Raw genomic sequence first — 140,213 nt, forward strand, 5'->3', positions numbered from 1 at the left:
GCCCCAAGGTCGTTTGCCAAGAAACATCCGTGCTTCCCCTCGCGGGGGACACGACTCTTGTCAGTTTATGCCCAGTAAGTGTGCACAGCAGGAAGAAAACAAGCCTCAGAGGCCAGGAGGCCCCCCCGCCCACCCCCCCACGCCGCCAGTGCTCCGTCTGGGCTCCCAAACTACCCGCCCCAGGGCTTGGCTCTGAAAAGTCCTGAGGCAAATTGTTTTTCTGCCAAACTTCAGTTTAAGATGTAGAAAGGCAGACACCAGAAGCAGGAAAAGTGAAAACAGAAAGGAGGCTTTCCTCGGAGAAGGATGGTCTCAAAGGGGTGCAGGAGCCAGCCACCTGCCTGGGGGACACAAAGCAGGAGATCCTCTGGCACTCAGGAGGGCCCTCACCTGGGATGTCCTGCTCATTCCACCACACAGGACCAAGTCAGGACCTGTCACCCAGGGCCAGGAACAGGACCAGCTGCCCACGATGACTGTGGCCCTCCCTTCCCAGCCCCAGTACTACTCCCCTCCCTCTCTCCCTCCCTCCACCCCTGCACACACGCGCACACACATGTACCTACACGGATCCCTCCATCCACCCAGGTGTGGCGCTGCCCTGCTCACGGGGTCTTTACAGCCTGTGAGGTTGGGGAGGACGGAGTCCTGGGGGTCCACGGGTGGGACGGGGTTTGCTGAGAGGGTCCTGTGCCATGTCTAGATGCCAAGGGCAATGGAGAGCCTTACCCCAGAGGGCCAGCCAAGGTAGAGTGCCAGGGCTCTGTCCTCATTCCGCACTCGGTGGAGTTCGGAGTGGCGCTGTGCCTCAGTTTCCCCAATTCTGCCGCCACGAGGCTGCCCTTGCAATCCCCACGTCCTGCTGAGTCCAGTGCCCTTCATCATGTCTGGATCCTCAGAGGACGCTGGGTCAGTTGTCCCTTCTGCAGGGGCTGGAGCCACCCCAGTGAGGCAAAGCCTGGTTGCCCGGCACCCACCCATCCCCCCACTGTGGAGAGCTGGGGAGGGGGATCCCCTGTCTTTGCTCATGGATCTGGTGGCCCTGTGCCCACTTACTCCCAGCGCAGCTCTGCACTGCCTGTCCCCTGTGTTCTCACTGACTGCCCCCCACCCTGTGTTCTGTGCAGAGTGCCCCTTATTCCCCCAGGCCCCAGCCGGAGCTGCTCTCCCCAGAGTCTAGGCTGCACCTCCGTGTCTCCATGTGGCAAAATAACATTTCCTGAAAATGAGTTTATGAGGTTTCCTGAAGGTTGTAACTGTCATTACCAAATTCTTTCTGCCCCTCCTGTGCTTCCGCAGCTGGTGATTTCCCGTCTTCTCTGAGCTGTTTCTGCCCCTCTCTGTGCAGCCCTGCACCTGTCTTCGGAGGACACAGACAGCCTGCAGGGGCCAGAGTGACACGTGAAGGGCCCCGAGGTCAGATGCAGAGTGATCCCCACTATGCTGGATGCAGCCCTACCCGCCCCCCTCCCCCACCGACTCCGGCTGGCCTGTGCCTGCAGCTTCTGGGGGCCTCGCCCCATTCACATGTCAGCAAGAGCCGGAGACTCCGGAGAGGGGTCCAGGGCTGCTGTGGGGTCTGTAGACACCAACCCCTCTGCCCACTCCCTAGGCAGTGCCTGCTGCTGACTCTGTTGGGTGCCGGGGAGGGGCGCATGTCTGTAGGGTATAGAGCTGAACCTGGAGAGCTCCCCCTGCAGCCCCAGGAGGCCTGAGGAGGGGAACCTGAGACCAGCACCCTCAGGATGTGGCCACAGCTGCCTGATTTACCCTGAGCTGCATACGGTAAGCCCTGCTGTGGCCACCCAGCATGTCTGTGAGGCAGGGGACAGCATCCCTGAGCATGCTCTGTATTCCTCAGGCCGGGCAGGCTCTTCAAAAGCAATTTTCCAAGTAGTGTTGGTGTTGACTACATACAGTTATTTCCTTGTTGGGAAAATGAGGAACACCCCTGCAGCCCTGCTCCCACCCCTGCAGGAAACCACCGAGGCACCTGGGATCCGCCAGCCCGGTCCAGCACCTCCCACCCACTCGGTGCCACCCTGAGCGTGCTGGACCTGCCGTCCCACTCCTGGGCTCTGGAAGGCAGCAGGGTACCTCCAGACCCTGCCTCCATGCCCATCCGACTCCCAGGCTGTGAGTGCGGCCAGCCACGTGTCCACGAGCCTGGCGGGCAGAGCAGAGGCCCCCAGAGGCATGTGGGCCCTGCAGCCCTCTCCCCAAAGTTCTCTTTGAAAGACGGAGGCAGCTTCACCCAGATTTCTGATCACCCTGGGACATGTTGGAAAAGTCTTAGAGCACCTGGGAGCTCAGTCAGTGAAACATCTGACCCTTGGTTTCACCTCAGGTCATGATCTTGGGATCTGAGATCAAGCCCCACGTCAAGCTCTGTGCTCTGTGGGGAATCTGCTTGAGATTCTCTCTCCCCCTCGGCCACCCGCCCCCCCCCAACTTGCACACTCTCGTTTGCTCTCTTAAATAAATAAATCTTAAAAGAAAAACAAAAACAGAAGCAAAAGACCTGTGCCATGGAGATCAGAGTATCCTCAACTGGGGCTCCCAGGGGCTCAGGAGGACAACGGGCTCCTGCAACCCTTGCAGGGGTGTTGTCTGGACAGGAGTTGCTCACTCCGGCTCTCCTAAAGCCAGAGTCTGCACAAGAGGCCAGGATGTTCCCCGGAGAGAACCTTCCTGTGTCTCAGCTACATACCTGGAAACCCACTGAGAAAAAAGGACACTCAAGTCGCTGCCCTCCCACACCCGCACACACGTTTGTAAACACACGTTGTCAGTGAGGGCCGCTGGGCTCGTGGCTCGTGTGTGTGGCCTGCAGCGCCCTGGGAGGACATGGGTGCAGGTCACCATCTAGAACACCTGCTTCGGCTACAAGGAAGCATCTGATGAGGCTGGAGGAGAATCATTCCCCTTGAGAAGCATGCCCATGGTTGTGACTCGAGAACGTGGAGTGAGAGCATACGGTGTTTGCATGTGCAGCTCACACAGTAATGGCAAGGAAGGGCGCTGTGCGACTCTGCTGTATGTGTGAGAGTTGGGGAGAAGGGCTCAGCTCGGCTTGGAGAGCCTGGGGACACCCCACGGGGGAACAGCCCGGCATCCTGGCCTCTGAGCACCTGTCTTGTGGGATAGCCCCATCCCTCTCCCAGGGTGACCCGTGATTCCTGGGACACAGCCTCCCTGGCTGTGCAGATGTCTGTGGGGGCAGCCATCCCCCTTGGGGCCTCCACTTTCCATCTGGAAGGCCTCCAGAATCTGCGGGTCTGGAGACAGGGTGCACATAAGGAGTCAGGGACACCTGCCCCCTACCACCATGCAAGTCCCCAGTCCATGGTTCCCTTAAGTGGAACACAAAATTGGTGTAGACTCGGATTTACCACCTAAGAATTTTAGGAATTTCCTCCCCTCTGAAAAGAAAATGCTTTCCAAACCTCCCTCCATGTCCACGATTGTGGGGGTGTGAAAGACTTCTGTGCTCCTGAGGGTCCACTTTGATGACTTGCATGGCCGACTCCCACTCTGTGGGGTGTCTGGGACAGGGCGTGGGGCCGGGAGGTGGCATAACCCAGTCCTGCTTCCTCTGTGCTAAGCCCTTCCTGAGCTCAGGGCCTCCTCTCTCTTCCTGTTGGTCCCAGGGGCTTTCTGCTTCTTCTTCTGGTAAAAGTCTGGCCGCTGGCGGGTGGGAGATCATAGGGGGGCCCAGTCCCTGGTTCCCAGTGGTTAGAGTTGGGAAATAGTGCTGGTTGGACACCGTTTCTTTCACTACAGAAAAACACATCCAGCAACTGTAAGTTAATATCCAATTCGACCTTTCATCCGTGGAAATTTTATGGCTAAAAACGAAATTTTGACAGATGGTCTCTGCTTTGTCTTCGAGACAGCAGACGCCCAGAGGAGAAAGACCTAGGTATCCTTGGAAGCCCAGAGGCTTAGGCAGGCTGCTGGCCCCTCTGGAGAAGTGTCAGGGCACTGCTGAGCTGCTGAGCCTGGCGGGGGGAGGGGGCGTGGGCACTGGTGCCGAGTCATCCTGGGTGCAAGGGGCTGCGACTTCTGCAAGCTTGTGGGGACTGGTCCCTGATGCAGGACCTGAGAACCCACAGGGGAAATGTTTTTATCTAAGGAAAAGAGGGACTGCAATCCAGCCAGGCTTATACCAAGAATGGAACCCAAAGACTTGCTCGGTCCCAGGGAGTGGGGAACTGGTGGGACCTGAGATGCTGGTTCTCTTCAAAGGTATCTTTCTGGGCAGATTTAACTTCATAAGCACAGAAATCTGTGCTGTGATTTTAAAGAGAATTCAACTGAAAGCAGTCCCAACACACCAGGGGTCTGGGGAAACTGCCTCTTCTAGAGGTGCGCCCACGGTGGGGAGGAGGCGTCTCCCGGAGGCCCCAGAGCACCAGCCTCTTCCCTTCTCTGCAGTGAGCAGGTATCTTCAGCTCAGAGCAGAGCCCACAGCTGGAACTAGCTGCCTTGCCTCTGAGAGCCCATCAGATCGCCAGGCAGTCCCACTGGCCTCACCCCCCACACCGCCGCCCCTGCCCTCTGATCTGCCTCTGCCTCCGGGTTACCTGCCAGGCTTTTCTGGGCGAGGGGCTTAGGATTCTCGTGACTCACAGCTCACAACTCACTGGCATCCTGGGCCAAGGCCCCTGTGCTGCTGGGCCTCCTGCCTGCCCTTTCCCAGCCCCGTGGCCTCAGCACCCCATCGGTGCGCTCCCCCGAGGCTCTGCTCCCACAGGGGTGGGCGTGCTCACCCCTCACGTGCGTGTGTATGTGCATGGCAGGCTTCAGAAGCTGATGGTGTGAGCCCAGGTCTACTAAAACCAAAACAAATGGTCCGACAAGCAGGGCGTCTGAAAGATGAGACATAGTCTGGAGGGTGCTGCACCAGGGCAAGGACAGAGGAAGCCCGTGGGCTGGGTGGTGGGGGAGAGTAGGGTGGGGGTAGGGGGGTGGGTGGAAGGTGAGAGCAGTGTAGGGGTGGGGGGCTGGGTGGTAGGGGAGAGCAGGGTGGGGGTGAGTGGTAGGGGAGAGCAGGGTGGGGACTGGGGGCTGGGTGGTTGGGGTGAGTAGGGTAGGGGTGGGGACAGGGCAGGGGCATTTCCAGGCACCTGCTAGCTGGCCTGAGGAAACATGCACCCCTCCTAGTGTTGGGGCTTGAATAGGTGTCATGTAATTAAGACCAGAGGAGAAACAGAATAAAACCACTGTAGCAGATAAGCTGTCAAGTACTTACTCAGCCCGAAGGTCAGCAGCCTGCCAGGCGGGTGAGGAGTATGAGGCTGTTTGAATGCAATCACTTGTAAAGGTGGGGCTGGGGCCACCGAAACTGTGGCCCGCAGCCCGGGTCACCATGGAGGATATTTGCCCTGCCTGTAAAGACGAGAGCTTGGTCTAGAGAAGGGCCTGAGACCCAGCTGGTACTTTCAGATGTGCTGCTTTCTGGGAATATTACAACCACTGGTGCCTGATGGCCTCCCTGGGGGGCTGTGTGATAGCCCCCCACCCCCACCCTGCAGCACAATCTGGCTGACATCCCCCAAGTCCAAGTGGACCTGCATAGCCGCTGGTGACCTTGTGGGGGCAAAGCGAGCCTTGGGGTCTAAACTGCCCAGCCTGCTCATCTTGGTGACTTTCTTTGGCAGGGCCACTTGGAGCAGCCCTGGCCCGAGCCTCAGAGCAGAGGACCGGCTGGGCCTCACCCATCCCGGGCTGAGAGCAGACGGCTTGGTGAGTGCTCCGAGCTCACACCTGGCGCTGTGGGCCAGGGCTATCGTCTGTCTGGAGTGCTGCTGCCCGGACGTCCCACACAGATCACACTGGAGCAGCAGATGTGCTGAGAGGCTGGTAAACAGCCTGGGACATCATAGCATCGGCCCCAGCAGACACCAGCCCAGCAGCCTCCCGGCCACGAGGAAACTCATTGTGGAGAGTGACAGCCCCGAAGATGTGAGCAGCTAAACCCAAAGTGCAGCTCTGGCTCTGGGTCATGCGGGGAGATGTGTCAGGAGCGTGAGGGCCTGGCAGGTGAGCAGGCGACATGTGGCCCCAGCGGCCCTGCGGTAGGGAGCTCTGGGCTGTCTTCAAGCCAGGCTCCCAGCAGGACCAGGGCAGTCAGGTGCTGTGCGGCATGCAGAGCAGAACCCCAGGGAGTGGGAGCTGAGAGACTGGCGCCTTGTGACTGGCCATCGTCTCACGCTGGAAACCACCATGCACATGTTATAGAACATTTGCAAAGAAGGATACGTGCCAAGACTAGGGATTCTAGAACACTGGAACTTTTCTGGAAACTCCCCTGCCGTGTGACATAGGGACTGCACCTGCCAGCCAGATGTGCAAGCCACCAGGGGCCTTAAGCCCTCCGGAAGACCGCTGTGTGGTGTGGCCTGGCCAGGGTGTCACCTGACAAGTCACCTGCCCATGGCTCACGCTCTCTAGGTGCAGAAGGGGGTCCTCTCCTCTCTGCCTTGTTCTATGCCTGCCCACCCTGTGAGCCCGGCCCTCGAGAAGGAACACAGACCAAGCTCTTGGGCAAGTCTTAGGTTCTTGACATATAAGGGATCATGATTAGCCCTAGAAGCCTCTTTCCCACCCCATGCGGTCTTGACTAGTTGCCCTCCTCAGCCGAGGACTAGCATCTCACTGACCTGGCAGGAGGCAGGCCCAAAGTTCATCTCCAGAAACCAGTCATTGCCGAACACAGCATCACCTGTGAGCCATGGATACCCAGGTGACAGAGGCTGTCTGGACTGTGTGGCCATTCCCCACAGGGGCCTGTGTGCAGAAGGTCAGGCTCTGCCTAGCCCCCAAGTCTTCCTGCAATAAGCCAGCACGGGGATCGTGCTCTGCTTCAACACTGATGTTTTCAGGAACTTTGAAGGTAAAAATAAGAGCCAAGCTTCAAACACGTCACATTTCTGGACAATCAGAAAAGTACTTTATTCAACTGTATGACGTTATTCCATCAAGTATGGATGAATGTTTCACTGCGTCACATTCTACTGGTAGCCTGAGAGCTCCAGGCTGACGGCCTGATGCAAGACCTCGTTCCCCTTTTGAGTGTGGCTGCCCCACGGCCAGCAGACCCTGCGGAGCATGGGAGCCAAGAGCCGAGGAGCACACACGTGTGAGCCCCTCTCACCAAAGTGCAGAAGCGCGGTTCTCAGGGACAGTCAACCGTCAGGTCCACTCTTCCCACATGTATGTAGACACCCTCCACACACACGTCTCCTTTTCAATGCAGGGCGCACTTGCCTACTCGCTGCCTCTGCAGCAGAGCAGAGATGCTGATGGGCGGCCTGGGTGCCAGTGTCTGGGAACCCCCGAGGCTGGGCGAGCCCCCTCTTGCTGTTCGGCCGGGGGCCCGGGGTGCCGCTGGCTGGGACAGCGCCCTGCAGGGGACAGGCAGCCATGGGATCCTAGGAGTCAATTCAACAGACCTACGTTGGGAGAAGGTTTATGCCCACAGCCAGTCCCTCCTCTGTGCCAGTGCCCCCAGTGGGGGGTGGGGGTCTGATGGCCTCTGGAATCAGGGTGGAGGGCACACAGATGCAGCTCCGCATGGGCTGGGGAAGATACGTGGCACCGTAGCTGGGCTATCACAGAGGACAAAATGTGTGCCCGCCATTAAAGAGCTTAGGTGGGGGTGGGCAGGAATCCCCTGCCTTCAGGGACCACCTGCCCTGGATGGATGAGACAGAGAGCCTGGATGGAGACCCCTGTGGGGGTTCCAAAAGGCAGCAGAGAATGGGGACCCTCAGGGTCAGAAATGAAGAGTTAAGGGAGTAGTGGTCCCATCAGGTTGGCACATGGCAGCCAAGTCCAGCTCTGCCTGCTGTAGTCAGAGTTTTAGTGGGACAGCCATGTCTATCTGTCTACCTCTACGACCTTGTCTGTACAGCTGAAAGCCATCACTACCTGCCCTTTACAGAAATATTTGCCGACCCTAGTCCAGTCCATTCCTGGGATAAGATACCTCGTAGCTGTGAAATGGCTCTTTTGGAGTTTTCAGTAACAGTGTAACTGCCTAAGTTACATTTTAGCTTCAAAAAAGCAAAAATGTGATGTGGTCTAATCTTACTCAGAACACGGGCAAATGGGTTGAAAAGGCAATCCATTAAAGGTTCGTGGCATTATCTGTGGGGAGTGGGCAGTCCCATGCCTCCCACCTGGGTGTCTGTGGAGCAGCAAGACATTACCTGAGAGCCTGTGACACACTGCTGTGATTGGGCGTCAGGCCAAGGAGCTGAGGGCCGCAGCTGGAGATGCTGCCTGTAGAGGATGGGGTTAAAAGGTGAAGGCATGAGACTCCGGGAAGGCAGACACATAGCACCCAGTTGTCCCCCACCACATCCCTAACGTCCTGCTCTCCATGCCCTTCCAGAAGGGGCAGGGTGTCCCCAGCATGGGAGGGTCCGGGGCTTTGTCCCCATGCTCCACAGCTGCCCAGGGGACATTGAGGCCACAGAAACCGGGGTGGGACCACTCAGCCCCCAAAGCCTCCACCTGACACCGCGTTCTGGGCTGTAGGTCTGGTGCAGGGGGGCACTCCATCAGCGTGTGCAAACCTGCGCTCTGCCCTACACTCTATCTTGGTTCCTGTTACTCTGAGAACCACTGGGAGGAAAAGCACCTCTAGAAGCTTCCAGCTCTGAGGAGCGTTTTAGTGCCAGGACTAGCTCGTCCCCACCCACACTGTGAGATATTTACACTGCCGAATTTCTGCTGACATCCTCCCCGCTAATAAGAAGCTTCCTCTAAAGATGTAAACAGCCCCTGGCATGTGTTAGTCATAGCAGAGAACAAATATGAAGACTACTCTTGCTTAACACCCGAACTCTTTGTGCCCAAATTTTGGAGAATTTTAACAGGAGAATGGCGGGGAAAGAAAGGACAGCATTTAGGGTGTCCACATGTCCTTTCGTGATCAGAGAACTTGGGTCAGAGAGAGGCAGTGTCCTTCCTAGGGCTGCACAGAACCAAATGGCCAACATGGGTCATTTCTGTGCCACTGGGTTGTGGGGACTGTAGGAGGACATGGCTTCCTGGTGGCTCCCAGCAGACCTGAGTCAGCAGGTGACCCTCAGAAGCTCTGCAGAATCCCTGAGAGTCAAGGAGAAAACCTGTCTCACGTGCTTTATTTTCTGTATGTTGTGATAGCTTGACACTGTGGGGCCTTGCTTTTCCTGGAGAGATGACCCCTCCCAGGGCTAGCTGGCTCTCAGAGTAATGACGTGTCTGAAAGCCTGCCTTTGACATGACCACCCAGAGCCTGTGCTCTGAATCACCCCCTACCTTTTACTTTCCACCCTAATCGCCCAAGGCCAACATAACACACGGGGCAGCTGCTACCCCTCCCCCCCAAACTGCTCATACGACCCTAACTAACCAATGCCACACCTGGTCAGGCCCACTGCCTGCTACTCCTTCCCATGAAGACCATGCCTGCATCCCGGACCCAGGGATCCCACATGGGGCTCCATGGGGTGCACCTGCCTCCCACGTCTAGAAAACTAGGAATGAAGCTTCCTCTTGCCTGGCAGCCCCTCCTGGTCTGCCAGCCACATGTCCAATGCAATAAATGCCAGTACATTCTAACACGGATTGGAGCCACAACAGTGATGGTGGGTTACTTGCCCAACATCACAGTCGGTTGAAAGGGTGTCTTATTTACTCTTTTTGGTAATTTGTGGAGAGAACGGTTGTCAGCAGAGATGAGGAAGCAGGTGCCCCCAGAGGTCAACTCACAGGGGTCATGAGGGCCTGAATCTAGCACGATGGGCGCCCCACACACAGCCCAGGAGGATCATGTGACATGGCAGGGTCTGAGGAACCGAAAACCATCCCAGGCCACGTGGGGACTCAGAAGCAAGGCAGGACCAGGCATTCAGGTGCTGAGGTGTCCCCCTGTGTCAGCCCAGCTAAGAACAGGTGGTCTGACCAATGCTGTACCACCAATGGGATGCCAGCATGTTAAGGTCTATAATGCCCATTCAGGGAAGCAATGCACTTTAGAAAGATTTCCATTGAAAAATGAAAAACCTTGCTATTTAGAGAGGGCACGTTTCATTAACCAGAGCATGGAAAGACTCATCCCTCTGTGATGTCAGACAGACAGGGGCATTCCTGTAGGGGGAAACATGCAGCAAAAGCAGGCAGTGGGGTTAGGGTTGGGGATGGGGAGGAGCCCCAGGCCGTGGTGAAAGGAGGGCCTGTGCTCCAGGGAAAGGACACCTGCACCCCTGCACAGCTCCCTCACTCATTCCAACGTGCTTGTCAAGAAGAGGTCCAGGCTGCCCAGGAGCTGAGACCAACCTCACAAGAACGAGGATGAACCCGGAAAGAGATGTGGATCAGCAGCGCAGAAAGCCCACCCGTGGCACACAGCATGTTCATGTGCTCCCATGGGGCCCTGGTGAGTCGGCAGGATGCTGCAGCCCAGCCCAGAGTTGAGCTGAGGCTGGAGGTGAGGCCAGGGAGAGGCTATGTCATCTGACCCTGACGGTGGACAGCACTCACATGTGGAGTGAGTGCCCGTGGAGTGAGGTGGGGATAGCCGAGAGCTGAGGGTGTGGAGCGGGGTCCCAGCACAACACCTCTGCACAAGAGACAAGACAGTCTTGAATAAGATAGATAAGGCTGGAGGGCTCCCTGCACAGAGAAAATCTGCAGAAGAAAAGCAACTCCTCACACACAGAAAAACCGCACGACATGACTTATGGCTGACTCCTCACCAGAAATGAAGGAGTGTGAGGCAGTGGGAAGCCTCCATAGGGCTAGAAATGGTGGGGCAGGAACTCTATGTTCAGCGAAGTAACCCTTCAAGATGTAGACAAAATGAAGACACTCAGAGGTGGACAAAGACTGAGAATCCACTGCTAGCTGACCTGCCCTACAACAAAATGGTGCTTCAGGCTGAAATGAAGTAAGAGCCAACAGTAACTTGAATCCATGGGAAGGAAGGAGGAACTCTGGAAATGGTAAAAATGCAGTACAAGTAAAGAATGTGTTATGTGACTTTGTTTTTCCCTTATGATCTTTAAGTGATGTTGTTTAAAAGAATTAATTAGGAGAATACTGTGTCACTGAGTTTGTAATGTTATGAATGCCGTATGTGTTATTATGTGTTATATATAGCATATGTAGTTATACATAAATAGGTTATCATGAAGCAGGGGATGAATTGTAAGGGAGCAGTAATTTCACCAGAGTTGAGTCAGTATTCACTTAAAGTAGATTATGATAGGGTGCACAGTGTAATTCCCAGGCAATCACGGAGAAAAGAACAGAACAGGTTGCTAAAATATCAAGAGGAATTAAACGTGTGTTAGTGGGCTCAGCTGTCATAACACAAGACTACAAGCTGGGGCTTAACCAGTAGACATTTATTGTTCATAGTCATGGGGGCTGGCTGGGAGTTTAGGAAGGGCCTCTTCCTAGCCCGTTGACGGCCATCTTCACTCTGTGTGCTCATGTGACCTCTTGGTCCATATGCATGGAGAGTGAGTTCTCTGGTATACCCTCTTTTTGTTGCTGTATGGTTTTGTTGACACAAATACAATGTGCCTTTTTTACCCTTGTGTCTCTTATAAGGACACTAACCTTATCAGATCAGGGTCCCACCCTATGATCTCATTTACCTCCTAAAGGCTCTGTCTCCAAATAGTCATGTGGGTGGTTAGAGCGTCAACATATCAATTTTAAGGGGATATAATTCAATTTGTAGCAAAATGGTACACTAAAAATATTTAATGCAAAAAAAGGCAGTTAAGGAGATACAAATAACAGTTCCCAAGTCACACATAAAACAAGTAACAAAATGGCAGACTTATTTCCAAATATGCTGATAACTGTATTAACCATCAATGGACCAAACACTCCAGTGAAAACGCAGGCAGTATAAGAATGGATCAGGCAACAAGATAAGCAACATCTGATACTGTCTGCAGGATATATGCTTTGGATTCAGACAAAAATGGGTTGAAAATAAAAAAGAATGGGAAAAACTATGCCTTGCAGACTGTGACCAACTTAAAAATTAAATGAACAGAATTCCACCATCAAAAGCAATTACTGAGGAATACGTTTATCAACAAAGGTAAGATGTATACACTGAGAACCACAGATGATCCCCTGGATAAATTAGAGATTTAGGAAGTGGAGAAACATCCATGCTGATGGACTCAAATGCTGAAAGCTGTTAAGATACCAGTTCTCTCCGAAACTGATGTGCAGGTGCAACACAGTTCCCATTAAAATCCCAGCAGGCTTTTTTGGGGCAGAATTTGACAAAGGATCTTAAGACTTATGTAAAATCACAAAGGTTAAAACAATCAAAATCATTTTGATAAATTAAGAACAAAGTCAGAGGGCTAACACTGATTTCAAAATTTACGGTGAAGCAAAAATAAGGTGGTATTTTTCAAAATTTCATTTAAGTAGTCTCTACACCCAATGTGCAGCTAAAACTCACAACCCCAAGATCAAGAGTTGCACGCTCCACCAAATGAGCCAACCAGTACCCCTAAGATGGTATTTTGATCAGTAAAAAAGAATACAAAGCCGAGAAGAAAACTCTGGCAGCTATGACCAATTGATTCAGTTTTGGACTGTTTATCATATGTAGAATTACAACTGACTTTTGTATATGTATCTTGCATCCTGTAACTTTGCCAACCTTGTTTGATTCATACTAGTATTCTTAAAGATCCCTTATAATTTTCTGCACACAAGGGCATACCGTCTATGATAAGGACACTACACTCATTCTCACCCAATCTATGTGCCTTTCACGTCCTTCTCTGGCCTCTCTGCACTGCCTAGAGCCCCTAGTGGTTGTGGACTGGAGCAGGGCTCTGGACAATGGGTGCCCCACCGTGCACCAGGGGTATGCTTCCTTTCAACAGTACCCTGTCAGCTGTGGGTTTTCTATAGATGCCCTTTACCTGGTGAGCAAGTTGCCTTCTTGAGAGTTCCTACCATGAATGATTACAGAATTTTCTCAAATTATCTTTTGAAAATATCTAATTAAGTCTTTTTTTTTTCTACTAATATAGCTAACTAATTGATCTTCAGATGTCAAATAACATTGAATTACTGGGATAAACCCCACTTGGTGATGGTGTACAATCCTTTTCCCCGTCACTAGATTTGATTGCCTCACATACTTTTAAAGAATTTTGCATCCATATTCATAAGAAATACTGCTCAGATATTTTTCTTGTGTTGTCTTTGGCTTTAAGATATTGCTGACTTTGTAAAATGAACTGGAAAGTGTTCATTCCTCTATTTTCTGAACTTATGTAGGATTATTATAAGTTCATTAAATATTTCATAAAATTCAGCCATGAAGCTATTGGGAAAAGGGGTTTTCTTTGTGGAAAGATATTAAAATTATTAATTCTCACATGATAGAGGTCTATCCAGCGTTACTATTTCTTCTTGAGGTAGTTTTGATAATGTCTTTATAGGAATTTATCCATTTCTTGTAAGTCATCTACTTTGTTGGCATAGAGTTGTTCATAATATTTTCTTATAATTCTTCCAATATCTATAGGGTATGTAGTGATGTCCCCCCTTTCATTCCTGATACTGGCAATTTGTGCTTTCTTGGCACTCTAGGTAAAAGTTTACCAATTTTGCTAATTTTTTTCATAAGACACACTAGGTTGCACTGAGTTTCCTATTTTATAGATTTCTAGTATATTTTGTTGCAGCTTCTTAAGGTTCGGAGCTCACTGGCTTCAGATCTCCTTTCTTTCTAACATAAGCATTTATTTATTTATTTACTATTTTTTTTAAATAATTTTTTATTTTTTTAAATAAACATGTATTTTTTATCCCCAGGGGTACAGGTCTGTGAATCGCCAGGTTTACACACTTCACAGCACTCACCATAGCACATATCCTCCCCAATGTCCATAACCCCACCCCCTTTCTCCCCACTTCCCTCCCCCCAGCAACCCTCAGTTTGTTTTGTGAGATTAAGAGTCACTTATGGTTTGTCTCCCTCCCAATCCCATCTTGTTTCCTTTATTCTTCTCCTACCCCCTTAACCCCCCATGTTGCATCTCCACTTCCTCATATCAGGGAGATCATATGATAGTTGTCTTTCTCCGCTTGACTTATTTCGCTAAGCATGATACCCTCTAATTCCATCCATGTCGTCGCAAATGGCAAGATTTCATTTCTTTTGATGGCTGCATAGTATTCCATTGTGTATATATACCACATCTTCTTTATCCATTCAGCTGCTGATGGACATCTAGGTTCTCTCCATAGTTTGGCTACTGTAGACATTGCTGCTATAAACATTTGGGTGCATGTGCCCCTTTGGATCACTACATTTGTATCTTTAGGGTAAATACCCAGTAGTGCAATTGCTGGGTCATAGGGTAGTTCTATTTTCAACATTTTGTTGTTTTCCAGAGTGGTTGCACAAGCTTGCATTCCCATCAACAGTGTAGGAGGGTTCCCCTTTCTCTGCATCCTCTCCAGCATCTGTCATTTCCTGACTTGTTAATTTTGACAAGCCACTGACAGCCATTCTGACTGGTGTGAGGTGGAATCTTATTGTGGTTTTGATTTGTATTTCCCTGATGCCGAGTGATACTAACATAAGCATTTAATTATTTATTTTTTTAAAAAAAGATTTATTTATTTATTTGACAGAGAGAGAGAGAGAGATCACAAGCAGGCAGAGAGGCAGGCAGAGAAAGAGGAAGGGAAGCAGGCTCCCGCTGAGCAGAGAGCCCGATGCGGGACTCTATCCCAGGACCCTGAGATCATGACCCGAGCTGAAGGCAGCGGCCCAACCTACTGAGCCACCCAGGCGCCCCTAACATAAGCATTTAAATGTAAACATTTCCCTCTAAGCATTGCTATACCTGCATCTCAAAATTTTTGGTTTGTTGTATTTTCTTTCATTCAATTCAAGATATTTTGATGTTACTGGTGATTTTTTTCTTGACCCATTAGTACTTACAGTTGTATTAATTTCCAAATATTTGTTTTATTCCGATTTTTTTTTCTGTTGCTGACTTTCAATTTAATTCCACTGTTACCTGCAAATACCCTTTGTGTGATTATAATCCCTTTAAATATGTCAGGACTTGTTTTATATCCTGGTACGTGGTATACTCTAGACAGTGCTCCATTTGCACTGGAAAGCAATGTGTGTGGTGCGTTTACTGGATGGGGTCCACATCTGTCAGGTAAGTCAGTGGGGTTAACAGTGTTGTTCAAGTTATTGGAGTGGGTTATTGAAATATCTGAATCATAATTGTTCAGTTAACCATTTCCCTTTTTATTTTTGTAAGTTTTGGCATCAAAAATTTGAGGCCTTCCATTTTTGGTGTCTATTGTGATAATGATTATGTTTTCCTGGTGTACTGTCCTTTTTATTGTCATGAAATGCCCCTCTTTGTCTCTAATAATATTTATCTTAAGACTGATTCTGGAGGATTGGGTGGCTCAATCCATTAAGTGTCTGCCTTCAGCTCAGGTCATGATGCCAGCGTCCTGGGATAGAGCTCCCTGCTCAGCGGGAAGCCTGCTTCTCCCTCTGCTTATGCTTTCTCCATCTCTCTCTCAAATAATCTTTAAAAAACAAAACCAAACCAAAACCCTGATTCTGTCTGATGTAAAAATCGCCTCTCTATCTCTACTGGTTATTGTTTGCTTAATAGATCTTTATAACTTTCCTATTTGTATCCTTGAATCTAAAGTGCGTCTTCTGTAGGGGTATCTCTTGCACCAGTCTGACCATTTCTGCTCTTCTATTGGCAGGTGTTGAGAGCATTCACATTTGATGTGATCATGGGGTGGGGGGGAGGGTTAGATCTGTGTGGGCTACTTGCTGTCTTCTTGTTCCTTTTACATCTTTCCTTGTGTAGCTGTCCTATCAACCTTTGAAAAGTATATTAAGATCTCTAAGATGGAATTGTCTATCTCTTCTTTCCACTTTGTCAGCTCTTGCTTCATAGATCTGTTATTGCATGTGTTTACAACATAACTGTGTCTTCCTGATAGGGTGACCCTGTGTCACCGAGATGTTCCTCCTTCTCTTCTCCAGAAACAACCTTCATCCAAAACTATTTTGTCCAACACTCACACTGTGGCTCCAGCTTGTCTGGTTCTCTTCTGCACGGTGTGGTTTCCTCCCTGTACTTTGAGCCTATCTGCACTGCTGGATTGAAGTGTGTCTCTTGCAGACAGCATATGGCTGCATCTTCTTCCTCCAGTCTGACAACCTCCGTCTTCTGATTGGGGAGGTTTAGTCCTAGCCACATTGAAGGTAAGCACTGATAGGATCTGATTTACACCTATTCTGCTATTTGTCTATAGTACTCATGTGCCTTTTTTTCTTCTAGTCTGCTTTTATTGGCTTCTTTTTTGGTAAACAAATGCTTTTTAATGTAATATTTTAATTCCTCTTGATTTTAAAAAACTATTTTTGGACTCATATTCATGTTTACTTTAAACAAGTCAGCATTCCGCTTAATTCTGTTGAGCTGTGTCACCTCTGCTCCAACATGGCCCCACTCCCCCCTCCTACATGCATACTGCCCTATGTGTTATGTCTGTTTATTATGACCCGATGAGTGTTACCCTTGTTGCTTCCACAATCTTAGGTTTTGTAAAGTAAGTGAGAGCACGAGACCCTGTTCCCTCCAGTGGGTTAGATATTAGATACTGTCCGTGAGTCTGCAGCTCAATGCCTTCTGTTTGGATTTCTTGTAGGGCAGGTCTGCTAGCAACAATTATGTTTTTGTTACTCTGTAATATGTTTATTTTGTCTTAACCTTTGAAGGAGAATTCTCTTAGATATAGAATTCTTGGCTGAGCCAGGCTTGGGGGAGGGGAACGATCTTTTAGAATTCAAGGCCTATCATCCTTAAAACTGTTGAAGACAGGAAAGAGGGAAAGTGAGTAAGACATAAGTGGCTGTACGACGAAATGCAGGGTGTCCTCCCAGGGACCTTGGAGCCTAGAGCAAAGAAGGCTGCTCAGTGCCTATGGGCATAGCCATGCCGATGCTGAGCTGCCCGCAGGCTGTGCTGGGCACCCTTGTCCCTGGAAGAGGGCAGGGTGCCATGTCAGCCTCATGCTCTCAGTGGCTCAGACACACTGGCCATAAAGGGTAGGGAGCAAATTGGGCATAATGTTGGGGGATCCAGCTGAAAGGAACATGGGCGTTTTTTATATTGTTCTTAACATTTTTCTGGGTGTTATTTCTGAAGTATTTTTAAAATAAATTATAAAAAAATCAAGCTGGGACCCTTATCTTACAATGTATCTCAAAATATACTCAAAAGAACTGGGGAAAAGGTAAAATTGAGAACTAGAAGAAAATGGTATGGCTATGGGAAAAAATCTGTCCAAACACAGAAATCTGTGAAGCAGAAAAAACCATAACCACAGATTTGATACATAAAAATGTTAAGCATCAGGGCGCCTGGGTGGCTCAGTGGGTTAAGCCTCTGCCTTCCGCTCAAGTCATGATCTCAGGGTCCTGGGATCAAGCCCCCCATTGGGCTCTCTGCTCAGCAGGAAGCCTGCTTCCCCTTCTCTCTCTGCCTTCCTCTCTGCCTACTTGTGATCTCTGTCTGTCAAACAAATAAATAAAATCTTTAAAAAAATATTAAGCATCTAAAATTTTAAAAAATCAGATAGACAATTAAATAGCAAACTGGATTAAAAAAATCATTATCCTTCATCCTGAGGATTTCATATATGTGAAGGACAAATGAAAAACAGGCAATTCAGACAACAGGTGACTAAAATGAAGACACTCAAGATCAGTCACAGGAATGAGGACACATCTCTTCCAGAGTGGCAGAAGGGACAGTGGGATGCACAGGGTAGGATGTGCACAGGGCCATCATCCTGTCACTTATCCATTCTGATCAACACATCTGAAAAGCATCAAGGGGGTCTCCGTGTTCCTTTGTGGAAACGTGTCCAGGGAGAGAACGCAGTGAGGACCAGCATTACGGCACACAGCTCAGACACACTGTGGATAGTGAGGGCAAGAGCCCCCTGGGGGAGGTGGGGGGGCAATGCAGGCTGAGGAAGCAGCCAGGCCGGGTGGCCGCCTATAACAGGAGCCCCACATCACACACCCCAGAAATGGCATCCCAGGAAGCTGAGCAGGACTACAGAGGAAGTACCATGAGTTCTCACCAGCGTGTGGCAGGGAGGTCCACCCATGGGAATAAACCAGCTATACTGGGGGCCTCCATCCCCGGGGTGTGGGGGGGCTGCATCCGTGAGCTCAGTTCTCTCCCAGCCAGCACAATGGGCCTGAAGTGGGCAGCATGGGAGCAGCAGGCAAGGAATGGGGACAAGAGGCTGTGAGCAGGCTGAACAGCCATGTTGAGGGGCCGCCCAGCCAGTGGGAACAGTGTCCCCCGTGGAAATGGCAGAGCCACACCCAGGAGGTGCCACCCCAGCATCCCCCAGAACAGGTGCTTTAGGCCCCCCACTCCCACTCAGCTGTGATGAGTCTGCACACACCGTGTCTCTCAGTCCTACTCTGAGGCCACTTCTAGAATGTCCCCTTCAGCGCAAAGCGAAGGAGATGCAGAGCAGAGAACTGGGGTCAAGGGCGAGCAAGCTCAGTGCCAAGTTGCAAATGTCCGCCCCACGGGCCTGAGCTCACTGGGGCCTGGTGAAGAGGTGGGAGCAACGGCAGAGGGGCTAAGCCAGAGGCCCACCCAGACCCCCGTAGGGAGGGGTCCAAGCCTGTTGGTGGCAAAGGCATTCATCTCCCAAACCCATCAGCCACTCCAACAACCTCCGAGGCAAACCTGGAGAGGAAACCATTTTGTTCCAAGCCCAGAGGAGGTGCACATCACCAAAGCATGGTCTGTCCATGGCGGGCTTGGAGGGGTCGGTCTCTGGACTTGCCCACCATGCCCAGGTCCCGTAGTGGGCCCAGCAGCCACACCATTTTGGGGAATAGGTCACTCCTACGCTCACATTATTGAAAGACATCATTGACATGGGTGGATTCTGATGGGTTTGATCGAGTGTTCCTTTCCAGGGACTGTGGCTTGGTCTGCATGCTGACCTGGGGTGTGCATGCCGGGATCCCCACTTACCCATGCGTCCATGCTGAGGTGGGCTGATCAGAGAGATTCTTGCTGGGCCAACTGCCACTTCAGGCTAAGTGTGTAAAAAGAAAACAAGTCAGTTTCCGGTGCTGCCATTTCTGAGGGAGATTCTCTGTATTTCCTAAGGACACACTGCTTAGTCTCCATCCACTGGGCAAGCTCCTGGGCTGGCTCCTGGGCCGGACATGGGCCCTATACCACTGCGTCCCGTGGCCCCAGGGAGCCCACCACTGCCAGCACGTGGAGAGTCCACTAAGTGCTTTGATGGATTTTTTTGAAAGAGAAAAATCAAGTCCTTGACTGACATCTGAAGTTTTAAGATTTTATTTATTTTGAGAGAGATAGAGAGAGAGAGAGAACACACACAAGCCAGATTGGGGACAGGAGAGAATCTCAAGCAGGCTCCCCGCTGGGGGCAGAGCCTGACATGGACTTGATCCCATGACCCTGAGATCATGGCCTAAGCCAATACCAAGTCGGACACTTAACCAACTGAGCCCCCTAGGAGCCCCTGATATCATAGAATTTAAAATCCTGATTAAATCCTCATTTTGTGGGCGCCTGGGTGGCTCAGTGGGTTAAGCCACTGCCTTCGGCTCAGGTCATGATCTCAGGGTCTTGGGATAGAGTCCCACATCGGGCTCTCTGCTCAGCAGGGGGCCTGCTTCCCTTCCTCTCTCTCTGCTTGCCTCTCTGCCTACTTGTGATCTCTGTCAAATAAATAAATAAAATCTTTAAAAAAAAATCCTCATTTTGTGCATATAATTCTGTCACCTTGAAATCTAAATGCCAAAGGGGTGAAGTGTTACCAGTTGTAGGGAACCCTGCTCTGGCCACGCACCTGTCATGTTCCCCCTGGGGATGGTCCCCCTCCCTGATTCCCTGAGGGAATAACTCCTTGGTGCAGATGAGAGTGATGGGGGAGCCCTCTTCCAACCAGAGATGCTGCAAGGACGGGGGCCAAAAGCAACCCAGTCCCCACTGTTCTGTCCCTAAACTTGTCCATCACCCCTCAGGGCCCTGATGGTGGCCCATCTTCCCAGCCTCCACCTCTGGCACATCTACCCAAGTGGTCCTTTACTCCACCATCCGGCAGCCACTCCTGGCAGCCGCGCTCTAGGGCATCCCCCATGACCCCACCGCCTGGCTCATACCCGCCAGCCAGACTCAACCCTAGGGGGACCGGCTGCATTGGGTGGAGGCATTGCAAACAGTACTGCCCTGCCTGGAGGGCCAGCTCTCCACAGCCACGGACAGTGTGCTCACACCCACAACAGAGCTCCCCAGTTTGAAGCGTCTTTCCTGGCCATCTGTGGGAATGGTGGGCTGGATGTAGCTGTCCCCCTATAGACTTGTCTGGTCCCACTCTTTCTGGGTCCTTCCTATCAGCCAGTCCTGGAAACTGCTTTATTATGCTGCTGCTATCAGAGTGAGTCCAGAGTGCCTGGCCTGTCCACCCTCCCCAGGGCTCCCCATTCCATGGCCACCTGCTGGGTCACTGAGTCAGGGCTCCCAAATGCCCCCACCCTGTGTGCCCCAGCAGCCTGTTGCACCTGCTTCCCTCACAGGCTCCCACAGGGCTGTGCCCCTGAACCCGATTTCCACCCAGCTCTAAACAATGGACAGATTTGCAACTTCAGAAAAATTATCATCACGGAGCAAGACTGAAAACTACTGAGTTGGATTCGAGCAGGTAACTTGTCTTTTCTCGCCCTAGCTTCTGCTAAAAGAAAGGACTTTCATTTGTTTTAAGGACAAGGTGGTAACAGGTGAAGCCAAAATGATACAAAGACCCAGAGTGCCCAGTGTGGTGGCCACAGCACAGATGGCCTGGCTGTGCGGGCACAGGGAGTCAGAGGTACCAGGACAGGGCCAATGAGGATCCGTTTCCTGGGGTACAACGGGGTATTACTGCCTGGGCTCAGTATGTTGGCCACTGTGTTTAGGCGCATGCAGAACTCCAACAGCTTCTCAGAGCCCAGGCAAGAGGCCACTCTGAGCAGAGCAGGCACAGACTAGCCCTGGACCTGAGCAAGGAAGCCACGGCTCCCAAGGGAGGTGTCCCACACTAGGCTGCATGTGGGTGGCTCAAGGGCAAAGGCCTCTATGGGGCAGCCAGGAGCTCACCAGAAAACAGAGAAGGCAGGGCGTGGCCAAGCCTGTGAGGAGGAGAGCACCCCCGGGGGGGTAGGCAGTCACAGAGGGGCTCCCTGCCACCCCGCAGACCAGCCTGGCTCAAGGGAGGGTGCAAATACAGCTTCATGCTCCCCCTCTATTTACAACTGCCTCAGCGAAGGCTTTTCCTACGAGAAGATAAACACTCTAGAAAGATGTGCAACTCCCCAGTGTTGGGGGTTTACAGCTGTCCAAAGCTCCCTACGCAGGTGTCTGTGGCTGCTGGTCCTGGAGTCATGTGACAGCAGCCCTATCCTGGCCGGGGTGCCCTGCGGGGGCTGCTGGTGGCGTGTCCGTCAGCCTGTTCGCTTCTGCATTCTTGATGGCTGACGTGCAAGGGGGCTTTCACATTCCGCTGGCTTCCCTTATGAATTCGTGAGCTATAGACAGCTTCACTCCATGCTGGTGAGTCCCCAGCAGGAAGTTACAAGTAGGGAAAGCCCCGTCCCTGGGGAGGCTCCAGCCTGCTTGCTGTCTCTGTGCAGGGCGAGGGCAGGAGGGACGAGGCCCCTCCAGGAATGGTAGGGGCCAGGCCCTGGTGGCTGAGCCCCTGCTACTTGCGCAAGGTCTGTGGTGGGCGTGATATCTCCTCGGCTGACTGCGGTGCCCTCACTCTGCTTCCCCTGTGGCCGTGGTCACTCACCTTGTCAAAAGCACCAGATGACAGCACTGGCCCGCCAGAGAGAGCAATGTTCTCTCAATGCTGTCCTCCCCCCAACCCACCACCGCCCCTGCCCTCCCCGCAACCCACCACCGCCCCGACCGGGTCTCCCAGGAGACGATGCTCACCCTGCCCCCACTAGATGCACATAGCAGCTCTGGCCAAGGTGCCCTCGTGTGCACCCAGTGTGCACCCGCTCCCAGGGTGGCTGGACTGGCCTGGCAGGGTCCACACAGTAGACAACTCGGCTTTGTATTCTGCTCCGGCAAAGGCCGGGCAAACCGCAGCCCAAGGCCCGTCTCTGATGCACTAGCAGCGGCTCATTTCCAGCCTGGAAGCCTATGTCCTGGAGACCTCTGTGCAGAGCCTCTCTGTCCCCCACCCACCCTGATGGCAGCAGGTGCTCCCACCGGTCTGGCACCTCACTCTGCAATTTCAAGATGGTTTCCTGTGTTCTGGTCCCTTGGCTCTAACAGCCAGCGACCTGCGAGTCCGCAGAGGCTTTCTGTCTCAATCTCCAAAACAAGGCCACATGTTGGGGAGGCTCAGGGTCCAGACTCTGGGGAGCAGAGACCAGCAGGTGGGGCAGTTGCTAGGACCCAGAGAGCGGGAGGCAGTGTATCCCCAGTCTCCATCCAGGGTATGATGTGGGTTGCAGTGATGGCCAGTGGGGTGGCGGAGTAGGGAGAACAGTCTGGCGTGAGCTAAGCACTGGGAGTCTCCTCTGTCCCAGCTCTGAATGGCTTTGTCTTCCCACCTGCTCATCCTGGAATCTGGATGCGTCCCTAATACAGTTCCAGGGTGGCCCCCTTGGAAATGAGTGCTACTATTCACTGAGCAGCCCCAACACCCACGCGCGCCTCACAGGGCGACTGGGAGGCCATGAACAAGAAGCACTAGATGCTATGCCCCTAACCCGTGACGCCCCAACACCAAGGAGCCCGTGCGCACGAGACCGGGACCGGGCCACTTTCCTGACCCACTCACTCCCTCTCTGGGCAGCAGGAACCTCCCTCTGGGGACCAGCTTCCCCTTTCTGAGCTGTGTCTGGCCGGGGGGTGGGGGGCAGTCTGGCCCACCTCGAGCTGGGCCAGGCCTGGGCCCCAAGCTTCCTCTGCTCTGGTCTCTCTCCTGCGCTCCTCAAAACCCTCCACGTTTGTACTTGGCTGGATGGGGCTGAGCCTGATGCAGCCTCACTTCCATCTTGCCTGCCCGTCTGCTCCCTGTCCCTCGGCCAGTCCCAGCCCTGCTCTCTGAAGGGCCATCCAGGAACTATGCTACCAACCACACCCCAGCGGACTCTCCCCTCAGCACAGCCCACGACAAGAGACCCCGCTGTGATCCATCCGTTAGGCGAACGCTTATGTTCTGGGCACCAAGGAAAACCATGAAAGGACGCTGCGTGGGGGACAAGCAGCCCAGGGACACGGGTACTTACTTTTCTTACCAGGGAAGGAATATGGTCAACCTGCATGGACTCCACTCTGTTAAGTGAACAGTGGGATACGTTTAGTGGGCCTGAGGCCTGTCAGCGACATGACCGCACTGGCTAGGACACCGACCCAGGGCCAGGGTCATGGCCAAACCCTCTTGTGCGTCGGGCTCTTCACTGGGTGCCACAGTCTGTCAGCCACACGCACGAGGGAGCACTTCTCCTCCAGGCCCTGTGCCTGCTCTGGAGCCCCCGCTCCACTGCCGTCCCACGCCCCCTTCAGTGGGCCACCCATGACCAACACACTTTACATAGACGTGCTTGGTGTTAGCCCCCAACACCTCAGCCCCACGTCTGACAGGCAATATCATCTGAGCAGCCCGGTAGGAGAAAAACGGCAGAAGAAAGGACGAAGGAAGGGTGGGGGAGTGAACCAGGCGCCCAGAGTGCATTCGGGTGCAGCGCCCAAACTCAAGCCTGACTGTCTCAGGGAAGAGCCACGGAGAGGGGCGTGGCTCCCTCTGCCCGGATGGGTCAGGGTCCGCAGGGGTGCCACCAGTACGGCTGCAGTCTCCTGTCCTGTTTCTGTCTGTGCTGGATTCGTTTCTAAGCGCCTCCCCTTGCCTGGCCATCCTGGTCCCAGATCAGCGTCCCAGGGACCACACCCACCAGCCCAGTGTGGGTTCAGGACTGCCCCCAACCAATCACTACGGCTGTGGGGATGGAGATGTGAGGGGCCAGCCTGGGCTGCACACCTGATTCTGGGCTGTGCCTGTGAGGCTCCGCAGGGCACAGAGGAGCCGGAGGGGGGCAAGCTCCTGAGTCCTGAGCTGAGTATCCCCTGAGCTGTCCAGCATCAGGGCACTTGCAGGGATGGGGGGTGGAGAACTAGGGGCATGTCAGAGGAAGGGCTGTGTGACTGGTCACGTCTGTGACTCTCAGGGACTCTCAGCTGTTCCCACCGGGCACACACCTGTCAGAGGCTGACGTGTCAGGGGGCAGGAGCAGGTGTCCGTCTGGCTTTGCTGAAGGAGCTGTTGGGGGGAGTGGGGTCTGAACGTCAGGTCGCGTTCCCCCAATCCCGCTGCATGCCCCTTCACATCCCTCCCTGCTCAGGCCCCATGATACTTACTTGAAACTGGAGTTTTTACTGCGCTGAAAGCTGTTTGCTGTGACAATCTCATCCTAAACAGATGGAGAGAAGGTGTGAATTAAACCCTAAACATTTACTCCCACATAAATCATCCCAGTTTGAAGCAGAAGAGGACAAACTCGGCCAAATGCTCCCTGTCTGCCTGGCCCCCGTCCCTTGTCAGCCGCACTTTCTACCCAGAGAAGGCCCTGAGGACAGACCTGTGGCTGGCTCAGACCTGCCAGTACCCAGTGCTGGGAGTGAGCAGGCACTGGACAAGGACCTGCCAAGTGACTCAGTGGCCTGGGGCTGGGGGCAGGTGGACGTCAGCATCTGCACTATGGGGACCTCGCACCTGCGAGGGCACTGGCTCCTGCTTACAGACTTCATAACACACGTCTGTTCAGGGCCAGCCTCCCCAGGACACAGTGTTGTCACCGAGAGCCAACCCAGCAACTCTTCCACAGTGATCGCTGCCCTGCATGACTTCTGTTCCTTGTGCGTGGACGGTGGTCTGGGGGAGGGCGTCCTCCCTCCAGGATGCAGGCCAAGCCAAGGACATGCACAGTGAGCCAGGAGAACGAGCCTACCCCACCCCAGTCAGGCCACAAGGGCCCTACCTGAAGCAGGAGCCCAAGGAGAACAGGCAGGATCTGGACTTGCAGGGGTCAGGGGTGTGGGAGGCACACAGCCTGTCATGTGCCCAAACAGAAGATGGGGATGAAGATAAGACGACCCCACAGTGGGGAAAATGACCAGGAACCTTCTAGGAATGCAAAACTGAGCAGCTAAAATGAACGTGAGCCAGAAAAGGTGTGCAGCGCAGAGCTGAGCAGAGAAGCTGGGCCAGGGGCTGCGGATACAGGAGCACCTGGGGCAGCCCGGGAAAGACTGCGGCAGTGGACGGGTTCCCCAGAAAGAAAGCTGCTTATACACCAAGGAGAACCATCTGAGTGACCCTGTGTGGGCACACTGCCCTATCTGCCGCTCCCTGGACTTGGATGGAGCTCACGGGGTCTCCGAGGCTGTGCTCACCCTCTTTCCCAAGCACTGAAGGCTGTGCCAGCCTGGGGTGACCTCCACGGAGTATACCGAGCCCAGAGCACACCCTCACCCTGGTGCTCAGCCCAGACAGGCCCTCCGCTGGTCGTGTGACCACCAGCTGCCCGGTGCAACCCAGCAGCCAACATCCACCAGCAGTACATGGGTCACTGCTGCACATGCAACCAGCTGGGTGGACAGCAGCTCCCCAGAGCCACTGACTTTAACTGAATGAGTGACCGCAAATGGGAACTTCTGAAGAATCTCCGTGTTAACACACCCAACAGAACCCTAGTCCATCTCACAGAACAGAAGGAGCTGTGGCTTATGCAGGGGCTGTGTGGATGCTGCCCTAGGGGGACTGTGGGCTCCACACTGATGGGGACAGGCTGCCTGCATTCACTGTCACAGGTGCCATGGTTCCTGGCAGATGGGAGGCCAGCGGGCTGTGAGCGGGGGTCCAACAGGGCCTGGCTGCAGAGCCCCTCTGCCCCAAGAAACACCGGGAGCCCCCTAGGTGTTTTCTGTGTGTTTTCATGGCTCCTTTCCCTTCCCACTGCAGCTCCGCTCTGACAGAAGCTGCTAGCAAACCAAGTGCTCTTTCTTCCCTCCTCAGTTACAAGGTCTTACTTGGTCTCAGACAGCTGAGCGGACAGCCATCAGCCACCCTGGGTGCGCTGGTGGGGAGGACTCACCCCTGCAGCTGTTCCATCCGCAATGCTGACCTCTGAAGGGACTCCTCCAACTTTGTGATCTAAACACAATCAGACTCCAGTTATCAGGACATGCTGACCCTCTGGGTGTCATAAGCCACGAGTCAGAATGTGGCAGACATGGCACATGGGCCCCGTGTGCAGGCTGTTAGGGCCCCCAGGAACCAGCACTGAGAAGGGGTCTGGGCAGCTGTGCAGGGTGGCCCAGCCTCGGCAAGTGGCCTGGACCCGGCGCTGCTTTGAGCCCTCCATCTACACTTCAGACCCACTTTCACCGAGGCTTTGCTCTTCCTCTGCGTGGAGGAGGGTATTTATAGGGCAAATAGGCGTCTCAAACGTCCTTTTGTCAACGTCCCCCAGTGCGACCTCCTAGCAGCACTGTGTGGACAGAGCCCAAGGCGTTCCGGGGACATTCACCAGTTAGTGTTGGTGTTCCACAGGGAAACTGCCCCATGACCATAGCCGGGTCCCCCAAGCGGCCATGGGCCAACCATGGATGGGAACCTGTGCCAGGGTGTGAGCCAGCAGGACAGGGGCTGGCCCTAGGGTCCCCCACCTGGGTTCATGAGGCAGCAGGTCAGGGGAGTTACCTTTTCTCGATAGAAGGCCAAGAGTCTCTTTCTGTGCTTCTCTTGAAATTCTGAAATCTGAGTAGAGAACGCATGTCAGCTGCCGGCACTGGCACGGGGCTGCAACCACGTACGCTGTCCCAGGAGCCGGCAGGGGCCTTAGGTGCAGTTACAAGCACACTCCATTCCCCCACGGCCCTGCCTGCCCCCTGCCACCCTGTGCCCAGGGCAGAGCTTGGTGCAGCCATGTGGTGCCTGTGCGCCATGTGGCACTCAGGGTCTTGCCATGGCAGAGGACACAACCCAGTGGGCACAGCAACGGGATCGTGGGATGGCCTCCTGACCAAACAGCACCCACAGGGACTCTCTGGACGAGGCTGGCCGGGGATAGCACAGCATGAAGCAGAGCCCAGGGACCTTGTCCACACCCCCAGGGCCTGCTCCACCCGGGACCAGTGCCACCTCTGCTCTTTTGCTTAGAGAAGGCCCAACTTCCACCTCCGCAGGGGGCTCCCAAGAACACTGAGTCAAAAACCGCGATCTGTGATTGACTCGGGGCGGAAAGAGCCACCCCACATTAAGGAAAGCTCTTGTTATTTGTTTTATTTTTCTGTTGGAGGTGGGGAACAAGAGGACCAGCAGGGTGGGGGGGGGCAGAGAGGGAGAAGCAGGATCCCCGCTGAGCATGGATCCCTATGTGGGTGGTCAATCTCAGGACTCCAGGATCACGACCTGAGGCAGAGCCTTTACCCAATGAATCCCCTAGGCACCCCTGAGGGAAGTTTCCAGAAAATTACGCCTCCCCTCTGGGAGCACTACACCGTGACTGCTGAAGCCTGATTCTGCTGCCCCAAGTAGGGTTCCTGTGGGCCTGGGATGTGAGGTCAGCATCCTCTAGGGCCAACACCCCATCAGTGCACCCCAGGACTGTGCTTAGTGGGTGGACACGAAGGGACAGCTAACGCTGTCCCCAGGCTTGCAGGGCTAGCTAGCACAGACGGAGGGAGAAACCACGGTGGACAGGATGGCCAGCCCACAGCAGGTCTTGCCTCCTCTACAGGTCAGGCCACCTCCACAAGATGGGGCCATGGTCAGGAGTGACCAACACCCTCTTCCTGTTCTCATCTTCCCAGGGATTCCATGCCCTTGGGGTCTGGGGGACATGTTGCATGGGGCTCCTACTCCACAAGACAAAAACTGATGGATAGACTCAGCCTGGAGTGTTAGTCTGTGGCAGGGGTGCCCCCATGGACATCTTCTTCATGAGGCCATGTCCCAGAAATGTCCCCAGTGTTCGGCCACAGTTCTCAGGCCCTATGGCTCCCTGGAGGCAGCAAGGTGGTATGGGGCATAAAGGAAGGGCTGGCAGGTTCTGGACCAGAGGTGGGGACTGTACACGGTGTGTAGGAGCTCTGGCAGAGCTAGACCCCCCCACCCCCACCCCCCGCCTGTTTGCTTGGTTTCACTCCTCGACTGGTTCTGTGCCGGAGGCAGGAAGAGGGTGTCACACACCAATCCCTCAACCTCATGTCCTGGTGCAGGGTCCACTCTGAGAAACAGAAAGCAGGAGCATCTGGAAGTAACCACAGGACGGCCTACCTGGAGTGTCTGGGAGCAGGGCTGTGCCCACACTGGTCCATGGGGCCTTGACCTCAGAAGCCCTGGGATTCCACATGGTCTGCAGGCAGGCCCGTGGCTATTCGTAAAGGAGTACTGGCAGAGAGCAAGCATGCCGGCCTCCATGGCTGGCACAGACAGACAAGTTAGTGAGGCCACAAGCGAGACTATGGGCTAAGCTGAGCTGGGGAGAGCGGCCTGTGCACCAGACACCAAGCCCCTAGGGGCCTGGAGCAAGTCCAAGGGCAGCATTGATCCCAGGGGCCGTAGACTGCCCATCTGTACCAGGCAGGGGCCAGCCTCTAGGACTCCGGTGTGTCCGGCTCCTCAGGTTGAGCTGCTGTGGCCTTGACCCAGGCGGAGAATATGGACACCAGCAGAACAAAATGTAAAAGGGCCATGACCCTCCTCTGGTAGGAGTGCCCTCCTGGACGGAGAGGGCACCTGTCTCATGAGATTTTTATGAAGTGCAGAGGCTGAGGAAGTCAAGACCAGGAGCTGAGCATGTCCATGTCCTCTGTACTGGTCCCTATGACAGGCTGGGGAGGCTGCAGGACAGCTTGAGATGCCTGCTACCCAGCGGGTCCATCCCCCTGGAGAGGCAGCCACATGTCCACACGCAGGCCAGCCCTGCCTCAGGGGAAGGAAGAGTTTCTGCTTCTTTGCAGCTGGATCAGGAAGAGCAACCTCCTGGCCACTTCTGTGGACCCACCTGCCATGGGTCTGCTGTTGTCGGGGTCCATGCCACGGCTTGAGGATGGCCTCACATTCTTAAAAGTTATTGTTGATGCGGCTTTGCCCTGTCAGTGCTAACCCCCACTAGAAATTAATGTCAAGAGGAATTTATGACACATATCCGTTCCTTCAAGAATAGCAAGCAGTGTATTAATGCACATAATGATGCCACATTGTGTTGTGTGGCCTCTGGAAACTCCATTTCACACCGAGACAGGCGGCCACTTGGCCATGGGATGTGTGGCCCAGAGGAGTGAAGGAGGTCCCTTGGCAGCTGCCTCTGCAGCCTCCTCTGACCCAGCTCTGCACAGGCGAATGCTCTAGAGATGCCATATCCTTGGCAAGACTCTTCCAAGCACAGGACTGCCCGTGGTTCTGAGCACCGTGGGCTGGAGGACCGCCCAAGCTCTGGAACGCAGGTGGCTTCTGGGACATCTGTGTGTGGCTACAGGGCTACGTGTAGATGGGATGGCTGTGACACCATGGGACTTCTGGCCGTGTCACAGCTGGAAAGCGGCCGTGGGAAGTAGGGGGTGGGGAGGTCTCGCTGGCGCAGGTGGGACCAAGCATGCAAGCTGCCCCAGGGAAGGTCCTGGCTGGAGGCGGCTCCTGGCTGGTGCCCCACTCAGCCTCCTGCCCCAGAAGGTAGGTAGGAAGCAGCCCACAGGGATTTTATGTTAACAGAACAGAGAGAAGCAGGATAGCTGGGGCTGGAGGGCTCCCTTCTCTCCCAAGTAGCTTCCTGGACAGAACGGTGGCCTGCACTTTGTCCAGTGATTGTGGGAGGCCAGGATTCTGGGGTGGGACATGGGGTCAGCATGGGGTCATAGCACTAGAGGGAGGAGGAGAGGCAGGGGAGACATGGGGGGCGAGGCAGGTGTGGACAGCAGAGCAGGACTGGGGGGAAGACAGGTACCCTGGGAGCCAGGGGAAAGCATGTCTGCGTGGACCATGACCCTTGGAAAGGACCTGCAGCCTTGATCTCGGGCCCTTTCAAGCCCAAACTCTCAGGTCCGCCCCAGATCACGAGGCTCAAAGGACAGCAATGTCCCCATACACAGTAAAGGCATAGCACAAACAACAGAACACAGCTGACCGACGGCTTCGTCACATTGAAGGCAGAAAACCCCTGGAGGGGCTGCTCTCCAGAGCATGTAACACCCATATTTTCCAAGATCATCACAGCCCCGAGTCTCTGCTGTGGCCGGATCAGGCTGAGGACATGGCACCACATACAGAGCTCACCTGGCAGGTCTCTCTTGAGTACTTCTTACACAGGCCATCTATGCCCATGAACAGCGCCTGGATGTCTGCGTCAGTCTGAAAGGGAAGGAAAGCCAAGTCCTGTGTTACTGCTTCCAACACGGCCCCAGAGAGCCTGAGGACAAAACGGCACCTCTACTCCCAGAACTAGCCACAGAAGACACAAAACATCTCCAGGGGGCCTGCAGGGGCGCCCATGTCCTGGCTGCCAGTGGCTGTTTGTCAGTCCAAGGGCCAAAAGGCGGTGCTATGGGGCCCTGGGACCCGCCTGGGGTGCAGAGGAGCCTCAGTCACATCATCTGTGACATTAGACATACCCCTCCTTGGAAGGGCACCCCCAAAGCCAGGCTTTCCCGGAGGAGGCACATGGAACTCAGAAGGAAAAAAGCAGAGGAATACAGCTTTCAACCAATCACAAGTACTTGCAAGTTACTTAAAAAAACATAAGGGCTGAAGAAACGGTGTCTGCCTGCTGCTGGCCCTGGATGTGGACCTGCCTGGACCACAATGGCATAAAGCCTGGCAGCAGCCGTCCTGCCACAGGAGTCTAGGAGGAATGGCTATCAACCACATAGAACAGTATGGACACACGCCAGACCGAAAAGGTGCCAAAGAGCCTTTCTCGACCTCCCTGTCTGGTCTTTCGTCTAGACTGTAAGCAAGTCATGAGTGTCAGGATGGCAGATGGCAGTTTGGGGGCTATCTGTGCCCCCAAACTCCCCTAAAACAATAGTGGAACTAAATTAGGTCAGTGTTAGAAACTGGGGATTGTACCTTGAAGGGCCAGGGCCTTCTGGCAGGGAATGCAGAGGGGCCAGGACCAGGTCTGGCTTTGGGAGAGGAAGGTCTGATGTGGCATTGGGACAGCCGGGGGCCCTGCACAATACTGCCTGGGGGCCAGCCATGGGGGGGCATGGCCCACAGACAGGACCTAGGGCCTCTAGGTTCATGGGAGCCCTGCCCTGCGGTGGCTAGACCTAACAGCCCTGCACGTGGCCGGACCCTCTGAGCGAGACCAGCAGGAAGGGTGCCTTCCCAAAGGGCCATGCGGAGTGCCCCAAAACAGCATGGCCAAGCCTGGTGCTCAAGAAGTGGGGACCGCGCCTGTCTAGAAAGACACACTGCACACACACAGACGACCCTGGGCTAGACAAACAGCTCCATGGACCAGAAATGCAAACACCTGGGAATGCCATCACTGATCTGTTAGGGCCCACTGCCTTCTGTGAGAGGAGTCAATCACTCTGCACATGGCAGAGTCCCTGAATGGCACAGGAGGCTGTGGGGACAGAGGAACCAGTGGTTCTCCAGTCTCACAAAGGCTCCTACTACCCAGGGTGAGGGATCTCTGTGAAGCCAAGCAGGACAACTCTGCAGACACCCGTCATCACACACAGGATAGCTACACTGTGAAAGGAGACAGACAAAGAAGGAATAGGATCAAAGCACCAAAAAAACATGAATGTCCATTAAAGAAGTCTAAGATCAGTGAAAATATGCTTCAAAATGGAGGCAAAAAAGGAGGTCCTTTTCAAACAAACAAAAACCAGAGAATCTGTCACCAACAGAAGGCACTGACTTCAGGTAGAAAATGGTTCCTTGGTGGGAGCAGGGGGTTCAGGAGCCGGTGAGGAACACAAGAGAAGGGGAATGTGGGGTAGCCCCAGACCCGCACACTAGCTGCCCTGCTGGGCTCCATGCAGACACAATGAAAACATGCACCAAGACTGTAGAAGATACAAAACAGTGGGCCAGGGGCAGAAGTATCTGACACCCTTGCATCAGCAGGAAGATATACTGCACCTTAGACTTCAGAATGTCAAGGCCACGTCGTGGTCTCTGGGGTCACAGAAATGAACCCTGTCTTGGTCTGAGTGGCGGATATGTTCAGGTCACAAACAATTCCTGGAGCCGCTTGTATCTGTGTGCTTTTCTGTATCAGACTTCAATAAAAGTCAATGAAAAATAACTAAAAATCCCCAAATATTTCTTTGTCAATATACTTTCAGAAAACACACAGATCATGGAAATAACCAAGCAGAAATTTCAAATTATTTCGAAGTGAAAGACAATAAAAATATAAAATAGCCAACACATACAATGCAGGCAAGGGCAAACAGAGGGGCACCCTAACCATGTAGCACAAATGCCAGAAGGGAGTGGACAGAAGCACCCATCTTATAGAACAACTAAATCCAAAGGGGGAAAAAAAGGAAATTAATAAAAACGCAGCTAAGAACAAATGTAAAATGCAGATAAACACTAGTTCTCTGAGAACACTGACAAAAAGTCAATAAAACCAGGTAAGACTTTTGGAGAATAAAGAGAGGACACAACAACTATTACCACAACAACAAAGGAGCATCACCACAGATCTCACAGACACTGAAAATACAGGTGACCGCAGACACACTGACGATGAGAAACTTGAAAATTCACATGAAGCACACATACCCCTAGAGAAAGCCACTCACTTAAACTGACCCAAGAATTAGGAACTCTGAAGAATCCCATATCTAATTAAAAAATTAAAACTCTAGTTAAAAACCTCCCCACAAAAAGCCAGTATCAGGTATGAATTCTGGCATTCATGCTCTGAATGACTCCAGTCTTAAAATTTTTTTTTGGCCAGAGAAGAGAAAAATGAAAATTTCTAACTCCTTTTATTAAGTCAGCAAAACCCTGATTCACCAAAATGTGAAAAGGGCTTGAAAGAAAGGAGACTTACAGGGCACTTCTCACACAATGGAGGTGCACAGCCACCAGTTCCCTCTGCGTACACTGCTTCACAACCAAGTTACAGGTTTAAAATCCTATTGTGGGTGCAGGGGCACCTGGCAGCTCAGTTGGTTGAATGTCCAAGTCCTGGTTTTGTTCAGGTCACAAGCTTGAGCTCCACATCAGTCCCCAAGCTCTGCACAGAGTCTGCTTGAGACTTTCTCTCTCTTCCTCTGTCCCTCCCTCTACTCAGATGTGCACACATGCTCTCTCTGTCTCTATAAAGTGATAAATAAATCTTTTAAAATGTGGGTTTAAAATTCTAAAAATAAATGCAATTTACATCACAAAATAAAATAGAAAAATCAAATAATAACCTTGACATTTATAGAAAAACCACTTGGTAGAATCCAACACTGCTCATGATAAAAAAGCTCAGCAATAAACCCAGGTGCACATGACTACTCGAACTGCTGGAAGCTCAATCCTGAAACGAGGAAGAGACAGAGGATGCCTGCTCTTACTACTGTGTCTCCTCACAGCCTGTGCGATGAAGAAAAGAAGGCAGAGAGAAAGAAAGGGAGGAATGACATGGAGATTAAACATTTAGAGATGTCACAGTTGTGCAAAGACAGAGTCCAGAAAAAGCTCTAGGTCAGCCAACAGCAGTAACTACATTTAGCAGGGTCACCAGATAAAAGCTATTAAACAAGATCAACTGGTATGTATACACAGAAATAGAGACATTTTAAGAAATGAGTACAGCAGCAACCCAACTCATCATACCTGAGGGTGAAGCTAACAGTGAGGCACTCAGCCTCTGTGCAGAATATCATCACTGAGATGAGAGCATATCGAAGAAAAATGGACGTGTGCCAGCCCTGTGGACTAGGGAGTCCACATTGTAGAGACGTTAATTTTATTGACATTACTGATGATGGGCAAACCCAGCAGACCTTGTGTGCATGGAAACTGACAAAAGAAATTGATTCCCAAAGTTACATGGCATGCAAAGACTAACTTAGACTAATTGTACCACATACAGCTCCCAACCTAAGTGGCTTAAGGGGGACAACTCCCACCTGCACATTAGCAGAAGGCTGGGCTTGGTAAATGGCCTTCCACTTGGGGTCCAGCAGCTCTGCCTTGTTGGGTCACCAGCATCCACTTGACTGAGCTGGGGGGCTTTCCGGGACATTTTCTTGTGGGCCAGGCCTGGAGTGGCATTGCTCACAGGAAGCAGGTGGGAAGACAGAGTCTAGCTGGGGGCCCAGAAAGAAGGGCAGCAGGGCCAAGGACAGCTTCCAGCCAGTCTGCTGTTCACCATCCCCCAAAAAAGTCACCATCCCCCAAAAGTCCCATCTCTCAGTTCATAACAAACCCAGGTCCTCGCTGCCACGTGGTCCTGTCCTCCAGGTTCTGATCTGGGCTGCAGTTTAGGGAGTAGGCCCATCCCCACCATAAGCAACCTTGGGCTTGGGGCCTAGGGCAGGACAACAGAATCTACCCCTCAAAGGTCGGTGGAAGACAAGGAACATAGCAGTCATGGAGATCCTGTAGGTGGGTGTCCTGGGCCTCCTGCCCTGGGGCCATCTTCATCTTCATCAGACAAGCCTCTGATGCCTAGGGGAACCTCTGGTCTAGCCAGCTCCAGTCCCCAGTTCTGCCCACTGGGGGTTCTTCCTCGTTCCCTGGTTCCCCAGGGCTGTAAGTGAAGCGGGCATGAGGATGAATACCCTGAGCACTCGTGGCTTCCAGGTTCCAGACTCCACTGGCTTCTTCAGGGCCCAGGCCTCCCTGCGGCAGCCATCCCTCTTCCTCTCTGCTGGAGAACCAGTGAGCTGCAGTCTAATGGCAACCCCCTTCTTGTTCACACATCCTTCTGCTCTGCACTCTGCTTTCCCCAGAGGCTCCATCCCACATACCTGCCTGCCTCCCAGATCCCCACAGGCCCAGCTTCCATCTGCACTGTTCCCTCGCCACGTGCCAGCTGACAGAGAAGGTGGTGCACTATTCTGTGTGACAGTGATGGTCCTTTTCCATGACAAACTAGCAAATACGCATGGTGCCCCATGTGTGGAGCAGAAGGAGCAGGCCCTGGGAAATCAGCTTCGCGTGTTACAGCGTGTTTGGTTGTAACAACAAAAAACCCAGTCAGAGCAGGAGCCATCAGGGCACGGCATTTAGCAAGAATATGTTGTTCGGTGGAACTTATTTCCCATATGCGCACACTCACTGTGCCATGATATCAGGTCTCCTTCCTGCTACAGGTCAAGGAAGTCATGGTCACACAGAGCCGTATACAGGGACCTAAAGGCAGTGGAGAAGGGAGAAGGTGGAAGCAGCCCGGCCCCAGGAGCAGTGGCAGGTTAGTCACCAACCAGGGGACCAGGTGTCCACCACAAGCCAGGCCACAGAGCCACGGACATGAAGAGAAAAGGGTTTTGCTCCTGGGAAGTTGGGGCACATGACCCGTGCTTACAGATCCCTCTGGCTCCAGGAAGCAGGAGGGAAAGCAGGAAGAATGGCTCTTAGGTGTCATGGCAGAAGGTGCTCACATGGCCCACGGAAAACAGAGGAGAGGCATCTTGGAGAGACTGCTGGAAGTGCCCATAGAAAGCAGATGTGCGGGGTAGCGTCAGGACCTTAAATGACTTCCCTCTCTCACATGCACAGAGAACAAGGAAGATATACTTTTTCAAGTATATGTAGAACATTAACAATTACTGTGTAGTAAGCCACAATGAAAATCCTGACAATGAAGAAAACTAACTATATGGCCATGTTCTCTGGTCATAAAGACATAAAATTAAAAATTTTCCGCAAAAATGATAGAGGAGATAAAATCTAACTTCTTAGAAATTAAAGAACACTCTCCTGAATAATTTTTTTTTAATATTTTTATTCATTTGAGAGGGAGAGAGAGAGGACAAGCAGGGGGAGTGGCAGACTGAGAAGCAGGCTCCCCACTGAGCAGGGAGCCAGACACGGGGCTCGATCGCAGACCCCAGGATCATCACCTCAGATGCTCAACCATCTGAGCCATTTAGGCACCCCTCTCCTGAATAATTCTAGAGTTGAAAAAGAAGTTAAAAGAGAGATTAAAGACTATCTAGAGGGGTGCCTGGGTGGCTCAGTGGGTTAATCCTATGCCTTCGGCTCAGGTCGGGATCTCAGGGTCCTGGGATCAATCCCAGCATTGGGCTCTCTGCTCAGCAGGGAGCCTGTTTCCCTCCTCTCTCTGCCTGCTTCTCTGCCTACTTGTGATCTCTCTCTCTGTGTCAAATAAATAAAGTCTTTTTTAAAAAGACTATCTAGAAATGATAAAAAGTGATGCACGAGATGATGTACAACAGAAGGAAACAGACTGCCCTGAACACACTTACTAGAAAAGAAAAGAAATAAATGAACAGAGCGTTGGGCCCAGGAGGGCAGGGGAATGCCAGGGCACCCCTCCCTCAGAGTCAAGCCCGACCAGCAGTGCTCTGTGGCTGAGGGTTTAAATGGTACATTTCTTAAGGGAAATAAGGTGCTTTCTATTAAGTTTAAACACTTAAATCTGTGCCCTTATTTTTCCACTCCTAGGAATTTATGCTACAGAAATATGGTAAAAAAAAATATTCACAGTAAGATTGAAACAGAGAAAAACTACCTCTTCCCCTGGAAAACAGTGAAATACTGTGCAGTCTTTCCAAAGTGAGGGTGTGCCAAAAATACCAAGTCAACTGAGAAAACACCATTTTGTAGAAAGAAGTCACAGTAACACACAGTGCAGGAACTATACTCCTGCTTGTGGACATCTGTGGGAGACAGGATTTTTCTCCATTATGATTTTCTGTATCTTTTAAGTTTTGTGTGACTTTGTGTTGTATTTGTAATCAGCAAAAAATGATTGTTACAGATGAAAACATCAGATCAAATAAGTATCTTAGAACCTAAGTAAAAAGAGAATAATTATTTGTGACTAAGTTTAAAGCAAACAGGTGAAATGGAAGTATTTCATAGAGAGGACGGCCGACTTAGTTTTAAGCCTACTGCAACAGTAAGCACCCCTAAACTTACTTTCCTCCAACCCTCTTAACCAACTATGACCCCCAGGGAAACTCAATCACCTTCTTAAAGAGCTTGTCTTGTGCTGAAGAAACCTATTCAACTCATTTTTACTTCCCAGAACACAGCACAGCAAACTCACAGAGGAAAAAATCTATGGTTAAGAAAGTTGTGTGAGGTATTCAAAACCAAATCCTAATTGCACTTTACTCAGAAATCTTGTAAGATCTTCTAATTAATCTAGCAAAATGAAAGAAAATTTTAGACCCCACCAAATGACTGAAAACTGAATCTCAAATTTTAAAAAAGCACCGATTAATATTTAGATAATACATATTTCAACTTACATGTTTTGAAAGGAAAACTGTGCGACAAGGGGCTTTGCAAATCAAGCACTCATTTTTGCCACCTATAAAAGAAACACAAACTTTAGTATATTATAGTGAGTAGTGCTTCTGAATGTAAGTGCACACTTCAAATTACACTATTTCTTAAAAAACATACAGGATTAGAATACTTACATTTTCTATGCTCAGACAATGACTGCATGTGGACAGAGTTGAAAAGATTTATTCAGTAATCTATTTTTCCTTCTGCCAATATGTCCCAAAATAGTAATTATGAAGATCAACAATATTCAAACTTAACTCCATCTCAGATTTTCTTACAGTGAGACTCTGTAGTGATACCTTAATTTAAAAATGTTTAATTCTTCAAAATGAAAATAGCTCCTTGCATGCCATCCAAGAGATAAGTAAAAGCTCTGTTCAGCCACCCCCCTGCCCTGCCCCCTCCAGCCTCACCTTGACAGCACCTAAGTCAGTTCCCAGGAGCGCCCTCTGGGGCATCTGTTGGGCTGCTGGGCCCATAAGGCGGCGCCTGGCCTGAAAGCACAGGCTAAATCCCCACCTGCTCTTCTCCAGGGTCTCTGACCCAGACCCACCTACTACACCACCTTCATCTCCACGACACTCCTGTCATCCTCTGGAGAATCTGCTCCTCCGTGTGGCTGGCTGCTAAGGGCAGCCCTGCATTGCCTCACCTGCCCCCATGCGGCACGAGAGCACCCAGTGTCATTGGAAAACTTCAGTGGGGGCAGTATGGCCCCTCATCCTGAGCTCTGCCCCATCCCCACACATCTGAGCTTCCCATTCTCACAAGCCAGCTTGGACTGCAGAGCCGGCCAGTCAATACTGAATCCTTGTCCTTCCAAGCAGCCACCCAGCCTGAATCCAGGCCTCTCTGTCTCCCCCTCTTCTGGTCCAGTACAGCTAAGAACCAGGAGGAAAAGGTCACTTAACTGGGAAGTGGATTCACAGACTTGATTCCAGCACTGCCGAACCTGTGACATGGCTGAGCAACCCTCCATTTTTCTTGGGTGTTCTCCTGCCAGTTCCCTATGGCAGGTATTCAAACAGGTCCCCCTTTGCTCTTTACTGAGCAGAGTCATGAACTTCCTCAATCTCCCTGCCTCTCCTCCATTCACCACAGAACAACTCAACTCCCTCTGCTCTCTTCCTCTGTCTCATCTCATCTCATCCCTACAGCACATGTGATGGGGTCCTTGTGTAGAAAGACCTGTTCCCTCCCAACAGCCTCTGGAGTTGTCCCCTTGTCTCCATTCCTACAAACATGTTCAAGTGGCCCTCTTCTGAAAGCACCCACCCTCGGCAGTGTGTTCCCGCCATCTGCGTCTCTCCGGGGATTACGGAGCCAGGAGATCCCTTGGAGCACTGCTACCACCAGAAGCCACGGAGTTAGAGATGAACAGAGCCGGCTCCTAAAAATCCACGGGTTGCACTGAGGGGGGGGGAGTAAGAGACCTGACAAAGAGAGGATCCATCTGCAGCTGATGGGCAGGCAAACTGACACACACAGTGCTTATAAACCTATCAAACATAAGCACTCCAGTAAAAGGTGTGAAAGGGGTCCAAATGAGTAATTGGCAAAAGCGCAGACTGTCACTAATATATGAGACAAAAATGCCAGTCATCCATGGTGGGGGCAGGGAGCAGCCAGTTTTCTGGGGTGCCTGGTCCTAAGTGCTGGTTCTATCACACACACCCCCCCCAGCAGCACCTCCGCCCTTCTGGATATCCCAAAGGAAAACAACATACAAGTGAATGAGTGGTGTTTCACAGCAAAATACTAGAAAACATGCAGAGCTCTTAGGAGTGGATCCGTTAAAAGACATCATGGTATGGCAACTAAATGCAGCCTTAAAACTGACGACACAGACTTACTTTAAGTGAAAGGAGGTCCATGGCCTATTAAACTCAGGTAACTAACTGGTATATACACAGTCCCATTTTTGTTGTAGAGATCTATATCTGTAGGAGAAAATCTGCAAGAATGTATACCAAAGAATAGGGAGGGCTTATACCTGAGTAATGAGCATTAATCACCTAATGAGCTGTGGTCAGTGCTCCACCCAGAGCACTCAAGCCCTTCTACTGCTTTTTGTGTGTGGCTTTTTGGAGGAACGAACTTGGGCTACTGGAATGTGCTTCAATAGCCAGAGGTGCGTGGGAATCACCTGCCCAAGGTCCGGAACCAGTCCGAAAAACCGTGAACACAGGTCTGTCTGCATTGTTCTCACCCAAGCTAACCCACACCACTAAATCCTGTGGGAGGTTCCAATTCTGACTCTGCCCTGGGATGCCAAGTCCACAAGGTCTGCTTTCTTTTCCCCACAGCCTCCTCCTACCTTGGCCTATCTTAAAAAATGCTCTTCCCAGGTGAAGCCATGCCCTAACCTTCGCCCTCTCCTCACCCAGGACCTTCAATTATCTATATGCCAATTCCCCAACCTATTCCTGTTGACTCCCAGACCTCTATACTCAGCTGCCTCCCCTTGGATGCTCTCAAAGAACCTCAGTGTCCAGTGTAGGCCCCAGAGCATCATCTCTGGACACAGAAGGAGCTCCTGCAGCACAGAGATCCTCCTGCTGAGTGTTTCCGATCAGTCAGGTGAGCTACACTGATGGACATCAGGACAGTGGTGACCTCTGAGGAGGCTACTGCTGTACTCTGGGAGCTGGCTTCACAGGTAAATTCACTCCGGGAAAACTCACTGTGCTTTGCATTCACGCACTTTTTCTTTTTTATACTTCAAAGAGAACATCTCATAAAAAGAAAAATACACCCATGATCACGTCTCCTGCTTCAAACAATGGTCCCCTCCTGGCCAGGGCCCCCTGCAGGCATGCTTTGGCCTACCTGGCTCCCAGCTCTCCTGCAGCCCCCTGAACTCCATGGACCCGTCCACACTTCCTTCTGCCCTAGGGACCCTGCCACCCCGCTGCACCCGCGCGTGAGGCCAGGTGAGGACGCGCCCCCTGAGCCCTGCCCTGGTCCTTCCGAGCATCCTCGTCCCAGGGTCTAGATTCATGCTACCTTCAATGCGTGCCGCATCCCCGGCGCTAAGATGACCACAGCACTGTGCCTGCCCCCGCAGCCCCTCGCCAGCTATGGCTCTGTCCCTGCGCCCGAGGTGGGTGGACGCAGGTCCCGCCGGGCGCCCCTGCCCAGCCCAGCCAGCCCTCACCTTTACCCAGGCAGACGTCGCAGTACACGTGGCCGCAGTTGGTCAGGCTGAAGCACGACGTGCGGTGCGGCGGCTGGAAGCAGCGATTACAGAACACCCAGCTGGCCATGCCGGACGCGGCATCCACCAGCCGCCGCAGCCCAGGCCCAGACGCAGCGCACGCGCAGCCCGGAAGCTGCACCTGCGCAGACTGGAGCTGGTCAGCCGCGCCTGCGCACTGGAGAGTACCGCCACTCCCGCCAAAACCTGTGTTGGAAGCTACCAAGCCGGATGGGGCGGGGTGTGTGTGTGCTGTGAATAAGATTCTTCTCCCCTCGGGCTGTTCTGGCTGTTCAGGCTGCACGTGCCGAGGAGCGACACGCACACCAGAGCCGGGTCTCCCTCATTCCATCATTGCAACCCTCGGGACTCGTCTGTGGGCAGTGTGTCGTCGTCCAGGCTGACATGGGCACGCCGGGAAGGCACAGGCGCAGAGCGGGGTGGCGCCCTCTGTGCCTCCGGAAGCCGCGGTGAGCTGTCAGGGGTCAGACGAGGCGGAGGGCGTGGGGGCATGGACGTGACCACTGGGGGACAGTGTGTGCCCTAGGCACCCTCCGTAATGGAGATGGGGAGCAGGGCCTGGACACTGGGCTGACCCGAGAAGCCAGGGGTCCTGGGCAGACTGAGGTGAGGGAGCCGGGAGGACAGAGCAGACCCGGCGGGGTAGGCAGGTGGACTGGACTGGGCAGGACGGTTTGCCATTTGCAGCTTTTGGTAGCCACTATAGTGGTTCTCACGTGGCTCTGCCACACGAGAAGGGCTGAATTCGGGGTGGGGGTAGGGTTGTGTGTCCAGGACACTGGCCCGGTGGAGATAGAGGACCTGCCACGTGTGAAGGGCTGGACTCGGGGTGGGTTTGGGGGCTCCTTGTCTGAGGCACTGGCCGGGTGGAGGTTGGGGACCTGCCACATGCATGAAAGGCTGGACCCTGGGGGGGGGGCGTTCCCTGTTGGAGACATTGGCCAGGTGGTGTTGAGGAAAGGGACTCCTGGTGCTGCTCTTGCCACCTCCAGTGAGCTTATTCTTATTGCAGAGTGGACGGCTAGAGAAAGCGGATGGCGGTGAGGTTTCACAGTGGCACTCCATAGATGGTGCCCTCTGTGGCTTGGGGAGCAGAATTTCCATCCACACGCAGGTGGCCCACTGGGGCCAAGTGAGAAAATGTGGTTCAGAGAAAGCCAGGCTGTTTTCTTGTGTGGGCAAGGGCGCCCTTGTGCAGGAAAGCAGAGGTTCAGAAATGGCTTTTCCGGAGGGGAATGCAGTGGTGGGAAAGGGTGTACTCCCTTTGTCCACCATCTAGCTGTGAATGTCACATGACAACTGGGCCCTGGAAATATGACTGGGCCAAACTGACCTGTGCTTTGAGCGCAGCACGTGCTTGTTCGTATAAAAAAAAAGCACCGTGAACTATCTCAATAACCTTGTACTGTTTACATACTCAAATTGTAACATTTTTGGTGTTTTGGGTTATATATATATATCACTAGGGTTAATTTTACTCTTCTGAAAAAAGGGTTTTTTTTTTTAAGTGGCAAGCAGAAAACTTAAAACTTATATATGTAGCTTACATTTTATTTGTATGGGACAGTGCTGATCTATATACAGAGTTAAAATAACCAGATGATGAGCTTATTCTATCAAGCTCAAAGGCCACATAGTTAAAGTAATATTTTGTCAGTATAAAATTAATTTCAATCTCTGATCATCTTTGAAATCATAAAATTACATGGTTATGATGTATTTTGATTGATTAACTCAAATATTATGCAGATTAGCAGGTAGTTGCCTTTATTAACATTTTAAACGAGTTTCTTAGCTATAAAGAAGTCTTTAAGGTATTTCATTTGGAAAATTCCAATTGAGATAAAGATTAATGTTTGTGCAAAAGCCCACCATAAAACATTGCCATTTGTATCTTCACTGATCATTCGAAAATTTTCTTCACGGTCCTATGCGGAAAAGAAATAGGAAGGTTTAGTTTCTTAAAGTATTTAACTATGAATTTGAGGGAAACGTGCTGTATGCTTTGAAGATATTTAGTATCCCAGTTTATATATTAGAGTGCAGTATATGATTTTCTAACTTGGTGTATGTTGGTAGCTAAAGAAAAGGATTAAGAATCAACCTTAAATAAAACATGTATTTGTATTTTGATGTAAAATATCTGCTGTTTGATCTATTATCTTGTATATTTTATTTGTCACCATTGAGCAAGTGAATGTTAGCCAATAGTGATAGATTTTCAAAATTGCTGTCCTCCACTTTACTTCAGGCTGGGCACTTTGCCAAGCACACCCGTCCTCCTATTTTCCAGGTAAGGGAGCTGGAGTCTGGATTTGATCCCATCTCTGACCAGAGTCCACTGAACACAGGACCCGGGAGACACACAGTGTCACAAGAATAAAACTGTGATCTAGAAAATGGGCATTCTGAGCCTCTTCATACATGTTGGGTGTGTCTGGGAACATTTATTTATTCATTCTGTGAAGCCCACACCGGAAAGGCAAATGAGCTGCAGTCCCCTTTCCTAGAGGAGCTCGCAGTCTGGCAGAGAGTGAAAAGACAATGAAAGATTGTTCCTTTCCTTTACCCCAGGTGTTCCTACAGTGCTAGCTCAGAGAGAAAGACCAAGGAACAGGAGTTTATTTTTTCCATGGTTTGGGGGCTTTGTCTCCAGAATTGCGTTCCTGGCAGGAAGAGATAAAATAAGCTGAACAGGCAAACTGACCCTTTGATAGTTTTGTTCTTTGACTATTTGCTCAATTTGCTCAATTAGGTGTTCCAACTTGAAGCTAACTTCATTAACTTTGTCCTTTGCTTGAGCAATGGCTGCATCAAGGTCGTGTTGTCCAACTCGAATCTCTAAGTGGATCCGCTGTACAAAGAGTAAAAGGAAGAAGCATTCTTAAAACAGCTCTACTCTGTGTTTCCCTTGTTGTGTCCCCCGACTCCTGCCTCTCCCCACACCCCCTCTTCAAGAGGAGGCCCTGCTTCATTCTCCATCTCTCACTGCCTGTCTCCCCTGGCCATACTCAGTAGTCTTCCTCTGTAATACTCATTAATACTCTCATGACCCTGAGTATCAAATTTACTACGAGGTAAATGCTTTAAGCACTGAAATATTTGATTAAGGAAAATTTTCTTTTCATAGGACTTAAATTTCTGATCCTAAAATACAGATTCTGTTCCTCTGCTCTCAGCTCATTTAGAAAATAACCAATCACCATCTGCCATATAAGAGTTTTATTTATTGGAATTCCATTGTTAATTTACCCTCCAGCCTTTGCTTGTTTTCAGGCCTGAGTAATCACAGTTCTTTCAACCTTCCCTCACGGTTCTTGTTTTTCAAGGCCTTTAATCAATGCTGTGGCTCTCCTTTGAACCCCTTCCAAGCTCTCCAGCTCCCTCTTTGGTTGCTGCACTGAGATCTGGGCAAAGGACTTTAATAAGTTTCTAGCCAGTCTGGGTATAATGGTTCTGCATACCAACGTCATGCCTGAATAGTGCTGGTGCTGTGTTCATCAACTAGGACATGGGAGGCATACACTCACCAGCTTACTCCCACCAAATGACACAAGTCTCGTAGAATTAGATTCCAAGCAAATGATGTGTTCGCCAGGTGAATGTGAAGTAAAGTAGAACCTTCCTTGTGGGCCATATAACTTGGACAGTAATACCTAGGATTGAAGATTTCCATAGTTTATTATTTTCTACTTTCCCTTCTTAAAAACAGAACTCTCCTGTTGGTTTAGTAAAAACTGTGTAGTTCCTAAAGAAGAAATGGTCAATAAACTGAAAAATATTTATTCTTGTTTATAAAAACCACACACACACACACACACACACACACACACAGAGTAAGACATCCCTTATTTACTATCAGATTGGCAAAGATTTAAATGAAAGTGTCCACCGATAATATTGAGAAATACTATCTCTAAATAATGATTTGGGTACGTAAGTTGAATAATCATTTGGAAAGCAGTTCAGTGATATATATTAAAAATTAAAATATATGTAACTATAGACTCAGTGGTTCTACTTACAGGAATTTATTCTATGGAAGTGCACAAGTAGACAAAATTATATGTAAAGTGATACTCAGTGTGGTATTTTTTGTAATGGCAAAGTTGTCTTCTTGAAATTATTTTAGTACCTTTCAGTAAAGGATTAATTAAATTCAGGCAAATCCAAATAAAGGAATGTTATGGGACAAAAAAAAAAAAGAGAGAATATTAACCCATAACCATTCTGTACTAAATATGTCCACGATATCCAGTATATCCAGTGCTAAAGCAGTGCATATGGGATCCTATTTTTTATTAAAATATCATTTGTAAAAGTACGTATGTATGTGTGTATGTTTCTATAAGCATAGAAGAAGATTCTGAAGAATACACACCAAGCTTTTAGTTGGTTATATTTGTTGGACAACTTTGATTTTATGTTTAGCTAATTTCCGTGTTGTTTGCCATTTTAAAAACAGGTATAGGACTTCTGTCATCAAGATGTTTGGAAGTTGCTATTCTGTCCCAATAAGTAAAAAGATGAACACAATGAAAACCAATTCTTTCTAGATCTGTCAGAGAAAAGCACCTTAGCTATAGAGGGACAGAGGTAAAAATTATACCTGACTTCCCTTCAGAAACCATGCAGGCAAGAAGAGCAAAGAGAATAAACCCACCAACCTAGAATTCTGTATCCTGCAAAACTCTCCTTCAAAAGTGGAGGAGAAATAAAAATTTTCTCAGACAAAGAAAAACGTAGGAAATTTGTCCCTGATAGACCTACCTTGCAAGAACTGTTACGTTCTTCAGGGAGAAGGAAAATGATACAGATCAGAAAGCCAGATCTTCATAGAGAAAGAAAGAGCATCAGAGAAGCAATAAGTGAAGGTAAAGGAAAACTCTTCTTAATTCACAGAGTAACAATGTATTTGGTTGTAGTGGGTGTGCAAGTGACACAGGTGACAGCATGACAAGGGATGGGAGGGAGAAATTTGGGATGTTTTGCTCCTCGAAGTGCTTGTATTCCCTGTGAAGAGGTGTGGCGCTACTTGAAAGTGGACTTGTGTTAGTTGCAATTATGCACTGCAAACTCTAGGGTAACCATTTCTTAAAAAGTTAAAGTATAAATTGATAGAAAGGAGATAAAATGCACATAAAATATGCCAATTAGAATCACAAAAGAGAAAAAGTGGAAGACAAAAATAGGAACAAAAAACAAGGGCAGTGAATAGGAAATGAGAACAAACATGGTGGATATTCATCCAGTGCTTTCAATAATCACTTTGAATGTCTACAGCCATACCACCCTGAATATGCCCTATCTTGTCTGATATCGGAAGCTAAGCAGGGTCGGGCCTGGTTAGTACTTGGATGGGAGATCAGTTATCAACTTTGAATGTCAGTGGTCTACATGTACCAAGCAAAAGAGATCGTCAGAGTGGATAAAAAACCAAAACCATATGTTGTCTACAAGAAACCCACTTTAAATATAAAGACACATGTAGATTAAAAATTAAAGGATGGAGAAAGATGTATATGTTACCATTAACCTTACAAAAAAAGCCAGAGTGCTCATATTAACTTCAGACACAGTAGACTTTGGATCAAGGAAAATTATGGGGATAATTACATAATGGAGCATTACATAAAGACAATGAGGCCAATTATCCAAGGAGACAAACAAATCCTGAATGAGTGAGCACCGAATGACACAGCACAAAACTCTGTGCAACGAAAAAGGACAGGAATGCCGGAGGGGGAGAGTCTGCCTTGGAAGCTGGAGATGCCGACAGCCTTGTGCCCGGAGTGGGCAGATCCAGCAGCAGGTCGGGAAGGACATCTCAGACTCAGCAGCGCTGTCAGTCACCTGCACGTGACGTCTGAGGGCAGCCTGCCTCATGCAGTGACAGCAGAGTACACATATTTCTCCAGCTTACCTGGAGCGCTGACCAAACCACACCAGTTCTGGCCCCAAAACACTCCTCAGCACATTTAAAATAGTAGAAACTATCAACTGTACTTCAGTAAAGAATAATGGTAACAGGAACCACACAAAGTCTGCTCTTAGGACACTATGGAGTTAAAGTAGAAATCAATACAACAATAGATAGCTTGTCAATAACAAAGATTCCAAAATATGTAGAGATGAAGCACATTTTTTTTTAAAGATTTTATTTATTTATTTGACAGAGATCACAAGGAGGGAGAGGCAGGCAGAGAGAGAGGGGGAAGCAAGCTCCCCACTGAGCAGAGAGCCTGATGCAGGGCTCCATCCCAGGACCCTGAGATCATTAACTGAGCTGAAGGCAGAGGCTTAACCCACTGAGCCACCCAGGAGCCCAATGAAGCACATTTCTAAAGAACATTTGTTGAGGAAGAAATCCTAAGAGAAATTTAAGAACATTTTGAACTAGGAGAGAATCTTGGGAAGATGGTGAGGTATATAGCACCAGGAGCCTGTCTTCCCATCTAGACCACGATCATACTGTTAGAATCCATCTGATGTAACTGTTCTGGAACTATGGAGTCTAGTGAAGGCTTGCAACTTCCAGGGGAAGCTCCATGTGGGAAACTATGGTTAATTTTGGTCGGTGTCAGCTCTTAGCACCGTAGCAGCTACCTATCCTCACCCCCAGCTATGTGGCAGACAGTTGTGTGTGAATTGCTGGACAGTCTGCCCACAGCATGGAAGCAGAGCGAAACGGACACTGTCCTCCAAATATCAAGGATCTTCATAACTGTCACATACAAGGGATCCTCAATAAGAATATCAACAGACTTTGGGGCACCTGGGTGGCTTAGTCAGTTAAGCATTCAACTCTTGATCTCAGCACAGGGCTTGATCTCACCTTCATGAATTCAAACCCTGTGTGGGTTTGAAAACAACACTGAGATTAACAGCAGACTTCTGATCAGAAACTCTGGAGACCAGAAGGCAGTCTGTTGATACACTCAAATTGCTAAAAGAAAAAAAGGCCAGAAAGCACATGAAAAGATGCTCAACATCACTAATCATTAGGGAATTAATGGAATGCAAACTGCATGTGTTTGTATGGTGTATATAGGTTGTTACTGTCTGCCCTGCTTACCCTACCAGACATGTCATTCCCTGGGGCTGTCAATCATACACCATAGGGATGGACACATGATCAAGGTGGGCAACTAAGAATATCCCATGCTTCCAGACACACTGACCCAAGTGAAAACAGTCAGAGGCCTTGTGGAGGTGCTGATAAGGACATTAAATGGGGGGGAATCTCCTAAGAAATTTTGAAACCAGGGCTGTTTCTTATTCTTCAAAATGGGGAGAGCTCTCTTAAAAATCAGGCCTATGGGGTGAGAATTTTGTCTCTTAGGTCAAGAAGAGGGTTGGGTATATATTAGGCCCGTGATAAATATTTGTTGAATGCAGAATGAATGAAAATATCTTTCCTCCCTTGTAGAAGGGGGTACTGTTTCAGGCAATTTTATTTTTGAAGAATGAACCTTCTCGGTCTTAAAAATAATGACTGGGATGTTCTGTGATGGTTTTTAGCTCAACTAAAATTTGGATTCAGCACTTAATAAATCATAGAGACATTTCCAGATTGCTCATGAAAGAACAGAGGAGAACTGGGTTTTGGCATAATTGGGCAAAAGCTCAGGAGGCGGGCTGTAGGGAGGGGAGGTAGCTATGAGGACCAGCCCCAGCAGAACCACCGTCAAGCAGGTGCCAAGTACACCGAGAGAAGATGCTGTACCAGCCAGGGTCAAGGGTCCCAACAACCCAGTTGGAGTGGAGTCTCCCGTGACCCCATTCCCTGTCTCCACAGGAGTGGAGGTGTCAGAATGTCTCCTGAGCTCAAACCAGGCAATCACCCAGTTTAACAAGAACAGGAAATTTGCATCCTCTCTTCCCCAGAGGAGATACCTGTTCTGCTGCATGAGGCTTTGCCACCCATCCTGCTGTCCCACAGGCACGTCCCCAGGGCAGCTCTAACTCCAAAGGGATGTAGTTCTCGCAACAGTGTTTGAGTGATGGGACTGAGCAAGCCAGTATCTTGAGCTGTCACAGCTCAATGAACAGAGGTCACTGCTACATCCATTGTACAGATGAGAAAACTGAGCACTGGAGCCATCAACAACCTACTGAAGATTGAGCTTGACAGTCTATATTTCAACTTGGCTCTGACTCCAACATTCATATTCTCACCACTGGACCCTGGTGCCTCTTCCATTCCTGCTAACCTAGAGAGGAGGAGGCCTGGGAGGCCAAACAGACCCAGAGATTTGCCAGGGAGGAGAGGGGAGACTGTGGCCCAGCCAGGCCAGCGAATCTCAGGGTGATGAGCATGAGGCCTCTCATTTACATTGTTCTAAAATACTTTATGTTGGGCGCCTGGGTGGCTCAGTGGGTTAAGCCGCTGTCTTCGGCTCAGGTCATGATCTCAGGGTCCTGGGATCGAGTCCCACATCAGGCTCTCTGCTCAGCAAGGAGTCTGCTTCCTCCTCTCTCTCTCTCTGCCTGCCTCTCTGCCTACTTGTGATCTCTCTCTGTCAAATAAATAAATAAAATCTTAAAAAAAAATAGGTGTAGCCTAATTTTATAAAAAATAAAAAAATAAAATAAATAAAATAAAATACTTTATGTTAAGGTCTCCGCTCTTGAACTAGACAACTGGCTCACTAGAGACTAGCACTTTCCACATCTCTGTGTAGCCCTTTTATTCAGGACTAGACACATTAAAAATTGTCCATTCTGGTTAATGAGTGCTTAGGCAGAGATTTCTTTTTTAAGTCTGTGGGGGTACATGATATGAATGTTTGGCAAGTGAAAAATTTTAATAGCAAAACGTAAAAGAATGTTTTACCTCATCATTGTAAGTTGTAACAGTCACAAACATTCCCAAGCCAGGAGCAGATTCAAGGAAATCTTGTCTGTGTATGTCCCACTGCTGTATCTTGAAAGTCCCTGTTTCAAAAACATAAGACATTTATTATAAAATAAGTGTAGGAATGGGCGCCTGGGTGGCTCAGTGGGTTAAGCCGCTGCCTTCAGCTCAGGTCATGATCTCAGGGTCCTGGGATCGAGTCCCACATCAGGCTCTCTGCTCAGCAGGGAGTCTGCTTCCCTTCCTCTCTCTCTGCCTGCCTCTCTGCCTACTTGTGATCTCTCTCTGTCAAATAAATAAATAAAAATCTTTAAAAAAAAACAAGTGTAGGAAATACTTGCACATGATTACTGATAAATGAATTTATTTTATTCAAATTATCTAAATCACAAAACACTGTGAGTGTGGTGATGAAGTCACATAGCTGAGTGGGAAGACCGGGGATAAAGGGGGAGGTGGGGGCTCCTGGCCCAACCCTCGTTCTTGCCACCCCCCCATCCCCCACCGGTGACTGCACCCCTCTGGCGTCCCCTCTCTCGGAAAATGGGGATAATATGTATCCCTCCCAAGTCTTCACAGTTGTGAGGACTATTGAAAAAATAAAAAGCCTGTGAAAGCTTTCTATCTAGAATGCAAACTTCCTGTGGGTCAGGACTTTCCCAGTGACCCCAGTAGTTCTGTCTTTGGTCTCTTCCTTCTCTAGCTCACCCAACACGATTCCCTCCTAAGACATAGGTGTATCCTGTCAAGTCCTTTCTATGCCCGCCTTCCGAGGCTCCTGCTAAAGTTTGCAGCACGGGAAGAGCCTCTCACTTCCTCCTTTTCGTATATGAAAGCATCATACAGCTTAACTTGCCCCTTGAACCCTTGCAAGGTACAATGGGAATGAAAACAGAGTTCATGTTTATTGAAAGCCATTGAAAAATAGCCAGTGGTGCCTTATGCACACCAGGTACCATGCCAGGCACCTAACATGCCACCCAGTGATTCTTCAAATGTGCTCCAAGGAGGTATTTTTACTACTTCACTGAGTCCGTTTTAAGTATGAGCTCCTTGCACGGAGATAGCACTAGTCTAGAAGCTGAGGACAGAGAGTAAGGAAATAAGTATATAATGTGGGAGATGTTACGAATGCTGTGAGAAAAAGCAAGTAAAAGGGATAGGGGACTTTGAGTATTATATGGGGAAGTTGGGAAAGCTTCTCTGAAGTTGGAGCAAAGACCCAAAGGAATGGAGGGGGGGAAATATGTACTTATTTTATACAGTGTTTAAGTTATGTCTGTACATCACATTTAGTGCTAATGATTTGCCAAGCATTCCAAGACTGTTCTCTAAGAGTATTCTAATTCATAGTCTGAATTTCATGACAACACTATGTAAGTGATACTATAGATATTCTTTAAAAATTGCTTATTTATTTTGGGGGAGGCAGGGGCAGAGGGAGAGAGAATCCCATGCAGACTCTGCTCTGAGCACAGAGCCCCATGTGGGGCTCAATCCCACAACCCCAAGATCATGACCTGAGCCTAAACCAAGAGTCCAATGTCTAACCAACTGCACCACTGAGACACCCCAGTGATACTGCTTTAATGACAATTTTACATATGATGAAACAAAAATACAAAAAAGTAATTTGAATAAGGTCCCACACCTAGCAAGTGGCAGAGTCAGGATTCAAACTCAGGCAGTATAGTTCCTTTCCCCTTTGGCGCACATCATGCCGGTGGCTCCTGGGGCAGGATGGTTTCAAGTGGGAGTGCATGCAGAGGTCCTGGGGCAGGAGCATGCCCGGGTAGCCAAGGAACCACAGAGTGGCTGGAGTGAGGGGAGCAGGGAGAGCATGGTAGGTGACGTGGTGGGAATGTGGCAGAGTCCAGGGCAGGAAGGGTTTGGGGAAGTGGCTGGCTGGAGTGGAACGCTGGGGCTTTCCTTCTGCCGTGTTGGCTGTGTGGAGAGAAGAGTGAAGGATCAAGAACAGATCACGTGCAAATGGCAGAGGTTGTGGAAAGTGTGGGATTGTGTGTTGCTGCCCTGATCTCACAGGTTGGAAACTGACTCCAGGATTAGGTCACATAGCTCATGAGCTGCAGACGCTGAGCTCCATCCACCTAGTCCAGAGCCCAGAGCCACAGGTCCAGGCCTAGGGCCTCCCTGGAGGCAAGGACATTGGTCCCTGACAGGCCTGAGAGGGGAACGTGGCTTGGGCGCAGACCAGAGGAGCAGGCCTTGCAGAGTGAGGCCCTTGGGATCCAGATGACAGACAGACACTGGCCCCACAGTCGCCGGCCCCACAGTCACAGGCCCCATAGTCACCAGCCCCACAGTCTCCAAACCTTCCTTCCTCCTGCTGGGATAGTAAAGTGGTAGCTAAGGTAATTGCAGGTGTAAGGTGCATGTCTTCCTGTTGGGTCCATGGCTGACCGGGAGTGTAGGGCGGGAGCCCCCCCCTGCCCACCTCCAGACTCTGTTCTTAAGGACAAAAATATATAAATGGAACATGGAGAGAGATTATGCATCACTGTTAGTGAAACCACAGTTTGAACGACTGCATATTTCTCATCAGAAACGTGGAGGCCAGAGGGAAGAGGCACATGTTGAAAGAATGGTCAAACAATACTATATCCACGGAAAGTAACCTTCAGAATGAAGGCAAAATATTCTTAGGTCAAGGAAAACCAAGGGAACTTTGCACCAAACACCTGCTTTAAAATAGTTGTTTAAAGAAGTTATTCAAAGAACTCCAAAGCAGATGATAAGGAACTTTGGAACATCAGGAATGAAGAGAAAATAATAGAAAGAGTAACTAGGAAAACAGCAGAACATTCGCTATTCTTAAAATTGTTTGACAGTTGAAAGCAAACAGTCTATATAATATTGTCTGATGTGGTTCTCGAAGCTTGTAGAGATTATATTTAAGATAACTCCATTCTAAGGGTGGGGAGGGCAAAGGCATATGGTCGTAAGGTTTCTGCATTCCTGTTGAAATGACAAAATATGGATCCTTGTAGACTGTGAGACGTATGCATAGTGTAATCCCTACAGCAACCACCAACAGAAACTACACAAAGATATATGGTGAAAAATACTATAGATAAAGCAAAAGTAGAATATTACAAAACATTCAAGTGACCCAGAGGAAGCTAGGAAATGGAAAATGGGAACAAAAAGCAGAAGGAACAAAAAGAAAAAAATAATGAAATAGCAGTCTTAAGTCCTGACATAATACATTATATGTAATAATGACATGTAAATGGCCTAAACAGAGATTAAACAAAGATTGTCCAAATGGATTTTTATTTTTATTTATTTTTTTAACAAATATTTTTTAAAAGACTTTATTTATTTATTTGTTAGAGAGAGAGAGAGAGAGAAAGCAAGCGAGCCCAGGCAGACAGAGTGGTAGGCAGAGGCAGAGGGAGAAGCAGGCTCCCTGCCAAGCAAGGAGCCCTATGCAGGACTCGATCCCAGGACGCTGGGATCATGACCTGAGCTGAAGGCAGCCCCTTAACCAATTGAGCCAAACAGGCATCCCTGGATTTTTTTTTTTTTTTAATGACCCAACTGTTATGTGGTGTACAAGGAAGTCACTTTGGATATAATGCTGTAGATAGGTTAAAAGTAAAAGGATAAAAGAAGCATATCATTCTGATGTTAATGAAAGAAATCTTGAGCGGCTCTAGAAGTATCAGATAAAGTAGATTTCAGAGCAATGAAATTTACCAAGGACAAAGATGGACATTACATAATGATAAAGGGGTCCTTTCACTCGGAAGACAACCACCCTAAAAGCATAAACAGTTTGAAAACACATGACATAAAGCAACTGAAAAGAGAAGTAGACAAAGGCACGGTTGTGGGGACGGCACTTGTCAGTAACAGAGGGAGAACGAGCCAGCAGGTGGAAGGGCTGAGCACCGCCAGCCAGCAGCACCTACCTGACACCACAGAGCACGCCCCCTGCGCCCCAGCAAAAGCGGAATATGCATTTCCTTTCAAGTACTTAATGGAAAGTTCACCAACTTGAGCAAGAAAGCCCCAAACCTGATCCAGCACCTTTGCTGAAGCAGCTGAATGTTCCTGGAAGGAGCACAAGGCCAGGCTGACCGGTCACTTTGCAAATGTTTGACCAGCTGGAAATCTCGCGTTTCCCATTCTGTGAAACCTGTCAAATCTTCCTCCTGGCCCACTTCCAGCACCCTTCCCTGCCTCTCAGATGGGAATGGTCCGCATCCCTATACCCTAAGCCCTCTGCAACTCTCCCTTGCTGCCCTGGCTCTTGCTGGAGTGGTTGGGGCATCCCCTCCCATTTCTCTGGGACTTTGTTCTTGTTACTGTTCCCACACTTGCCCATACTGGGTGATTCTCGTCAGCATGCCAGCTGTCCTCACAGTCGGGCAGTCCCCTTGTCTGCATCTGCAAGGTGGTAGAGCTCGGGGATAACTGTATTCCTCTCTCGTGGGCCTCTTGGACCTGACAACAAGCTGAGGGCAGTGTTTGGCTCTAGAGTAAGGGCTCAGTAAGGTTTTGTGAATGAGTGTGTTTCCCACGGAACATGTTCAATGAAGATTTTGAATGAAGGAGTGAAGGTTGGGCCCATTGTTAAAGCGCCAGTGTTCCTGGCATGCTGCCTTGCGTTATCAGAACAAGTGAGAGTGGTTTTTGCTTGCTTTGCCATTTTCTGCTGGCCCTGAGCGTGCCCCCTGCAGCCTCCCACAGCCCTCAAGGCTGGAGGGGAGGGAAGGCGGGAGGTGTCATGCCTCTGGGATGCCACCAGATGGCAGTAGAGAAGCACTTTTCCCGGGGAGTCTGCCACCGAGTGGTCACTGTTGGGGGCATGAACACATTCAAAGAGGGGACAGGCTGCTGGGTGGTGCTTCTTACCACACGAACAGAGAGCAGCAGGGTGTCTGGCTCTGAGCAGGGACACTTGGCCAAGACCCTGCCCTGCTCTGCTTCACAGTTCCATTGGGTAAAGCCATGATAGTAATGGTCAACCTCTTAGCGTAGGAAGATTGTGTATTTAATGCAGAACTTAGCATGTCATAAGTGCAGTGTAGACACTTGATCAATTATTTCTGACCTTGTTATTGGACTTTTAATGTCCAGTGTCTTCCCTCAGCTCCCACAGAACCCTACAACCCTATAATGTCGGGAGAATGATACCTATTTTTACCAGTGAGGAGCCTAAGGCCAAAGGCTCCAAACAGTTTATTGGAAACTGTCCAGATAATAAAAGGCCAAGCCAGTATTAAAACTCAGCTTGATGTGCGAATCAAGGGCGTTGGCCTCCTCACCACAAACTACACCACTCACCCCGTGGCCTTGGAGAGAGGGAGAGAGTGTGTGTGTGCATGAGTGGGCTTCCCAGGTGCATTTTGTGGCTATTCCCCTCAGTGAGCCCCGGTTGGGAGCCGCTGGGGGCCAGGCAGGCAGTGTGCATAAGCCTCTCCTGGTTTCCCTGGGGACCCCGGGCACACCCTGGTCAGGCACTCAGCCCTGACCTCTGACCTCTAATGTGGTTGCGTCTTCCACCCCAGACGGAGTCCTTGGGGCTGGGACCGGGAGCCACTGGTTGGTTTCAGACAAGTAAAATGCATACATTGTAGGAACTGTACACAGTAAAAATCCCCTCTGGAAGTTTTGGGTATTCAGGATTATTCTTCTAGTCTTTTTCCTCTAAGTACTTATTGCCTATTTTTACAAAAAGTAAAATCATACTGTATATACTATTGAAACCTAGTTTTTTTGCCCAGTTTTTTGTGATCATCTTTCTCTATCCTCAAATATCCTTCTGTAACCTAGAGTCAAGTGTACTTAGGGAGCTGAAGAAAGATCTGGTGTCATTTGTTCAGGGCCGAGCCCAGAGCTCTGCAGTCAGCCTTGGACGCACAAGCAAGGAACGAAGTCCTGTGGGATGCCCGCAGGGTGCTGGTTAAAAGCCAAATCGTCTGGTTGGCCCCCAGTGAGCCTGGCATGAGAGTAGCTGCCTTCCGGAGTAGTGATGAATACAGAGTGATGTATTCCAGAACGCTCCAGGCAGCAGCCCTGAGGACATTTTGTTTCCCTCCAAGCTGGGAGCGGTTTGGAGAGCCCATGTGGAGGGAGCGCAGGGAAGCATGGTGGGGCTGAAGGAGGGGGCACACATGCACGTGCCACATCCCACACTCATCATCAACCAGTCATCAGCACCAAATCGCCCTGCTGGAAACAGCATCAACAGCCCAGCTGCCTGCACTGGCTGCCTGCCTCTGACCAGTGCGGACAGATGCATCCGTGTATCTGCATGCTTGTGTCCGCTCCTCCTGGCCAGCAGGCGTGCAGGCTCGGAGCATGCTGTCGCCGGCGCACAGGCCTCGCCCTGGGCCACTGTTTGGAGAGGTGACTGTGTTGCACTCGTCCCTTGGGGGCTCCTTAGCTGCAACCGGTTTCTGGTCGATCTGATTGAGCTGCTGTGAGGGTTGTGAGGCATGTGTGCACACACATGTGCATCTCGGTCAGGAGTTTCCAGTGCTCGCCACGACCCACGCTCATTGTGAAACCCTAGGCCTAGGGTTTGACAGCCTGCATCTGCTTCCTCGCCGGGACGTTTGGCCTCGGGTGCGGGTGGCTCAGTCCCCACGGGCTTTGCTCTATGTTGTCCCACCTGCTGAGAGGCCACGCGCCTTCCCGTCGAGCTCCTGGCCTGTTGGGTCTTCTCTGTTCACCCTCTGCCGTGGTTCTGGCCCAGGAGCGCAGGCTCGCCCTCGTGCTGGTGGGTGGTTTCCAGGATGAGGGTCTTGGACATCCACACATTTACATTTATGCTTAGGTGCTTGTCATTCCATCTCTGAAGAGAAATGATCGAAATGCAGACATTTGTCCCCGACTGGAGTCGTTAGAAACTGGGTATATGGACAAAGGGCTTGTGGCAAGGCCAGGTGTCAGGTGAAATTCGGAGCACTCTGGGGGCCCGAGCACTTTCCCTGGACCAGGAGAAACGGCAGCCGCCGTCCGTGTGCGGGCAGCCTGGAGGACACCGCCAAAGCCCCGTCCCACCCCTCCGTGCCCCCCGGCCGCAGCGGCTCTGCTGCGACCTGTGACCCCTCAGGGGCGCCATGTGCAGGGAGCTGGGAGGGTCCCTGAGCCTTAGAGATCCCCGCCTGGTGGGCCGTGTAAGCGGTCACCTGCCAGGAGGTGGGACACACCACAGGGGCAGCTGATCCTCCATTTGTTTAATTCTAAAAATCATGCTAAAATACATGTAACAAAATTTAACATTTTAACCATTTTTTAGGTACACATTTCGGTAGCATCCGGTGTATTCACACTGGGCAGCCACCATCCAGATGTCGTGCTCCAGTCGTTTCCATCTGCTGAAACCAAAACTCTGTCCCCATGTCCGCAGGGCCCCGCCCTCGCACTCCGTCCCCTGCCCCCTGCCCCCAGTCTTGGCTTTGTGAACGTCGCTCCCCTCTGGGGCCTCAAAGGCGTGAGGCTCCTCCTGCGGCCACTGTAGCTCAGCGACTGACGCCTCTCGGCTTCACCACCCCCCTCACCCCCTGCAAGTGTCAGAATGTCACTGTTATTTATTTCATTCCGTCTTGGGACAAAATGACATCCCATCATGTGGATGCCACATTCTCTCTGTCTGTCCATCAGGTGCAGGCACATGACTTGGCCCGCCTTCGCTCCTGCGGGGTCTCCTCAGCCTGGGAAGTGCGGGGCCGTGTGTCTGTAGGATTACCGCATGTCCCTGCACCCCCGGGCTCAGCACGACACCAACCGGCTTCATCTGAAAGGTCCCCGGCCTGGCTGCTTTCCCTCTGTCTCCTCAGAGCATCTCCTCAGTGAACTACTTGCGCAGAATCCTTGGTTCAGGGTGGGCTTCAGAAGATGCCTGACCTGAGACACCCCTGAGGTATGTTGTGGTGTCCCGTGAAGACATGGTTGGATGAGGTGCCTGGGGGGCTTGGTCGTTGAAGTGTTTGCCTTCGGCTGGGGTCATGATCCCAGAGTCCTGGGATCAAGTGCCGCATCAGGCTCCCTGTTCAGTGGGAAGCCTGCTTCTCCCTCTGCTGCTGCTCCCCCTGCTTGTGCTCCCCCTTTCACTGTCAAATAAATAGATAAAATCTTAAAAAAAAAAAAATACTTGGTTGGGACTTCTCCAGAGGACGAATAAGATTGATCTTTGACTTGGTGATGCTTCTTCTTCTGTCTCCTGTTTCTAACAGGGTGTGTACTCTGAATTAAAAACAGAATCCTGGGTACTTTGGCAAAGTGAATCAAATCCAGGGACCTTTTGAACAGGACCATCCAGGAGCAAAATTTCATTGGTTCTGAATTCTAATTATCTCTTTCTAATGAGCAGTCTCCCACATTATGGTCACTGTGCTCCTGGCACAGCGCCCCCCCTCACTGCTTGCCTTTTACAAAGAAACCAGCAGCCTTGTTTGAAAAATGTCTCCAAGGACCAGCAAGCAAGTGCTTTAAAACTCATCAGAATAGCTGCCCGCACCAGAGTTCCCTCCCTCTTCTCTTATCTCTCCCCCAGAAAGGCCACACTCCCTTTTTCCATTCATGACAATCTAGGATTTATTAGCAAAGAACATTACTAGGAAGAACTAAGAAAAACAATGTAAAAAAACAATGTATTTGACTCTGAAGTTTCTAAGCAAGTTTATGGAACCGGGATTTTTTTTATCCTGAATCTGTTGGCAGTGCCCTGGGCTGGGCAGTGCACAGGCACATGGGGCCTCCCCCCCCCCAGCCTCCTCTGGTGGTGGAGGGTGACTCAGGGCTCTCCCCTGCTTCTCAGGCAGTGTCCTTCCTCTTGGGCTTGGGGGCGGGGTGGTGGTTGAGCCGGAGCAAGCGCCACACCTGCTTTGGTGGTTCATAATGGAGCCTGCAAGGCCAAGCTGATAAGGCTAGAGACCAAGCGCCAGAGGGTGGGAACTCACAGGTGAACAGCCGCGCGTCTGGCCGCCCGCTGTACCAGGCGCTGCGGCGCCCCAGGGCAGGTGTGAGCAGCAAGTTACAGATAAGGAAACAGAGCCCAAAGTCACCAAGCTATTGGGCAATGAGGGTGTTGATGCGAAAGCCTAGTCGCTGTCTTCTGTGGCGCTCTGGGCAGCCTCCCCCTGGGGATGGCAGAAGGCCAATTCCTCCGAATTCCCACAGTCTAGTTATTTGTAGTCCCAATAAGCAAAAACACAAGTCTGGGCAAATCTGGATGACTGCCTCTGAGGTCATCTCTCTCCAACTTCCTAGATGGGTGTCTCTCATGGGATTCCTCTGTGCCTCAGAGGTAAAGAGACAAGAGATACCGCTGTGTGTGCTCCCTGGGACCAGAGATATCAGACAGGGTCTCAGAACCCCACTGATCCCCAGAAAAACTTAAAATTTGTGTTTTCACTTCCATGGAGATCTAAAAATTAAATATGAGTGTGTACTATGGATGAGCACTTCTTAACCATGTGGTTTGGCGCGTGCGTTGGCCACCACACATGCGCTGAGTAGAGTCAGGGATTTCATGGACGGTGGAGGGACAGGAAACAGTCACTTTCTGGCTCAGGCAGCATAGGCACTCAAAGCTCCAAAGAAGCTGGCCTCCAGCCTTCCAGAGCATATTCATGCTGTGGGCAGGTGAACTCTGGTCCTGCCCCCTTGACCTACAGCCAAGGTCCTGAATGTAGAGACAGGAACTTGCAGCATATAATGAACAAGAGAGCAGAGGGTACTTTCCTCATAAAAGGGATTTTTCAAAGAAACGTTTAAGAATTGTATTTTGGTATGCTACTACATTATTTGGCACATCAAAGCAGTAGGCTAATGTTTAAAGATACAATCATAGTTAAAGGAAAAGTAATGATAAGAATAGAGACTTAATTGATGGTTTGGCATGATCAAATGCTCAAAATTCTCTTAGAAGAAATTCAAAATAGTCAAGTAGGAAACACATGCAGAACATCTTTCTGTTATTAAACCCAACACCGGTCCTTGGCGAGTCTTTTCCTCTGGTAATACTTAGTGTTGTAAAGTCTGCTCTGAGTACACTTTCTTTTCATTTATCTTTACATGTATGTCTTTTCCATCTTTTTACTTTCAGCCTTTCCTTCTATTTAAAGTATTTCATTTAGGGGGCATCTGGGGGGCTCATTAGGTTAAGAGTCTGATTCTTGATTTTGGCTCAGGTCATGATCTCAAGGTTGTGAAATCAAGCCCTGCATTGGGCTCCATGCTGGTCCTGGAGGCTATCTGAGATTTTTTCTCCCACTCCCTCTGCCACTACCCCCTCAAAAAATAGTGTTTCGTTTGGGAACAGTATATAGGTGTTTTGTTTTTAAGTCTAGTCTCATGATCTCTGTCTTTCAATTGGAGAGTTTTGCCCTTTTTCACTTAGTGTAATATAAAATGTACTTGGGTTTAAGACTGCCAAATTGCTATTTGTTTTCCATTTATCCTATTTGTTCCTTGTTCCTTATCCTTTCTTTCTTGCCTTTTTTCAGGTGGAGGGTTAATCAAGTATTTTTTTTCTCCATTAGCATATTATGGGACTTAAGGATCGTGTTCTCTTTTTTAATAATAATGTTTTATAACTGGTGACATTTAATTTTTTTTTAATTTTTAACTTCATTTATTTATTTTATGTAATCTCTGCACCCAGTGTGGGGCTTGAACTCATGACCCCAAGATCGAGGGTCACACGTTGTACTGATTGAGCCAACCAGGTGCCCCAGGACCATATTCTATCTTTAAAAACATCGAAATGTGTGAGCTGATGTGTTTCCAAATTTCCTTGTAGTTACGACACACTTCAGGGGGCTGAGCTCTACCCGAAATAGTTGCATGGCAGGGGGTGGGCTGAGAAGACCACAGACTGGGCAGGACAGAGTTGAGGTTGAGGATGCAGGGCGAGGGGCATTCAGAGTTGAGAAGGACCAGTACAGGACAGTCTGGACGAGGAGTAGAAGAGTCTCCTGGCTCAGGCCTTGGGCCTGACCAGCATGAAACCCATCCTCCCGATAGCTGCAGAGCACTGTCTGGCTGCATCTGCCTTCTGGCCTCAGGTCCCTCCAGAGGGTCAGGTGATCCTCGGGCTCACTGTCACAGGTGTGTCCCAGGACATGTCCATCCAGCCGGGGGACCAGGCAGCAGGAAGTGTGGGCAGGCTCCTCCTGTCCCTCTTATTCCTCCTCTGCCCATTCAAATGCTGGCTGAATTTCACAGGTCCCTAGGAACATCCCCAGGAATGAGAGAGCTAAGGTCAGGGGGCGTAAGCAAACACTTAGAGTGATGTTCTATGTGTCTGGCTGCATTCTAAGAGCTTTGCAGATATTAATCCCGATATTATCACAACAAGAAGAGACAGATGTCATTATTTTTATCCCATTTCACAAATGAAGCAGAGAGGTTCAGTAGCTTGCCCAGGGATGCACAGCTCTTAGGCGGCCCTGATCGTGCCTCACAGCCCCAAACACAGTTCCCGAAGCAGCCACAGCCGCTGTGGGCATCTCCACACCACCTGGCTCTCCTCCCCATGCCTTCTGCCAGTTCTGCTCCTCCCCAGCCTGGTCTCACACTGCTGACTCTGGCTTTGGCTCCACAGGGTGCTGTGTGTGTTGGATGGGTTGATGCAGGGTGGGTTAATATGCTTCGCCATAGAACACCCGGATGTAATGGCCAAGAGAAATGGAGAGAACTTGGCACTAGTCAATGTAAGATAGAACTGGATGTAAAAATCCATGATGGACTTTTGGAGAATACTACTAGGGTTAGATTCTGCTGTTTTTTTTTTTCTCTCTTTTGCATTAAAATCAACTGGACTTGAATATACTGTATTTGCCATACAATTCTGAAACCCGTGGGTGCGTGTTTCTTTCTCCGGAGGCCAGGTAAGTGCAGCCATATGGAGATGTGTTTGGTGGCAGTGTGGGGAACGGGCAGAAATCACATGCCGAGAGCTGGATTCGCGGGCATTCTGCTTGGAAAGTAGCCTTGGTTCTGCACACGTGTGCACTGTCCACATTACTCGCCATCGGGCTGTGGGGGCTCCAGGAGCTGAGGCTCAGAGCCCTCCCGCATTTGCTGTTTCTCACTGTTGCCCCGGACCAGGTGGGAGACATCATTCATCTTTAAAGAATTCAACCATAATTAGCATGATTAATGGTATCAGAAATTCTTTTACTTGAGGAAACCTGACAACCAGAAAAACAAATCAGCCTTGGATTCTGCGGCATCCTATCTTTGTTTCCCAGTTTATGATTCAGTGCAATTCACTCCAAAGGCTACTTTCATGTTAAGTTTGCATAACCTGATAAACTCTCTCAAGAGGATACCGTACAGCGTGAACCAGGTAATATATGCACCGAGAAACTAGGACCGTTCCATAAAATGACATGCTGAGTTCAACATTCAGTGGAGCACATTGGACGTACCTGTTATCAGTGTGTCGCTTGGAATGTCTTCTATTATGCATTTCTCCTCTCGTTCCCCTACGTGAAAATAAAAAGCAGTTGAAAGTGAAAAATAAAAACTGAAAATAAACGTTAACGTTTGCATTTCTGCTGCTTTAGCCACTCCTAGGAGCACTTCCCTTGAAAAGGGTCAGTTACAAGTGACACTGCCCATGGAGAGCTTGTAGTTCATTGGATAATTCTGTAAATTGATTTTTGTGAGAAGGGACATATGGTGGCCACACTTGGGCAGGGCAACTGCAGCAAATCCCGGGGAACAAGATAAAAAGAGGTATGGACCTCGGGGCATTTCCAAGCACAGTAGCGGCAAAGTTCCTTCACCTTTCTAATTTTTGAAGGATTTTGAAGTGTGATAATGGAATGAAAGACACTGCAGGGCCAAGGGCCAAGCACTGGAGGAGCCCTAAGTCCCCAGCTCAACAGGTGTCCAGCAATGGCCCGCACTGTGCCGTCCTGACCAAGCCAAGATGGTCGTTGTTCCGACTGTATGGCAGGAGGTGAAGGAGAAGGAAGTGAGCATTGGGCCAGGGGGTGAGAACCAAGGGCAGGGGTGTGGGGTGGGGAGGCAGTGGGTGTGGGCTAGGAAGAGGTGAGAGGCCCAATTTAACTGAGGCCTCACCTCCAATGAGTCTCTAAGCTTGTTTTCTTGCAAAAAGGGCAGGAACTGCCTGATGTGGGACTCGATCCCAGGATCCTGGGATCATGACCTGAGCCAAAGGCAGACGCCTAATGACTGAGCCACCCAGGCTTCCTTCCTGGAGTATTTTAAAGCACTTTTCCAAACAGAGGTCATATTCACCCATCAGAACTTCAATATGCGCACCTCTAATTCAAAGGACTAAAAAAACCCAGCTTAGTCACAATGCCATGGTAATGGCTAATAGATTAATGATAACCCTTCCGGTCACTCAGTAGCAGGTTCGCAGTCCCTTTTCCCTGATTGGGAAGGTCTTTGCCATTGACACGTTTGGATTGGTGTCTCCACAGGATCCCCACGTTGCATAAGACGATGTCTCTGAAATCTTTCATTTGGTTGGGCTCCCCTTCCCCTCAACCAGCCTTTTTCCTCCCAAGAACCCCAAAGGCCGGGCTGCATCCCAGGGGCAGGCACGGCGCCCAGCACGCATCTCCGGAGTCCTGGCTGACGTGCACTCCTCGGACCTGGGTGCCGGCCGCACTGCTGCTGCCACAGAGACCCGTCTGCTTGGGTGGGTTGGCAGGCTCTTCCCACCGCTTCTCCAGAGATTGGAGGGCACAGCTGGAGGCTTCATTCAACCCAGTCTCAGGTTTTTAAGTGGGTGTAACAAGTGTGTTCTTTTTCAAGGTTGTTGGGGTCCCTCCTCGGGGTTCCTTGAGGTTCCATATGAAACTGAGGATGGGTTTTTCTGTTTCTGAAAAACATGTGAGGATTTCGACGAGAGTTGTGTGTAATGTACCACCCGTCGCAGCAGCAGCCTGTCCCCCAAACCTCGGACATGGGCTGTGTCTTTACTCTCTCACAGCTTCCAGCCTCTGAGCAGTGCTTGCCTTGTCACCGTACGCGTGTTTCCTGTGCATTTTCTTCTCTTTGAGGCGATTGTAAATGGAATTGTTCTGTGATTCCCTCCTCAGGTTGTTCATCGTTCATGCACAGAAACACAGCGGAGTTTTGTGTGTTGACTATGTCCTGACACTTCGATGCAATCACTTGTTAGTCCTAAGCAGCTTTGTGTTCATGTCATCTCGAGGGTTTATACAAACAACATTATATGCGGAGATAATTTTACTTCTCCTGTCCCAATTTGGAGGTATTTTATCTATTTTTCTTGCCTAATTGCTCTGACCAGAACTTCCAGCACCAGGCATAATGGAAGTGGTGAAAGCAGCAACCTTGCCTTGTTTCTCTTTGTTGAGAAAACGCTTCCAGTCTTTCACCATTAGTGATGTTTCCTCTAGGTTTTCATCCATGGCTCTTCTCATGTGGAGGCAGTTCCTGTCTGTTCCTAGTTTGTTGAGTGTTTTTATCATTAAATTTAGTCGAATGCTTTTCTACAAAAATCTGAATTTTGTCAAATGCTTTGCAGACCTGCATCAGTTGAGATGATCATGTAGTTTCCCTCTCCATCCTGTTGTTGGGACACATTACCTTGATCAGTTTTTGTATGTTGGAAACCACAGTTCCATTTCAGAAATACCCACTTGGGGGGCGCCTGGGTGGCTCAGTGGGTTAAGCCGCTGCCTTTGGCTCAGGTCATGATCTCAGGATCCTGGGATCGAGCCCCACATCGGGCTCTCTGCTCAGCGGGGAGCTTGCTTCCTTTCCTCTCTCTGCCTGCCTCTCTGCCTACTTGTGATCTCCGTCTGTCAAATAAATAAATAAAATCTTAAAAAAAAAAAGAAATACCCACTTGGTCGTGGTATATAGTCCGTGTAACACGCTGCTGAATTCTGTTTGCTAGTATTTCATGGAGGATTTTTGCATCTGTGCTCATCATGGATGTTGGTCGATCGTTTTCTTTTCCTACAATGTCTCTGTCCAACTTCGATATCAAGGTAAGGCTGGTTCCATAGAATGAGCTGGGAAGTTTCTCTCCCCTTCAGTTTTTGGGAAAAGTTGGGGAAGGATTGGTGTTATTTCTTCTGTAAGTGGTAGAATTCACCTGTGAAGTTGTCCGGTCCTGGGCTTTGCTCTGTTGGGGATTTCTGATTACTGGTTCAGTCTCCTTACCAGAAAGGACACTTTCTGTGTCTCCGTGATGCAGTCTTGGTAGATTCTGTGTTTCCAGGAATTTGTCCACTTATCTAAGTTTTCCTGTTTGCTGGTGTACAACGGTTCACAGTACTCTCTGACAATCCTTTTTATTTCTATAGAATCGGTGATAATGTTCCCACTTCATTTCTGCTTTTAGTAATCGAGTCTCTCTTTTTTTTTCTTAGCCCATATAGATAAAGGTCTGTCAACTTTGATGATCTTTTCAAGGAAGTAGCTTTTTGTTTATGGATTTTCTTTACTGCTTTCCCCTTCTCTATTTTGTTTATCTCCATTTTCATCTTTATCATTTTCTTCCTTCCACTAGTTTTGGGTGTAGTCTATTCTTTTCTTCCTAGTTCATTAAGTAGTAAACTCGGATTGCTGATTTAAAATCTTTTCTGTTTTTAAATGTGTTTATAGCTATGAATTTCCCCTGACTCTTAGAATTGCTTTCACTGCATTCCATAGTTCTGCTGTGCTGAAGATTTTTCATCTTCATTTGTTTCTAAATATTTTCTAATTTTCTTGTGATTTCTTCTTTGATCAATTGATTTAAGAGGTGTTACTTAATTTTGACAAATTTGTGAATGTTGCATTTTCCTTCTGTTCCTGATTTCTACCTTCATCCTATTGTGGCCAGAGAAAACACTTTGTATGATATCTACCTTTTAAATACTACTGAGACTAACCAGGTGGTCTCCCATGTGGTCTGTTCTATAAACTGTCCCGAGTGTGAGTGAGGAGAATGTATGTGGGGCTGTTGCTGGGCAGGGGCTCTGTGTGTCTGCTGTATCTGGCTGGCTGCTTGGGGCAAGTCCTCTGTGCCCTTACTTATCTTCAGTCTGGCTGTTCATCCTCTACTGAGAGCAGAGGACTGACATTTCCAACTGTTACTGTACTGCTGGCAATTTCTCCTTTCAATTCTATCAGTTTTTGCTTCATATAGTTTGATGGTCTGTCACTGGGTGTATAAATGTTTATAATTGTTATGTTTTCTTATACTGAAATGTTATTAGTGTATACTGTCCTTTGTCCCTCGTAACCATTTTCAAAGTTAAGTCTGTTTTGTCTGATGTTAGTGTGGCGGCTGCTGCTCTCCTCTGATCACTGTTTGCATGGAGTATGTTTTCCCATCCTTTCCTTCAGTCTATCTGTGTCTTTGGATCTCAAGTGAGTCTCTTGTAGACAACCTATGGTTGGATCAGGTGTTTTTATAGATTCTGCCAGTCTCTGTCTTTTAAGAATTTAATCCATTTACATGTAAGTAATTACAGATAAGAAGGGAGTCTGATCTAGTTCTTCGAGCATCTTCAAAGCCATTGTTCTAAAGTCTTTTTCTAGTATGTTTGCCATTAGACTTTTTTCAAGAGGCAGTTCCTGTTGGTTTACTTTTTTCCTTTGATTGGGCCATATTTCCCTGTGTCTTTGTATGCCTTGCAACTTGCAATTTTTTGTTGAACACTGGACCTTTGAATGTAATAATGTGGCAACTCTGAAAATCAGATTCTCCCTGTTCCCCAAGGTTTATGTTTTTTCTTTCTTGCTTTCTTCCTTTCTTTCCTTCCTTTTTTTTTTTTTTAATTAAATAGGTTCCCCCAATTTGGAACCCAACACAGGGCTTGAACTCATTACCCTGATTAAGACCTGAGATTAAGACCTGAGCTGAGATCAAGAGTCAGATGCTTAACTGATTGAACCACCCAGGCACCCCTAGGTTTTTTCTTTGATTGCCATAGGCTGTCTCTGTGCTGAGGATAACTCGACATCTTCCTAGGTCTTTTCAAGACTTTCCCTGGACATGTGTGGTCATTTCCTAATTTCCCTTATATATGCAATTGCTTTTGAATGTCCTTGTCTTTACTATTTAGCTTCCCAAAGAGGAAAAAGGTGAAAAATAAAGGCGGAGTGAGGAGAAAAGTGTGCTCGCCTTTCAAATTCCCTGGAGGGTACATCAGCTGGAGAGGGAGGATTTTGCAGTGGAGGGCAGGGCAGGGGACAACCACAGTGGTGCCACCTCTGTGTCTGCACCTTTGTTACTAGGAGCAGCAATCAGCTGTCACAGAACATATCCCCAGTATTCCAGGACAGGGTCTTTTTGCCCACCTTTTTTCCTGCAAACCGTGTGCCTGCTGCTCCTGAAGCATGTGCCCCGGTGGTGGGGCTGGGAAGCTGCTCTAGTGCTGAGAGCTGTCAATGACCCCAGTAAGCCGTAATTTGCCATCCAAGCCTCCCCGGAGGTTGCAAGCCTTCAGGAGATTCAGGGTCCAACGTAGTTACACCCAACACACTCTGCCCCTGCAGCCTTTGCCCAGGTCAGAGCCAGGTTCTCCCCTCACAGATGCGCCACACCCTGCCGTCGTCCCCTTGTCTTCTGGCTCCTTGCTCTGGCCCCTTAACATGAGTGCGTGAGGTAAAGGCTGTTTGTTTCTACTGCATGACATTGCTTCTGAGCAGTTTCTGAGGCTAGAACTAGGGCGTGCTCCTCCCTGAGAATTTCCTTCAGGGCTGTTCTCATGGTACGAGACTTCGTTTTTGTTAGCCTGAGGACATATACAAACTTCCATTCTTTCAACATGTTAGAAGTACTCCTTGACTGCCTTCTGATTCCCTTTGCTGCTGTCAAGAAGTTCCTGTCACTCCGACCGACGCTGTCCTGCTCTGCTGTGTCCTTTGAAGATCTCCTCTTGTATGGAGCTTAGCACATCCATGGGTACATGTGGATCTGGATGGCTTTCAGCTGGTCTGCTGGGGACATGCTGTGCTCGCTGGGTCTGGAGGTACCTCTGTATTTTAGCAAGTTCTGGGACATCACATCCTTTAGAGTATCTCATTGAAAATATCCCAGAGCCACTCCTTCTACCTTCCGTATCTTTGCCGTTTTCTGTCTGTTCGTCTGTGTGTGGGTGCTGGCCGACAGCCCTGGCTGAGCCCCCAGGTCACTAAGTCACTAAGTCTTTCCCCAGCTGTGCCTCCCTCAGCTCTTGGGCCGGGGGACTAGCGCTGTAGCCCCCCACCCCAGTCCTTCCTTTCCAGATTGATCTGATTATTTCCCATTGCATCCCACTCTCTCTAACCCGCTTTATGCTCCTTTTCAGACACTTTCATTATCTATGATCTTATCTGAATGATAAGATGGGCCCTTTTTCCTGCTGATTTTCCATAGTGAATTGTTTTCTTATTTAATTGGTGGTTTTTTGCGTTGCCCTCATTGCTTGACTCGGTGGGCAGGAGGCCTGAGATCCACACACAGAGCTGCGAAGCTTCCTGCAGAGAGATCCGAGGTGTCGAGGTGTCAAGGGACAGCTGCCGCCACCCTCAAGGCCCGCTCAGCACAGAAGCACTCTGGGCTCCCCCTGACTCTGCCAGGGCCGCAGCTCAGGGGGTTAACTCTGGGAGCCCTGCCTTTTCCAGCTGCTCCCAGGCTCACTTCCTTGGACACCAACTCCTCTTTGCTCCAGGACCAGCCAGGTGTTTTGTTTACTTATTGGGGCAAGTGGTGGAGGGAGTGGGAGTTCTCTCCTCCTCTTAGGAAAAGGGTGGGGGTCTCAGACGGATGCATTCACATGGAGTTTAAGGTGAAGGTGTGTGGGGGGGAAGATGTGCCCCCGAGTGCCTGGGCAGACACTGAGCCCCGTATAAGCACCTGACATGCCTTTTCTGTAATTTTGGTGGCGTTTGGGCAGGAGTGGAGTTAGGTTTGAGTTTTCAGTCTGCCCTCTCTACTGGGAAGATCCATCTGACCTCTCAGCCCACGCCTGTCACCTGCCTGTGGAGGCTAAACAAGTGGATTGATTCTCATGAGCCCCCTCCCCATCCTCAACATGCAGGCTCCTGGTCCTGACACCAGCGGGGCCCTGCCAGCCATCCCCCCTTGGCCCCCTCTCGCCCATGCGGGAGACCTACAGTGGTCAACACAGGGGCTGGGACCCCCTCATCTGCTCCAATGTCCCTCATCTTTCAGCATAACAGCAGTAAAGGAGCCCCTGGATCTCAGGAATGAATCCGGCCCCTGCCCCTCCCCCTCTCCAAGTTGACCCAGCAGGACCAGACCTATCTGAACTTCATGCTGTGAGTGAGGCAGGGCTTGAGGTGGATGTCCCTGGGCATAGACTTAGATGCTGCTCTATGAGCAACTCTCTCTTGCCTTTACGTCAAAATGAACTCGGACTTCATCCATTTATCCATTTTACCCACTTCTTACCATTTTGACCATATCTCCATGGCCCCCGCTGTCCTCTCTTTGGGTTTGAGCAGGGGCCACTCACTCTCTTCCTTCTCCTACCCTTGGCCCCCTCCATGCTGCTCTGAAACAAGCATGCACTGACAAGTTATTTTCTCCTCACAGGATTCCCGTCACCAGCAGCGGACACTCCCTCAATGCCCGCCCAGTAGACCTCCTGCTGGTGCCCCCTCTCTGGGCCCCACCTCCGCCTCCTGGCCGTCCCCCTGACATGGCAGGGCCTGCACCTCTAGCTGATACCCTACTGGGACACTCATCCCCGGTCATCACGGGCTCCTCCTCCGTCAAGCTTTGTTCAGAGGTGGGCTGGTCAGTGAGGGTGTCTCTGGTTGCCCTCTGAAAGGAGCAGCTCACGCCCCGGCCCGGCAGCACCAGCGTCTGATGTAGGTTCTATATACGGCTTTATCCCGCACCCCTTAAATCTCAGTGCCTAACCCAGCCAGGGTTCTAAGCTGGCTACAGGGCCTGTGCACCCTCTGGGGGGCCATCTGCAGGGTGCTGGCTCCGGCGTGTGTTCTGCCGAGGCCCCTCCAAGTTGGCTTGTGCTCTGGAGTCTGGAGCATCTCGGGGCAGTAAATGTTCTGGCCCCAAAGAGTGATGCTCGTCACCCCCAGCGGCCCCATGCACCGCCATGCTCCTGAAGGAGGGAAGGGGCTGGGAGCTGCAGGGGGCTTCCCCCCACCCCCCCCCGTCCCCGCACCAGCTCTGCCCCGCCCCCTGGCTGGAGCTCCAACAGGACCCTCTAGCCCCTGCAGACAGTACACGGTCTTGTCCCTGACTGGGGCACCCAGTCCAGCTTCTCAGGTTGAGGTCTGTGGTCAGGCCAGGTGCTCAGGTCTGCAGTACACTCCTGAGGCCTTCTTTTTTGAAAGAGTTTACCTATTTATTTGAGAGAGACAGAGAGAACATGAGCAGGGGAGAAGCAGGCTCCCCCTGAGCAGGAAGCCTGATGCAGGACTTGATCCAGGACCCTGAGATCATGACCTGAGCCCAAGGTAGACATTTGACTGACGGAGCCTCCCGGACGCTCTGTACTTGGGGTTTGAGTGCAGTTTCAGATCACACAGTCAACAGGCTTAGTCATGTCCTATTCCCCGATCATCCCATCCGTGACTTCCTGGCTTTGATTCTGTGGTTTGCTGGCTTTCCTCATGTGATTGGTGAGTTCTGAGGGTGAGTCCATACTATATGGTGGGTGTTTGAGCCCTGAGTCCACAGTGAGGTCTTGGGAAGACTTGTGCTCAGGGCGTCACCAGCGCAGGACTCTCCAAGCAAAGCCTATAATTAGGGGTTTTCCAGCCTCATGCCCGTGTGAGTATGGGCTTCTACTGAGGAATGGCCTCATTTGCTACACAGATCCAAATGCAAGAGAGGGTGGGCCCCTGAAGGGCCAGCCCCACTCTGGGCTGGTGCCGGGAAATGCCTCAGACACCCCAGGCTAAAGGCACCCTGGCCAGCAGAGCCTCCTGCAAGAGCCCAGCTCCTGCTGGTTCTTGCTGCGGCCCCCAAGGAACTGCCGGCTTCCTGCCCTCAGTCACTCCGTGATGCACACGTATCACACGCGTCTGGAAGAAGTCTTGGTTGGTCTAGTATTTGCAGGGGCTCAGGATCAGGCCTCTTGGAAGAGAAACAGAGATGACTGAGCTCTCCATTCATTCATTTAGCAGGTGTGCGGCGGCTGTGCCTTATGCCCGGGCTGCGCTGTGCGGACCGCGGCCAAGTGCACGCCCTTCACCCCAGGCTATTTGCCAGGGGCCTACTGTGCCCACTGCTGCCCATGGGCACGCTGTGTGCCTGAGCCGACAGACCGAAACGTCTGCTTCCAGCACTCCCAAGGAGTCTACCCAGAGCGGGGCTCCCCTGGAAGGCGGAAAGGCAAGCCTGTGGGAGGCTGAGGCATGGCAGCGAGGGGGCTGGGCCTTCTTGCATGTTCCAGGTCCTTCTGGGCTCTCAGTGAGGAGCACAGGCGGGCACCCCAGCCCTGGAAAGCGAGGTGTCATGAGTTATCTCAGCTGTGCCCTGAGGTGATGTGTTTAGAGGCCCTCAGGGACCATCTGCTGAGAACATCTTTCAGGTGAGTCTCTTCTCCTAGGCTACAGCCCCCAGTCTGTTGGGCAGGACATACCCGAGGTGCTGGCTGAAAGTCTACGTCCTGATGGGGGATAAAGGGTCACAAGCTGCTCTTTCACTGCTTCCAAGGTCAAGGTGACCACTGGGGACCTACATCTCTTCTGGAGAGAGGAATGGGTACAAGGAGGTTAGCAACAATATAGGGAGGAGGGGCCCGAGATCAAGCTCACGGGAAGGGGTGGGGGGGGACGTGGAGGAGAGCTGTGGGGAGGGGTGTCAGGGGGTGGAGGGGAGCTGTGGGGAGGGGTGTGGGGTGGTGGTCATGGGGAGGGTTAGCGGGGTAAAGGGGAGCCGTGGGGAGGGGCATCGGGGGGTGGATGAAGGAGAGCAGTGGGGAGGAGTATCGGGGCAGTGTAGGAGCATAGTGTGGAGGGGTGTCCAGGATAGAGGAGCTCCATCAGAAGAGATGGGGAAGGAGAACGGCCTATCCAGCGGGGACATGTTGGGAGGGTAGGCGGGTGGGGGAGGGGTTGCTGAGAGGGAGAGGCCAAAGAGCAAGGAGCGTGGACCCTGGGTGCAGCAGTGCAGGGGACATGGAGCCCCCCCACGGCAGCAAAGTAGGGAGTCCCGTGTGGAGGGAGACACTGGGAACCAGAAATGGGGAGAGTCCTTCCTAGGCGAGTGGGTGGAAGTAGACATAGGAGCAGGAGGATGTGACGGGGAAAGGGAGGCCAAGAGAAACGACCCTCAAGATAGGAGGGGAAGACACTGGCTGCTAAGAATGACCAAGTAAAGGACAGGAGAGGGATGGCCCTGGACGTGTCCGAGGCTGGGTATAGTGTCCTGCATGAGCTGCTTCTATAAGGTGTGGATGGCTCCTCAGCAGGTCTGAGCATGTGAGGACCCGAGACTGCCCCTCAAGAGAGTGGGTGGGAGAGGTGTCAGAGAAAACAGAGAAGCAGAGGTGAGAGGGGTCTCTGTATGGAAGTAAGCAGATATCAGCAGGGACATTGAGAGGGTGGTGGACAAGGGTGGGGGAGGTGGGTGGGAGAGGGCCACTGACTGCCCTGGACAGAAGATGGGAGGGGCTAGTTGTTGGATCTGATTCTGCATGTGTCCAAGCAGGTGGAAGAATGTTCTAGAAATAGAGAGGAGGCTTTCCCTATCTCCTGGTCTTTCTCTGAGTGGCCAGCCCAGCCCAGGGCTCAGAGACTCCCATGGGATCCATGCTGGTGGGTGAGGTGGGGACCCCTGACCTCAGACAAGGGCCCGGAGAGAGGAACAGTGAGCCCTCAGGGAAGCTGTATGAGGCGGTGGGGCTTGGCAGTCAGTGGCCAGGCGCAGGGAACGGCCGGCCTTGGGGAACAGCTGTGGGTGGCTGCACATGGCCTCGCTGTTCCTCTGAAGTCCCCACTAGTCCTGCCAGCAGCCCCCCGCGTGCTGGGTGTGTGTGAACACCTCCTTCGCGCCAGTCAGAGGCTGCCCAGTGTCCTTCCAGGAATCTTGGCATGCCCTCCAGGCAGGGGAGACCCTATTTGGGGTGGGACAGTGGCCCTCCCGGGGCCCTGCCAAGAAATGCAAGACAAGGGCCCCTGAGGTCAGGAAACAGTCTTTATTCAAGTGAAAGGAGATGGGTCATGTGACAATGCCAAGGCGAGGTGTCAGAGCCTGTTCTCCTTTATCTACCTGACCTACGTGACCTGTCCAGGGCAGTCTCGGCCTGTGGGCACTGGTGCCCCCAGGGACAGCAGGTCCAAGGTATTTCATATCCGCGGTAGCCTGGGGCTCCTGGGGCTGGGTGTGCAGCTCTCCTGTGGGTGGACCTGTGGATGCTGTGGGCCCTGTGGACACGCAGTCCACACGCAAGACGACCTCCGACCAGCAGGAAGTAGAGTGGAGCGCAATGTAACCTCAGGGCTGAACTCCCCCAGGAGAGCGGGTCCCACGACTGGGTGCCCGAGGGGAGAGCTCGTTGAAAGGAGGTGCCTCCCCCGGGGTTCTGCTCCATCCAGCCACTGGAGACCCATCTGTGTGGGGGGGGGTTGGTCAGCACCGGAGCTCAGAGAGGTGGTGGACAAAGCCCCACGTGGTCCACTGAACCACCAGGCTCAGCCACCACGAGGGGTGGAGGGCCTGCAGGGCTCTGGTCTCAGACACAGTTGTCAGGGACGCACTCGGCCTCCTCTTCGAGCTCGGGGCAGGGTGCCCCGTGGTTGGCAGGCTGCATGCGGATGTAGCGGGTCCTGCTCTTGGCTCCCAGCTTCCCACATGGACCTGCACACAGCCCCCAGGATGACCACAGGGAGACCTCGCAGTCCAGCGGTGTTTCTGCAACTGGACCGAACACAAGAGAGGCCTGTGAGCAGGTGTGTCTCTTGTACAAGAACAGCCCCACGTGGGCATCACAAGGATCGGGGATTTATCAGCATGCCTTAGAGCCCGTTGCAAGACCGCCAATCACACCACCTGCAACCCCCCACTGAGACACCTCCAGGGACTCCCCCTCATGGGGGACTCCGGGATGCCAGCTCTGGCAGCGGGGGCCAGGAGGCCAGGGGAGGGGCCTGCTCTGATGCAGCTGGGCTGGCAGGGGGCTCTGTGTTTCAGACCCCCACTCCTGCTCACGGCTGGACCCCCACTGTCCCTTCTGCCAGGGGGCAGGGGAGAGGAACAGAGAGGGATCCATTCAGTGGTGTCCTGACCATCAGCTGTGATACAGGTCACACGCGGGGACGCCACTGACGGGGGCCTGCTTTACCACTCACTCCTGGGCAAATGTACAAGAGTTCACTGGTCAGCCAAAACCCACATCTCCCCAAATCCCCATTGTGCTGCACTAAGAGCTCCGAACACCCAGGGGCCCCAGCTTCCTAAGGGGAGGGTTAAACCTCAGAGCCCTTGGCATCCGATGCTGAACCCGGGGAACCCTAGAGCCCACAGCGTCCTATGCCCAACACCCAGGCCCCTGTCTTTCTTCACACAGCCTCTGGCTTGTTTGAGTCAGCCCCTTGCACACCCTAACACCACCTGCCCCGCCACCTCTCCCTCCCCCACGGCCCCCATTAGCCATGACGGCACATTACACCCAGGAGCCAGCTTGGGAGGGAGCACCTTTCCCAGCTCTGCCATAGCTGGATGGGGGACTCCCCTGGGGGAATCACTGGAGTGGGTAGACACGGAGGGGTGTGGTCCCTGGACCACTGGCCCCCATGGGGAGCAGGTTACCAGTGTGGCCTTGGGAAGCAGAGTGTGTGGAGGTGTCACTGACTCCTCAAAGAGGTCCCTTTGGGACAGTTTCTGGCCCTGAGTGTCCTTTCCTGTTTCAATGTGGTGGCCACTCGCCATTAAGGACTATTGCGCAGGTGGGACAGAAGGACCTCACTCACGGGGGTCAGTATTGACAGCTGCCCTGTCACGGGTCCCTGTGTGGCCTGCAAACCCGAGAGGTGCTTCTCCCCACTGCAGCCCGCGGACCATCAGGGCCTCCCTGGTGCCCAGGATGGCCGTGCTGCGGCCAGAGCTTGCAGGGGTCCTGGCGGCGGGGCGCTAACGCGCTCACCTGAGACGCTGTCCACGATCTCATTGCTCCCGCCAGCGCCCACAGGGCCTGGGGCGGGCGGGACGAAGGCCCTGGGGTTATGCCGGAGTCGCACCAAGGTCACTCTGGCGATGGGGGGCAGGGACTTCAGCCGGGGGTAGTAGAAGGAGTTTGCAGGGTGGCTGGGAGAGGAGGAGGTTATCTGCGGAGAGAGCATCCTTATCCGCGGCTGCCAGGCGACACCCGGCGGCCTACGTGAGCACGCATGGGGCGGGGCCGCGGGGCGTGGTCTGCAGGTGGGGCCGCGGGGAGGGGTCTCCGGGCGGGGTCTCCTGGTGGGGCCGCAGGGTCCGCTCCGGCAGTCTGGTGCGCAGCCTAGGCCCTCGGCCCTGAAGAGCTGCCGCGTGCAGACCTGCGTCTTGAGGTCCGGGACGAGGCGGCGCACTAACCTGAGAGCCACCTGTTCGCGGGGACCTCTGGTCCCTCCCCTCCATCATCCCCTACCCTCCGTCTCCCCTTACCTCCGTCACCGTGTCCTGCGGGATGGTCGCGAAGTTGGGGGAGGAGAAGGTAAAGCCGCTGTCGGTCCCTGCGTCGTACGGGTAAAGATCCACAGCAACCTGCTCCCTCCAGCGGTCCCCGTCGCATAGGTCCAGACTGTCCACGCCCACAAACCAGTCCGGGCTGGGAACGATGCGGACCACGAAGGACACCTGGGGGGAGTGCGGGCGCTTAGCCAGGCAGCCGCGGCCCCCCTCCTTCCCCCACCGCCGCCCGGCTCACCAGCGAGTGTCGCGAGTGGGCCTCCAGCTCCGCGGACGTCTGTCCGGTGCCGCTGGGCACGGCGGGCGCCGAGAACACCTCGTGCACGCTCTGCAGCTTCTCTCCGGCCGCCTCCATCTCCCGCATCAGGGCCCAGGCCTCGCCCCGCTCCGCAAAGTCCCTGAGCCCGTCGCTGACATACTGGTTCTTCCTCCACAAGCTGTAGTCGGAGCTGTGCGCTGCCCCTGCGCGCGAGGGGGCGTGTGAGCCGCCGGCCGAGGGGCGCATGTTCCCGGGGCAGGGCCCAAGCCCGGAAGGACGTGCGCAGCAGAGATTTCTGGCACTGCATGAGGCGGGATGAGCGCGCCCACCCTGCCCACGGGGAAGTGCGGTGCAGCGCTGGGGTGGGGCGAGGGTCACCGCGGGTTGGGCGGGACCGGACAGCACCGCTGCACTTACCCAGCAGGGAGGACCACTGTGCAGGGGGCCGGAACAGGGGGTACTGCTTGGGGAATGCTGTCTGGCTCCACTTGCCCGTGAAGGTGATGCTGTACTTGGCCAGGGGCCGGGCTGTGCAGACAGACTCTCCCCCCAGCGGCTGGCTGGCCACAGAGCCAAGTGTGGTCAGGAGGACAGCCCAGAGGGCCCTGCCCCAGGTGGTGGCGTGACTTGGGGCTCCCATGACCTAGGAGCAGAGGGAGAGCTCTACCAGCTGGCACCGCAGGTCCCTGGGGAGGGGGCAGAGGCAAGGACCTCCTGGAGTGCAGGGTTTCCCCACCTATGCCTTCTCACCCCCAGATCATCCAGATCAGGCTGGGGGGGGACCCCGCCCCATCCCTGAAAGCCTAGCCGGGTCAGGTTACACTTGGATCCCAAGCCCAGCAGATTCGAAGTCCTGGCTTGGTCTCAGCCATGCAGGGGAGAGGGGGGATGGAGGGGAAGGGGGGTGATGCTGGGGGCAGCATCCCTGAGTCGGGGGAATCTGGAGGGTGCACTTCAGGCACGCGGTGCCTGGGATGACCCCAGCAAACGCAGGCTTCCTGGTGCTGCGGGCTGCTGGGCCCAGGAAAGTGCCAGGAGGCCCAGCGCCTCCAGATGGGGACAGGGGCGCATCCCCCTCACACACCTACTCACCCAGCAGGAGTGGCGGGAGGGCTGGCGGCTGGTCTGTGGCAGCGAATGATCCCTGCGGGAGTCCAGAGCCCAGAGCTCTAATTTACACCCAGGACAGCCCCCAGCCAGCCACGGCGCGAGAGCCGAAGCTCAGACGGGGAGAGGGAGAGAAGGGGCTCCTTCAGTGCCGTCCGCCCTCTCTCTGATGCCGAGCAGATGCTTCTCCGGAGCTGAGGTCACTCTCCTCCCTCGGGCGCCTGCCACTTGCCGCACCCCTTTCTTTGTCTTTCCCTCCCGCCTCCCCGCCCTCCACTCCTCTCCGGGCCGCTCCCCTTTCCCAACAAACCGGGCTTAGTGTCTCCCGGGAGGTGCTGCCACAGTCGTGGCTGGGAGGCTTGGGAGGCGAGCTGGGTTGGGGAGTGCCAGCATATTACACCCTCCAGGCAGGGTGGGACCGAGGGGCCACATTCCTGGCCTGACGTCACTCCCTGTGTTGGAGATGAGCTGGAGAAGTGGGGGCTCCCAGTTCAGGCATCCCTTAGCCTGGGGTGCTGGGTTTGGGCACACACAGCCCGTCAGCGTCCACACGGCTGCCGTCCACATGGCTGGCCAGGGCATCCTGAGGCTGTCCCTCCAGAGGGAAGCCAGAACCACATGGGTAGAGTTGTCCCAGCCACGAAAGGCTCTCTGGGGCAGGGAGGTGGCTCAGGGTCCCCACCCCACTTCCCTCGGTGGGGTAGAGCTCCATGGACGCCTGGCAGGGGGACATGACCAAAGCTGGTCACCGCTCATGGTCATTAAAATATTTCTAGAACCCTAATCGTGGGGTCTGGGAACAGAAGGGAAGCTCTCATCAGAACTGCTCAGGGAGCTTTTAAGCTCAAACAGAAAGCATTCTGATTTTTGAAACTGTTAACATTCCAGATGGGGTGGGGGGGGCAGTGGTGACCGAGGGACAGAGAAAAAAGAATCAGCCGGAATAGAACACAAACAAAAACAAATGACCAGTGACCTGAGCTGTATTTCAAATACACACACAGCCGCAGAGAGCAGCCCAAGTAGCCAAACAGATTGCAGGTCCTCAGGCTGAACACAGATCCTCACACGGGGTTTTCAAACTTTTTGGTCTCAGGACCCCCGACACTCTTAGAAATCACTGAGAACCCCAAAGAGCTTTCGTGTGTGTGGTTAGAGCCATCAATACTTCCCATATTTGAAATCGTAACAGAAATGTTCAGAATACATATTAACTCGCTTACCAATGAAAATACATTCACATAAATAGCATAATGTTTCATGAAAAACAACTAACGTTTTTCAAAGAGTGGCCTGGTTCTATGTTTGCGCAGCTCTCTCTGTGCCCGGCTTTGTGGGCAGACAGATGGGCCTCCACATGTGACCCTCCGCAGGCAGGAGATGCGGAGTGGAGCCCAGCCTGGGCAGACGGGCCTTGCAGCCTCTGGAGAAGTTCCACACGCCTGGAGAGAATGTGAGCGAAGGCAAGCCTGTCCATGCACCTGTGTCTTGTTCTCGAGAAGCAGGGGACTTTCTCTGGGAGAGAAAGCAGGAGATGGGCCCAGGGCCATGTTGCAGCTGGCTGTCCCGCCATGGTTTGCTTACGCACTGTCCAGGGGTGGCCCTGGCCTCAGGCTTGCCCCATCTTATCTTATGGGGGACTCTGATCCCAGCACCCCCACATCCATGTGGAAAGCCTCTGCAACTCAAGGACCCTGGCATGGGGGAGTGGGATGTGCTGCCAGAGGACCCTGGCCTGAAGCCCACAGGCAGGGGCCCTCCTTCCTTGCTTAGGCTCCCCTGGGAGGGGCTCCACTTTTGTTGTGGTGATTGCCCCCCCTCAACGACCTGCCTGAGGGGATTCTTGGGATACAATGGGACCTGGGAAGGAGAACTGAAGGCCAAGGTAGTTGACCTGTGGCCCCTTGGCCTCCATTGGGCCTCAGGTGGGGACCTGGCCAGCAGGGAGTCAGCTCAGCTGCTGACCTAGAGCTGCCAGGTCCTGCCTCCTTTTGAGAATCACAGAATCCCCTGAGGGAGCTTTGGGAGCACTTGTCCACAGAGACCCCACTACAAAGGTCCCTCCAGACTTAGGCAGCGCCTCCCCGAGGGCTCCCCGGCCCCCGCCCCCGCCAAGGGAAAGCCATCCAGTCATTAACCCTGAGGAATACCTCCTGGGTCTCAGTGCTGGGGGCCCAGAAGTGAGCCTGACCACAAAGCCCTACTCCCCTGGGTGTGGGGGAGGGGCTGCAGACCACGCACGTACATTCTGTCAATTGGGTTCTGTTAATCCGGCGGGTGCTGCTGCATTAATTGCTTGACTCTAATTCTAGGGTCCCTTCCTGGAAGTCACTTCTTGATCAGTCACTCAGCTGGTTTCAGGCAGTGGGACTCAGGACGGTGGCTGCCGTTCAGGCCTCCACACCCCCACCCTCCCTGTCTGCACCCCTGTCCTGTCTGAACCTCACCCTCCCTGTCTGCACCCCTACCTCCTTGTCTGTACCCACTGTGCTCTCTGTAGACCCCCCATTGCTCCAGTGGCAGAGCTGTCCTGTCCGCCCCTCCATTCCACATGGCAGCAGTGGGCACCCCTTATCCCTGCCCCCCACTCAGGTGTCTGTTGTAGCTCAAACTAGTCTAGAGTAAGGATGAGCAATTGATGGGCCAGCCTCTGGGCTGAGGTTGGGCAGCTGTGACGTCCTTTCCACCTAGTGTGAGGGGTGGGGTTGGGTGGGTTCTCACTGGCCCTTGAGGGCTGTGTGGGATTTCTAGAAGTCTGTGTTTGTGGGCTGCTGAGAATAGGCCTGGCAGGCAGGGGAGTGCTGGGTAAGCTCTGTGTCCTCATCCGCACCCCCTGGGCTGTGTCACTGCGCCCGGGTCCCAGAGCCCAGGCTGCCCCGTGGGGTGCGGGGGGCCCTTGAGGTCTGGTATAACAAGGGTCCTTTCAGAGCCCTCTCCAGGCGTGGCACAGGCCTGCCTGGTACCCCACCCGGGGACAGGCTGTCTCAAGCACTGGTGTCTGGCTCCCCAGGGGGATCCTGCCAGTTAGACAGGCACACATTTGTCTGCTCATTTGCCCTCTCACCAGACATTTACCAAGGGCCTTGGTCTTGCCAGACACCACAGTCTCTGCACACATAACTTTCCCAATGGCCACCTCGGTTCTGAAGGCCTGAATAGTCCAGCAACAGGCCGGCTGTCCAGGGGGTCTCCCCAGCTTGTTGTCGCAGCACCCCCTCCATGTGCACAGACACATCCCGCCTGTTCCACCCCAGGGCCTTTGCCCTGGCAGCTCCTTGGAGGTCCCCATGTGAAAGTCTCAGGGGGTGCCATCTGGCCCTGTCTTGTCATGGCTTTGTTTCCAATCAGGGCTCCCACAGGGTGAGTCTGACTAATGTAAGCAAGGGTGTGGCTTCCAGAGCCTTTAAGAAGGCTGACCTTCCAAGAATGACTTCCAGGACTGTGTGCAGGGTGGCCGCCTGGCCCCACCTGCCCAGTCCCCTGCCTCCCTTGCACCCTTGACCTCCCTGCTCTGGAGCCAGGTTTCTCGGAGCCCTTCTTGTATGTGAAGCCCAACTGGGTCTGGGAATCCTGGATCCTGGGTTTAGCTTTGCCACCTCTGCAGTCCAGGAAGGCACTAGAAGGGCCGGGTGCTAGCAAGCTGAACCCCACACAGCACACACCTTCCCTCCTCTCTTGCCGAGCTATGGGCGCCTTGCCCAATGGGCTTCCCCTGCAGGCAGATCCCTGTGACCGTGCCTGACTTGCAGGGGCCCCGTGAGCCCAAAACTGTCCCAAGCATCCCTGTCTGCACCTGACAGACCTTGCAGCCTCTGGATAGCCCCACATACCTGGGAGAGACTGGCAACACTGCCAGGCCCACTTCGTTGAGGAGGTGGGGCTGTGGAAGCTGAGCTGCAGACCTAGGAGGGGACCAGCTTCCATCTGGCTGTAGCTACAGGCAGGGTCTGCCTCCCATGGACATGGTCCTCCGCTCTCAGCGGTAGCCATGGTACCTTCATCCAAATGAAGATGGCAAGACCTCAGCAGACACGGCAGAGTGAGGACCTCTGGAAATGCTTTCCTTTGTGAGAGCAGTGAGAACACGGGTAAGAGTGGCTGCACGGACCTTTTCAGCACCTGGAGACGAACCTGGCTGCAACAGGCTTTGGAGAGTTCCTTATTTTGGGTTGTAATCCAGAAAATTGGCTGAATCTTGGTGAGAACAGCAAGCCTTAAGGTGTTTGGCTTGTTTGCTATCATCCTGACTGTTTTTTCATGCACAGCTCAGTGGTATTAAACACGTTCCCACTGCTGAAGGGCCATCACCACCATCCATCTCAGGACTCACTCATCTTGTGACTCTGAACCTCAGTGCCATTCAGTAGTGACTCCCGTTTCTGTTCCTCCCGGTCCCTGGCACCCCGTCAGTCTCTGTGATTTTGGCTCCTCTAAGTACCTCATACAAGTGGCGTCCTACAGGACTTGTCCTTCTGTGGCCAGCTGGTCTTACTGGGCACAGCGTCCTCAAGGCTAACCAGGTAGCAACAGCCGGCAGATTGTCCTCCTCTCTGGGCATATGGGTGCCCATTCATCCGTCAGTGGGCACTCAGGTGCTTCCCTGTCTTAGCCGTTGTGAGTCATGCTACAGTGAACAGGGGTGTGCACACATCCCTCGGAGACCCTGCTCCCAGTTCCTTTCGATGTAGATACCTGGATGTGGAGTGGCTGCGGGGATGGTGGTTCCACATCTAAAATCCTGAGGACCCTCCACACTGTTTTCCATGGCGGCTGCACTATTTCTCATTCCCACCAATGGCGCACAGCTTTCTATTGTCCCCAGTCTTCACCAAGCTACAAGGTGTTTTCACTTGGTCTGTCCCCCACTCTTCAGCTGTCTAGTAGCCTAAAAATGAGCAGCCTGTCAGCCCCTGGATGGAGCCAAAGCAGCATTCCTAGAAAAGGGTCCCAGTTTCTGTCTCGTGGTTTCCTGGAAGACCCCATTAGCAGAACTGTCAGCATTTGACTTGGTCCAGAGATGACCCTGCAGATAAGACTTTTCCCCAAGGGTGATGGTTGGAAATGGTCACAGACAATTAATGAACTTTGCCGTGGCCTGAGGTGTGGATAACAGTGGGGACAAACAAGAGACTCACCAGAAAGCTGAGAAGGAAAGTCTGAGAGATGGGACGTCCACAGAGAGCCATGGAAAACACCAGCGTATTCCCCGGGGGTCTAGAAGGCCACACAAATTCCTAGGGCAACACGTGTTCAGGTAAGACCCGAGCTTCCCTCCCACTAGCCCAGAGGCTCTGGACCAGCAGGAAGGGGTGCATGCAGGCCATGGTTCAGCACTCACAGTTTGGCCGCCACAGGGCCATGATGTGACGGCAAGGTCCTGGGCATCTCAGGAGGTCTTTGTCCAGTTGTTACCTGTCCACTAAGCTAATGAAGCAGAGCTTCAGTGGCCACATGTGGCAAAAATACAGATCTTGAAGAATTAATTCAGAGAAGTCACTCAACAGGCAACAAATGTGACAAAGCGAGAGATGCTGGTAGGATCTGACTTCTGGGATTGGCGCTTTATATTATTTTAAATCTTCAGCTTTCACCAAATACTACGTCACACGTGAAGACACGAGCGTGTGGCCATGCCAGCAGAAGGCAGGGAACAGCCAATAGGAAGAATGTCTGTGGTGTCCTGGGGGCTGCACTTGCCACAGACTTCGACATGGGAAGCGTGTCCAGAGAATTAAATTATGAGATGATGTTTCACCAAACAGAGAATATTGGGAATGAATAGAAATGATAGACCAAATGGAAATTCTGGAGCTGAGAGGGGCGTGAACAGAACTGAGAAATTTGCTGGAGCTAGTCCACAGCGTGGGAGCAGCACAGAATCAGCTAGAAGGAGATAGAAAGACGGGGGCTGCCCAGCTTGAGGAACAGAGCAGTGAAGGAAACAGAATAGCGGCCCTAAGACCCGTTAGGCACGGTCCCACATGCCACCTGTGGTCACAGAAATCCCAGGAGAGGAGGGAGCTAATGGGGCAGAAACACTGTTTGGAGCCACAGTGGCCAGATGTCCCCAAGTAGAGGAAAAACACTCCCATGTGCACCCAAGGAGCGCCTCGGCTCCCAAGGAGGAAAATGCCAGGAGGTCCACACCCAGATGCCTCCCAAGCAAACCCTGTGAGACACAGAGAGACCAGCTCCCCACGTGCGAGAGATCTGCAGGTGGGTTCAGAGCTGACTTCTTTGGAAGCAGAAGCCACGGAAACAAGAGGCAGCGGGACAGGTGTTCAAGGTGCGGACAGACAAAACAGCAATGGAGAATTCTCCGGTGAAAAGACTACCTTTCAAAACTGAAGGAGAAATGAAGACATTCCCAGATAAGGAAACCTGCTCTGCAGAAACACGAAAGGGTCTGACCACAATGAGGGGAGTATGGACAAAGGCTTTAAACCCCAGGAATGGCACAGCTAAGGGCAGAGGCGGAGGTCAGTGTGGAAGGCAGCGTGAATGTGCTCTGCCTCCTTCCTCCCCACACCTGCACACAGTGATAGGCCTACCGGTTTATATGTCTTGATGAGCAAGGAATGTGCACATGTGTGATTTATAGACCACGATGGCTCTAAGGGAGGAGGAAACAGAGCTGTGTACCAGCAAAGTTTTTGTACGTTATTGAGCATAAAGTGGTATTAATCGGGAAGGGGCTTGCTATAAATTAAGAAATTAATTACAGTTCCCAGGGAAACCACTAACAAAATAAATCTTAGAAACACAATAAAAGAAATGACAAGTGAATTCAAATGGGATGCTAGAAACTACCTATTTAACACAAAGGAAGCCCATATGGGAGAAGAGAGGAACAGAACAGATTCAAGCAGCAAAGCCAGGACAGACGAGTGACACACACAATGTCCCTGTATGTTGTCTGCAGGAGACTGGGGTTGCACTCCATGACACGAGCAAGCTCAGCGCACGATGGACAATGAGCCGTGCACAGTCAACAAGACTGTGCCCAAGAGGCAGGATGGCTTCGGGACAAACGCTGTTCCTAGAGACTGAGAGGGACACTTGGAGATGAGGAAGGGTAAATCCGTCAGGAATGTATGTATCACCATGTGAACGCACCTGCGCTGTTGAAAACCCACCTAAAGTCCAAGCTTACCTGCTCGTGCAGGGAGGCTCACCGTGGCCACGAACGGCCGCTCAGCCCGGACAGCGGTGCCAGGTACGCTGGGTACTGTCTGAGGGTAAGGGACGCGAGAGAACAGACGTGACAACGAAAATCGTGAGGGAGAAGAAACTACGTGTACGGGACCGGACTGTCTGCAGATAGAATCCCTCTGATGGGGGATCCCGCACCCTTCAGACCCTGTGGTTGGAGGGCCAAGTTGGAGACTTTCGACTTTCAATAGTTTGTTTTTAATAAGGGATAGAGCACCGAGATCAAAAAGAGAAGGAAAGAACACACAACAGAAGCCCAGAAGGCTTGAGTAACTCTACAAGGCAGCTGGATCCCACACACGCCTGTGGCCTCTACCTGTTCCAACCTTCTCCACACCTGCCTGAACGACAAGTCTCAACACATTTAAAGGGAGCGAAATAACGTGTGTAAGTTCTCTCACCACAGTGGAAGGAAGTAGAAAGTAACGGGACAAAATTTGGCTTTAGCTTCTGTCCTGGAGCTTCTGGAAGACTGAAGGTCTACCTGGGACAAGGGGTCCCACCTGGGACAGGAGATCCCACCTGAGACAGGGGGTCCCACCTGAGACAGGGAGTCCTGACTGGGACAAGGGGTCTAACTGGGACAGGGAGGGGGTCCTAACTGAGACAGAGCATCCTACGTGAGACAGAGGTCCTCCCTGGGATGGGGGGGTCCTCCCTGGGACACGGGTCCCACCTGAAAGCCCAGCCATACTGCTCCCTGGCTGGCTACCTGATCCATCTCTTTCCTTCTCTGGGCTTCAGGGCCTGAGGCTGTGCAGGGCTCTCTCCAGAGCAGTGGGTGGAAGTCATAGGGACACAATGCGCTGCTCTGGGCAGTGCCTGTCACTGGGCAGGTCCAGCAGGGCTGCTGGCAGGACCCCTGCCCTTGGGAGGAGATGCGCAGGATCCCATGGAGAGACAGTCCTCCTATCTCTCCCCAGAATGTTCTGTACCTCGGCAGACCATCTTAGCCCTGGTGGCCCTGGTTCTCTGGGGACTGAACCTCTGCTTAAGGCCCTGGGACTCCAGCCTAAGTTGGGTCCCCTCCCTCCTCCAGGCTCCCCTCCACCCGCACCCACCCAGGTGCACGCACCGCCCCACCTCCCAGCAGGACATGGGCTCCCCACGTCCTGACCCTGTGCAGGCCACACCCCCTCGGGGCCTCAGTTTCTCCCTCTGCAGGGCGTGGGAGGGACCAGGCTCATCAGATGGCCATCTGGCCCCCACACGCTTGAGCACTGAGATCACCCCTTGCCTCATGACCCCGAGGCCCAGCCAAGCCGCCGTGCTGCGCCCAGGTCTCCGTCCAAGCTCTGAGTCAGGCCTCGCTGGCGGCCAGGCTGGCCTTGCCTCCTGGGAGCGGGTTCGGGCGCGGGGACCTCTGCGTTCATTCTCACTTTCTCCGTCCCCGCGGGTCTTCCCTTGCTCCTCGCCCGCCAGAGAAGTCATCTGCGGAGCCAGAGCTGGAGGCCGGCTCTGACAGGCTTCAGGGCGCCAGTAGCTAGTTCCACAGGAAAAGCACCTTCCAAGGACAGCCCTGGGTTCCGAGGGGTGATGTGGTGGTGAGGCGAAGGTACTCAGCCAGGGGGACTGGCCCCTTCTGGGGTCTGTGGCACCAAGTCCAGGCCCTTCCCTCCTGGTCAGGGAAGTGGTCCAGCCTCGCCCCGTGAGGGAGGGGGGACTGAAGAGAAGGGATCCCTTTCAGAGGTGTAGGGAATACCAAAGGACCCAGCCCCAGGGAGGAGCAGCTGCGGTGCCCAGCCCAGTGGCTCTTTCCCTGTCCCCTGCCCACACTGTCCCCCGCCCTGGGAGGCCTGGAGGTGCAGGCAGAGAGAGGGTCGGTCTCCCTGACAGGGCCAAGTGAACCGGGGCACACACAGTTTCCTCCCAGCAGGGCTCAGCCTGATCCCCAGCTCGGAGGCCAGTAGCCCCTGAGGACCAGGGGAAGGCCTTCCTCCCCACTCAGAGACCTGCTTCCCAGCCTGGAAATTCTGAGCAGGCTCTGGCGGCCCCACAGCCTTGCGGCTGGACGCCCTGGCTCCACGCTTGCTGGTGGCCGACTTTCCGCCTGGGCCCAGTGGAAATGTGGGTCAGCGCTGGCTCCCCTGGCCTGGGGCCATACCCCACAGACGGAAGAGCACAGCCTGGGGGCTGTCTGGCGGGGCCAGTCCCCACAGCAGCCTGCCCCACTCCAGCGGCACCCCTGCCCCTCGCCACCCCCCATCCTGCTCCACAGGCCACCTCTTCATCCTGATCCATTCATTTCTAGGTCTGGCTGTGAGGTTCTGGGTTGGGTAGGCCTGTCACTAAGGGAAGACCCACACTGTCCCGGCTCATCTTCTCCCCCAGAGGCAGCTGGACTGAGCCCAGTGACCCCAGTGGGTGACCCTATAGACCACACCCAGACAGGCAGGCCTGGTGGGCCCCTTGCCCTCCAGGACCCAGAGCCCCACAACTTCACCCCTCCCAAGTGTCTGTACTATCTCCTAGAATTGCAGGAGATCCTCCACAAGCCTCCAGGGGCACTGCTCATGAGGGGTCCTGGACCCCATATTCAGGGGGGCTCCCTGGAGTTGTGCCTGTTGCAGCCCCTTCTTCAGGATCCTCCTGTTCAGACCATGGAAAGTCCACCTAGCGGTCAGCTGGGAGATGTGCAGAGGAGCAGTCAGGGTGCCCTATAGGTTCTGGAAGATGGCTGGGAGACAGGCAGGGGAGAGGCCAGGACATCCTGCGGGTTCTGGGCGCGGTCACGCTGCACTTCTTGAGGTGTCTGCTTTCCTGCCTTCTAGGGATTCCAAAGGAGATCTAAAAGCATAGAAAGCCTTGTTCTCAATGATTTAAAGAAAGGATCAGCTGTCCCTTTCCCCTCAGACTCTGAAAGGGAAAGAAGGAGTAGGGCTGGTGGGCTTTGAAGGGCACTGGTCAGTGTCCTATCTCATCCCATGTTTGCATATGTCTGCTGATCCTCTTTCCCAGAGCTAGTTTGGGCAGGAATCCTGTGGGAGGGGAGTGTCTATTCTCAGGAGCCAGGTCCTGAGTCGTGCCTGTTGTTGTCACTACCTTAAGGCCTGGGCAATGAGTCCCCAAGGTCAGCCGTCTAGGGAGGGGGCATTGTCCAGCCAGGCACAGACACCACAGATGGAGTTACAGAAGTTCCGACAGTGCTCAGGACTCTCTGAATGGGGGTTCTCTGCAGGCAACGCCTTCCAGTCTCCTTCCTTCTCTGGAGGGTCCTGCCTCCATAGGAGAGGAGTTGGCAGTCAGGACACTGGACGCCCTAGATGTGTGGCTGCAGCCACTGGTCAGGCCCCTTGGGTCTGGGATGGCGACAAGTGGTGAGTGTTCTAGCTCAACGCCCGGTTCAGCTATCCCAGGGGGCAGCCCATCCTGGGGAAGCAGCCCCTGGACTTAGCAGGGCCCAGCAGGGTGTGTGTGGAGGAGGGTGGCCTGCCTTCCACTCCCATTGTGAAGGCGGTAACTCAGCTCTGCGGCCGTGATCTGAATTGGGGTCCTGCGCAAGAGACAGGGGGAGGCCTGTCCTGGTGTACTTGCCCCCTGGGATGCTCATGGAAGCTGGAGACTTCTCCCCCTGCCTCCACCCAGACAGGGCCCTCACCTTCTCTTCTCTGCTTCCCAGCAAGGGAAAGAGGTCAGTGCCCTGGGGTCAGAGGGGCTGGGGGATTCGACCTCACGGAGGTCACTTCACACAGCTCAGGGTCTGCCAGTCTCTAAAGCACTGGGGTAGGGGTAGCTAACCTACCTCTCACTCTGCTGCCACAATGAGAAAGCAGCTGTGGGCAAATGAGCATGAGTGTGCATGGCTGTGTTCCAGTAAAGCATTACTGACCAAGACCCGAGGAAGGCTTGAGAGCACCACAGAGGGCTGAAGGTCTCCATCGCTAGGACCCACACACTCCACTGGAGCCTCTGCCTGTCCTTCCCCACACCCTTCCAAACCCATGAAGTCCTGGAACCTTGTGGGCGAATGGGGCAGCCAGGGCGGGGAAACTACATGCTTGCTGACAGGAAGAACACGTTAATTCAAGAGAGAAAATCTTAACAAGGCCTGGAGATCTCATCTGCAATATTGGAAACATGGACAGTGAAATGTCATCCATGGGTCATAGAGGGAGAAGGACTCCACCCCAGGCATCTTATACTAGCCCAGAAGTAGTTGCTGTGAGCATGGAAATATTAGTACAAATGTCATCATATCCCACATTCAAGGGGAATACCAGAAGAAGTCCAGGAAACTGACCGTGAATCAGAACGGAGGATGCAAGACTGATGTCAAGACAGCACTAAGAGGACAGGAGCCTGAGCACAAACACTGGGGCACACCGATGTACACACTGAGTAAGTGCACACGTGTTGGGAATGACGGAAACGTAAGTCATCAACCACTATGTACCACACAACATAGGAACTAAATACATAAAGCCAAACTGAAAGGCAGCGCAGGGACTGAGCCATGCAGACAAAGAAACGATCACTAGTTCTTTTCATTTTTAGGTCTAGTAATGACTGAAAAACACAACAGACTTGGATGTAGACTGTGATCTTCACATTCCTCTGAGGGAAGACATAGGACTTTCTACACGGCCATGACATTACATACTTGGACGGAAAGAAAACCTTCGAATGAAAAAGTAGGTCAGTGAAAATGATCTTATTATAATCTGACAAATCCTGAAATAAATAACAAAAAGTCACATACATACTCCCAGTTTTAACCACTCAGAAACTAAAAAACACATTCCTAGGTAATGCTCAGATAAATTAGAAAATTGAATCTGAACATGAAAGGTCTCTGGAAAGCTATGAAAATGTAAACACCTCTCAGCACAGCCCAGAAGCTCAACTGACAACGCTCAGATGCCCAGAGGAAGGAATGAAAGTGAGACACTTTGTGCCCGTTTTAGGAAATTAGAATGAGAACAATAAAAGAACTTCCTAAAAAGCAGAAAGAAGGAATTATGAAGAGAAAGCCAGAAATTAATTAAGTAGAAAACAAGGAAAATAGAGAGATGATAAAGTGTTTTTTCTAAAAGGAAATAAAATAGAACCCGCTAGTCCTGCCTAAAAGCCTGGTTAAGGAGTGACAAGCTCTGTTTAGAATTTGTGTATATTGAAATTTAGAAACCCACATGCAACCGGGAGCTGGAAGGAGAGCCAGGGAGGAGCTGGGAGATCTAACAGCATCACTTGCAAATCTGGGGCAGCTGCCTGGAAACCTGGAGCAAAAAGGTAATTTTCTAATGAATACCAATTATTGAAATAACTTATAATATAAGGGGAAACATGGACAGACATCTATAAGACAGTGGAAAGATGGTTAAATATGAAGGAAAGAAGGAAAGCAGCTGGAAAAGATGTCCACAGCTGAGTATGTTTTAAGTTAAGTCAGAGGAAAAGTTGTCCCAGTGTTATTTTAACTTTTCCAAGACACATAAAAAGATGGAAAACTCTGTAATTCATCTTATAAAACCAGTATAATTTAATCTAAAAACCTGATGTTGTTATAAAAAGAAAAAGGAGACTACAGACAAAGATCACTTACAAACGCAGATGAGAAAAATATCTAAATAGGAGAATAGCAGAAAGTATCCAATGCAGTATCTGCACAATTATACACTGTGACTTGGTAGGTCTGTTCCAGGCTTCCAGCGGCGGCTCAGTGATTGAGTTCAATAAGTACATTGACAAAATAGCACAGAAAATTTGTAGAACCAGATCAATAAATACTGAGGGAATGTGACAAAGTCCAGCAATCAATACTACAGATTATCAAACTACATAATAATCAATTACAGTATTATTGATCTGTGTAATATACTTCAATATAATGGTAACAATAATCATTATTCATAACATAATAAAATAGAAAAAGAAATGAAAATCTCTGCACACAGCACTGGCCGAGATCATTCTGCCTAGAAAACACAAAACTTCCAACCAACACAGGTGTGAATGGTGATTCTTGCTTCTGCCTTTACTGCTCAACGTTTTCTTGGAGGTTCTACCAAATATAATAAAAAATCAAATAAATGGTGTAAACATCAGAAAAAGTGAATAAAATTATTTGCATGCCTTGATGACCGCAAGACACCAGACCCTAGTTTAAAAACTTAAAGCCCAGTAAGAAACATTGATACGAGATAAATATATGAAAATGGGCAACTTGTCACTTAGCAGTGAGCACCTGAGGGTGAGAGCTAGAGACATTCAGTCCCAGGAGGAACCTGGGAGCTGATGTGAAGGTGCTGGATGGACCACTCACTGCTTCCGCCTCCAGGATGGGAGGAATGGGTGGATGCAGCTGCCGCCTCTTCCAAGGTCCACTTTCCTGTTCTCATTTTCGTGGATCCCATGCGGCAGGTGGTTCTCTGGTGGGGCGGAGGGGCCCTCTAGGACAGGGACGGACAGGATGAGCAAGGTGAGTGGCAGTGTTCTCAGGACAACAGAAACCGTCCAGAACTTGCCAAGAAATACGGAACAGACAGGAGCAGAACTGTGCAAGCTCAGTGCAGGGCAGACAGGCCCTGAGCGAACGGAGAGACACAGCAGAGACTCAGGAAGGCCTGCAGCACAGAGTCCCCAGGCGCACACGCTCCCTGCTGGATTCCCAGCTTTTCAAATGGGATGAAGTAACTTGAAGATCACTCTAGAAGGCTTTGTGCCCAGCCTGCAAGAAAGGAAGGACCAGTGTGGACCCTGGTTCTGACCCTGGCTCTGCCAGTTGCCAGCTGCTTGTGCGGGGTGCGGTGACTTAGCCATCCTGTGCCTCAGTTTCTCCACCTGGGAGTTGCCTGGAGAGGGCGTTAACCTATGAGAAGGAACTGCTCTGGATAAACGTCTGCTCACCTGAGTGGTGTTTGCAGGTGTCAGAACATCCCTGAAACCCACCCAAATCCAATCTGCGTGCCATCGACACACAGGAGGTGATCCCTGCTCAGAACAGAGTCCAGACCGTGTGACAGGGTCCCGAATGACAAAGTCAAGGGTCAGCATCCCTGGGGAGACAGTGGCTTGCATCATAATGAGCGATAATAAGCAAGAAGCAGGGCCCAGGCCCCGGGCAGAGAGCGGGCACCAGGAGAGCCAGGACTATGAGTGGCAGGGGCCTACCTAGCATGAGGGGACTCAGCCACCCCTAGGAAGTGGCTGGGCCTTAGAACAAGCAGCCAGGGTGTGGAGGCTGGGACCCCAACGCCTGAAGAGGAGGTCGTGGGTGGGCCGGCTGGCTCAGTGCCAGGATCGTCCAGCTCCCGTGGCCTGTCCCCGTCTGCCGAGAATGTAAACCATGACCTCATGGCTCAGGGAATGTGGTTTCCGCTGGCTGCCCCGCTGCTCACAGCTGTTCCCCATCAGGGTAGCACTAGGCGCCAGGCTCTAGCTGCCCCTTGTTTTCCAACAGGAAGCCCAAGGCCCAACAACTGCAGGCCAGGTGTGGACAGCTCTCCCATCACCACCCCTACTCAGGACCAGCTCTAGATCCAGACCAGTGGGGAAGGCAGCTAGGGCTTGGGCAGATAGAGGGCAGGGCTGGATGTGGGGGCCCTCCCGTCTGCAGGGATATCACATCCCCGGGCTTGAGCTGGGGGAAGGGCAGGGGGCGAAGGGAGCAAGGAGGTAGGGTTCTGTGTTCCCCTCCCTGTTGTGGAGGGCACTGCACTGGGGACCTTCTCAGGTCTCCAGGACCAGATGCAGCCTGAGCACTTGCTGGTGGATGAACCCCCCACCCTAGTCCCCTAATCAGCCTCTGGGTGGTGCATCCTCCCTAGCCCAAGCATCTCAGCTTCCTGGTGGGTTCCACTGGCCACATCTACAAACCAGAAGTTTCTGGAAGTTTCAGAGGCCCTGTGTGGCCTGGTTCCTCCCTGGCTCTCAATTTCCTTCTGCACAAGCACAAGCTGCACAAGACTGAGCCTTTGTGTTTGAGCCTATGCCCCCCCCCCCCCGCCACCCCTGTGAAATCTGCCCCAGGAGGCTGTGTGGATACAGCTGCCCAGGGCACCACTACCTCCTCCATCTGGCTGGGCCTCAGTCCCTGCTGTGATCCCCCTGCTCCCTGAGCCCCACGGCACTCGGGATGTGCTCTATGCATGAATGGTGGGGCTCCCACCAGGCCAGGGGCTGTGCCCACTCAAGCTGGGATGAGTCGGGGATTCCCGACTACCCTACTGGACACCCTGGGTGGGCCCTTTCCAGCCCAAAGCTTCCCCTCCACGGGCCCAGCAAAGGCCTGGGCAGCTCCCCAAGCTCACCACCCTGGACAGGGCTGTGGGGTCCTCCAGTGGGTCAGGCCTGTGCCTAGCAGTTCAGGGGCTGTGTGTAGACAGAATGTTTTGGGGGGCAGCCCTGCAAAACCGCATGGGAGTTCGGAGTCCCTGTAGGAGGAAGGTCAGAGAGAGCCATATGTTCCTGGGGAAACTGCTCTCCTCCGTGGCATCACCAGGGCTGGGCCTTGGCGCGAGCCTCCCACTCACCATAGGTGCCCATGGTTGCCACTGAAAGATAGATGGAGGAGGGAACATTTGCTTTAAAAAAAAAAAAAAAAAAGCCCCATTGAGATATGACTCAATGACATAAAATTCACCTTTAAAGTATTTAATTCAGTGGTTTTTAGTTTATTCACGAGGTTGTGCAACCATCGTGTCTATCTGCTTCCAGAATATTCCATCACTCCCAAAGACGTCCTGTCCCCTTAGTGGTCCCTCTCAGCCCCTGGCCAGCACTCAGCTGCCCTCTATGCCTGGGGACATCCCTATCCCAGACATGTCTGTAAACAGAATCACATGGTAGGTGGCCCGCTATGTTTTCAAGCTTTACTGGTGCTCACACGCGTGCCGGAGCTTAGTTCCCGCCTACGGCTGACTGAACTCTGAGGCATCCCGCCCCCTGTGGAGTCAGTCCCCATCCCCCTGATAGAGCCATCCTGTCCCCCATGTAGTTGGTCCCCATCCCCCATGGAGCTGGTCCCCTGTGTGTGTGGATCGCCGTCATGACCTCTGGTGGCAGCAGCGGGGTGCACACACGCCAGCGCCATGTGGACCTTGCTGGTGGTCGCCTGAGGGTGTTCATCAGCTTCAGGGATGTGTGGTTTTCTTGTGGCTTTTTCCTTCCACAATTCCTTAGTTATGTGTCCACGTTGGCTGCTCATACCAAACTTGTGATAGGCATACCTAGTTAGAGACAGTCTCCAGCCTGCATCACATTCAGATGCGCTCGTGATGAGGGGATGCCGCTGTGAGCTCCAGCGTCCCTCCTTTGGCAGCTCTGTCCCCCAGAGACAGGAAGCAGGCCCAGACCACGCCGGGACGATCCATCATTTTGATTGCTGCTGTAAACACAGCTTCTGTCCTCTCTTCTTGGAAGCTGCTCGAATTGGGAAGATCCTGGTTTCTGAACACACATTTTGTGCACAGCTGCCTTCCAGAATGGTTCCGGCAATTTCTGGGCCTGCATGGAGCCGCAGTTCTCTGGAGCACCCGGGCGGGTGAGGCCCTGTGGCTGGGGCAGGAGACGTGGCTGGTCCCCCCCTGTGCCCCTTGAACTGCCCGTCCGGGCTCTGGACAAGCCACCACGGGGCGGGGGACAGGGGACCATGGGGAGGCCTGGCACGGCTGCCTGGGGGAAGCCCGGTGCCGTTGCTGGCATCACCTGGGAGGTTCCTCCAAGCTGGGGCGCTTGTCAGAGCTGCACCCTGGGGCCTGTGCCTGCCTGTCCCTGTGTCTCATTTTCCTGTCTTCACCGAACGGCAGTTTGTGCCCACAGAGCTGGGTGCTTTGTCGAGAGGAGGTTGCCTGGCAGCTGGAGGCTCTGGATGGGCGTTAGGACTGAGGGCCCCACCTCTGAGTCTCCCTCAGGGATGTCAGCCACGGTCCAGCACCAACTGTGCCCGATATCCCCCACTGGGTGCCCACTGAAGTCCCCTGATGTATTTACAGTGACATCTGCTGGGATGGTGGCCTGGGACGGGGAGCTGGTTGTAGAGGGGCTGAATGCTCTCTGGTGTCGTCCGGGTCCTCCCAGGCACGCCTGTCCTCACTCATCTGGACAACCCACCCCTATACACCCCAGACTGCCCACTTCCCAGGCCCCCACAAGTTGCCCCCAGCTCTGATGCTGGGCAGGCTTTGACAGGTCAGGGGGTGGGGAGGCTCAGGGCTTAGTGACTAGCAGGTTTTGGGGGTCTCTGAGGTTCTGGGCTCCAGGGGAGGCAGGGTAGTAGGAAGTGACTTGGTCCCTGGTCTCCTACCTTGAGATCTCACAGAGACAGCCTGGTCGGGGAAGGGCTGGGAGCAAGAGCAGAGGGTGGGAGCCCGGGCCAAGCCCTGCCCTGCTGACTAGCCCGGGCCTGGGGAGCTGCCAGGACCCAGCATGTGGTTCTCATTTTGGGTGTGATACCTCTTCCTGGTGGATTCTTCCTTCTCCGTCCCCCGGGCCAGGGGCCACCAGGGTGACCCTGCCCTGCCCGGGGCCAGACAGGGGCCTGAGCAGGAGGGGGTTCTCACTCTGTGTCCCTTGGCCTCACCATGTGGGCCATGAGCAGCAACCCAGCCTTGGCCACCTCACAGGGTGTCTTCTGGGGAGTTGGCCTTTGGAACTAGAAAGAGCCCACCGCAGGGTGGACCAGCACTGCCCACCCACTTAGCCGCAGAGGGCCCCAGGGGCTGACCCCTGGTGCATCCAGGCCACCTTGGCACCTGCATCCCTGACCTGGTCACTGGGCCCAGGGCTGCCACGGCTCTGCCAGGACAGGCAGAGCACAGCAGGCAAGGTCGCCTGGCTTATATGCCACCCTGGCCATGGGTCATGTGGCCATCTCCACCCCCACTGACTGCTGGCCCCATTCACCCATCCATTCACTTCTGCCACCAAGAGTGACCACAGCAGTGACCACAATAGGGCTATGCCTACGCCCGCCCCCAGCCCGACCCTGCTGTGGGAACTCCAGTTCAGGGGCAGAGATCCCCCCATGAGGGCTGGAGGTGAGAGCCACTGCAGAAGGAAGGGGTGGGGAGGCAGAGCTTGGGGGATGACCTGCGGCAGATACCCCCAGCCCCATGCAAGCCCCTACGCCCCCTGCTGCAGGCCTGCCTGCACAGGGGCTCAGCTGGGACACAGGGACCCAGCAAGCCTCCTCATGGACAAGGTGCCCTGGTGCTAACAGGATCTCTGAGCAAGAGGGGTGCACCTGAGATGGGCCCCCAGGAGCATCAACCAGGCCAGCAAGCCTTCAAGGTGCCCTCGGAAGAGAGCTCCCTCAGACTCAGGGCTTGGCCCAGCTTGGGGGGAAACAAGGAGGAGGGGTTCCCTGAGGGGCAGTAGAGCTTTCCTGGGGGTCTCAGTTAGGGGGCAGAGGAGCCAGGACCCCCCAGGCCAAGAACACAAACTCACCCAAGCCTGACACGGGCGTGTGTATGGGGGGCTGAGCATGGGTGTCTGAGGCTGCTGCTTGGGCAGGTGAGTTGGGCCACAGGGGCCACCTGGCCTGAGTGGTGGGTGTGAGGGGTTTGTGTAGGCGGGGGGCAGGCAGACAGGGTCCTGTGGTGCAGGCCAGGCTGAGCCCTTAAGGAGGGAGAGACGCCGTCCAACCTGTTGGTGGGACCAGGGGCTTCCCACTTCCCCTTCCCGTCCCTTCCCCCTTCAAGTTTCCTGGCTTCCAGCCTCAGTGTTCCCACAAGTAGGGTGGCAGCCATGGCCCCCAGGGCCATAGCTGCTCAGGGCACCAGTGCTGGTAGCTGTCCTGGGGGTCGGTAGCCAAGTAGGGGAGCTCCTGTAGCCACAGCCCACATGCAGGGCTGGCGGGCAGCCTTCCAATAAAAGTGGTGAGTATTTTCACCAGTGGAGGATCCTGGAAATGGCTAAGGAAAAAAACAGTCTGTGGGCCGTACCAGGCTTGGCTGGGGAGATCCAGGAGGGGAGCAGTAGCCTTCAGCTCCCTGGACTCACCAGACGGCCTTGGCGGGGACAGAGGTGGCCAGGCCCCCTGCCAAGGCCATGTCATGGGCACGGGCTCTCTTTGGAGTAGAGTTGTGGTTCTGGAAGGTACGTTTCCCAAGCCCTCTAGGCCAGAGCTGGGGCCTGAGACTGTGGGGGTCTTATTAGGGGACCTGAGATACTGGAGGCCTTCCTGCACTGGGCAGAGGGTGGGAGGGGGCAGGACCAGCTCTAGTCTGGATCCGGTTGGGCTGGGGCCCTGGATGCATAGTCAGCCCTGGGCCAGAGGCTGGTGAGGAAGGGGGCTGGGAGGGAGGAGCTACCACTTGGAGCAGAGCCATGAGGAGGAGGAACCTTCTCTTTTCACATGGTGGGGCGGGGTGGGGAGTGTGAGTATGTGGGTTTTGGTGTGGATGTGGTGTGGGTTTTGGGAGGATGAACTGTAACAGCCAGGTGGATCAAAATGGGGAGGGGTGCACAGGCTGGACCGGAGCCCAGAGTTGGCCTGGCTGCCATGGAGCTGCCCATGCTCTGGAAGACACAAAATTAGCTGAGAGCCCAGTCAGTTTCCTGGGTGAAGGGGACAATATGCTTGGGCATTCAGACATTCCTTGCCCTTCTGGGGCTGGCCATCTAGTGGCAGAGAAAGATAATAAATGTGTAAATAGTTAAATAAACAACAAATGAGGAAACTGCATTTACAACTCATACTACAAATAAAAGTTGGATTTCCTTAATAAATAAAGAGCACTTGCAAATCAATAAGAAAAAGACAAGTCATAATTTCCCAAATAGAAAATAGAGTTTGAAACAGTTTGAAAATAGGACATGGAGACATGGGCTTTATGCAGTCTCACTAGTGCTAGGAGAAAAGCCAATAAAAGTACATAGAGGCACAGCTTCTCACCTGCCCCACTGACGTGAATTATGTGGTTTGATCTTGCGGTGCCTGGGTGGCTGTGGGAGTGTACATTGGTCAATGTGTACGGCACGTAATTTGGGACTATCTCCCCAGATTGCACATGAATGTTTCCTGGATTAGCAATTCCAGTCCTGGAAACCCACTTTGGATGAATGTGTTCACTCACAACAACTCAAGGACAAGCCGGAGGCTGGTTTGTAACACCAAAAACAGGAAGGCACAAGGGGGGTCTGGGGGAAAGTGCAGTGACTCTTCCCCAGCCAGGAATCCTACACAGACTCCCCAGTGCTGCCCATGGGGAGAGGAGGCCCCGGGTACTTACTGCTCCCAAGTGTAAGAATGCATGGAGACCAGGGGCCCACTGGCTGCTGAGGGCAGCTGCTGAGGGGTCTTGTGATGTCACCCCATCTTTTTCTGCCTTTCGAATATCATTCCAAGTCATTTGTGCCCATGGCACCCCTCTGGCTGTTCCTGGGGGGTGGACTAGAGGGGCAGCAGGTGCTCACGCTGCCCCAATGAGTGCTCAGGCTTGGGCCAGGGGTGTGGCCACTGGTTGGGCCATCGCTGCCTAGTGACCCCAGCTTGTCTGAAAATCCTGTGCCAAGGGCAGAGGTCTATAAGGTAGCGTGGGGGAGGGGTGCTGGTCACAAGGACCCGAGGTCCCCCTCCGAGTGCTTGGCACCAGCCCCTGGCCCAGTGGACCAGATGCTTTCCTTTATGCACAGAGCGCTGGCCGCCCGGGCAGCAAGCCCAGAAGACCCATACAGCTGGCCCTTGTCTCCGTTTTCTCCTTGATGCTTTCTGCTGAAAAATCAATTCTGCAAACCCAGCTGGCGCTGGCTGGGAGCAGCTGGGGACAGTGCAGCCGAGACTCCAGCAGATGTGGCCCTGACACCCCCCGTCCTGCCCAAGTGAGGGGGCGGCAGGAGCAGGACGGGGCCAGTCTGGGGGAAGGCTGAGGTTGCAGGGAGGGAGGCTGCCTCCCTGCCTGGTCCCTGCTCAGGTCACCCCCACCCCACGTCCTGCCCAGGGCCCAGCTGGTGCTTACAGAGCCCTTGCTGGGTGTCCACCCACTATCCTGAGGCCCCAAAGCGGCCCTCAGACATCCCCTTCCAGCCCTGTCAGAGAGGACAGGGGACTGAGGGCAGCAGACCCCCTCCCAGCAGGGACCTCTGCCCTGCCCACCCCGCAGCCCTACCACGCTCAGCCAGGGGGCTCAGCACTGGAGGGGCATAGCCGCATACACACACACGCGCGCGCGCACACGCATATGGGCAGCACACTGGCTCCGGGCCCCGACTCCCCTGAGGACCCTGTGTCTGCCTTGGCTGCTCTCTGCGTGAGCCCTTCCTCGGGTCCAAGCAGCATGAGTGAAGCAGCTGCCGCGGCCCATAGTGCCCCATAGTGCAAGTCCGGCCAGTCCGCGGACAGAACGTCCACATCAGTGCCCACATTTGCTAACTGAAACACATCCAGAGGGTTTTTCACATTTATCCAAAAGCCTTCCCCAGACTAATGTGGGTCTTTCATAAAAGAAAAGGGCAGACTTGAACTTCTGGAAAGCTGGGAGACCTGTGCCCAGACCCGTTTGGGGAGAAGATGGTGGAATCGCAGCTGGAGTTGTAAGGAACTTCTGTGCAGTTGAAGAGAAGGAGTCTCTTATCTTGTCAGGCTTCCCCAACCCCGCACAGCCTTGTGGCTGCTGCCATGGCCCAGATTCCACCAGGGGCCCGAGCGCCTGTGCTGAGTCGTACACAAGCTGCCCATCAGCCTATTGGCACCCGCGGTCGTCCTACACCGACGCCGGCTGGCGAGTGTCGGGAGCTTGCCTCTTCCCTTCCAACCTTCTCCTCATGCTCCGGTCTCGTGCTGTGCTCGTGGCCTCCACTGCACAGATGGGGAAACCAAGGCACAGGGCCATGAAGAGTGGGGACCCACACGCTCTGCCTCCTGCCCCCACACCAGGGGCCTTGTTCTGAGGGCTGCTGGGTGGGCCAGAGGCCAGAGCAGAGCACAGCATCTCCCACAGGCCTCCCCCGCAGCCCCAGACCCTGGGAGTCCCCTTTCCAGCTCCTCCGACCACACCCACAGCCTTGGCACCAGCAAAGCGGGCTGCAGTTTCCTCCCAATGCATCCCACTCCCTTCCCGCTGTGGTCTAGCCCGCTGTGTGCTCCTGGGGCCCAGAGGCAGAGGCCCCTCTGACTGTCAGGGGGTGGGACCCTGAGCAGACGCCGGGTGGGCTCATGGAAGGGATCCACAGGACTTGGTTGTGGGGTTTTGGGGGAAGACGTGGGGTCTGGGGATCTCAGACTCCTGGTTTGGGCCCTGGAGCCTTCCAAGGGGGCTCCAGGAGGCAGCTGGCTGGCCTCATAGGGTGGCCCTCAGGACAGAGATGGGCTGGGTGGCCTTCAGCAGGGAAGTGAACCCACCTGCTGGGCAGGGCCAAGGGCAGTGGTCTCAAGCACAGTGAGGCGGGGACCACCCATGGGGTTGCCCCCAAGACCACAAGCCACTGGCTGCACCTCCAATGACCTGCACAGCAGTTGAGAGCCAGGAGTCTGGTGGGGGACCCCAAGGGCTGGCACCTGGGCTGGGAGCTGCACCCTACTGTGACCAGGCAAGGGCAGGGCTAGCGGCAAGGGGGCTGGGAGGGGGTTCATTTTAGGGACTGGTGACTAGACCCCTTTATTCCTTGTTGCTAGTGGGTTTGCCCTGTTGGTTTCTGTTGCTGTGGGGTGCTTCGTTGTGTAAGACACACCAGCTCCCCCTGAGCGTTCACAAGACGATGTTTCCAGTCTCTGATCCTCAGGAGAGCTGCTGCCAACCTGCCTGCTCCTTCCCTGTGGGTCTACGTCTGTGCTGGGGGAGAGGGGCTGAAGCAGGGGTACTGTGGCTACAACTGAGTCCACCTGCCCGGGAAAGGCTCATCAGACAGGCATCTGCACACGGTGGCCCACAGATTGTCCCAGGAGCACCCTATGGGCACTGGGAACTGGGAGCATGGCCGCAGAGGGAGCATCACTGCAGAGGGAAAAGCTAGGAGCACAGGGCTAGGCCTCAGAGGGAGAAGCTGGGAGCACAGCTTCCCATAAGCGGGAGTTGGGGGGGGGATGGCCACAGAGGGAGAAACAGGAAGCATCACTGCAGAGAGAAAAGCTGGGAGCACGGGTGTAGAGAGAAAAGCTGGGAACACAGCCACAGAGGGATAAGCAGGGGAATGGCTGCAGAGGGATAGGCAAGGGAGCATCACTGCAGATGGAGAAGCTGGGAGCATGGCCGCAGAGGGAGAAGCAAAGGGAATGGTTGCAGAGTGAGAAACAAGGAGCATGGGTGCAGAGGAAGAAACAAGGAACATTACTGCAGAGGGAGAAGCTGGGTCCACAGGTGATCAGAGCTGGCAGACCTTCAGAACTGTCCTGAACTGAGCCAAACAGCAGATCTTTCTACCAATGTCCACAGGAGGACCACACCCAGAGCGGACCCAGCTGTGAGCCATGAGCAGATAACACTACTAGCAGCTGAGGAATGAAAACTGGATACCAGAGCAGACGCAGCTGAGAACCAAGGTGCCCCAGGTAGCCTGCCCCTGTTCCCCAGGTCAGTGTGTGTTGGGGGGGGGGGGGGACATGTTGTCCCAGGCAGCATGCCCCTGCTCCTGGGGGGAACACGACCCTGTGGAGGTGCCCTAGGCAGCCCGCCCTTGCTCCCAGGGAGGACACAACCCCACGGAGATGCCCCGGGCAGCCCACCCCATGCACCAACTGGATTCACTTTGCATTTGGGAACACTGCATTCCCATTTGGGAACACTCTTTAGGACGATTCTACATGGTGCTTTTTCTTTCAGGAATTTGGAGTCCGAGTCAATTTCACAAACTGTGTTGGGAGGGTGTTCTCCTCCTTGTCCTCTGCAGTGTGTGTGAAATTTCTTTCTTTCTTTCTTAAGCATTTGTTGAGACTAATGATAGAAGCCATCTAGACTTGCAATTTCTTTGCAGAAGTGTTTCTAAGTTCAATTTAAAGGTTATAGAGATACTCAGACTCGGCATGTTCCCTGTCGATTTGGACAAGTGACTTTTCACTTCCCCGAGATTCCCGGTGTCTGTGACCTTGGGGGCAGCCTCTCTGTCTTCATCTGTCTGGCAGACTTTGATCAATTCTATTAATTTTTTCCAAGAACCAACTGTTGACTTTGTTGGTCCTTTGCCACCTGATTAATTCCCTCTCGTTTGTTCCTTCTGCCCGACGACAACCTCAGACTTAATCTGTCATTCTTCGTCCAGGTGCTCAGGTCCTGCTCTTCAGGGCTGCTCACACTCCTGCTCAGGTTGTGCTTTCTTCTTGCGTGTCTCCCTCTGGGAGAAACAGAACGAAGACAAACAACCAAAGACAGAAAGGCCAAGAACAGCCCACAATTGGGCTTCATCCTCCAGGAGGATGATGAGTTCTGGGAGAACACCCACGGAGGAGCAAGGGGTCTGGAAACCCGGCCAGGACACTGTGTGGGATGACGGAGGCCCAAAGATGATGGAAGGGCATGTGCACAGAGGGAAGGCAGCTCCCAGTCCAGAATCCTATCCCCCGCAGATGCCTAATCAAATGTGGACAAATCCAAGGCATTTCCCTATAAGCTCTCTCAAAGGGGCGCTTGTCCCCAGCGCCTCCCCTGGTGCAACCATGTGGGAAAGACCGCTGACGGGTGAGCTCCCATAGCAGTGGCTTGGGCCAGGGCACTGGGGGGTGAGGGGTGGGGGGAACACTGGCTGGGGGAGGCCCTATCCCTGCCCCTAGGGCGCCATCTAGCCAGAGACTCGGGAAAACTGCTGGCTGGGACGAGGATGACCATTTGGTCCCAAGCTGCTGTGAGGAAAGGACCACTCTGCTTCACGAGTGTCTGCAAGCTGGCGGACCAGAGGTCCCTGCAGCCTTCCGGGCCTTCCAGAACTTCCATTTGTCAAGGCTGCAGCATCTGCTCTTGCCCCAAGCAGGCCCCGGGGAGGCACATGAGGGAGAGAGGGGGCAGCACCCTGGCTGCCCCATCGCAGCAGCTTCTGAGCCTGGACCCACTACCCCAGCCAGAACCACTGACCCCCAGGGTTCCCCAGGGCCACCCGTGGCAGCCAGGACTGGGGCCTGCCAGAGTCCCTGGGAGGCAAAGCCACTGAAACAGACGCTGGGCCTGCCGGCTCTTTCTGGGATTTTTATTTCTTTAAAATAATTCATACAAATGGTTACAGTCACAAACATGATTTTAACCCAAATATTGCTAGCCTACCACATCAGCAGGACGGCACCCACACAGGCCGGACGCTGGGCCCCACGTCCCCAGGACAGACGCCAATGGCCAGAGCGCGCCGTGGCCCAGGCGCAGCCTCATCTCTGGCAGCCGCTCGATGCCGTCTTCGTTTGGAACAAGGGGATTCATGCCAAAATTAGGAAAAACAGCCTTTGTTTTGTTTTTCTAAATTATTCTAAAAATAAGACAAGCAGGTAGAAAAAACAATGCACTGTGTGGCGTAGAAAGAAAAACGGGAAGGATTCGTTGTCCTGAGAAGTTTGCCAACTGCCTCGTTTCAGGGCGCGTTCCAACACACAAGGGACACAGTCTGAGACCGACCTGCTGAACGCTCCCTCAGCTTTCTCTCTGTCGACAGCTACGCAAACAAATCCTTTGTAATGTTCTAAAGACTGTACACAGACAAGAACATCCATGATAGAGTTAACTACTAACTTCTTCTGCTTAACGAGGACGCAAAGGACACAGGACAGCGGCTGGCCCTTGGGACAGGACGACTACGGCTGACGCGGGGAGGCCGGCGCCACCTCTGCCCGCCGGGCGCTTGGACAGTCTCTGGAGCGCCGCGGCCACCGCAGGCACCGCCTCTGCACACGCCTGTCTGAGGGCACCGCCCGGCCCGCGCTCCGCCCGGGCTACAACTGGTCGCTTGCGTGGTCTCTATCTGCCTCGGGCTTGACGGTCTGGCCAGGAGAAGGGGCGTGGGGCGGGTGGGACACGGGGGGCAGGCCGTGGGACAGGGACATGGCGCTGGGGACAATGCCTTCCACTGCTGTCGGGATGCCGCTGGGGGCCACGCCCACCACACCTGGTGGGTACCTGCTGGGAGAAGGGACGTCGTGTGAGCCTGGCAGGGTTCCTCCTGTGGCCGTGGCTCAGGCCTAGGATGGCTGGGGGCTGCTCCCAAAGGCCCTGCCTGGTGGGACCACCCCCTCCAACTCTTCCCTTGCCCTACCCCCCACCCCCAGGTCTGGCATGTCCAGCTCTCACCCCCAGACCTTCTGGTCCATGGGGCCCACAGGAGCACGCACATCCAGGAAACCCCCCACCCCCAGGACCCTGCCTACAGTCATCACAGAAGTGCTGTGTCCCCTGAGCCCACCCCACCCACTCACCTGTAGGCGGCACCGTTGAGCTCAGGGTGCACCACGGCAGGATCCATGCTGGCCCAGTGGGTGGCAGCAGTCAGGTGGTCCTTGTTGACACAGTTTTTCAGGCTATCAGGGATGCGGCCTGGAGACGCAGCGGGGATGCGAAGGGCAGCACCATGTTACACGTCACACAGCTGCATCTGGGAGTGCGGTGGCTTGGGGGTGGGGTACGCAGGCTGCAGGGTCCCCACGGCTGGGCCTCCCTCCCTCTAGCTCTCTCCCCCTTGTCTGGATGCAGTCCCCTGACAGCTCAGAGCCCCCCCAGGCCCAAGCAGTGCCCTCAGCTCCCCGGTGGCCCCATGTCTACCAGGCCAGGGATTTCAGGGACCAGCAGACAAGGTCCAGCCCAGCTGCACCAGCACAGCCAGACTTGGGGTAAGGAAGGGCACACATGCTGGATTCCCACAGGGTGACCGTGAGCAAGTGTCCTAAGTGTGATGCACCAGGGGGACCAAGGGCTGCGTTGGGAGACCATATGTAAACTGCGTGCTGATCTCCGCCCCTGGGGGGATGGCGGGCCCTTTGGCAGGGCTGCCTGGCGATGCAAGCCTGGGGAGGAGGCTTGGTCCTGCTGGCCCCCCTCACCTGTGATGGCTCTCCGGATTTCCCGGGCGGCCTCCTCTCGCATCTCGATGGATGCCTGCTCGCTGTACCAGGCTGCGTGGGGGGTGCAGATCAGGTTGGGCGCGTCCTTTAGGGGCCCCTGGCTGAAGCTACAGACGGTACGAAGCAGGTCAGGGTAGGGCAGAGGGTACCTGACCCCGCCTGGCACCACAGTCCACCCTGGGGTCAGACCAGGGCACCCCAGGTGGGTCACACTGGCCATGAGCCCAGGGGGAAGGAGTCAGCAGCAGGGAGGAGTCCCAGCCTGGGGTATAGCACCCCAGCCCTCCCAATAGGGAGGGCACCAGTACCCACAGTGACAGGCTCCCGACAACAGGACTGGCTGCTGCCCCAGATGGGCTTCTCAGAGGTGGGGTCCTTAGAGAAGTGGCCACACAGGGGTCACCAGACCCCTGCACCGGGGCACCCCAGACAGTCTACATGAAGCACAGGTCTGAGCCCCCCCGCTCCGTCCCCTGCCCGCAGCTGGACCTCAGGCTGGACCCGAAGCCCTAGGACGGGGCCTGCAGACTGCAGGGGGGCATCAGGCCTGGACTCATGCCCGACCAGGGCCAACATGGGCCGTGAGCCAGCGCAAGGGCCTGGCATGGGAGAGGTGGCAGCCAGGAATCACCCAGGTGCTGCCAAGAGGCACCTGAAGGGCTCGGACTCGTGCACGTCTAGGGCGGCACCCCGGATCCGCCCCTCCTTCAGGGCTTGGGCCAGGGCCTTCTCGTCCACCAGGCCACCCCGGGCCGTGTTCACCAGGAAGGCGCCTTGTCGCATCTGGGAGGAGATAAAAACAGCATGGCAGTGAATCAACACAGGCCTCTGCACTTAGCCCCCACCAACACCCAGGGGACGGTACTGGCAGGGACTCGAAGCAGACAGGGGCTGGCGGCAGGACGAGGGCTCAGGGGTCTGTGCGAATGGTGCTCCACCCTGAGGATGCCTAGCTGGGGCACAGGTGCCAATACGCAGCCTGCCTCCTCCTGTTCCTGGCAATGAGGTGTGGGCTGGGGTGTAGGGTGTCCTGGTCTGGTCCCTAAGATGCACTGGAGTGCCTAGAAAGGGTGCGGCATGTCTAGGACACACTTGTGGCCAGGAGTGAGGGACACAGGCCCTAAGACAGCATCCTCAGTGCAGCAGCCCCACCAGAGGCCCCCATTTCCAAAGCTGGACAGCAGCTTCATCTCCCTTTGCTAAAGGCCTTCAGAGCTGCCCTGAAGGCGCTCCCCTTCGGGCTTCATGGTAACAGGGGCTTTCCCTGCGCCAAGGGGATTGAAGGGACAGACTCCTAGAGACCAAGTAAGCTGCCCCTGCCGCGGGGCTCAGGGCAGCTCCTCCTCGGTCAGCTCTCCCATCCTGGTTTCACAGCTGGTTATTGGCAACAGCACCCCAGGGCCATGCTCACCCTGGCCGTCTGTCCACACCCACTGATGGCAGATAGATAAGACCCCAGGTGCCAGGCCTCATGCTCCCTGAAGGGGGCAGGGACCATGGTATACAGCACACAAGTACAGGCAACCGGCAATCGGTGTGCAAGAATGCATACACACACGCACACGGATGTGCACACATGCCCACACCCGCAGGCTACACCCAGAACGAGGCCCAAGACCCTGAGCGCAGCATGTGCTGCAGCCGTGGGAACACCGGGAGCCTCGGCACAGCTCCAGGTGCAGGCTGGTCTGCAGTGGGCTCCCCAGCCTGTGGGTGCACCCACCTGCTTCACGGTGAAGTCGTTGATGAGGTGGTGGTTGTGCTCATTGAGGCCGCAGTGCAGGGTCACACAGTCACTGTGGAAAAGCAGGTCCTGCAAGGTGCTCACCCGCTGCAGCCCCAGTGCCCGCTCGGTGCCGTCCGACAGATACGGGTCGTAGAAGAGCACGTTGAAGCCGAAGGCCTTGGCCCGGAGCGCCACCGCTTGCCCCACACGGCCTGACAGGGTGAGACTTGGCGTCACCATGGCCACGGACAGAGCAACACCCACACAGCTTGCATCCCCACGGACCTAGGGCTGACACTGAGGGGAGCAAGGCCCTGTCTGCCCCGGGGCCCCTGCCCGGCTGTGTGGTGGACAGGGCATTTGGAGAGGAGTGCAGGGGGCTGGAGGGGCTCCCCGGGGAGTGTATGGGGTGACAGCCACAGCATCGCAGGTGTGGCCCCTGCACCTGGGAGGGTGCAGGCCACAGGGCTCATAGCCCCGTACCTGAGGAGGCGGGTGCCAACCTGGACACCGGGGGCCACCAGGCAGCCAAGCACTGGGGGGTGGTGGCCAAGGTTCCAACATCTCAGGGGGCTCCCCCCAACCCCTGGACCTTGCTTTGAGCAAGAGGATGCTGACAAAGAAAACAAGCAGGGGATGGTCTCGTCTGCACCTGCCTGCCAGAGAGCATCTGCCACAAGGGTAGGGTCACCAAGGCCCCAGGGAACCACCTTGTCCATGAGTGACCCCAGGTGAGGCCAGAGTGGAGCCATCCTGCCAATTCTACCCAAAACATGAACCCACAGCACCGTGAGGTCAAGTACCGGCTGTCTCCTCCTGTCTACCTCCCGACACAAGCTGGCAGATGGAACCTGACATGTACCCAGACCCAGACCATGGTGTAAACAGTCGCAAAACAGCGCCCTGGTGTCAGACTAGACTGAGTGGCTGACTCCTGACCACGGCTTGGGCCACGACCTCAGGGTGGGGAGATACAGGCTCACCGGGTTGGAGTTGCACTGAAGTCAGGCCTGCTCAGTCTCCCAACAACACTGCTTCAGGAGGCCAGGTGGCCCCCAAATCCAGCCAGCCAGGCAAGCCCAGCTCCCCACCAGCCCCCAACAACCCCACCCCAGGCCCTAAGGTGCAGGGTGCCCCTGGGGACCAGCACTGGGGGCCGCATGCCCACAGGCACCAAGACAGTGAGCTCTCCTGGACGAGAAGCCCATGTTGTGGACAGCCGTGGCCCTGGCATCTTATACTAAGGCAAGCGCGTACCTGTCAGGTGTCCCCCACATGGCCCAGTGGGCGACAAGTGGAGTAGGGGCAGGCAAGGGGCCTCCCCAGAGGAAGGGCAGGAAGCAGTGTGACAAGGGGCTGCCAGTGAGTTCCCGCCCCATCCACCCCGGGCCTCCCAGGTACACAGATCCCAAATTCAGAGATGGAGACGGACCACAAACATGGCAGAGGAGAGGGCTGTCACCAACCCCGAATGGCTGTCCTCACCGCGGGTGAACCAGCTCGCTCCACCCACAGCAGGGCTGGGGCCATCTGCCCCTCACCTAAAAGCCAATTCCCCTCAACCATGGGGTGGGGCGGTAGGGAGGCAGGGGGAGCATGTTCGAGTGTGGTGAGGGTCCGTCAGTGTGTGAGTGACAGGCATGAGTGCATGGCTGTATGCACAGGAATGGTATTGGGGCTCTGCCACCCATGTGTGTATATGATCCACACTCAGCACTCCTGGGCAGACAGGTCAGCCACACGCAGGCCCTGTGCAGGAAGACTATCTGGCAGCCCCACCAAGCCCTGGCTCACGGGCTCTGAACCCCTGCGAAGGGTGAAGACGGAGCTGAACTCACCCAGTCCAATGATGCCCAAGGTCTCCCCGCGGATCCTGGCAGCTCCAGAAGCCACTTCCCGGATCTGCTCCACGCTCTGGACCCGCGTGCCCTCCCGCAGTGCCTGGTGCAGCCACGTGGTCCTGCGATACAGGTTCAGGATGTGGCACATGGTCGAGTCGGCCGTCTCCTCGACAGACGCCGCCGGCACATTGCAGACAGCGATGCCTGAGAAACATGAGACACATGGGGACAGTCACCCAAGCCAGTAATGGCACTTCCCCCTCCCCACAAAAGATCAGACCATGACACAAATGCAGGGGACACACCCCAAGCCACCTGGAAAAGCTGCCTGTAGGTCCAGCAAGTAGACAGGAAAGGACACAAGAGAGCCACCTAGGAAAATGCCAACACCTGGGTCTGCCCTGCCTGAACCGCTGGCCACTGGACCTTCCACGAAGGGGGTCACGGGCTGGCTGTCATCTGGAGCGTTCCGCAGCCTCACATAGCCACACAGGCCCCACCCCGCCTGTCTTCGTTGGCTCCCAGGCCAACTGGGACCCAGCATTGGACAGGGTGGTCCCATTCTCCCAGCTCCCACAGACCCATCAGCCCCAACAGCCACAGACAGAGAGCTGGTCCAGGCTTCTCCTCTGAACTGAGCTTCGCTGGCTCGTCCCATGCCCACATGGGCTGGTTACCACTGGGGGCCAACGGTTCGCCAGGGCCTCATGGTCCAGAGGTGGACCCAGCCCCTCCACGTTTCTATGCGCCTCTCCCAAGCCTGGCCCCTTCCACCCTCGTTTGCCCTGTCCTGCCATCTCCTTGCTCTGCCTGGGAACTAGTCACCTCCCTGCTTGCCAGAAGGAGCTTTGACGCTCCCTGAGCTATTCCAAATGCCAAGACAATACTCAACACACCCACAGAGCTCCATGAGAGGGCCCAGGGTGGACCTCTACTCCCTTCCAGAAAAAACTCAGCGGGCTGGGAAATGCAAGGACAGGTGGGAAGCAGGAGAACCGTGCTATGCCATCCCCTAGATTTGGGGACAAAACTGCTGGTGGAGAGCGCAGACCAGGTCCTGGGACTTCTAAGTCCCCACCTACCAAGACTGACCACAGGGCATGGCCCTACCTGTCCCAGGTGCAGAAGCAGAGCCCTGGCTTGTAACCTCACAAAACAGGCAGACTTGGTGCACAGGGACAAAGGCCCCCAGGAGCCCATGGGGCAGAAAGCATGCAGGCCATGGTTCCCCACGGCTGCAGGTGCCTTCCTTGGGAGGCTGCCCAGGGTCCTGGGCAGGTTTACTCTGCACAAGCAGGACGCACAGGACGTGCATGCCCCCCACAAGACTTCCTTTGCGAACTGAGTGACCTGGGTGCCGGCATGGGGGCCGCACCCTGACAGCGGGCTCACAAGTTGCCTCCAACCAAACTAGGGGCTGCAACACAATCCTTGGTGTAAAGCGAAGCCAGCCCACAAGAATAAAGAGCTAGGATGCAGCCACTAAGGGAAAGGCTGCGCACACCCTACCTAGATCCCCAGCTGACTTGATGTCGATGTTGTCGTAGCCGCTGCCAATCCTGACAATGACACGCAGAGCCTTGAACTTCTCCAGATCCTCCCGGGTCAGCGCGATGGTGTGGTACATCAGTGCTCCCACTGCCTCGTTCAGCACCTGCCATCAGGACAGCAGCCAACCAGTCAGACGCTGGCCCTCAGGGACTGAGCCTGGCTGCCTGCCGGCTAGCCTGCTGCCCCCAGGCTCCAGCTGCTCCAAACCAGCCCAGACAACCCCCTGGGGGGCAGGGGGTGCTGCAAACGCTCCCCCCACCCCCAGCCTGGAGGCAGGCTGGGACAGTCCTTAGAGGCCCACAGTTCCCACGGGTCTCCTCCCCTAACTGCACTGTAGGTGGCCTTCCCAGGGCAGGAGCCCCTGCTGGGATATCCGGATAGGCAACCCTGCTGGCTCTGGGCTCGACTCCCTAAGCAGCGCAGGGTCCCGCCCAGGGGAGACCACTGTGTGTGTGCCGGGGGGAGGGGGGAAGGAGGGGTGTGGGCTCACCTTCCCTGTGGGCACCAGTGAAACAGGATGCTAAGGACAGACAGCATCCCAAAACCCCCAGACCCTGCAAGGGCCACGCTGTCGCACTATGGGGCAGTGAGTGTGGAGGGGGGCAGACACAACAAACGGTCCCAGCACAAACACACACAGGGTCCCCAGACGGCAACGTGCCCCCGGGAAAGGGCCAGCCTCCAGGTCACTGTCCCCCATGCCCACCCCACGTGCTCCCTATCTGACGATAGCCAGACGCTGGCAGAGGGCGTGCACTGTCCAATCTCCCGGCCCAAGGGCAGGGGGCCCAGGATGCAATCCATGACCTGTCATGGTTGAGGGGCAGGCTTAACTTGCCCCTCGTGGATACAACAGTGAGCCTTACAGCCGAGGACACGTCACATTCAGTGAAATGCTACAGGGCATCTATAACCCGGTGTGGTCCACCCCGTCCTCCTCCATACAGGGGTCTCAAGGATGGCGATGGAGGCCCATCCAACAGCAGGTGAGGGAGGCTGCCCCAGGGGCTGTGTGCAAGCTGCTGGCCCACAGGCCCTATGAGTGAGCCAGGGGCACCACACCCCTCCCAGTCTGCATGTGGGTTGATGTGCTGAGTGGCCCAGAGCAGTGTCTCGTGTGGGGTATACGGCCTACAGTGAGCTGCCCACTCTTCCTCTCATCCCCTTCTCCCCAAGAGCTGAGTCTCTATCAGACAAATGGCAACCCAAAATGTGGACAGCTCCCTCTGAGGCTGGCATAACCCCCCCCCCCTTCTAATGGCAGATAGGACCAAGAGCACTTGTCCTTAGGGGACCACACAAAATAGGTGGAGGAAGAGACAGTTAAATAGCAGGACAGAGGCGGCATAGGTCCCTGGTCCTGGGAGCACTGGTGGGCCTGACGTTAAGGGAATGGTTGGGTGTTGCTGGCACCCGCTAGGATTCCTACACTGAAGATTCTGAAATCTCTGCTCCTGTTCCTACACCAAAGACCCCAGGAACCCTGGCTCCTGATCCCGCACTGAAGATCTCAGGAACCCCAGCTCCTGATCCCACACCCAAGGTCCCAGCAACTCTGGCTCCTCATCCCGCACTGAAGATCCCAGGAAGCTCAACCGCTGGTTCCCACACTAAAGATCCCAGGAAGCTCAGTCCTGGATTCCTGGGAGGACATCAAGGCCGCAAAGGCATGGATTCCTGGTACTGGACCTGGTTTAGGTGGGGTGCGGGCCCACGTGGGACAGCTGAGTGGCGGTGAGTGCCCACAGGGCAAAGTGCATGGGGGCGGCAGCTAGTAAGTGGACACGGTGAGGGCCTGAGATGGAGGAGAGAAAGCAGATCTTGCTGACAAGACCCCCTCTGGCCACCCTGTGCTGAGCTGCGTGAACTGGAGAGGAAGATGGCCACAGTAGTGGGGGGCGAGTGGACAGATTTGTCAGTGCCTACTGTGGGCAGACAGAGCCATGCACTGGGTACAGAAAGATGCATCCAGGCCAGCACAAGCAGCAGCAGCCCTGGACTCAGGGACAGAAAGATTGCAGAGAGGAACTCTTCAGAGGTGAGCCTGAGTCTCTGGCCTGGGCAGCGGGACACATGTGGACCTCCTCCTGAGATGACCATGGGGAGGAGGCTTAGCTGTGAACAGACAGGGAGGAAGAGCCTCAGAGCACAGGCCAGCGGTGTGCGTGCAGATGGCAGCCTTCTATCTTGAGCACTGAACCACGGCAGTAGTCGGTCTCCAAATCACAACTTTGTCCCAAGTTCCACCCAGACACTGACAGCCATGATTCTTCCGGACATTCCCTACTGCTAGGGCTTCTGGACTGCTTCCACCGTTGGCTGGGCCATGGTAAAAATGCATGGTTTCCTTGAGCTGAGTCCATAGGGTGGAAACTAGCGAGTATGCTGGAGATCCATCTGTGAGGCTCCGGGGATGGCCCCCAACTGCCCCCAGCAGTATACCCACCCTCGGGCATGGACTAAACAGCTCTGGGTGGGCTGGAGAGCAAAACCCCACACGTGGTGCATACAAACTGGAATTCGTTGTTTTCACTTTAATTTGCATTTGAGGGTGACCTGCCCACATAAGTCTCTTGATAAATTACTTTTTCACGTCCTACCTAGTTGTTTTTCTGCCAAGCATATTTTTTATCACATGGAACCCAGTGAAGCATTCTCAGAACCAGGACCAGAACCCACTTGGTGGCTGCCCATCCCTGACCCTGGGCCAGGGAGGCCCCACTCGGCTGCAGGTTGGAAGCCTGCTGCATGGGCAGTTCTGTCCAGAGGGATGCAGGCCTGGGCCACCGCACTGCTCCGGCCAGCCCCTAGGTCCACTGTCCTTGCAGGTTCCTCTTATTCCTGGTTGTGACTGCAAAGTGGCCAGGATAGCCCCAGGTATCACAAAGACCTCCCAGGGAGGAAGTCGGCAGGAATCCCCAGGGCCCAGTCTGTCTCTGTAAGCTGGAAACCAGCAAATGTCCATTCTTATCACCCTCCATCAGCTGTGTGACCAGGTGGGTGACCTGTGTCCTTAGCCCCAGAATGGGGTGCAAGGGGCCCACCTTGCAGAATGAACCCAGAGCCCTGGGTGTTCCCAGTGGTAGCAGGGCCGGAGGGAAGCCAGGTCTGGCTGGCCAAAAGGATGCCTACTGGCCCTCACCACAGCCCACCTCACCATCCCAGAGGTGGGTGCCCCGCTCATATCCTTCACACACAGACATGCATGATTCATAAGCGTTCCGTGCCTTCTGTAGATTTTACTTACTTTCTGGGTCATTTTGTGCGGCTTCAGCTCAGAAAAATGTGGCACAGGGCCTCCAACACACTTCTCTATGGTTCCAGACACTTCCCTGTGGCAAACAGCCACGTGCAGATCCAGAGAACACTGCACACTTCAGGTCTGCACAGCCGTGCCAAAAGCCCACCAGAGCCAATGTGGCCATGCCCCCACCGGAGCAGGAGCAGCACCTCACGCCTCTAGGTGTGCCCACGGGGTGGGGACAGTGTTATCTGCTTACCAGCAGTCACTCTGTCTTTGCCCAAACGCCCCCTCTGTCACCCACCTTCTTCTGGGAGTCTGATCATCCGCCATCAAGCCCTGGCTGTTGCAGGGACTGCCACTGTCCACCCACTTCTCATATGTTCTGTTCTTTCTTTAGCCACAATTGTTTCTGATTGCCTCTGAATCAAACCACTTTCCCTGTACGCGGCCCCATTTTGTGCACCCACATATCTCACTCAGGTAGGAAGCACGTCCCCTCCAGAAGGTCCCCTAATACATCTGCTGCGATGCATGCACACCTGTAGCTGTGCCAGGCCTCACTTCCCCACCCTCTCCCCTTTCCCAGGGGGTCTGTCCCATGGACTCACAGGCACCGACACCAACTTTCTGCCCAGTTGCTGGGGCTCTCCTGCCGCCCTCCACTCACATCTGAGCCTATTTCTGCAAGTGCCTAGATGCTCCCCTCACGTCTCCCTCCCAGGACTGGCTCCTCACAGTTTCCCCTGGCATGTCTCTGAAGGGCCGCCTTACTGCCCACTGCTACAAGTGTCCCGCTTTCCCAGATGTGCTCTTGGGGGCCCCTTGCTCCAGGTCAGCAGAGAGCACCCTCCCACCCCATGTAGCCCTCTCTCATTAGGACTCCTTCCTTTGGGGCTGGAGGTCTTCAAAGAGCTCTCCAAGAGAGTAACGGGAACACCCCACTCCAGTTCAGTCGGACACACAGCGCTAAGTGAAAGCTGTTTTCCCCTGAAGTTATAAAGCACCTTGCGTGGGGCTGGTCTGATTCTCATCTCTTTGCCAAGAACACTGGGGCAGCAGAGCATCCTGTGAACCCTGTCCTGGGTTCACATTGTGAGAGCTAGTCTCCGCTGACCTTAGAAGGTTTCTTCAGCATGACGTGCTGAGGATGGCATGGCCTGTCCTCTGTGACACTCAGCATCTGCCATATAGCTAGTTACAAGGGTCCACAGAGATGCGTCGTTTCCCTCCAAGCCAAAGCCTGCAGACAGGTGGTTCAGGGCCCTGGGTCAGCTCCACAGCCAGCAAGGGCCAGGACTTCTGTCTTGTTGCTTGGCCAATTCCAAACATGGTTCCCCTTATGGTCCAGGTGGTTGCACAGGCTCCAGCCATCACGTCTTGTTTCCCACAGAGAAGGGAGCTCTGCTGTGCTCTCCCTGGTTGGACTGTGTCACTTGGCCACAGCACCATCAAGGTTCAAGAAAGGAAGCGCGTTTCCCCAGACATGGGCTACCTGAGGCCTTTGGCCACACCCGGCAAGGAGCTCCCCTTTAGCCTCCTCGCCCCGTCTTCCTCTCAGGCTCCCCTTAACTGTGTCTTCCAGGCGCCTTGTTAAAATTTAAATCTTCCAGTCGCATGTTTAATTTCCAAGAGCACCTTCAAGTTCTCGGATGACCCCTTTCGGTACTGCTGGCTGCATGGGTCTTGCGAGGGCTCACTCCCACTCATCTCCAGAGCACCACTCACAGGGTGGCTTTCCTGCACACTCACCCATTCTCCAGATGGGCGCCATCCATGAGCTGGCGTGGGGCAGAGTTGCCAGCTCGCTGAGGCTGTCCCTGCCCCTCCCCGGGGCTCTGACTCGCTTCTCTGGGTCGTATGCTAACTTGAGATCATTTTGGTAAATCACAATCTTAAAGGAAAACATTCGTTTTGTCTTGGTTTTCAGATTTATTGACAGAACTTAGTTTAATACTGCTCACAATTTTTAAACATTTCGATCTGTCTCTTTCATTTACTATCTCTGATTTTTTTTTTTATCTTTTTAGTTCGAAACTGTTTCAAATTCACAGAAAGTTGCCAGAAGCTGCCCTCCCCAACTCTACAGCCTGTCTGTCCACTGTGCCTGCACGTGAGCAGACGAGCGGCTCTAGCCCCCGGCAGTGAGAGCACTCCCAACCCCGAACCCCGGCTAGTCTGCTCCATCCTCTGACCTTGTTGCTGAGCCAAGCAGAAACACAAAGCGCCGAGCCCCCAGGCACCAGCCGCCTTGCACATGCTCCTCCCATGGCCCAGGACACTCGGGTGCCCCCATGCTGCCAAGGCCACTGGCTTCTTCTGCTTCCAGGGAGCAGGGCCATGGCCACACTCGAGGGCAGGATTCGGTGGACACTGAACTTCGCCTTTCTGGGGCAGACACCAGGGGTGTCACCGGCAGGCACATCACGGCATGTGCCTGCTCCAGAGGCACCATAGCCGGCTGGTGGGTGACACCTCATCACGTTCCCGCACAACTCAACCCCACTGGGTCCCAAGGTTTCTGTCAACGGCGCCAGACCCTCAGCTGCCCCACCCCCGCCCCCTCCTGATCTGTCCCCTCCTGCTGCGTGAGGACCCTCTGGGTCTTCTAGACTTTCCCCAAAGCTGCTCCTGGAGCTGTCAGCTCCTTGTGAGGCTGCAAGCCCAGTCTTTCTCTCTGCCTGTGTCCTCGGTCCTGGGACAGACATGCAGCAGGAAACAAATGCTGGGGATGACCTGAGGCCCGGCCAACAGGCCTTTCCTAGGCAGAGGACTGTCTGTTGCTCCTACCAGTACCCCTGGGACAGCAGGATCCCAGTTCAGGGCTTGCTGTGGCGGCTACCAGGCTGCATAGTAGGCAGTATGTGGGCACAGCTGCGTCTCATCCATCCTGGCGCCAGGACCCGGACCTAGATCCAGGGCGTCAGCTCTACCTCCAGAAGGGCAGACACCTCAGGCCTAAGGTACTTGACCACCAGTCAGGGACAACCTGGGAGACCAAGGCGGGACCAGATGACACAGCTCATTGGCCCCCACTGTTGCCGGCCTCATCTATGGCGCCAGGCTCCACACTCTGGGAACATGTGGTTACAGTGGCAGTGGCTCACAGAGCCACAGAGTAGCCCTGGGTCCACGTCAGCAGGGGGTATGACAGGGGCCCCAAGTCTTGGTGGCCTGGGAGCCACAGAGGCACACGCTTGAGACCCTGCCCTCCTTGCTCCCCCGAGCACCCCGCACAGTTACCTTCTCGTGGATCTCCTGCGTGGACTGTGCATCACAGAAGGCCACCGTGGCCACGTCCTTCAGGATAGGCATCTCCACCGTGCAGTCCCGGCCATCGAGCAGGGCCACCAGGGGCCGGGGGTGCATGGGCCCGTTCATGATCGGGGGTCGGACGCCTATAGAGACAGGAGTGATGCTCAGTGCCCACGGTGGCCCCCAGCAGAGACCTCGTTTCCCCTGCCGCCCACCACCACCCACAGCCCCACGAGTCCCAAGTGTCCACCCGTCGGGATCTTGTCAAACCTGAGTAAAAACACTTCTCCTAAAAGCCAGCCTGTGTCAGCTACGGCTCACCGACCCCAAGCGAACAAGGACCCCAGCCAACCGGCATCCCCACCACAGGACTTTGGGCCCAGCCACATGTGGACGTGCCAAGGCAGCCCTGTGCCAGGATCTGGACCGTCTTGACCAACCACACACAGACTATGACGTCACCGGCTTCCAGACAGCACCCACTGGCCCTTTTCCATCCGCGGCTGCCACATGGCTGCCAGAAACACTGATGGGACCATCCCCCAGGCCCGGCACCCTCTTACGCACAGAAGGTACAGCGGTGGGGTAGGGCTAAAACATGGGGGATGCAGCTGGAACCCCCGACCTGCCTGGAACAAGGTAACAACAACCAACAGCTCCTTCCGTAGGAGAGGTAAGCCCGCCTTGCCCTGCACCAAGCGGATACACGAGGCCTCCCAGGTGACCAGACCCACGGCCTCGCCAAGACCAGCCCAACCACCGCACAGGCAGCCCTTCCACGCAGGAGAACAGGGGCAGGGAAAGCGGGCTGCCCGGGGCCCGGAGCCCAGCTGTGGCCTCCCCCCGCCAGGGAAGGAGGATCACCCTCCGCCACATATCAGGCACAGACCTGGCAGCCCCGCTGGTGGCTCCGTGCGGGCCCTGTGAGGCCAGAAGGCCTCCTGGGCTATGTCCCCCACTCCCTGGCGAGTGGGTGACAGGTCATCCACAGCCGGGCAGACAACACGGGAGTCCTGTGTGTGGGGACCGCACCACTCCTCTCCCTGGCCTCCCTCAGAGAACGGCGATGTCTCGTGTGGGAGGGTTATCTACGTGCTTGGAGCGCGCTGATCATCACTGCTTCTGAGTGAACTGGAAAATGCCCACCACCGCATCCTTTGGCTTCAGTTTCTAGAGAACACGGCCTGATGGACCGCCTGTGAGGGGAGCTTGTGGCGCAGCTACGAGGCCGTGAGAAAAGGTACAGCATGTGGGGGGAGCTGCCGCCAGGTACGAGACACCCCCGCTGCCAGAACCCACCGTGACCCACTGGGCGGCAGCATACAAGAGGATGCTGCCTCCTGACCCCAAAGTCGGCACCAGAACAGGCCTCGGGTTTCTACAGTAACACAGAGCTCATGGGAGGACAACCAGAATAGACCTACCGGCAACCTGTGAGGCCTGGCCCACCAGTGGCTTCAGGCCTCCGTCCGGGACCCCCAAGGAACTGCTGTGCTCTGCTGCCTGGGGGGCCTCACTGTGGCCGGCGTACCGTGGGGTGTGTCGCTGCCCTGACCCACCACACTCACCATAGGGAGACCCCGGAGTCCACCGGCCCTTTCCCAGTGCTCGGGCCACCCTGTGCTGCACGGACATGAGCGCCGCACAGTCTCCAAGGGACTGGCATAGAGCGGCTACACGCTCCAGGAGCCCCTACCAACCTGACATTTCTTAATATGGGCTCGGCTTCCACGACCATGAATTCGACTTTTCAAAGCGTTTTATCTTCAGAATCCCCGGGCAGAACCGCGTCCTGTCACTGGATCCTCATCCCACGTCTTTAATTGTCTCGAACCAAAGCTCTTAGGCTCCTGATCCGCAGCAACCACTGAAGCCTGCACCAGGGTCAAAGTCTGACTAAAAATTAAACACAAGAGACACGTTAAAATCCATCCAGGGCCAACAGGAACTTGCAGACGCCAGAAGGTCCACAAGGGGGAAGCTTCTCACTGCATCTCTCTGTGGCCAGGCTGGGACCCGTGAGTGAACAGGGGCCACCCCCAGTAGTCCGAGCAGACAGCGGGGCACAGCCAGGGTGCGAGTCTCCCTCCAGAGGCCTGGCCCCAGCATCCCCTGCAAGGACTCAGGAATCCCGCCCCAGGTGCCACCAGTGTCCATGACGTGTGAGGTCTGTGGTCAGCTCCACATATTAGTACCTCTCTGCCGACAGCCTTCCGGCCTGTGACTGCGCAGGGAAAGGGGACTGCAGATGAGGCTTCCAGGAAGGACCAGGGGAGGCCAACTGGGACACAGGCCCCCTGGCCAGTCCCTGTAGGCCACACCCCAGGGAGAGACACGCGACTCAAGCACAGTTCGCCTGACAAGGCACAGAGGACATGAATGCACATGGGTTGCACACCTGTCAGGGACAGGCTGAGGTTTCAGGAGTGCTCCAGATCCACCCCAAACATGGGACCCCTGCTCCCAGCATGAGGACCCCACACCTGGGCTGGCCCCCAAGGCGAGGCTAGACACCACACTGACCAGGACCCACAACACCACCAGCGTGTACCTCAGGAGCCCCGCACAGAGCAGGAACGTCACATGGGTAGGAGGCTGCACGGATGGATGCGAGGGTTAGCTGCACCCCACCCCCAAATGCTGGCCACATGAAAACCAGGCAGACGAGCCCCCGTAGGGACAGGCCTGCAGCCCACGCAACCCGGGCAGACTCCTGCTATAAGCAGCATGTCCACACCTAGGGTGGGTGTCCTGCCATCCTGCCCTGCGAGCCTGGGCTTCTGCAGGCGCGATTTCTGACTGAGCTCCTCTGTCCCCGCCCCAATGCGCATGTGCTTGTGAACCCACAATGCAGCTGGGCTCAACCACACAGGACCCAGACTAGCTTGTGGGGAAGCCTCGACCAGGCCAGCCACGTGCAGCCGGCAGCAACGCCAGGATGTGTGGGGGTACGGGCAGGAGAGCAGCTATGTGTGCTGGGGGTCTCAGGCCCAAGCTGGGGCCAGTCTGAGTGCTTCTCCCCTCAATTCCTTCTGTGAGTTTCAAGCACTCCTGACCAGCTCCCAGGTAGCTGAGTACACTGGTTCTCTGCCAGGACGTGGATGGCTCACAGGCCTTTATCCCTGAGATGGGTTCCACACTGGGCCGCCTGGTCAGAGGGCACTGAAGCCCCAACGTGGGAGGAAGGGGTCCTGACAGGTGGCCCAGGGTCTGCAAAGACCCTCAGTTCCATGAGGCTGCATGCCGAGGCCCTTCCCCGGGCTGGGCCAGACTGCCCAGGCCAGCATCCCGCTCCCCATGCCCCACCACAGCTTGCCATAGCTGACCACTGGAGGGACCACTGGCCAGCTCAGACCTGGCCAAACTGGCTCCGTCCTGTGCTGCTGGGGGTTGAGCTGTTCACTCTGTGAGAGGAGGGACCCTCCCTCAGTAGAGGATGTCGGAGCCCCTTCTCTCCCTGTCAATGCAGTCATAGCTAAGAGTCCTTCACGGGCAGGTGAGCGGCAACGGGTGGGCCCCCCGCAGCGGACCATGACATGCTCTGCCCAGGTCAGATCGACACCAGCGCTACTCTGAGGTCAGGCACAGATGGCAGGAAGGGGCTCGAGGCCCCAAGGGCCTGAATCCTCCTGACACACATGAACTTCTCCTCACAAACTTGTAGCTTCAGGACACCTGGCTCAAGAAAATACAAAATGTGGGAAATTGTCCGTGATGGACCCTCCTTTAACTCTGTTCCACAAAGAACATGCCCGATGAGCCACGAAACAAGACATGTCGCTCACACCTCATGACTCAGGAGGGGGTGCTCTGTGACAGAGTGACACCCCAGAGAGCTCTCAGGGACCCACAGGGATCATCCGGCCCTGGCCTCTATGGGTGTAGGAAGTGGCAGCGAGTGCGAGGTGTCTGGACAGGGAGCGGCAGGCTGGCCACCAAGGACGTAGCCACCTGAAGGATGTAGGCCTCAGGTCAGGGGTCAACCAACCTCAGTCCAACAAAGCACTCTGGTCTGGCTGGCTGGCCCAGCTTCCTCAGGGCTTCCCGCCCCCGCACAGTGGCGAGCACCCTAGAGCAGGCCCCACGGGAACCCCATGCTGCCAGGTGCCTGCAGATGGTAAGGGAGGGTGGACTGAGCTGCAGACAGACTGGGGCTGCGACAAGGCAGAGGCAGGAGAGAGAGCCACAGAACCCCAGGCCCTGCAAGCCAAGTCTATTCCATCTCGCCAGGTCTCCGCGCTCCTCAACTTTCTGGCATGGTCCCCACACCTACTCCAACGGCAGCCACAAGACAGCAGTGTCCTCACACTGGGCAAGGCCACAGCCATCCCCTCCACAGAGCCCAGGGCGCTCAGCCCTCCTCAGCCTGGAGGGCCCCGTGAATCATGCTCAGCATGTGCAGGCGACACAGAGTTTGGAAAGGGTCACACCAACCACGCGGTCATGGTCACGAGGCTTTCTGCAGTTTTCTTTCTAAATCCTAGAGAAGGAAGCACCAGGCATGCCTGACAGCTACCGGAGTCCCCCGCTGAGTCCTCCATGGTCGGCGTGGCCCTAGCAGAAAGCACATACCAGTAATATGTGCTCAACCTTATCGCCGGCTCACCTTTCGCGTGAAAATGATTTCAAAAGAAAGCATTGCTTTGCCAACAGCTAACTGAGGTTCAGAAGCGCACAAGCTTAGGCCAGGCTGCGTCCCAGGCTGCCTTCCCAGGGGTGGTGACATGTGCCCACCCAGGGGAGAGCAGGCAGGCATGGGGCCCCAAGGTCAGGTCACAGGACCCAGTGTGCAGATGCGTGGTAATTCCAGGCCCAGGTTGTACATACACAAAGGTGAGCCTGGCTCTTGCCCATCCTGGCCCCGGGGCCCCACAGACAGCATGACCGCATCTTAGGGTGAGGGAGGCTGAGCCCAGCCCAGCAACAGCAAGTGACATGGGACCCTGCCATCCACCCGACTCTGCCGGAGAGCATGAGACCAAGTGACAGAAAGAAGCATCTGGGCTAGTGCGGGGGCATGGAAACACCACACTCCGCCTCGCTCCTGGAAAACGCCCAACAGAAGCCCTACCAGGTGACCTCACGGTGCAGAACGACCACGGACACAGGTGGAAGAGGGGGTACGGAGAAGGACAACAGAAACACATGGGGTGGCCATCACCCAGATGTGGAGGGGCAATGTGGGGGCTAAGGACAGGGCTGGGGGGACAGGGCCTCATGGCCAGCAAGCCACCGGCACCTGCCATGGGTCTTCTGGTCACCGCTGCCCAACCAGGTGTGAGATTTTCAATGAAAGCATCTTTTCTCAAGCATCTGCACTGCATGGCTAACCATCTGTAAGACAGCTTTGCCGTAAAAGATAAACTCACAAAAACTAAAGGACATTCATTAAAATGAATGTAATAAAACACAAAAAAACAAACAACAAAATCATAGAGATGTTACTGTAAAATGCTTGCTATTTGATCACATTTAAACTGTGGAGGGCAGGTTCAGGTGGTCCCAGCTAACAACTGGCTGCATTCTGCAGCCACCCCCCAGGCGGCAGGTGCTGCCCCTATGCTGAACCCCACCAGGAGCACAGCCATGGTGGCTCAGACCCACACCCCAGGAGGCCATCAGGGGGCTACACATTACAGAAGATCCAAGGGGCACCCTGTCCCCCCCACCACCACCGAAACAAAACAGAAATGCCCCCCAGTCAAGGAAGCCAATACAGCTACAGCGTATGCAGTCATTTTCTTCCAGAGCAAAACGCCTGGCAGGCAGTTAGGGACACGGTACTCATGCCTTGCACCTACGGGAGGCCAGGGCTCTGCTCACTCTCTGCCACCAGGGGATGGCTCACATTTACAAAGGGACAGCTGATGGGCGGACCCTGGGTTGGCCTGTGGCCCTCATCTCCACTCCACATCTCCCGGGTGCCTGTCCCACAGCTGCTGACATGAGACTCCTGTGAGCCACTTGCTCCAAACAGCCAGCCCGACAGCCCCTCGACCAGGGATGGGCCTGAGTGTCAGGGGTGGGGCTCAGAAACCAGCCAGGGGGTCTGGAAGGATGGGATGCAGGGTGGGTGTCTTATGCCCGTGGCAGGCTGCTGCTGCCCCAGCCCTTCCCCCCAGGGTTCCTCCGTGGTCACCTCCGCCCGATTCTGATGTCCCACTCTGGATGGACACCTGGGCTACTCACAGCTTCACTGGAAAAGGGGCTCATGGGCACCAGCTCCACACCTCGCAGGCACGGGACACACAGCAGCTCCCGCACCCGCAGCTCATAGGGAGTGACTGAATCCTGACCACCGCCTTGACATGTGCATGGGCTTTATTCCCTTATGATAAGCTGTGCACTGAGAGGTGGTGGCCCTGGGGGGCTGGGCACCCACGGAGGGAGGTGACCAAACACTCACACCTGCACCCACAACTCAGTAAGGTGGTGGGGGAAATGCAGCAGTCAGCATGGCTGGTGACACAGGAGGCCCTTGCAGCGAGGTAGGGCATGGGACAGCAGGAGGACCCCAAACATGGGTATAGAATTTCAGGTCAGACAGGCAAGGGCTGGTCTGGCGGCAGTGAGAGGGGTCCCACTGGGGCAGCTGCCTGCAGGGACTGCAGACCGACTGTGCTGCCTTCAGAATCTTCCTGCCAGTCTACAACTGGTCTCAAAGTTACATTTAAAGACAACAGGCAAGGGAAGGGACCGCAGCCCCCAGGGCCTACCCACGGGTGATTGGGCAATTGGGCGGAGCTCTCCCCGGCTCAGCCCCACCCAGCTGACCTCCAAGGTGCCCCTCCTGCTCCACCACCCACCCCCGCCCCCAGAGGGATTGGGGGTGCAGCTGGCACACTCTGGAGACACCCGAGGAGTTTCCCCCTCCCCAGACCAATCACAGCAGCTCCCTGGCACCTACACCAGCAGGAACCCCTGGGGGGTGCTGAGAACCCAGCCCCGCCTGACCTTGGGATCCCATCCCTGGCTGGTCAAGCCTCCCCCTTGCAACTCTGACAAACATCCACACTCAACACCCAGAATTTGCCCCTAGAGTGCTCACTGATGCTTCTCCAACCTCAGAAACTAGGCCATCTCCCACCTGCTCGGGCCCCAGACTCTGGTCTCCCAAACCCCAGAGCAGCGCCGCCCCCCCACCAAGTCAGAGGCTTCAGAAAGGAGACCCGGAACTCGTAACACCCTCAGCATAAACACGAAGTCCTTAGTATGGCTGGCTCCTGCTAGCCCTTCCCTCCACCTCCATGAAGCCAGGCCCTCAGCCACAACAGGCTTCCCATTATCATTCACAGCCTCCCAGGAAGGGGCTCTGGAAGAGCCGGTGGCAGGGAGACATCACTCCCTGCTGTGTGGGAGCCTTTCCTAGAAGACCAGGAGCTCCGCTCCCTGCTCCCTCCAGTGATGGGCTGAGGGCCACTGGCACAGCGCTGTCCCCTTAACTCATCGTGAACCAGCAAGGCAGCACTCACTCCCCCACACCTGAGTAAGTCTACTGCAGACGCATGTTCTCATCCCAAGACTCCCACATGCTATTCTCTCACACTATTACGTGTGTGCACACGTGTCCTGCTAGCCTGGTGGTGCCTCAGAATCCCACGCCCGAGAATCTGGGGCTGAAGGACCGTCACCTTCCTGCCCTCTGCGTGTGACATTCAACAGCTGCTGCGAGCAGACCCCAAATGGGGAGGCGTCTCCCAAGGCCAGGCCTCCCTGCACCACACGAACGTCAGACTCAGGAAGACCAGAGTTAACAGCTCCGCAGCACGTCAGACTCAGGAAGACCAGAGTTAACAGCTCCGCAGCCCAAAGCAGGCAGCCTGACAAGGGGCCCCTGACAAGGGGCCCAGGGCCCTAAGGAGCGGGGGTCTGACAGGCCAGAGTCCATGCCTGGGGGTGTCCAAAAAGTGGCCCCACCCGCACTAGGATTTCTTCTCAACTGTCCAAGTTCCAGTCCTACCAGGCGGTCACCGTCCTCCCAGCCCCATCTAGGGCCAGGCTACAGGGCTGGCAAGGACATAAAGGACCCCTCCCAGGGGGCTACAGGAGTGCCTCGGCCTCCCCTTGGCATTGGCACATGACGAGAAGTCCGTGAGCTCTCTGGCTCGGCAGAACATTGGTGCCCTCCTCAGGATATCTGGGGGCTCGTTGGGGCAGACAAGCACAGGCCCCACGCCAGGGCACAGCCTGTGGGCAAATCCACAGCTCAGCTTCCACATACAGTAGTAACATAGGATGTGAAATCCCATTTGGGACCTGGAGGCAAGTGCATTGAGGCCTGTCCCCGACCCATGCAGATGACCGTGCCAGGGCCAGATACAGCCTCCCCTCCCCCGGAACCTGCCATGGGTCCTCCTTCACACCATCAGTGCAGGGAAACCAGGAGTCTTCTAGAAAGACATCTATCACAGGATAAAAAGCCTCATGGTATACAAGCCTTGGACTGGGTAGCTCCTCCACACCCAAGAGCTGCAGGCAGCCGGCAGCCAGCAACCAGCCGTGCTCCAGCTGCTCAGACCTGGCAACACCCCAACGGCACTGGCACAGGGTGCTCCAAGGCAGGTGAGAGGCCACAGCAGAGAAAGGCCATGTCATGGACCCAGCCCTCTGCTCATGGTTGGATGGCCATAGGAAGTCGCTGCCAATCTCAGCTTCTACCTGGCTGGTGGGGCGCCAAGGCCAGATCCACTTCTGAGCCCCAAGGGCCCGTCTCCTACAGGGATGTGCTCAACTCGGCTCCAGGATTCCCCCAGTGAACATCTGACAGCTCACCCCATGGCCAAGCCACGTGTACACATGGATAGAAATAGGGCGGCTCCAGCCTCCCAGGGCCTGGGGCTCTCAGAACAGTTAGCAGGACCTCAGCAGCTCTGCGCTTCCAGGCACCCACCCGTGTGTCCTCAAACTCAAGAAGAGGCTGTAAGGGAAACCCCAAATGCAGCCAGGAGAGGGGGTCCAGGGCTGGGACAAGTCACTCCAGCACAAGTTCATTTCTCAGAGAGAGGAGGCAGTAACCCGTCCAGGCAGAACAGGCTGGAACCGCACAGACACCCCCAGGGAGGCTGGACGGGACATGCCTGCACACAGCAGACACAAGTGATGCCCCAGGTATGCGTCTCTCCCAAGATCTCATAGAGATGCCCAAAGCAAACCATGTGCTCAAAGATGGTGCTAAAACCCAAGTGAGAAAAAACCTGGAAAGCCAATGGAGCGGAGCACATAGCAGACACGGCCAGGGGCTGCAAGGAGGGGGGACAGACCAAAGCCCGGGTCCAGAGAGAACCATGACCAACGTTGGCAAATCTCTGAAGGGCAGAAAGAAGACGAACCATAGACGCCAGGTATGGCCAGGATGTCTTCTAGGGACAGCAGAACAATGATGGTGAACACACACAGGAGCTATGGAAAGCACGGGCCCCTCACCCTGACCCTGTCCCCACCGTGGCCCTGACACCAGACCCCAACACTTGGCAGATGCTCGTGATCCTAGATGGCTTCACATGGCCATTTCCACCTTACAGACACTGGTCAACGGCTTGGCTGGGATATCCCTGGGATAGGTTTGGGTCTGTGTTTTGACCGTCTCTGATCACTCCCCCAAGAACCTTGGGGATGCGCTCCCCCATACAAGAGCGGATGGCCTGCGAGGACCCCAGGATGGGTGTGCACAGATCCAGGTGCCTCCACGGCCTGCACTGCTGGAGGCCAGCCACTCCCAAAAACTCTCGTGTATGTTTTTATACAAACGACGTCACTGCTCCTGAAGGGGAGGTTGATCCTGGAAAAGGGGATGTGCATGTTCCAGCCACCCCAAGAAGTGGGAGCTGAGTGAGGATTTCATGTCTGTGAGTACTCTATTCAGACTAACCGGAAGAAAGCCAATCCTGTTCAGCTTCTGGATGGCAAACGGTTCCTCTCTTCCCCATCCAGAAGGTTAATCTGTCCTAAACCACGGGGAAAATGATCGCTACAAAAGGGTCTGGCTGCTGGCCAGGTTCCGGGCTTCTCCAAGATGCTGCCAGCGTGAAGGCCGTCTCCCGGGCATGCCCAGAGGTGGTGCCCTCATTTCTCAGCAGGCGGGCAGAGGACTGGGCAGGGCACCCAGCCAGAGAAAGATCTAACCTCCAACGCGGAGGCTCAGGTGTGGCTGCAGGGAGCCCCAGGCTCCGACGGGCCCGGCAGAGGGGAGGAAGAGGAGGAGCGGCGGGCACGGGCCCACCCAGGCCGGCCCCTCCCCGGCCGCCCCCGGGAGCGTCCCTGTGGATGAGGCCCCATCCCGGGCTACTGGAAGTGGACCAGGAACTGCAAGATGGCCCCCGACGCTCGGGCTCGACAGGGGCACCAGGCACGGAGCGGGCCAGCAAGCCAGGACCCACACGGCGCGTCCCCCGCTGGCCCGCCGCCCCCAGTCGCAGGCCCCCCGTGTGGTCCGGAGCGGCCGCCAGGGGCCCGGTCACCCTTCAGGACACCGAGGGGGACAGCTACCGTGGGGGCAGCAGAGGCTGGGCCACCGCTCCGAGGGACTGCGGGGGCGACGGGAGAGCCAAGGACGCGCGCGGCGACCAGAGCGCCGAGCTGGGATGCGTGCGCCCGGGCCGCCCTCCCCACCGGCGCGGCCTCCTGACTGTAAACGGGCGGCAAACGAGAGATGCCGCGGTGCGGGGCCGCCCGGGGACACGCGGGGATCGGGGCCCACACGCAGCCCGCGCCCCGCCGGCCCACGCCGGCCCCCGAGGTGGCTCCGCACGCCAGCGCGCCGGGGCCCCGGGTAGCAGGGACGCCGGCAAAGGCCCCCGAGGCCCAGGCGGGGCGAGCCCACGCGACTGCCAGGAGCCCGGCCCCCGCAGGGTGCGCGCGGGCCTGGAGGCAGGGGGCCGGGCCCGTGAGGGGACCGTGGGTCAGCCGGGTCCGGACGCCGGGGCGCACCGCGGGTGTGGCGGGGCCTGGACCAGGGGTCAGGGGCCCGAGTGCGGCGCCCCTTTGTGTCACCTGCGCGGGCGGCTGCGGCGGCGGCGGAGGGCGGGCGAGCAGGCGGGCGGGGCGGGCGTGACGGTGGCGCCGGCGCACGCGCATTCACACGGCGCGGCTCGCGCACGCGCACGGCCCTCCGCAGCCCCGCCCCTGACCCCGCCCCCGACGGCGCGCGGATGCCGGCGCGCACGCGCACTCGCACACAAAGCCAGGGCCCGCGCGCCCCCGCCCGCCCCGCCCGCCGCCCCGCCCCCGCGGCCGGAAATGCGCGCGCGCGGCCTTACCGAGCGGCAGGCCCTTGTTGAGCAAGTGCGAGCTGCCCATTGAAAGGCGCGGGCGGCCGCGGGCCCCGACGAGTCCGGCGCGCTCCGCCGCGAGCCCGGCGCGTGGGGCGGCCTGGGCGCCGTCCGCTGCTCCGCCCGCTCGCCTGCGCCCGGGCGCCGCCGTGCCGAGCCGCGCCGCGCCGCGCCAGCAGCCGCTCCACCGGGCGGGGACAGGCGGCGCGCGCGCGGGCGGGGCTTCCGGCCCAGCAGTCTCCTGTTTCCAGGCGCGGGCGCCGCGCTGCACGACGCGGGCGGCTGTAGGCCGCGCCCGCCCGCCCCGCCCGCCCCGCCCGGGCAGCGAGGCTCTCCTGCGGGCTGCGCCTGCCCACACCTGCCTGCGTCCGCACAGAATCCTGCCCCGCATCCACCAGGCGCCCCCTGCCCCGCACCCGGGCGCGCGCGCGCACACACACGCGCACCTGCCCAGCCACCACCGGGCCCCACCTGCCCGCACACATATACACACGTGCACCTGCCACGCACCTGCCCTGCAACCACCAGGCCCCACCTGCCCCGTGCGCGCGCGCATCTGCCCCGCACTGGGCCCACTTGCCCGCACATATATACACACACACATAGCTGCTGCAGAACCGCATACCCTCACAACCATCCATCTACACACTAACCATACACATTCACCAGGCCCCATCTGCTCCACACCTGCTAAGCCTTAACCGCCAGGCCGCACCTGCCTTACCCCCGCATCCAGGGCAACCCGGTCGTGGTATGAGACCGGCATCTGCCCCATACCTTGGAGCACTTCCAGGCAGGGATCATTTTAATGTACCCGGGCCACCTCGAGAAGACACTGCAAGTGCACAGCTGTTGGCCTTCGGGCTCTGGGCCCATGCAGGAGGCCGCAGCAGGGATCCCAGAGGGTTTCTTTGGGCAAACCTGGCCTTATACTTGGATTCCTGGGGCTCAGAAGGAGGTGCACCCCTGGTTGGGAGGCCCCAGGGTGAGCCACCTGATCCTGCAGAGAACACAGCGGCCAGAAGTCAGCATAAAGTAGCCTCAGCAGGGACTTCCTGATTCCAGTGGTCCCTCAGAGGTGGCCAGATGTGGCTGAAGCAGGGTCCCCAGCGCTCCCCCACCCCCGGCCCAAGCAACCTATGCTTCATTCCAGAAAGGCACCAGTGGAAGGGTCATGAGAGTTGCCCTGGGGTGGGAGCTAGCCAGGCCCCTAGGGTGAGATGATGGGGAGATGGAAAAGGGACTGAGGCCAGCCCTGGCAGACCCTGATCTTGGGAGCTGGGGTGTTCTCAGTTGACAATGAGCATAGGCAACATAACTGTCATCTCAGGTGAAAACACATTAGCACATGACACTGCGACACAGAATCCTGCCCCGCGTAGCTAGCACTGACCTACTGTACTGCTCACTAAGACATGGGGAACAATCCTGAAATCCTGTTATCAATCCTGCTATTATTTTTTAAATTCTAAAATTGAAGAGGAAGCTTGGATGGATTCAATCAAAGGTAATAGGGAACTGGATATCTATTTGCAAAACAATGGTTTAAAACCTTATTTCGTACTCACCTATGAAAATACCTCTCAAATCGGATTAACTAGAACACGGGGGAAATGAAAAAAACAAGGTACAAGTGCACATTTAGCAAAAGTCTCCGAGAACTTTCCTAAACGCAGGCTCAAAATGAGTCACAGGGGACAGATCAAAACTCCAGACCTGGGTGCATTACCCACATCTCCCTCACTTCCTCAGGCTGTGGTCACTCCTTTAACAGAGTCCAGGACCAGAGCCTTCAACAATGCCTGGACCAGCAGCTCCAGCTCCTCCTGTCCTGTGCTAAGACCCATGGTGTCCCTCAATGCCTATCCCCTCCATCTCACTCTCACACAGCCCAGAGTCATAGGGCATGGCTTCTTACCCGAGAGGGGCCCTAGAATGTAAAACCGATGCTGTCATCCCTTGCTCAAATCCCTTTGTGGCTTCTCATGAACCAAACAGGAAGTCCCAGCTTCTTATCACAGAGGGTCTGAGCCACCTAACCTTCTTCTAACCTCCCTTTCATCCTTCAGTTAGGAGTCCCTCCCTGCCTACTATGTTCCAGCCATATGGCCCTTCTTCCCCCTGGCCTCAGGACCTTTGTACATGCTATTTCCGCTGCCTTCCCCTGCTCTTCCCTCCCTGCCCTCTTGCCTGGTATGGAAATTACCTTTCTGTCTGAACTTTCTCCCGCCGTACTGCCAGCTCCCTGGCAGGGGTTTTTGCTCCCCTACCCCCATGTATTTGAGGTGGGACCCTGCTCAATGGAGATGTGAAAAGAAGTGGCGTGCTCTTCCAAACATGCCCATGCCATGCTGCATGCCTCCCCTGTCCTCAGGACTGGCCAAAGGCACCAAAGCCACCTCTGGGAGCCCGCCACCCTGATGCCTTCCACCCCCGTTCACCAGTCACTCCCCATCTTTGCATATGACCCTGGAGACCATGAATTACCTTCAGAGAACTAGCCTGAACACAAGGACCTGAGATGGGCAGATGAGAAGGCCCAAGGGAAATTCATTCCTGCCCTAGGTGTCCCCACACAGCCCACAGGGTGGACCCTGACACTTAGGACAGTACACACCCCACCCTGCCTGGCCCAGGAAACTGTCCCCTCCAGGTAAAGCTCCCCCTCCCCCAGAAAAGTCACCACCTGGAAGGACAGGATGGGAGGAACGCCTCTCCTTTGCTCCTCACAAGAAGATCTGGGGCTGGGTTTAACAGCCAAAGTATACCTGGTTACTCAGCTCTATCATCTGTTGAAGCAAACCCAAACACAGACTCCGCTGTGACTGCGAAGGACAGCCCTGAGCCCAAAAGGCTAGCCTGGGTTCCTCTTTGGGAAAGAGGCCAGGCCCACTCCACCAGTCCATGGAGATGTTGCCTGGCGGTCAGACTCCTTTCCTTAAGGAATTTCAGAATATTTTCTTTCTTTCTTCTTTTTTTTTTAAAGATTTTATTTATTTATTTATTTATTTATTTATTTATTTTGATAGACAGAGATCACAAGGAGGCAGAGAGGCAGGCAGAGAGAGGGGGGAAGCAGGCTCCCTGCCGAGCAGAGAGCCCGACATGGGGCTCATTCCCAGGACACCGAGATCATGACCTAAGCTAAAGGCAGAGGCTCAACCCACTGAGCCACCCAGGCGCCCCCAGAGTTCTGGTACCTTGCCTAACACCACTCTCTGCGGCCTTGTCAGTGTCTGATCATGGCTCCTATGTGGACCCAGACCCCAACCCTCCATCCCCAGGGGCTTTCTTCAGTTACTGTTACTAGATCTGCACTGATTCCCATGCAGAAAAGAGGCAGCCCAGCTTTGTGCAGGCCCTGCCTGAGTCTCTTCCCTCCATCTCCGCACTCGCCCCTTCTGGGCGTGCGTGTTTGGGCCTGCCCAGGGCAGGGACCCAGTCCCCGTTGCCCTGCAATGGACGCAATTGTCCCCGGAGCTGCTGAGGAGTCACCTCAGTGAGAAGCTGGGGCCCAGAGCTCTGGTCCTGTAGCACCAGCTTCAGCCCCTGGGGGACGACCTAGAAGAAACCATGTTGACAAAGAGCCACTAACATGTGGATGATTCTTCGTGGAGCTCCGTGTTTGTGACCTTGCATTCCACGTATTTGTGAGTCTCTTGTGGTCACGTGTGGAGGCAGAACCCCATTCAAAGTGTTCACACAGGTTGCCACTGGGAAGATGGGAACATCCACTCCCCTTGCCGTCACTTCTCATTCTGGCACAGACACTGGGGGCAGCCACGTTTCACCCAGGGCCTGGGGTGCAACCCAAGACTGTGCTCATTGGCCAATAAAGCCGGAGCTTTAGATCCTGTGTCCCTGGAAATTCTGAAGTGACAAAGCAGCTACAGTAAGAAACAGTGGGAAAACAGAATCACCATGAGCTGCACTGGAGACAGTCTGCCTTCAGCCCAGGTCATGATCCCAGGGTCCTGAAATCGAGCCCTGCATTGGGCTCCTTTGTCAGCGGCAAGCTTGCTTCTCCCTCTGCCTCTCCCCCTGCTTGTGTTCCTCTCTTTCTGGCAAATAAATTAATTAACTAATCTTTTAAAAAAGGAAAGAAGTGGACAAATTCCTGAAGCATTCGTCCCACACAGACTGAGACTGTCCTGCACACTCCTAAATCCTGTAAGCCTCAGTTGTCTGCCATAAGATGGGACGGGTAAGAGGCTCCACCCGCACAGGCTCAGGGAGGGCCGTGGGGCCCAGAGGTCGACCTGCTGCTTTACCGGCCCAAATCGGGTTTCCTCCATCAGCAAATGAGAACACAACATCACTTTTGGCAGGCTTGCTAGGCTCAGTGAGACAAGTCACAGCAACAGAAGGTGGCCTCTTTCCGCAGCCTGCAGGGTTGAGGAAGGTATGGAGGCCCTCACCACAGCAAGCCCCTTGCTCCCAGCAACTCCCCTGGTTAGCACAATACTGACATCGGATACTCAGGGACAAAGCTCCCAAGACAAGTCACATCAGCTGAGTTCAGCAAAAGCATGGAGATTATGAGCCATTCACAGGGTTTTAGGTAAGAGAGGATGTTATAGGTTGAATTGTATCCCCCTCAAATTCACATGTCAGAGTCCCAGTATCTTAGTATGTGACCTTACTTAGAAATAGGGTCTTTGCACACAATCAGGTTAAAATGAGGTCATTTGGGTGGGCCCTACCTGAATGACTGGGACAGAGACACAGAGAATGTCATGTGTAGGTAGATGCATTGACAAGGCTCTGGAGATTGCCAACAAAGCCCCAGGTGTGAGGGGAGAGGCAGGAACAGACTGTTCTTGGTGCCCTCAGATGGAAACACCTTGCCAACAGCTTGATCTCAGACTTCTGGCATCAAGAGCTGGGAAGCAGTCAGTTTCTGCTCTGATACCCTGTTATGATAGCGATAGAAGACTGACACCGAGGGGAAAAAGACCAGAACATGATCCCGGAAGGAAGGCAGACACAGCCTCCCATGTGTGGTATCCCTGTCCCTCCAAGGGGACAGGATCCTCCTGACCCTGTCCCTGCAGAATGTGTAAGTACAGGATGGAAACAGCTACCTTTCACACTACAGCTGAGCTCCCAAGGAAGTTGGGACTGTCGTGGGCACCATGGAAGGCAGAGGCGCAGCCATAATTGCTAAAATGACTCAATACCTGGGGTTCAAAGGCGGTTTGGATGCAGCCAATCGCTGCACTTGCCAGAGAGGCTCGCAACGCCCAGGATGCGAATGAAACCAAGAATAAAAAAAACATGAAATTTAAGAGGAAAAAAAACCCTCAGATTGCCTCACAAGTAGTTATTATGACAGCAGATTTGTCAGCAATTATGATAAAAATCTAATAATAATTGTGTATCTGTGTTTTCAAAGTTTCAAGATGAAAACTATTAATTTGGGATTTTACACATAGCATTGATTTCTATTGTGGTGTAAAATTTATGGCAAAACTGCACAGTTCTTCCCTCACAGCTCCTGTGGGTCAGAACCTAGGTGTGCCTTAGCTGGGTCCTCTTCCTGACGGATTTCCGCTCAGCTGCAGTCCTGGCACTGGCTGGGAGCTGTGGCCTCATCTAAAGGCATGGCTGGGTATGCCCGCTCCCAGGCTCGCCCCATGGTCTCAGTCCCCCTGGCTCTCAGGCAGAGGCACCTCACCTCCAGGCCTCCTGCACCTTTCCCAGATGGCAGATGGCCAGGACGGCAATGGGGAGTCTGCTAGCGGGACGGAAGGTGCAGTCATTGCTAACCTGATGGTGGTAGGCAACACTCTAGCTCCCAGGCGAAACGGGCAGTGTGCCCGAGCGCACAGTCAGACTGCTGTCCAGCGAGGGCTGAAACAAAGTCACCTGCACACACACACACACGATTCAGAGCTGAGTGTTGCCCCCAATCCGTGTAGAAGTCTCTCCTGGAGCTTCAGGGGGAGCTGAGTGGGACAGAGGGAGAGGTTTGTGGCACAAAGCAACTGAGACTATGAACAGTGCCCCAACCATGGAGACTATGAACAGTGCCCCAACCATGGAGACTATGAACAGTGCCCCAACCATGGAGGAAGAGAGCAGTGGAGCTGGAGGGACGATGCTGAGCCAGCCCAGCTCCGCCAGGCCCTCGTGTCTTTCAGGAGGAGGCTGGCCCTGCGGCGTCTGTCCCTGCTCCTAAGTCAAGGACTGGGTTTAAAAAGGGAAGTCAGCTGCTACCAGGACACAGAGAGCTTTCAAGTCTGCGGGGGATCTCGCAGGGGTCAGGAAAGGGGATAACAAGGCAAAGATGAAGTCTGGTAAAGGGAAAACACAAAATGGGGAAAAACTCAATCAGGACTCTGATTACAATAAAGTTCAATGGATTGAACTAGCCAGTTTTTTAAAAAATCACTAATCGACTTTGGTGGAGAACAGGAAATGTAGCTGTGTCCTCATTTGCAGGACACAGCTAAAGCAATAAGGAAAGAGAGGAGAGACGTAGCTGGTCACCAGCAGAGAGCTATGATGACATTCTTGATGCAGATAAAAGGCAGGGGTAGAGGAACAGCGTGGGCGGGAGGAGGGGGCCGCCTCCAATCCGGGAGAGGTTTGCCGGGGAGACTAAACCACACTGAACTGGTATGTGCCAAACACGTGGCCTGAAAACCTGTAAGGCAGATATTGGCAGAAGTCCAAGAACAAATGATGTGCTGTGCAGTCAGAAGGAAGTTGAGATGCACATGTCTCAGGACAGACAAGAGAGACCTTGAATTCACAAGGTCACAAAAACTCGAGGAACCGTTACAAGTGAGACTCAGTAGACGTAAACCCTGCACACGGAATTGAAGAATTCCCCATTTTCAAGCACACGTGGGATGTTTACCAGCAAGGGACACACTGCATGGCCACCAAACCAAATCTAAACAAAATTTCTGAGAATCTATGTTATTTTGATCATGTTCTCTGACCACATGCAGTGACAACAGGACAAACAATCACCAAACATTTGGAACTGTAAAACCGTAAAATAATATTTGACTAATGGTTCAAGGAATGAATCAGAAGGGGACCCGAAAACAGGTAGAACCCAACCACAAACAAACACCACGTGCAAAACTTCTGAGGGTGTAGCCAAGCTGGACCTTGGGAAGGAATTTCTATCCTGAAGGTTCACGCACAAGTGAGCAGGAAAGGTGGAAAAGCAGCTGTCTCATTGGAGATGCAAAGAAAACAATGAAGACTAAAGAAGTGATTTGTGAGATCAAAAACTGGAAAGAAAAGCAAACATTAGGCAGAATGGACAAAACTCCAAACTGGCTCTTTGTGGTAAGAAGCCTCTAAGACGGCCTCCAGTGACCCTACCTCCTGGTGCTCACTTGCAGCCAAGTCCCTGCCTGAGCCAGGGCGAGGCTGGCCAACCGTTCCAGGGAATAGGATACAGCAGAAGTGATGGGATATACCCTCCAAGACTAGGCCACAAGAAGTTTGTGGCTTCTGTGCTCCCCAGATCCCCTAGTCTGGAGAAAGCAGCTGCCAAGGGAAGAAACTGATGCCTCCAGCTGAAGGCCACAGGAGTGAACTTGGAAGTGGATCCTCCCAGCTGAGCCCTCCAATGGCTGCAGCCCCAGCCAATGCCTTGCAGCCTGTCAGGCCCGAGAGAGAGCCACCAAATTCGGCCACAGCTGGCTCCTCAAACACAGAAACTATGAGAGAATCCATGTTTGCTGTTTTTAGCCACTAAATTCTGATGCCATGTGTTGCCCGGCAATAGATTGGTCAACATAAACTAGAAGGGTCATAATGAGGCAAGACAGAAGAAGAAAGGAGGAAAGAGCACATCCCTGAACAGTATTAAGAACGAACAAGGACACACAGCCACAGAAAGAACAGAGACCTGAAAATCAAAAGGAAAGATTATAACCAATTTTGTCAATAAATTCAAAGCTTAAATAAGATAAACAATATTCTATAAAAAATTGAACATAACAAAATCACTCGAGGAAAAGGGGCGCCTGGGTGGCTCAGTGGGTTAAGCCGCTGCCTTCGGCTCAGGTCATGATCTCAGAGTCCTGGGATCGAGTCCCGCATCTCTCTCTGCCTGCCTCTCCATCTTCTTGTGATTTCTCTCTGTCAAATAAATAAATAAAATCTTTAAAAAAAAAAAATCACTCGAGGAAAAAATACAATACCCTAACAGCTCAATAACCATAAAGAAAATGAGTCAGTGGTTTATAGAAGTACCCCACCCAAAGAAAGAGATGCAGTTGGTTTAAAGAAAAATTCTATCAAGCATTTAAAGAATAGGCCAAAAAAAAAAAAAAAGCTATCCCCAGGTGCCTGGGTGGCTCAGTCATTAAGTGTCTGCCTTTGGCTTAGGTCATGGTCCCCGGGTCATAGGATCAAGGCCCGAATCAGGCTCCCTGCTCAGTGGGAAGCCCGTTTCTTCCCCTCCCACTCCCCCTGCTTTTTTTCCCCCTCTCTAACTGTCTCTGTCTCTGTCAAATAAATAAATAAAATCTTTAAAACAAAAATAAAGAATAGGCCATCCAAATCTTATACAAAGTGTTTTGGATGATTAAGAAGTTGGAAGGCTACCCAAGTAATCTTGAGAGATGAAAACCAGATAGTGTTAAAATAAAATTTAAAATAAGATGTAGACTAATAATATTTAGAAACAGAAATACAAATTTATAAAATGACATATGAACAAATGGAATCTATCAAGATACACAAAAATAATAATTATGCCAAATCAGGTTTATTCCAGGAATGGAAGAAGGAAGGACTTATCATTAGAAAATAAATGAACATTAAACACATTAACAAATCAATGGAATTTTCTACTGAATCATCACAACACATATGAGAAAAACTGATAAAATCTAGCACAAACTACTCTCTTTGAGGTAAAACTGACATAACAGCCCTTTTACGAAGATGGTGCTGAAAGCTAAGAAGGAAGCCCCTGCCCCTCCCAAAGCCGAAGCCAAAGCAAAGGCTTTGAAAGCCAAGAAAGCAGTGATGAAAGGCGTCCACAGTCACAAAAATAAAGAAGATCCACACATCACCTACGTTCTGACGACCCAAGACTCTGCGTCTCCCAAGGCAGCCCAAATACCCTCGAAAGAGCGCCCCCAGGAGAAACAAGCTTGACCACTATGCCATCATCAAGTTCCCTCTGACTACTGAGTTAGCCATGAAGAAAAGAGAAGACAACAACACACTTGTGTTCATTGTGGATGTTAAGGCCAACAAGCACCAGATCAAACAGGCCGTGAAGAAGCTCTATGACATTGATGTAGCCAAGGTCAACACCTTAATCAGGCCTGATGGAAAGAAGAAGGCATACGTTCGGCTGGCCCCTGACTATGATGCTTTGGATGTTGCCAACAAAATTGGGATCATCTAAACTGAGTCCAGCTGGCTAAATCTAAATACAGTTTTTTCATGATTAAAAAAAAAACCTGGGACGCCTGGGTGGCTCAGTTGGTTAAGCGGCTGCCTTCAGCTCAGGTCATGATCCCAGCGTCCTGGGATCGAGTCCCACATCAGGCTCCTTGCTCAGCGGGGAGCCTGCTTCTCCCTCTGCCTCTGCCTACCATTCTGCCTGCCTGTGCTTGCTCTCTCCCCCCCTCTCTCTGATAAATAAATAAAAAAACCTTTAAAAAAAAAAAAACCTGACATAACATCAAATTTAACCATTTTGAAGTGTATAATTCAGTGGCTTCCAGTGTATGTTCACAGTGTCATCCAACCAACATCACTAAATAATTCTAGACAATTTCATCACCCCAAAAAGAACCCCATACCCATTTAGCTGCCACTCCCCATTTCCCCTCCCCTCAGACGCTGACAGCCATTAATTTGCTTTCTGTCTCTGTGAACTTGTCTATACTGGATATTTCATATAAATTAAATCATACAACTCGTAGCTTTTTGTGTCTGATTTCTTTCACTTGATACAATGTTTCAAGCATGTATCAGTGCATCATTTTTATGGCTGAACAAAATACCATTATATAGATATACATTTTTTTAGTTCATTCATCAAATGATAGACATGTAGACACTCTTGGTTGACTGTTGATTGGAGAGTCTAATCAACTTATATTTAGTGTAATTATTGATACGGAAGGACTTCTTCCATCTTGCTACTTGTTTTCTATTTGTCTTACATCTTTTTTATTTTACCTAGATTCCTCCATTTCTGCAACTTTTGGCTAGGTAGATATCTTCTGGTGTAACATTTTGATTTTCTTCTCATTTCTTTAACTCTCTGTATATTTGTTATTAGGGCCTGCCATGTGGCTTACAAGTAACATCTTAATTTATGATGATCTAGTCTGATTAATACAAACTTGGTTTCCATAGTATACAAACTTTGCTCCTACATAGTTTCATTCCTCCATGTTGCTTTTGTTGCAAATCACATTTTTATACATTGCATGCCCATCGATGGGGTTTATAATTATTGTTTTATGTAACTGTCTTTTAAAGCAACAGGAAATGAAAGAGGATTTAGAAACCAAAAGCACAATAATACTGGCTTTCATGTTTATTGTTATTCTGTATTTCTTTGTATGGATTTGAATTGCCATCTAGTGTCCTTTCATTTCAACCTGAAAGGATTCTCTTTAGCATTTCTTGCATGGCAGGTCTCCTAGTGACAGATTCTCTCAATTTTTGTTTATCTGAGGATGTCTTAATTTCTACTTAAATTTGGAAGGATAGTTCTGCAGGGTACTGAATTCTTGGTTGGCATTTCTTTGTTCAGTGTTTTCTAAGCATCACACCAATGCTCTCTGGTGCCCATGATCTCCGATGAGAAATCAGCTGTCATTCTTAGAGAAAACCCCTTATAGATGTTTACGGTGTATTTGGTTTCCAGCAGCTTGATTGTCACATGTCTTGGTGTGGATCCGTTGGAGGAGTTTTCAAACTTGAATTTTGTTAAGCTTCTTGGATGGGTACATTCATGGTATTCATCAAATTTGAGAAGGTTTTGGTCATTATTTCTTCAAATATTCTTTCTTCCCTGTTCCCTCCTCCTAATATGCATATGTTGGTTCACCTGGTGCTATTCCATAAGTCCCTTAGGTTGGCTTATTTTTCTTTCTTCTTTTCAGACTTTCTAATGTCTGTTGATCTATATTTGAGTTCACTGAGTCCTTCTTATGTCCGCTCAAATCTCCTGTTGAAACACAACTGAATTTTTTCTTTTCAGTTATTGTACTTTTCAACTTGAGAATTCCCATTTGGTTCCTTTTAATAATTTCTATATTTTCATTGACATTCTCCATTTCATTAGACAATGTTTCCATGGTTTCCTTTGGTTATTTCTACATGGTTTCTTTAGCTCTTTGAGCATGTTTGATTAGTTTATTTAAGGCCCTTGTATGATTAATCTAGTGTCTAAGCTTTTTCAGGGACAGTTTCTAGACACTTCTTTTTGTTCTGTGTGTGGACCATATGCTCTCATTTATTTGTATGCCTCATAATCTTTATTGTTGTTGAAAACTGCAAATTTTGCACATTATAGTGTGGCATCCTTGGAAATCAGATTCTCCTCCTTCCTCACGATTTGTTATCACTTCTCATGGTTGCTGTTGTTTAATGACTTTCCTGAACTAATTTTGTGAGCTCTGCATTGTTTGTCATGTGGCCACTGACGTTTTTGTTGAACTGGCTTAGTGGTCAGTTAGTGATTTTATGAAGACTTCTTTAGAAGTCTAGAACAGCAGTACCTTCCCAGACCACAAAATCTCCTAGTCTTTGCAGATGGACATGTATATGGATTGGGGCACACTTTTGACACTCATCCAAGCAGTTTAATACTCTGCCTCCTCCCTCACTGCAATTTGCATGGAGCCTGAAGGCCACCCAGGAGTGACAGATGAGGCCACTTAGGCTGCCCTCTGCCCAGGGAATGTTCATGCAGCTTAGACCCACAGAAGCTCCCAGCCCAGCCTCTCCTGCCAAGCTTTTCAATGTGTCTGTTGTTTGCCCCCCAGCCATCAGCAGCTAATAAATACATGTGTCTTTAGAAGTTTTAACAGGAATTGTCACTCCCCCCCCCCCAATAGCTACTTCTCCATCCTGGAGACTTCCTAGTTGAGTGAAACAGAGGCAAGACTTTTTTTGCAAGAGTCCTTCAGGGAGCGCCCAGAAGATCAGAACAAAGAGTGACAGTTCTTACTGCCCCTCTGGCTCCAGGCACCCACACCTGGTTTTCATGGCTGCCAACCAAGCAGAGCATGAGGGGCAGGCCAAGGGCAGGAACAAATGCCCAGAGTCCTCAGACCATGATTGAACTGCTTTTTCTCAATCAAGCATTAACCTTTTGGTATAAATCTTTGGTCATTTTCCAGAGTTTCAATAAAGTTGATTCTGATATAATTTTTTTGCCAGTTTACTTGCTGGTTTTTTAAGTTTCTTACTCCACCCTTTTCATAGACATCACTGCCTAAAAAGCATTTTTGATGAAACCCTGTCAGAAAACTGTAAGTTGAAGGAGAATTCCTTGAGTTGATATCAGCCAAAAGTGGGCAATGAGCATCATAAAGAAGGGCGTGGTGGTGGTCACGTAATGCTGGGTACCTAAAATGACTGAAATGGTCACCTTATGCTGTATTTTACTATTCGTAACATTCTGTATCCAGTAGCCATTTAAAAAAAAAAAAGTGAAGCATCCTAAGCCCTTACTGTTGGGAACAATAATGTGCCTGCCTTACCACAACCCTGTGCTGGGTTTTTGTGCCCCAGTAGCCCAAGTACACTTATAGCTGACTGGAGGGCATATGGAAACCTACACAGAAAATCAGGGGTCTGCAGACTAATATTAGCACTAATAAAACATCTTTAAACATCAAAATATAAGACAATAGAAACAGTTAGAAAAAGGAATCCTTTGACAAGAGATACAGCAGCCTGGACCTGTAGAGCGACATGTGTCTGGTCTGCTCCCCTTTCTGTTGCACCAAGAAGCACATGTCGAGAGCCCCTGCACTGGCGTCAGCCCCAGAGATCAGCCCAGGCCAGAGAACTGGTGGGAGGCACGTGTTAGTCCTGAGCCAAAACCTTCCAGCACTCTCTTCTGCCAGGTCAGCCATTGGACCACTAACTGTGGCCATGCTACCTTGTGAAACCACCTCCTGTCCCCATGCTCATGGACTGTGGGGGGTCCCCTCTGAGCCCGAGGGGGACCTTGCAATATGTTTTAGCCAGTAGAATGTGCAACTGTGATGCAATGTCACTTCCATGATCATCACTGTGATGAGATTTTAGTGCCCACATGGCCAAGCGATGCCCCCTTTGGTGGCCTGGGGAAGATCCATGGAGGGAGTCGCTAAGAGTGACCTCCAGCTGGTAGTCAGAAACTGAGGTCCTCAGTGCCGCCCCCTGCAAGAAGCAGAATGCAGCCATGGCCATTGAACTTGGAGGTGGGTCCTTTCTGGGCTGGCCTCAGAGGAGAGCGTGGCTGGGTTGATTCCTGACCCCCAGAAACAGTCAGAATCATATGCCAAAATGTGTGTTGTTTTAAGTCACTGAGTCTGTGGCAATGTGGTCACACAGCTGCAGCTACCTGCCGTG

General features: G+C 53.6%; 4 protein-coding genes and 1 long non-coding RNA gene across 9 annotated transcripts; 1 reads left to right on the forward strand and 4 right to left on the reverse strand.

Moving 5' to 3' along the window:
- Positions 1-6,932: 6,932 nt before the first annotated feature.
- Positions 6,933-40,908, reverse strand: RNF212 (ring finger protein 212). Its single transcript, XM_004772326.3, has 11 exons — positions 40,787-40,908; positions 37,587-37,648; positions 30,454-30,528; positions 26,878-26,934; positions 26,270-26,328; positions 24,534-24,586; positions 24,375-24,435; positions 23,408-23,453; positions 19,122-19,185; positions 8,217-8,289; positions 6,933-7,436 (listed from the first exon to the last, which is right to left on the reverse strand). Exons 1-11 carry the CDS (start codon positions 40,893-40,895, stop codon positions 7,253-7,255), a joined length of 843 nt encoding a protein of 280 aa, XP_004772383.1. The 5' UTR covers positions 40,896-40,908; the 3' UTR covers positions 6,933-7,252.
- LOC106003750 lies at positions 15,875-43,246 on the forward strand. 2 transcript variants are annotated; one of them, XR_001176420.2, is made up of 6 exons: positions 15,876-16,312; positions 20,702-20,826; positions 40,017-40,209; positions 40,357-40,562; positions 40,797-41,295; positions 43,140-43,246. It is a non-coding gene; the product is annotated as an uncharacterized LOC106003750 (long non-coding RNA). The 2 variants fall into 2 exon arrangements; XR_006605071.1 differs by having other exon boundaries at positions 15,875-16,312; positions 40,357-41,295.
- LOC101689487 (transmembrane emp24 domain-containing protein 11) lies at positions 42,377-62,312 on the reverse strand. Its single transcript, XM_045074519.1, has 5 exons — positions 62,117-62,312; positions 49,683-49,783; positions 44,377-44,502; positions 43,554-43,700; positions 42,377-42,774 (listed from the first exon to the last, which is right to left on the reverse strand). The coding sequence occupies exons 1-5, from the start codon at positions 62,238-62,240 to the stop codon at positions 42,625-42,627; spliced, it is 648 nt and encodes a 215-aa protein (XP_044930454.1). The 5' UTR covers positions 62,241-62,312; the 3' UTR covers positions 42,377-42,624.
- A 10,477-nt stretch (positions 62,313-72,789) lies between these two features.
- SPON2 (spondin 2) lies at positions 72,790-76,917 on the reverse strand. The gene is made up of 6 exons (XM_004772322.3): positions 76,631-76,917; positions 75,956-76,181; positions 75,518-75,741; positions 75,256-75,447; positions 74,756-74,936; positions 72,790-73,530 (listed from the first exon to the last, which is right to left on the reverse strand). Exons 2-6 carry the CDS (start codon positions 76,176-76,178, stop codon positions 73,346-73,348), a joined length of 1,005 nt encoding a protein of 334 aa, XP_004772379.1. The 5' UTR covers positions 76,179-76,181; positions 76,631-76,917; the 3' UTR covers positions 72,790-73,345.
- Positions 76,918-101,894: 24,977 nt separating this feature from the next.
- Positions 101,895-126,846, reverse strand: CTBP1 (C-terminal binding protein 1). Of its 4 annotated transcripts, none has more exons than XM_045074575.1 (10): positions 126,630-126,787; positions 117,075-117,270; positions 115,363-115,517; positions 108,837-108,981; positions 107,325-107,531; positions 105,484-105,698; positions 104,413-104,543; positions 103,740-103,867; positions 103,119-103,236; positions 101,895-102,825 (listed from the first exon to the last, which is right to left on the reverse strand). In XM_045074575.1, exons 2-10 carry the CDS (start codon positions 117,079-117,081, stop codon positions 102,639-102,641), a joined length of 1,293 nt encoding a protein of 430 aa, XP_044930510.1. In that variant the 5' UTR covers positions 117,082-117,270; positions 126,630-126,787; the 3' UTR covers positions 101,895-102,638. The 4 variants fall into 4 exon arrangements, with proteins under 4 accessions (XP_044930510.1, XP_044930512.1, XP_044930506.1 ...); XM_045074577.1 differs by lacking the exon at positions 126,630-126,787 and adding an exon at positions 126,364-126,425; XM_045074571.1 differs by lacking the exon at positions 117,075-117,270 and having other exon boundaries at positions 101,895-102,822; positions 126,630-126,846.
- Positions 126,847-140,213: the final 13,367 nt, after the last annotated feature.

Source organism: Mustela putorius, unplaced genomic scaffold (genome assembly GCF_011764305.1).
Source record: "Mustela putorius furo isolate JIRA1106 unplaced genomic scaffold, ASM1176430v1.1 tig00000083_pilon_pilon_pilon, whole genome shotgun sequence".
Taxonomy (NCBI): domain Eukaryota; kingdom Metazoa; phylum Chordata; class Mammalia; order Carnivora; family Mustelidae; genus Mustela; species Mustela putorius.

Excerpts from the sequence above, each read along its gene's own strand:
- RNF212 (XM_004772326.3), bottom strand. The coding sequence starts at position 40,895 with ATGGCCAGCTGGGTGTTCTGTAATCGCTGCTTCCAGCCGCCGCACCGC. Across the intron at positions 37,649-40,786 it reads CGACGTCTGCCTGGGTAAAG|GTGGCAAAAATGAGTGCTTG; the intron begins GTGAGGGCTGGC and ends TTTCTTTTATAG. Across the intron at positions 7,437-8,216 it reads AGTGTGTCACAGGCTCTCAG|GATCCCATGGCTGCCTGTCC; the intron begins GTAATGTCTTGC and ends ATTGACTCCTAG.
- LOC101689487 (XM_045074519.1), bottom strand. The coding sequence starts at position 62,240 with ATGCAAACGTTAACGTTTATTTTCAGTTTTTATTTTTCACTTTCAACT. Across the intron at positions 44,503-49,682 it reads TTACAACTTACAATGATGAG|GTATTACTGTCCAAGTTATA; the intron begins GTAAAACATTCT and ends CTTCAATCCTAG. Across the intron at positions 42,775-43,553 it reads AAGAACAAAACTATCAAAGG|GACCGTGAAGAAAATTTTCG; the intron begins GTCAGTTTGCCT and ends TTTTCCGCATAG.
- SPON2 (XM_004772322.3), bottom strand. The coding sequence starts at position 76,178 with ATGGGAGCCCCAAGTCACGCCACCACCTGGGGCAGGGCCCTCTGGGCT. Across the intron at positions 75,448-75,517 it reads CCCACTCGCGACACTCGCTG|GTGTCCTTCGTGGTCCGCAT; the intron begins GTGAGCCGGGCG and ends CACTCCCCCCAG. Across the intron at positions 73,531-74,755 it reads GATCGTGGACAGCGTCTCAG|TTGCAGAAACACCGCTGGAC; the intron begins GTGAGCGCGTTA and ends TGTTCGGTCCAG.
- CTBP1 (XM_045074568.1), bottom strand. The coding sequence starts at position 126,669 with ATGGGCAGCTCGCACTTGCTCAACAAGGGCCTGCCGCTCG. Across the intron at positions 115,518-126,629 it reads CAACAAGGGCCTGCCGCTCG|GCGTCCGACCCCCGATCATG; the intron begins GTAAGGCCGCGC and ends CTGTCTCTATAG. Across the intron at positions 103,868-104,412 it reads CACGAGTCCGAGCCCTTCAG|CTTCAGCCAGGGGCCCCTAA; the intron begins GTGCCTCTTGGC and ends TACCGTCTGTAG.